The sequence below is a fragment of the Rhinolophus sinicus genome, linkage group LG02 (assembly GCF_036562045.2).
Source record: "Rhinolophus sinicus isolate RSC01 linkage group LG02, ASM3656204v1, whole genome shotgun sequence".
NCBI classification, from domain to species: Eukaryota; Metazoa; Chordata; class Mammalia; order Chiroptera; family Rhinolophidae; genus Rhinolophus; species Rhinolophus sinicus.
The window spans coordinates 70,270,373-70,414,551 of NC_133752.1; the positions used below are offsets into that span (position 1 = coordinate 70,270,373).

General features: G+C 40.1%; 1 protein-coding gene and 1 pseudogene across 5 annotated transcripts; one reads left to right on the top strand and one right to left on the bottom strand.

The window, feature by feature from the left end:
* Window positions 1–22,406: 22,406 nt before the first annotated feature.
* Window positions 22,407–100,897, bottom strand: KIT (KIT proto-oncogene, receptor tyrosine kinase). 5 transcript variants are annotated; one of them, XM_019740182.2, is made up of 21 exons: window positions 100,737–100,897; window positions 66,544–66,813; window positions 63,349–63,630; window positions 61,967–62,103; window positions 57,747–57,915; window positions 53,707–53,896; window positions 51,504–51,619; window positions 37,974–38,088; window positions 36,133–36,314; window positions 34,649–34,755; window positions 34,424–34,550; window positions 34,050–34,154; window positions 33,848–33,958; window positions 32,478–32,628; window positions 30,539–30,627; window positions 29,884–30,011; window positions 28,690–28,812; window positions 26,409–26,520; window positions 26,197–26,296; window positions 25,746–25,851; window positions 22,407–24,607 (listed from the first exon to the last, which is right to left on the bottom strand). In XM_019740182.2, the coding sequence occupies exons 1-21, from the start codon at window positions 100,801–100,803 to the stop codon at window positions 24,479–24,481; spliced, it is 2,916 nt and encodes a 971-aa protein (XP_019595741.2). In that variant the 5' UTR covers window positions 100,804–100,897; the 3' UTR covers window positions 22,407–24,478. The 5 variants fall into 5 exon arrangements, with proteins under 5 accessions (XP_019595741.2, XP_019595739.2, XP_019595740.2 ...); XM_019740180.2 differs by having other exon boundaries at window positions 36,121–36,314; XM_019740181.2 differs by having other exon boundaries at window positions 57,747–57,918.
* LOC109451670 (cytochrome c oxidase subunit 6B1) lies at window positions 47,716–48,228 on the top strand (annotated as a pseudogene).
* Window positions 100,898–144,179: the final 43,282 nt, after the last annotated feature.

Sequence of the window (144,179 nt, forward strand, 5' to 3'; positions counted from 1 at the left end):
TTGCGCTCTCGCTCCATGCCAGACACTTTACTAGCTGAGGAGGGTTGGGTTGATAAGATCCCACTCCCATGGAGCTTATATTTGGAAGTTGGCAAGAAATAAGTAAATGGGTAAGGTAATTTCTGAGAATGGTGGTTGCTATTGAGAAACTACAAAGGGGTGATGGAATAGTGACTAACTAGTCAGAGGCTGGAGAGAGATGATTTAGATGGAATAGGAGGCCTCTGTGAAAATGTGATTTTTTAAGCTAAAATCTAATTGATGAGAAGGATCCAGTGACATAAAGATCAGCAGCGAGATTGCCATGCGTGAGAAACAAACAGAAGGTGCCAACGTGGCTGGAGCATAGTCACAAAGCAGTACAAGACAGTATTGTAGAGACAGGCAGGGATGAGCTCATCCGGGGACTTGGCACGGTAAGGGGTTTGTATTTCACTTTAAGTGCAGTGGAAAACTATGGGAGTGAGGATTCAGATAGCAGAATGACATGAAAACATATACATTTAAGTGGATAATGGACTGTAGGAAAGCAAGAGTAGACAGAGAGACAGGAGGCTATTGCAATAATCCAGGTGAGAAAAAAATGTAAGTCAGAATACAGTGATAATAGTGGCGGTGGTGAGAAGTGGCTGGATTTGGAATTTATTTTGGCATCATAGCCAGTATGACTTATTTCTTATTAAAAATGAAGGGAAGTGACAAATGGAGGCTAACTCCTGAGATTTTGACCTGAGCAAGTGGGTGGATGAGGGAGATAGTCACTGAACTAGGGGAAGATAGTTGAGGAAGTTTCAGGGGATGAAACTATAGGAATCAGCAGTTCTGTTTTGAAAATGAGTTGCATATTCCTGTTGGATACCTAAACGAATATGCCAAATTGCACTGAATGACTTAGAGCCCAAAGGACAGTTTAGAGTTGGAGCTTTCACATATTGAAAATTACCCACATTCTTTTTTTAAAAAAACTGAGACTTAGGAAGGTTAAAGGATTTACCTAAGGTTATGTAGCTCTTAAATGTAATCTACAAAGGCCCCCAGGATGTGGTGCATTTCTGTCCCATCAGCCACATCCATGACTTCCTTGCCTGTGTTGTCAAACCTACAGCCACACTTACTTTCACTCCATTTCTCAAAGGTGCAGAGCTCTTACCTGCCTCAGGGCCTTATACACAATCTATATTCTGCCCAGATGTTCTCATTTTCCATCTAATTCACATCTAGCACAATGTCACTTCTCAGGAAAGCTGTCTCTGACCTCTTGTAATAGATCATGTGTCCCTGCAATGTGGACTCATGGCTCCTTTTATGGTATATACCATGATAAGATTTGAGTGTGTGAGATTATTTGATGAATTTCTGCTCATCCAGTAGAATATAAGCTTCACGAACAGTCTCTTACTATTGTATACCAGGACACCGGTAATCAGAAAATATACATTGAAATTTGTCATTGATGAATAGTGGTAATCAATAAATATATGTTGAAAGAAGGGACACATTTTTTTAAATTAATTAATAACTGGATAGAGAGGATGGTTTTGTTACCTGGATAACGTTGGGGGCGTTATTTAGCTTTTCTTCTTCTTCTACCAGATGTATACAATTAAAACATCTTGTTTACCTTTGGGGATGTTAAAAGGCTAAGGATAAGGCTCATTTAAAAATAAGACTTATGGGGCTGGCCCGGTGGCTCAGGCGGTTAGAGCTCCGTGCCCCTAACTCTGAAGGCTGCCGGTTCGATTCCCACATGGGCCAGTGGGCTCTCAACCACAAGGTTGCCAGTTCAATTCCTCGACTCCCACAAGGGATGGTGGGCAGCACCCCCTGCAACTAAAAATTGAACATGGCACCTTGAGCTGAGCTGCCGCTGAGCTCCCGGATGGCTCAGTTGGTTGGAGCGTGTCCTCTCAACCACAAGGTTGCCGGTTCGACTCCCGCAAGGGATGGTGGGCTGTGCCCCCTGCAACTAGCAATGGCAACTGGACCTGGAGCTGAGCTGCACCCTCCACAACTAAGACTGAAAGAACAACAACTTGACTTGGAAAGAAAAGGCCTGGAAGTACACACTGTTACCCAATAAAGTCCTGTTCCCCTTCCCCAATAAAATCTTAAAAAAAAAAAAAAAAAGACTTATGTAAAGTACACGGTATTTTTAAATCCAGAAAAAATACCAAAACATTTAGGTAATAGTTAAAAACATCACTCTACTAAACTTTTTCTTAGAGTTGCCAACAAAGTCATTTCAACAAATTCCCACTTCTTTTCCCCTCTCATCCGTTGTTAACTCACTTTTAGGAAGTGAAAATACTTTTAGAAAATGCCCCAAGTGAGACAGGGCAGGAATGTGTCCAGTGATCTTCCAATAACTGCAGAATTAATCTCCAAGCAGAGGTTAGAAAAGCCGACTGCATTTTTCTCTCTTGTTGCCCTTTTCATTGATGGCCAAGAGACCTGGGACCCAATAAAGCCTTCAAAGGGCATCCTCGGGCCATGGGGGATAAAGGGCCATTTGCACAAGCCAGATGCAAGAAGTCCAATCACCCTGATGGAAAGACCATGTGCAAAGGGAGAGATCCTGGGACTAAACTGAGAGTGAGAGAGAAGCCCAGCAATTCCAGCATCTCCGTGGAGCCTACTCTTCCCGCCATCCCCACCAAAGTACCAAAAATGTGAGCAAACCAAATCTAGAGATTTCAGTACATCACCCCCTGCCCCGCGATTATAGGCATAGCTCACACTGTATGTGAAGAAGAAAAACTGCCCAGTCCGCCCACAGAGTCATGAGACACAATAAGTTGTTACTGTTTTAACCCTCTGTAATGATTCGTTAGGGCAGCAAGAGATAACAGAAATAGAAATTGCTGCAGGAAAAGGGATGCTTCCCTAACAACAACCTAATACATGTGACACTGAAACCAAACAAGGCTGAATGGGCACTAAGAACATTTCTATTGTAGCTTGGAGAAAAGGGGATCTGTGTTTTGTTGTTAGGGAAAGTTTGGCAAAATGTTACCTGCTGTCATCGGGAAGACAAAAAGGGTAAATTCATTAGTAGTTGGCTAAGGAAATTTTGAGGCAGAATGTTAAAAGTGTCAACTTGTTTCATCTAGCTGTTTATGATAACATAAGAGCATTTAATTAAAGAAAGAACTGTTCAGTTTTCATGCATAATTTAGAGGAAATATAGAGACCTCAAAACAGTTTTTCCAGCCTGAAAAAGGTTCTGAGAAGTTAAGAAATGTTCTCAAGCAATGAATGATAAAACCCAGGTAATTTCCAGTTTAAAATGGCCTCGGGGTAAATTCAGATCAAGCACGTGGTAAGACTTTTTGCTGAGACTTTGGGGAAGATACAAGGTAGTGCATCATGGAGCCTCCCAGCTAGACAAACAGACTTCTATTCTTCAGGCACTTGGAAACAAAGGTATGTTTCCGAGTATGTCAGTGATAAGAAGAAGGGATGCTTTAGAGAAATTCATCTGGTGGTAGAATGTAGGATGGAAATCCTAAGAAATGAGGAGACCAAATAAGAAATATGTACCTTAGTGCTAGGGGTTCCTTCTCATGGAGAGCTGAATTTCGTTTATAACCCGTGAAAGAACACAGAAGATGCAGCACCTATTATAGTGCCCAGTACCTAGTAGACATGCAAGAAACGTTTGTTAAATGGATTAATGTATGAGCAATTTAAAAATATTTCACAGTATTAACTGTGAAGGATAAATGGAAATCAGCCAGCTCCCATAAAGACTCAGCGTCAAATCAACTCATTGGGTTAAGGTGATACAATCCTATTCTAACTGCCTGCAGAAGCAAAAGCAAATCTCCAACATTTATAAAGCAAAATTGACACATCTAAAAGAGAAAACAGAAAAACCCAGCAATACATTGGGAGATTATAACACATTCCTCTTATTGAAAAAATAAACAAACAAAATTATTAATACAGATATAAAAGATTTGAACAACATTACTAATAAAACTGATCTAATTTATAAACATAGGTATAAATCGTCACGTCCCAATGACGAGAGTTGTGGGGAGCGAGGAGGGCAGCGCAGGATTAAGAAAAGACAATAGTCATGAATAGAGTTGAAGTACTGAGGCCAAGGGACCAGCAGTCTCAAGGTCTGGGCTGTGGCACCTAATCTGGCCTGCGCAATAACTTTTATTAGTTAGGTGGGGAAGCAAAGGACTTAAAGCTTGCGGATCTCAAGATCTGTGAATCCTATACATCATAATAGTAAACAGATTTAAGTCAATCACCCTTGCCTGCAGAGAACTGGACCATAAGTCTCAACTTCCCCAAGGGACAAAACCTATATGCATATGAATAGATGGAGAGCAGCTCATTGAATCACTTCCCTTGCAGGTTTTGGGAAGGAATGCAGCCACAGAGGCTGAGGCTTTCCCTAGCAGGGGGAAGGTGGGGGACTGTGCCCACCTCTGTGAACCCCGTGGATTCTCCTGTTGGTCCCCACGTGACTGCGTCTGGCTTGAGTTGTTCCTTCTGTGAGGAATCTTACTCATCATTGACTGTCCAGTTATCTTTCTGGGACCAAACAGGGAGGCATAAGGTGCAAACACAAAAGTTTAGCAAAGTCCCTGAAAGGATCCATCTTACAGACTCTCCTTTCTTTGGAGGCAGGTAGAAAGGGTTAAGCTCTTGCCTGGCGGGGTTAAGCTGCTGCATGGTGACAATAAATATATAAAAGAATAATGGATATAAATTGGCTTTATATATTTATACATGCACATATATGTACATACATAAATATATGTACACTACACTGAAAAACTGTAGGATACATGTACTTTTCAAATGCATGTGGAATACTTATTTGAAGTGTCCAAATGCTGGACTACAAAGCAAATTTCAAAAATTTCTAAGGATTGAAATCATATAGAGTATATTCTCTGACTACTGTAGAATTAAGCCAGCAATCAATAACAAAAATGTCCCCAAACGTTTGAAAATTAAATAAAGACTTGATTAGAGAAAAGAAGAGCAAATTGAAACTCAAGAAATTAGAAGGAAAGGAATAATAAAGATAAGAGCAAAAACTAATGAAATCATTAAAAGTTGAATCTTTGAAAAGACTAAAAATTTTATAAACATCTTGATTATGAGATCAAGAAAAAATAAGAGTGTTGAAATAACCAATATCAAGAAGGAAAAAAATGACTGTCACTCTATGTCTTACAGACATTGAAAATATAATAAAAGATATTATGATCAATGTTTTGTCACTAAGTTAAAAAAAATTTAGATGAACTAGACAAACAGCTAGAAAAAAAAACCCTATCAAAACTGATTCAGGAGTGAACAGAAAATCTAAACAATCCTACATTTATCTGTTGAAATAATTGAATTCATAGTAAAAACATTCCTGCAAAGAAAACTCAGACCCAGATGGCTTCATCAGTGAATTCTTCCAAATATTTAAGTTATTTAAGGAAGAAACAACATCAATCTTATACAAACTCTTCCTGAGAATAGAAAAAGAGGAAACACTTCCGAACTTGTTTTATCAGACAAATAAAACTTTGATGGCAAATCCTAACAAGCACATTACAATGCAGACTAGCTTGTGTCATAAACATAGGTGCAAAATACCAAGAAGATTATTAGCAAATTGAATATATGACAGAAAATACATCAGGACCAAGCTGTGTTTATGACAAAAAGACAAAGTTGATGTAACATTTGAAAATCAATAGATGAGATTCACCACTTTAATAGAACAAAGGAAGAAATAATATAAATCATCTGAATAGAAACAGAAAAAGCATTTCACAAAATGTAACATCCATGAATAATAGAAACTCTTGCAGACTAGAAATAGAAGTACACTCCCTGAATCTGATGAGCGATATCTACAAAAATCCTGCAGAACCCTGTAGCTTGAGATCAGGAGCCAGATAAGACTGCACCTGTTATTACTTCTAGTCAACAGTATATGGGCGGTCCTGGCCAATATATTGGAATAAGTGCAATAATGTAGTAAAAAGGAATAAAAGATAAAAGGATTGGAAGTCAAGAAACAAAACCAAACCATCAATATTTATAGATGATGTGATTTGTATCGATACTCAAGAAATCCATATATAAATTATTATAAATAAGTGAATTTAGTAAGATTGTTGAATATAAGATCAACATAAAACATTATTTGTACTTTCCCATACCCGCCACAATTAGCAAGTAAAATCTTTTTCAATTGTCATTTACAATAGCATCAAAACAATCAAATACCTGGGACTAAATCTAATCAAAGCTGTTCAAGGTATACATTTTGAAAACTATCAAATGCTACTAAAAAGAAATCATAAATAAATTAAAGGATATGCCGATTTTCATGAACCAAAAGATCAATATTGTAAAGATATCAATCTCTTAAACTGACCTATATTTAATACAATGCCAATCAAAATCCCAGCAGATGATTTTGTTAAAAATTGACAAGGCAATTCTAAATTTTATGTGAAAATACAAAGGGTCAAGAACAGTCTTTCCCTGCAAAATTATGAAGAAGTTAATACTTAGAGAACTTACATTATCAGACATCCAGGTTTATTATAAAGCCCTGGTAAAAAAAAAAAAAAAAGATGGTGTGATGTTAGTACAATGGTACAAAAATAAACCAAATAAACAACTGAGGACACAGAAATAAATCTACACACACGGCTATTTTATTGGCAATAAAAGTGGCAAAGTAGAGCAGTGGGGAAGGCATGCTCTCTTCAATAAATGGAACCATGTCAATTGCATATCCATGTGGAAAAAATGTTACTTGACTCTTACCTCCCATCACATACAAAAATCTGTTTCAGGTGGATTATAGCTTTATGTGAATTGTAAAAGAGTAAAGATTCTAGAAGATAAAATATGAAAATATCTTCATGGTCGTGAAAGAGGAAGCTATCTCTTAAACAGAAAACAAAGAGTAGTAATCATGAAGAAAACAATATATTAGCCTATATTGAAATGTCCATCTAGCAGCCAGGGTAACCTTTTAAAAATATAAATTATATCACATCACTTTCTGTATAAAATCCTCCAATGACTTCGCATTGCAAGACAAACAAATGAGAAACAGAAACTCATAGACACAGACAATGGTTTGGTGGTTGCCAGAGGGTAAGGGGGGTGGGGGGTGGGGGGTGGGAGATGAGGGTAAGGGGGATCGAATATATGGTGATGGAAGGAGAACTGACTCTGGGTGATGAACACACAATGGGATTTATAGATGATGTAATACAGAATTGTACACCTGAAATCTATGTAATTTTACTAACAATTGTCACCTCAATAAATTTAATAAAAAAATAAAATAAAATAAAAAATAAATAAATAAATAAACTAACTCTTGCCATGATAGAGTGGACATCTGTCATTTCTTCGGTTATCCAGAATCCTAACCCACGTTCTGTATTTGGGAAATTCCATGACTTTTGAGTTTTGACGGGTGGTAGACTCTACATTCCACTCAAGAATACATTGAATACTAACTTTCAGGCTTTTTTGTCCCTAAGAATTGGGCAAGTGAACACTTAGCCAATTGGCTGTACATGTCCACTGTGATGGTTCATTTTATGTGTCAACTTGACTGGGTCACAGAGTGCCCAGATATTTGGTTAACCCTTATTCTGGTGTGTCTCTGAGAGTGTTTCTGAATGAGCTTAGCATTTGAATCTGTAGACTGAGTAAAGCTCTATTTGACTGTCTTCGAGCTGAAACCCTGGTCTTCTCCTGACTTCAGACTTGGACTCAGACGGGAACTTACACCTTCGGCTCCTCTGGGTCTCCAGCTTGCCAACTGCAGATCTTGGGACTTCTCAGCCTCCACGATCATGTGAGCCAATTCCTTATAGTAGAATATATATTGTACCTACACACATGCAGACCTCCTACATCACATTGGTTCTGCTTCTCTAGAGAACCCTAATAAACTCATATGCCCACAATTTGAATCAAGCATTGGTGACTACAGGAAGTCCGTCCGGGGCACGGGTCCAAGCAGCATTGGTTGCTATCCAGGGGAAGTGTCCGGTGACCAGTGCCAGCGTGGGTGGTAACACAAGCAGGTCCACCTTCTGCCTCTTGCTCTAGTTGCTTCTCCACATCTGTCCTTGGCACTCCAGAGGGTTGCTTAAATGCCTTCCAATAATTTCTTTTTCTGACGTAATCATCTAGTCAGTCTCTGTGATGTACAAAAGGACTTGTACACGTGGTGTATGGGCCTTGCAAGTGCTGGTCACTGCCTCCACCTCCAGTGTCATCGTATCTCACCCTTCCCACTTGGTCCCTACACTCCACCCCTCAGGGCCTTTTCCTCCGAACTCTTCTGCCTGGGGTCTTTGGCACCTGCCCTTCCCCAGGTCTTTACATGGCCCGTTCCATCTTGTTACTGAAGACTCGGCCCAAAGGGCCCTTCTCAGGGAAAACTTTCCCAGCAGTGTGATGTAAAGCAAACCCTTCCCCACCAAGATACTTTAATGAATTACCCTATTTTCTTTTCTTTATAACACTTATAACTATCTAAAAGTATCTTGCTTGTGTTTTTACTCATTTATGGTCTACCTCTCCCATTAGACGTTATCCCAGGAAAGCAGGGGCTTATTCTGCCTTGTCAATGCTGCAAACCCAGAAGAACCCTGAAGGTGTCAGGCACACGATGATGTGCAGGAATTATTTGCAGAATAAGAAAAATGAGGGAGGTGCCCAAGCCAGACTTCTCCGAGGCCTCTGCCCTGGCTCCACGGCGTTAATCTCTGACTGTAATAAATTCAAGAATTTTCTCTTCCTGAGGATCCAGGCTTTAGGATCCAGGATTCAGGGTTTCAGCAGGGTTGGTTCTGTCCATGTCACTTACTGCCATTTAAACCCTGAAAACTACCAGGGTGTTGGGCAGTGAAAAGTTAGAAGGCCAAAAGCCATGATCACCCCAAGCTATTATAAGTATCATCAAGAGAGCCCTGGCTGTGTTGTCGGCCAACGGGACCCACTGGTGCTTTGCACTGAGAAGGAACAATAACAATAAAAAGATCTATTTCTTCATTCTGGTCTGTTTCTTAATCCTATGAATGCGCTTCTTGCTGCAGGAAGGGGACACAAAGAAGAGGAAGGTCTGGTTTTTCAGGCTTTGGAGAAATATTTATAGGGCCAACTTGGTTGGGGTGAGAAGGGGGAGCAAGGACAGGGACACTGGGAAATAAGGAGGGATGGGAAAGAGCAGACCTCAGAGGGCTGATGAGAGACAGAGGGAAGGAAAGGAGGGGGCAGAGAGGAGGAGAAAGAAGAGGAAAGGGAAAAGAGGGCTGAGGGAGGGAAAGGAGAACAACCAGAGGAGAAGGACAGAAAGGCAAGGAAAGGAAGGATGGAGAAGAGAGTGTGAGACCAAGGAGAGGAAGGCAAGACAAGTGCATGGAACTGTGGCTTATGCACCACCTTTTTTTCTTTTTAAATCCAATAAAAGCAAGTTCCCTCAGTAAGTTACTAAAAGGAACTCCAGTGTTTTTAATCTGGATCCCATGCACTGTCTTTCCCTCTTTTCTCTACCCTGCAAACTCCTGTTCAATACCCAAGCTAATCAGCCAGCCCATCCAGTGCATTTACCACATCCCACAACTGTTTTAAGGACCTTACCTGCATTAATTCTTAATCCTCACAACAACTCTATGACGTGAGGTCAGTACTATGAGCCCCATTCTTCAGATGAGGAAACTGAGACACAGAGAGCTTAAGTGACTTGCCAAAAGTCACACATTTCATAAAGGGATGGAGCTGGGATTCAGTTCCAAGAAGTTAGCTCTACAGTCCATCTTCTCAAATGTGCCCTCATTCGATAAATACTTATTAAGGAGCGACTATATTCCAGGCATCACAAAGTCTCTTCCAACTCCTCAGGCAAAGCTAGTTGTTCCCTCCTCTGTGCTCCCATGGCATTATGTACACTTCTGAGCCCAATGTAATAAATTGTGCAAATATGATCTCCCAGGAGCCCATAACTTCTTGAGAGCACTGTTTATGTCTTATTTGCTACTGTACGTCTCACACTTGCTCCTGTGCCTCCTACAGAGCAGGGTCTCAGAAAATGTTCACTGGATAAAAGGAATTAAATGATTGATTCATTAATTGGTTAATATTATCTGTTGTGACTTTGGAGATAGTACCTCCGATTCTAGAATTGTAGGCTTCACTTGGCTAGTATGGAAAATGCCACAGCAACCGTTTAGGCAGCCAAAAAAGAAAGTGTATGATTGTCTGAGATTGTATGATTGTCTGTTTATGTTTTGATTCATCAAAACAAGTTTGATTCATCAAACTTGTGCAGCCCATGGCAAGATTGGGGGAGGGGAGAGAGCCATCACCAAAGCCAGGGTTGGAGGCACTGTACCAGCTCATATTTCCCAGGATGCTGTGCACATCCCAGAAGGGTTCAGTCCTGATACTGCATCTCTGGGTTCGGAGCCCAGGGCTGGGACTGCAGCTATCCTTTGCTCACATCTAAAAGAGGGCCTAGTTAGGACCACATGCAACAGAAGGGTCATTGCCTTTTCTCAGCAGATTCAGCTGTGTTCACAGAATCATCAACCCTAGAGATCAACCAATCCAGTGGTTTTTAAGACTTTTTTTTTTCTTCCTTTGAGTAGCAGAACTCTTTTCTCTAACAAGATATACAAACCAGATAAATGTCAAGTAGCTCGGGTTAAAGCAAGGGTGAGGACTCAAAGTTCCACCCACTCCCATTCTCATGCTCACTATTTTAAAAGCCACTGATATATCATGACCATCTCATTTCAAAGGTGGTGAACCCAGCCTCACAGAGCTGAAATGACCCTACGAGGTCACCAAGCTGTTGAGCAGCATATAGGTGGGAAGTGACAGATCTGAAGATGTTCCTCCACTATAGCCCTCTGCTTCTTTCTAATAAATACATGTCTACTACAAACAATGAAGAAAATAGTATCTTTTAGTGTGTAGTTTTGGGGGCACTCTCGGAAGCCTACCGCTGAAATGCTGCTGAGTGTGAGGAACAGCCTACAGCCAGATTAGACAAATTGTGAAGCCTTGATTAACATTCTGTGTACTTGGATAACACTTGACAGGTTGAACACTCTTTTTCAGATATGGCAGTATAATCTGTTGAGAGATTAATTCATGTGCCAGGCAAAAGTTGCCAGAAGACAACGTCGCCTACTTTTTGTAGCCTTCATTTTCTAAAGGCCAGGTTCATGGAAAGCATTAGGCTACGTTTTCCCAGAGACAGTGAGGATGCAAGTGGGGACGCATAGGGGAGGCGAGGGGGATATTTGGGGAGGCTCTCTGAGAGAATTATGGGTTTTGCATCTGTCCCTTGAATGATACATAAAGTAACTTAAACCTTCAATATACCAGGGGTGCCAAAAAAATGTATACAAGTGGACACTTTGGTCAACGTTGCTCAAGCAGTAGTTCACCGTAATCAGAAGTGTCTGGACGCTGATGGTAACCACTTTGAGCACCTCTTGTAATTGCAGAAGCCAAACGTTACTTGTATTCATCTTCTGTTACCAGTATAGATTGAGTATTACAATTTTAATACAGTTTTCCTTTCTTAAAATGTGCATCCATTTTTTTTGGCACCCTCTGTCTATAAGGCAAAATAAATAAGGGGGAAACAACAAGGCAGGCATGAGATTAGAACAAAGTATATATCATCAAATTATCTTCATTTGCAAAGGGTAGATAACTAACTTGGTTCTAACCTTTCTAGAAGTGACTGCAAAGAGGAAAAGCAATTATTTGATTCACAAAATCCATTTAACTAAAACATGTCATGCAAAACACCACTCGTTCTGGGATCAGAAAGGGATTTCTCTTATGGGTCTTAAAAATGCTGTTAATGATAATAACACAATAGAAGTGATCTGGGCACAGTAACTCACTGGTTGATTTAAAAACAAAAAACAACCCTGGTTAAAGTGGGGGGAATTATTTACAAAAATATCATGATACAGACATACCTTACACCTTTTATTTAAATTAATCCTATGAATAAACCTTCATTCCTCAATCTTTTAGTGTAGGGCCATGCCCTGTCTTTGATTCCAAGTCCTCTAATCTGAGTAATGGTGCCATCTTTCTTCTATAAATCACATCTGCAATACATCATCTATGATTTGGAGTTAAATTGGAGTGTAAAATGAGATAATTTGTGAAGCATTTTGAGTGTGGACTTCTAGGATTTTTATAGCCATTCCTCCATTTTTTTAAATAGTTGTTATAGTCACATATACTCTGACAGCAATTTTCTTGGCCACTCACTTTTATGAAGTCTTTCCACATATTTCCCTTGATTTTTATTGAAATAATTCCAGCCATACTTTTTGGAATATTTTAATATAAATACCAACATATAAGATTATGATAACAAATTCAAGTGACATAAATATGTTTGGGAACAGTTGACTTTGATAAGCACACAACTTGGCTGGTATGAGCACAAGTGGGTGGGCAAACAAGAGAATAACCTACTGGCCCAGACCATTCAGTGGGTCTGGACATCAGCCTTTATGACTCATAGAGAGCCTAGAGGGCTCAGGTTAAAATAATAGCTGCTCCAGGAAAACCATGAATTGAGTACTGTGTTGCCAGAACTTAACATGGGCTATCTCATTTAATTCTACAAAACAGCCTATGGGCTAGGAGCTATTCTTTTTTCTCTTGGGGATATAGATTAGCTAGAGATAGAGACAGAGATAGAGATAGAGATGTTAGAGATAGAGATATAGAGAGACAGAAATAGAGATAGATAAGGACAATCAAGTTCGTGAACTCATCCTAGAAAAAGTCCTCCCCTTGGGAAGCTTTGCACCAATGCCAGCACCTAGTCCACCCTTCAAAGCAATTTTGGAACTCTTCTTCTGGAATGGCCATCAGAGCTGTCATCATATTACCTTTGATGTCCTGAATGTCATTAAAATGTCTTCCTTTCAATATTTCCTTTATCTTTGGGTAAAAAACAGTCACTGGGGGCCAGGTGAGTAGGGAGGGTGTTCCAATACAGTTATTTGTTTACTGGCTAAAAACTCCCTCACAGACAGTGCCGTGTGAGCTGGTGCATTGTCATGATGCAAGAGCCATGAATTGTTGGTGAAAAGTTCAGGTCGTCTAACTTTTTCACGCAGCTTTTTCAGCACTTCCAAATAGTGAACTTGGTTAACTGTTTGTCCAGTTGGTACAAATTCATAATGAATAATCCCTCTGATATAAAAAGTTAGCAACATCGTTGCAACAAGTTCACAAACTTAATTGTCAGACCTCATAGATATTGATCTATATATGTACATATACACACATACACACATATATGTGTATGTGTAGACATATATTTATGCATAGTTGGTAGATAATATTATATTAGCTCAGAGAGAAATTACATGACTCACCTAAAGCCTTATAGTTAATGACAGCAGGGTTGGAATTAAAACTCAAGTCTTCTCAACTCCAAACACCAAACTTTAACCATAATATATATATATATATATATATATATATATAAATAAATAATCGAAGGTGAAAGCTGATGGAATAGCCCAAAATATAATTCAGCAAAAGCATTTCTGGGGTTATGGTACAATAATATAACCTGGTCTGTTCTGTGTACACAGCCTTCTTATGTTCCTGGATAGAACTTGGATATCAAAGGGAAGAGAAGATGAACTGATTATTCTTTGGACAACTGTCCATACACATTGTTTCCATTAATTAGACTTTTGATGGATTCTGAATGTCTGGGAGTTGGAGGTTATACTGCCTGACAAGCAAACTGAGTGCAGCTATTTTCCTTGTCAGTTAAAAGCAAACTAATGCTTTACTAATCAGCCCAAACACAGGTAAGGATTGACATTCTTAGGGTTAGAGGACTTGTAATTATTGACAGCACTTCAGAAAGAAAGTAATAACCTATTGTTATCTTAACAGTGAATATCTAATGTAACCCTAGTGTAGTTTGGCTTTATTTTAATCATAGGCAACTGAACTGCAGCAATATGTGTGTGATTGGAAAATAACTCCTTTTCTTCCAATTTCCTTTAGACACCTAAGAAAAGCAATGTATTTTTAAAATACATTGAATAAAAATCAATTCCTTCTACTTTTGCAGGCTTATATTTACCAAAGAATATTATACTTTCAGATCTAATTAACCTATAACGAGCACATGTACGTTGCCTGGAACTGCTCTAAACCTTCTTACATGCATCTTTATTTAACAAACTGACCAAAATCTATTATCACATACTTCCCCAACTTAACTTTTAACCCAAAGAAATACGTGCTTGTCATCCTCTATATTTGTTAGAAATGAACTGAAAATATAAGAGCTTAGATTTCCAATAGCCAACGTGACAGTTCTTATCTGAAAACATGAGGCTTTTGATACGTCCATACTATGGGAAATCCTAAGTTTAATTTAGGTGTGGTGATCTAGAGTGATAATGATGATACATTGAAAGTTAAAAATGTAAGTTTCAGAATATATAATGATCTCATTTATTTAACAGGAATATATATATATATATATATACACACACACATACATACCGTGTTACCCCGAATATAAGACTTAACTAGAAAATAAGCCCTAGCATGATTTTTCAGGATGACATCACCTGAACATAAGCCTTAATGCATCTTTTGGAGCAAAAATTAATATAAGACCCAGTCTTGTTTTGGGGAATATACGGTGTATATATATATGGAACCATATCAAAGTCAACTTTGATCTCCTAAGGGGGAGTAACAGTTGAACAAATCTTTCAAAAATAATAGTATCTTACATACAAATTAAAAAGAAATTCGAAAACAAATTGGTGCTGGAGAAGTCTGGAAAACTTGCAGACAAGGAAGATGTACTTCCTTCCATATCATCCTGTTGAGTCAAAATGGGAGTCTGTGTTTCAGTGGCTGGGGAATGCCCCTGACGTGCCCCAGCACAGGAAATCTTCCAGCCTGAGGAGATACCAGCCACAGTCAAATACACCACACCAACACAGGATGGGATTTTAAGCTGCTAAACTGCAGGGCACTTTCAGTCGTTTCCCAAATGTGTTCTGTGAAGGACTAGAGAGTCTGGGGGTAGCTGTGGGAAACAGGGGTAATTGGGATTTCCATTTAACTTGGGATTCAGCATCAACACCACCAAAAAAAGATGAAAATTTCTGATTCCATTCAGAAGGACTTTGGAGTCAAACACAATTTACTTTATCTCCCTGAATCTTAGTTTCCTTATCTGCATAATGCAGATAAAGTCCTACCTCCTAGGGCTGCTGTAAGGATAAGACAAAAGAATGTAGTTAAATGCTTAGCACTTAATAAGTGGTCACTTAAAAGAAAAAAGGGTCACCTAGGTGGTACATAAGTAGAGGCACAGATAGAGCAAGTGATGGGCTTGGCATGCCTTACACTACACTGTATCTTCAACTTTCCCTGTCACCTTCAGACATTATTCAACTCAGACACCTGAGTTGAATTGTCACCCACATATGCTCTGATCACATATTCATCCTTGAAACTTCCTCTTTCTTGGTTTGAAAAAAAAAAGTATCTAATTTTGCAAGGTTAGGAATCTAAATCCTTATCAGTCTGGGAGGAAAGAAGGGAAATAGAGACCCACAAAGCTCAGGTCTAGTAAACATCAGGGTGGAGAAGATCACTTCTTGTTTCCTAGGCCAGGAAAAATGTGAGGTCTTTAGTAAACCAGGCTGACCCAGGTAGTTTATCTTGATCACAACGAGATGACAAATACACAGAGAGACAGTTTGACACAGTGGTTCAGAACACAAACACTGAAGCTAGACTCCCTAGATTTAAATCCTGCCTCAGCCCCTTACCTTGGTCAAGTTACTTGACCTCTCTATGCCTTAAAATTATAACTATTTTTTATTCTTATGCCATAAAATAATAACTACTGCATATGGTTGTTTAGAGGATCAGATTAGTTAATGTATATAAAGCACTTAGAACATAATAAAAGCTACATAAGGTGCTATATGAGTTAGCACATGTGCTGTACTCCCCATTCCCATGGCCAGGCAGACATAACTAATCAATGACGGCATTATTTTTTTGAGATTTCTGTGTCCTTCTCAACAAAGCCATTCCATTAATTGCTTATTGATTAACTCACCAAATGAAAATGATTTTCACACCATATTACTGTACAACGTTAACTGGAATATTTGGACATAAGCAGTAGAGAAAGTCAGTTCACCGAAACCAATTTTCTACACCAAACACTCCATAAGAGTAAAATGTATCCTGAGTAGAAGTAAACGATACCATATAAGGGAGATTTGGCACTCAGGCCAAGAGGCCTATTGTGTGACACAAATGGTTTCACCTGCCCTAGAATGCCTATTCACATCCTGAGATGAGCAGCCATAAAAACGTCCTTCTGCCTGTCCTCATTCTTCATTTGTTATAGAACAAGAGTGGCTGCGAAGCCACAGACCACAAAGAAAAAGGTCAGTCTCATAAAATACATCACGGCCATGCTGCTGTGCTTGAAAAAGCACGCACACTTCAAAGCCAACCATGGACGGAGACACAGAGGTGAACCACTAGAGAACATTAATTTCAACTCGGAGCGTTTACCCCGAGGACCCAGTCCTTGTGAAGTAGAACCCCTCATAGAAAACTCATATCATACAAGCACAAGCTGCATTTAACCAATGAGAGTGGAATCAACAGTGAAGGAGACATATGGTTAACAGCTTGTTAATTTCTAACCAACAATAACAACTGTTGAAGAAAAGGAAAAGTGGTATTTTCACCCACACTCTCACTGATCTGAAATTCTTATTTGCCCCATCCCCCCAATGCTCCTCTCTATACTTCAGACCCCAGCCTCTTCTGCAAACACATTTTGTTTTTCTCATGAGGCTCAAATGAACAAGACTGTTCTTTGAAACATAAAGGGAAACATGTTCTTGGAGGATATGGGGAAGTTCACAGGGTGCATAAGGGAGTGGGCAGATCATGAACCTGTGAAATCAACAGATAATTCTGGAGGAGCCTCACATTAACTTTTCAATCACCACTCTCTCCAACATTTAGAGGAGTTGGTAATGAGCAGCTAAGTGGTTGATTTCTTTACCTTTTCTCGTAGTTTTGAAGGTGAAATAAAATAGTTAAAAGATCATCCAAAGCCCAGAAAAGATAATAAAGGGCTTGCCTATATATTATACCAACTAGATTGGTGATGTTGCTATTTAAAACCCTAGGATTCAGGGGTCCAGCAAACTAGAGTTTGCCTCTCAAGTCCGCTGAACATAGTCATGAGGTTTAGGGCAAGACAGTGGGCCTCTCAAAATCTTTTCACCTTTAAATGGAGATAAATAATACTTACCTCCTAGAGTTATTATGAAGTAAAATAAGGTAATATGTGTAAACCATTCACTATAGATCCAGGTATATAGTAGACATTCAATAAATGGTAGCTATCATTATTGTATCACCATCGTCATCATTATCAATGATAATCATCCAAACAAGGCAACCTATCAATTATCACTGTTATTTATTATACTGGCCCAAAACATTTAGAAAGAACGTAGAGACAATAACTGACTCGAGTGAGTGCATATTATAAGAGAGAATCAAATATGTGGTGTCAACTTACAAGGCAAGAATAAATGGAAATCAATTCATTAATATTTGAATACTAATAACTGTAAACAAGCATGAGAGAAACTTTGGGGAAGATAGCTATGCTCTAAAACTGCATCATGGTTGCCAATTTTACAAATTTAATAAAATCACTGAATTATATATACTTAGAATGAATAGATTTTATGGTATGTTAATTATACCTCAATAAAGGTGCTAAAAATTCTCCATGAACAGGAGCTGAAGGGGGATTCAGATAACAGAAGAATAGCAATTACCTTATACGGTATGCAGCATAGAAAAACAAAAAGAAGGAAAATACGAAAGGTAAATTAAGAGACATGGAGGATAGAGTAAAAGGCTCTAAGATGCATTGAACTGGAATCCCAGAAGAGAAACAGGATGGGCAGAGGCAACTTAAAAAGGGGTGAGAATTCCCCAGTATTGAAGAAAGACCCCCATTCATAGATTCAAGAAGCACGAAGAATCACAAGTACGATAAATAGAAACTCAAGCCTATCATGTCATAGTGAAACTACAAAGACCAAATCAAAAGAGAAAATGTTAGACACAATAAAGAAAATAAAGATACATTAACTGTCTTCAAAAGGATAGACTGGTTCTTTTCCTCAATACCACCAATGAAAAACCAGAAGAGTGGAAATAAATGTGTTAAAAAATATATTGACATCCTTGAGTTCTATATCCTGTGCAAGTATTTTTTCAAGAATGAAGGTAAAATAACAGCAAAAACTAAGATTTGCCACCTACAGACTTTCACTAAAATGAAGTTTCTCCTCCATTTTTTACAATCACTGAAACTGCATTTCTTCCACATGCTAGAGCATGAATAGTCAATGATTAATTAGGAACAGTCCCTAACTTTAAGAGGCCCAAAATCTAGATAAATATTATTACAGGACACCCAGTTAAATTTGAATTTCAGATAAACAATAAATATTTTTAGTATCTGTATATCCCAGATATTGCATGGGACATTTACCTGGGTGTCCTCTATTTTATCTGGCAACCCTAGTCTATATAAGGGAAAAAATGTCAGAAACATAGGGGGAAATTGTCAGTTGGTGCCGTTTCCCCGAAAATAAGACCTAGCCAGACCATCAGCTCTAATGCGTCTTTTGGAGCAAACATTAATATATGACAGGGTCTTATATTATAAGTAGGTGACAGCCACATCCCAGGGATTAGAGGAGATAAACCAGAGCTTGGTGGGAGTATGCTCAGACGAAAATAGATTAAAAAGGGACCCGACTCTGGAATTCTGACCTTTAAAGGGGTAACGGAGGAACACTGAGAGAAGAGTAAGGAGGGCAGGCAAGGAGGGAAGTTGCAAGGAAGAGTGGTCCCGCACTGCATAAACTTTCATTCTTTCAGTAAGTATTGAGTGTCTGCTACAGACCAGGTACTGTTCTAGACAGTTTTAGATAATAGAATAATTGAAGAGTGCTCTAAAATCGGCACTTTGGAATTTTTGTGTTTTTTTGTTTGTCTGTTTGTTTTTTAGTTTTTTGGAGTTTTTAGAAAGCCAATTTCAGTACTCTAGTAAGGACCAGCTCACCTGCTACAATATAGGGTTTTTGAGACCCTTCTATTATAGATTGAGTTGTGTCCCACTAAATTCATCTGTTGAAGTCGTAACTGTAAGCCCCAGGAATGTGAGCTTACTTGGACATAAGGTCATTGCAGATGTAAGATGAGGTCATACTAGAATAGGGTGACCAGAAAACACCAGAGATAATCAGAAAACCACCAGAAGCTAGGAGAGAAGCGAGGAAGATACTGTCACAACCCTTAGAAGAAACCCACCCTGCCAACACCCTGATCTTGGACTTCTAGCTTCCAGAGCTCTGAGACAATAAATCTGCTTTTTAAGCCACTCATTTTGTGTTCCTATGTTATGCCGTAGCACATTTTGCTTTACAAATTCATTCAAAGGCTGCCTTGCTTCCTGAAAGCCCAGCTGGTCTCAAGACCCCTCCTGGGGCAGGGTGGGGGCATTTCTTCATGCAGTCCCTGCCCTCATGACCCTCCCCCAGGGCTAAGCATGGGGTAGGGGAGGTCTCCTCCGTCTTCTGCATCTGTACTTACAGCCTAGCTAGGGTCTTCTTGTAACTTGAGTGCCTCCCCCGCCTTCTGAATAAGGAAAGTAATTTCTGCCACTTTCCCTTCCTCTCCACCCAAGTCCTTTTTCTCGACTTCTCCTTGTTCCCACAAAGCAACTGTGGCAGGCCTCAGTAACCTGCCGAAAGGAAGGTTCCTAGTTCCCCTTTCTTTTCTCCCCAGAGCCTCACCCCTAGTGCGAAATGAAGCTGCCTTCCTATGTCTCATTCTGGGGGGAAAGTGTTTTCTTCTATTTCCTGTCTTTTCTGGACCCATTTCCTCCCAGATGGCTTCCCCTTACTCCATGCTGATGGTATGTTTAACTATTCATTCAAAGGGTATTAATTAACCATTCATGAAGCGCTGTGCTAGCAGCTTCAGGAGATTCTGAGATGGAGAACACCTGGGCCTCAAGAAAATTAAAACTTGGTGGCCATTTAAAGGGGCCAGGTAAGTTTGTGTGTCCTTAGACTAACTCCAGTTGATTTCTCTGGGCTTCCTGCAGGTGTAGTCTTCTAAGTCATCTTGGCTCCATGGGACAGAGCGCTATGAAGTGAGTGATGTCTGCATGGACGTGGAACTGGATATGCCAGCATGGGAAGACCAGCTCTTTGCCATCACTGAGGTACAGAGACTCAGCTCTGGGTTCAGGCTCTGGCTCCAAGTCTTTCTAGGTGAACTTAGGTGAGCCTTAACCTCTTGCAACCTCAGAGTGATTTAACCTCCGAGTGTCTAGATAATTAAATATTTTAACAAGTAAACGATAACTAATGAAACCAATGACCCTAGCACATTGATTTTAAGTCTGGGTATAATTGGGGTGAGGCAGAGATAAGATCAGAACCAAAATAATTACAGTACAAGGCAGACTAGATTGTAAGAGCAATGAGAAGTATGCAGTGTCATGGAAATTCTGAGGCTGCTTCCCACTGAGATTATTTCCCTGGTTTTGAAAGGTGGGAGCTTGTGGGGAGAGAACAGACATCTGAAGTTTGAAGATGGAATCAGAAGAGAGTGGGGCATATTCATGGGCCTGAAAGAGAAGTCCAGAAGGAAAGCTGGACTAAGAAAAGAGAACCCTGAATTCCTAGCTAAAAAGTTGGCATCTTAATAAAATACAAACATCTCAAGTCAAGTTTCACAGCAAACTAGTCCAGTATCATTTGCATGTAAGAGAAAGACAACAACTAGAAGCCAATTTTTGACTGTATAAATTCTATCTGGGGTAATAACTGAGTTATGCTGGTACAGGAACCTCTTTCTTCCTAATAAGACTAATTAGCCTACAAAGTTAGCATTTTTGAGCACCACTGATGTATTATGCATTCTAATACGGTGGTCTTGACAGCTTCATATTAGTGCATCAAACATTGTTACAGGGAACAGATTTCAAAAGCTTATCTGCCCAATGACTAACAGCAGCAAGTGGTAGACTTGCTGGCACCAATCTAGGGCTGGCACCAAGATCTAAACCCAGTTTGAGCCTGGACACCCATCACCCAATACTACACTTCGCTATTAAAAGCTGGGCCAGTGAGGGATATAGCTACCGACTAATAAGTTAGACTGCTTCTAACTTAAGATTTTATACCCATGGAAAAGTCCAAATGACATTGAAAACATTCAGAAAAGACTTTGCCTTGTGGTCAATTAGCATTCACTCCTTCCTGTAATAAACTAATGGAAATGGCCTGACTGATGTGTGGTTCTCTTTTTCGCTGATGATCGACGTGTTCCTGGCCACACAATTCCCTCCGGTTTTTAAAAGGATTCCTCTTCATTACAGGTCACCTTTCACCCTTCCCTCTCCTTTCAGGAGATACTTCTGTAGGTGTAGATGCCAAGTCAATAAAGGAAATCAAGACGGATGGTGTTCTGTGTGCCTGACGTATTCTTAGCAAGATTACGTGGTTCAGAATGGTTCTTTGTTTCAACCAAAAGAACTGTCAGACGCTGTAGATCCTCTGGTCTAGACAGTACCTCCTGGTCACAAAGGATGTTCCCACCATAAGACAGTCCTGAACTAACAGGCACAAGTCTCTTCTCCCCAAGCAAGTGATAGAACCTAACTCTGTTCCAGAAGCAAGTGACTATAAGGATTGACAGGTGGAGCTTGACCATCTCACAATGAAATAACCTCTCTTCAAAATCCAAGCCAACAAGAATACAAACCACTTTCTTGGGACTCCTCATGTCAACCTTGAAAACTACTTTACCGTTTTTGTTCATTTTTAGACAGTCTCTTTAAAGGAGAAAATATGCCAGTTACATTAGATCGAACCACATGAAACTGCTGCTATTGGGCCATTATTGTACCCACAAAAATGGTCATTTTGCACAAGTCAACCAAATAACAATCAAAGCAATATGTAGAATTCTCAAAATGTCTTCTACATTTATTTTTCAATTCAAATGAAGACCTCAAAGTTTAAGAATAAAATAAGAAAATACTGCACATACTAAGTTCTTAATCAATGTCTGTTGAATTTTCAAGCATATAAATCCTAGCAATCTGAGAGTCTTGCATGGGAGTTCTGCATACTAGGTACAAAACTTTCTAACACAAAGGTGGATGCACTTTAACACTTTAGAGTTTAATTTCACTGAAGTTGAAATAAACAAGAAATCCATTAGATTTATATATTTACATTTTTATTAGAATTCTTCAGAACTGTCAACAATTGGACAACATATCAGGAAAAAAAAACACATGGAACACCAACATTCTTTAAACTTGCACCGCTTACATATTTACACATAAAGTTACTGTATATATAAAAAATATTTTCAAGGACTCATGGGCTTGGGGATATTCAAAAGACATTATTGCTACATTTCAATATTTACAAAAAAAGCCAAAAAATAATTTCAAACATTAAGCCACTGCAAAGAAACATCTGATATAAAAAAAAAATTATAAAAATATAAACTTTCAAGAATATCCAAGACGAAACTCTCAGTGAAGTGCCCCCGAAGTACCTAGACACCTACAGTTAACAAGCACTTTCCTCACTATAACCGAAGTCAATGGAAACGCAAAGGAAATTTTCAGACAAAGTATGGCAAACAGCGACAATCTCTTACATTAACAACAAAACCTCAAAACAATTACCTTTGGGAAGGTGCGAGAGCTTAGAACTCCAGTGCAAATGGTTACTTCCAGATAAATGGCCACAGTTTTCTAAATATTGTCTAAGGGACCTAGGAGGGGAAAACCGTGAAGGCAGCAAACCTGAATCTTGCAAGACAACACACAAACCTTGCCATGTACACAGGGACCTCTTATATTAATACTTGGGCAGTGATGGGGGAAAAAAAATAGGTAAACTCTTAAAAATAATATCCAGGCTATAACCTAAAGGGTAAAATTTAAATATGTTTCAGTGGGAGAGTAGCATTAATAAGGTCTAAGGAACAGGTACAGTATGTTGAGTATAAATTAGAGAGTGCCGTAAGTGCTAGTGGATTGCAAATAAACAGATACTTAGGCACTCCGTTTCCTACATGCCTCTGTGTAAGCTTTTGGGAAGCTTCTCAGGACAGCTAGGTGAAGGGACATAGGCGCAATCTGATGATGAAAGCCAAGCTACTTCTTGGGCTCAGGGCAAGAATACCCCCCAAAATATCTGTCTACAAGCATACACACGCGCGTACACATACACACTTCTATAGATACTGGCCCGGCGTCCAGGACATGCCTGCAAAGGAGGCTGAGTCTAAAATTTATTTCCTGCTACAGAAGAATCCAAACTAAGACAGCACTGTTTACTCACTCCTGCCAGAGTCATGCAGTAAATCTTTTTCAAATGGCATCAAATCCATTCAGCACAATGCCATTCTGAAGCTAGGAGGCTTGTTCTAGACAATCTATAGAGCAAGTTCATCGGCTATAAAAGGAGGTTTTGGTTAACTTTGTGCTTCGCAATTATGTTTTCTTTTTTTTTTTAGAAAAAAGAAAAGCACTAACTGTGTCCTTCAAATTTGTCTGGCTCTTCATCTATTCCTACACACAGCAGACACGAGCCAGAGCTGCATCCATAAACGACAGCTCAGATACATGGACATGTACAATTAACAGATGAGTATATACAAATGCTGGCTGGGGAGGCCCTCTCTCAGGTCAGCTCCCTAACAGCAAACGCTGGTTAGAAAGCAGGTCAGTAGCACAAAGGCTCACGCACTGCAGTGGGTCTTCCTTCATGCTCAGAGAGCATTTCTTCATGGCCTACATCTCATTCCCAGCATGAAATACTAGATTTCTTAGGCCCAGATATTCATAGGCTTCTGACCTTTGTCCTAAATAATGTTCTATTTTCCACATCAAGGGCTTAGGTGGCAGCTTCTAATCGTTTTGCACTGTCATATCATTATGGGCGGTTACGAGGGCCAAAGGGGACGACCGCCATTTATTCAAATAAACTATCAACCGTACTTTGCAAACAGAAATTGGAGAAGCCTCAGAAAGAACTCAGGGCGTCTAAGTTCATCCCTTTCTCCAAGTCAGACTTTTTTTTCCCCGTTAATGGGAGCTACTCTGTTATTGGGAATATAGGCAGCTTGAACTCTGGCGAGCGGGTGGGAATACAGACGGAGTTCACTACCTTGGAGTGGGATGCAAGTCAAAACAAACAAAATAACCATAGAAACCGAAAGTATGGGGATCGTTCTGTTGGGGAGACCCCCACCAGACACGCGTTTTGCTTCAGACATCTTCATGTACAAGCAGGGGCTGGGTGGACGAAGCGCTGCTGCCCACGGAATTGATCCGCACCGAATGGTCCACCATGGTGCTGTCCTGGTTGGGGCTCCAGTTTGCTAAATTGGAATAAATCTGAGGGAAACAAGTCCACAGTCAATACACCAGCACCCACAATGAACAAACACAGTGACGAAGGGGCACAGCTGCAGCTTCAGAACCACAAGTCATGTGAGGAAGACTTTTAAAGAGAGAAGTTCTAAAGACCTTGGCAGCCCCAAACCAAATCATTTTGGAAAAAAAAAAAAAATGTGAGTTTTGTTTTACCCCTCATTTTCCCCAAGGTCTGATGATGTAAAAAGTGATGGCAAAAAAAAAAAAAAAAAAAAGTGTTTTTCTGCTGGGATACTTCTAGGAACATTCATTTATCTAATCTATTTAAAAGGGTTACAAATCTCAGTAGCCAACAACAATCCAACAGCCAATGTAATCTGCTGAGACATCGGTGGCCCTTCCACAGCTTTTCCATTGAGAATCGACACTTGGGTGGAAAATGCTGTTTAATTTGAAACACGCTTTGACACCCAGTAGAGCAAGCTTTAACCCAAAAGTATCAGTGGTATACACTTAGGAGAGAGAGCTCCAAGCACACAATCCAGGAAAAAAGCAGCTTAAAAAATCTAAGTCAAAGTAAGGATCACGACCTTCCCTAAAAGCAGAAGAAATAACAGATTCGGGTTTTGAATTCCCCCCTCCCCAAATCACTGGGAGGGCATCTCCCAACTTCAAACGGTTCTTCATTCTCTATGGCTTGTGGGCATGACAGCTATCTGCCATTTTCCGGCTATGCTTGTTTGAGCAGAAGGCTTATTTCACTGTAGTAACAAGCTGTCTTTTCTATGCTTTTATTCTAGTTCACATCATCCCAACCCTCCAAAGGCTGAATGGCCCTGACATGTGAGAGAGCGCCCTGCCGACCCCATGACCAGCATCTGGGGTGGGGGAGGAAACGTGGCGAATCCTTATGGAAACTTCTACGTCCCCACTTCTGAGTGTGAAGTCCTCCGCTCTTTCCCCTTCTCCTCTCACATCCTTCTCTGGCTCAAAACAGGGAGGTTAGACAAAAGGAACTTTCCTTTCCCACCCAAAGCCCAATTTGCAGCCTAAGCCAAGGAGAGAAACGGTGGGGAGGTCAGTCCTCACACCCAGACCTGAGGAGAAGACACACCTGGAATCAAGAGAAGGGACCCTATGCCTGGCAGACTGTACTCACATGGTTGGTGCTGTCTGAAATCTGCTTCTCAATAAGTTGCACGATCTGCTTGAATGTCGGCCTTTTTAGGGGATCAGCATCCCAGCAAGTCATCATTATATCGTACCTGCAAAACAAGGGCCGTGTTCCATTACTCCTCAATGGCCTTCACCTGTCTTCAGAGTGTGCCACACAATAATTTCAAAAATAATTCCAGGGGTGGGCAACTGGACATACTGAATGGCATGTGCATTAAATACTCTGAAATGCTGCTGAAATTAGATGGGTATTTGGTGACAAGCGATTATAAAAATAAACTACCAAAGTGACATTTGACCAGGATGTCCTAAAAAGAAACCAAGTGACATTTCAAATTGTGCTAGTTGAAAACCCTCAACATCTGGGTTTCCGTCTTTTAAAATAAAAATAAAAAGGGAACCATTCTCCGCAGGAAAAATGTCTTAGCCCTTACATGTCAGCAGGTGCGTGCTCAGGGCTCAGCATTCGGAAACCTTCCTTGATCATCTTGTAGAACTTAGAATCGACTGGCATTCCAGGGTAGGGGCTGCTTCCTGAGGCACAAACAGTGTGCAAATCAGTTTTAATCGTAAGCAAGCAGGGCACCTGATAAAACCTTAAGATGCCCTGAGTCTATTCAGGTGTCTTTAGCAAAGGTCATTTTACCTAAAGAGAACAGCTCCCATAGAAAAATCCCATAGGACCAGACATCACTTTCAAATGTGTATACACAGTTGAAAATGCTTTCAGGTGCCATCCACTTCACAGGTAGCCGAGCCTGTAATGGAAGCACAACAGATTCAGTGATGTTAATTAAGAAGATCCACACAACTGAACAGGAAATATTCCTAGAGACCTTACTCCTGCTGAGAGGCGGGGGTGAGGACTTGACTGCCATCTCACAAAGCCTTTTACAGTGGTACCTCGGTTTTTTAACGTAATCCGCTCCAGAAGACGGTCTGAGTTCTGAAATGTTCGAAAACCGAGGCATGGTTTCCCCATAGAAAATAATGCAAAATGGCTTAATCTGTTCCAGACCTTTAAAATCAACCCCTTAAACTGCAAATTTAGCATGAATTTTACTATCGAATGATACCATAGATCCATAAAATTTATGGCGTTCATAAACGTAATGTTTGTCAACGGAGACATTTGAAAGCCGAGGTACCACGGTATGTATTGTGACCTCAGATGACCCCAGCTACCTCTGAAATGGGCGGCTCACAAGTGCACTGTCCCCATTTTCAAGATAACAACATTGGATCAGTACAACATGGTCGTTAAAAGCACAGACGTCAGAGATAGACAGACATGGGTTCTAATCCTGGCTCTACCACTGGCCTTGTTAGTTATACTTGGGTGGAAAATGCTGTTTAATTTGAGTATCTCAAATGACTGTGATGTAAATTTGGGGGTGGTAACATTCTGTGTTCGTTTTCCTTGCTTTTAACTTGTCCCATAAATTCTCCTTACTCAGTAGCCTGGTCAAAATGACATCTGTGATTGGGTAGTTCAACAGACATGAGCTGGAGTTCACAATCTGGAAGCCTGGTGGGAACTGACCCACCCTTGTTATTTCCAACTAAGGTCACTAACCAATAACAAGCTATTAAGGAACTGCAGCATAACCACTGTCATGATTATTTATATTTCAAATAAGACATCTATAAGGAATTGTCAGAATACTAAGTGCCATATAAGTATTAGCCATCATGTGCCTGGCACTGTTCTAAGCATTTTATATAATTGATTTAATCTTCATAATAACTTTGTAAGGCAGCTGACAGTGTTATTCCCAAGAGGAGAAACATCAAGGTTCAGAGGTGTTGGGTAATACTTGCTAAATATTACATAGCCACTAAATGATGGAGCTAGATTTGAACTCGGTGAGACTGGGTCCAGCAGCCACTAGCTTTTTCCTTTTGGCACTATTCAGAGGCATGGATAATAACCTTACATTCTTCCATCCAGTAGTGCACCAGGATGGACAGAATGTGGTTTTATGAATACTCCTAATGATGAAATCTAGCCGCAGAGGAGAGTTATTAGAATCGCATGCTTTCATCAGGAGGTAAACCCTGCAACATTTCTACAAACCCAAGGCAACTACAGCCTAACAAGAGATGCCATAATGATGAAGGAGAAAATGTTACATCACAGGGGACACAGATACCTCCAGGAGTAAATCTGGACTGTAGAAATGCGTCTGGGAGAAATAGATGGAGAAAAATATATATACACAGGACTACATGGCTTCCCATATTAATGAGACACTGCTCTGGAAATCATGGACTCTGGTTTCAGCCTCTACTGACCTATGTCATCTGAGACAAACATCACTGAAATACACTGAGCCTTAGTTTCTCCAACTCTTAAAATGTGAAGACACTGCATTCTAATGTCAAGGGTTTGTTCTGACGACACAGTGAAAATTGGCAATGAAATAAAGCACTTTGAAATAAAATCACAGTTCTGTAAACCAACTATTACTTATGAACCTATTTAATAAGCTCTCTATTGATTATAAGATCCAATGTTCTATATACCTAATTGTGAACACTATCTTAGATTTTAATCTTTTTCACATGGCATATCAATCTCGAAATAAAAGTCTCCTGCTGTGACCTTCAGGTCCACATTTGTTTCACTGGAGCAAAATCGAGTTCATTGCTATTCTCAAGCTATAATGAAAATCAAGGCTATTTCTGTTCCTTTCACATGCCCCGTAATTACACAATTAGAATTAGGAATTCTATTATCGGAATGTTAGTTGTAGTAATGTTCAGCATACCACACAAATTTTGCTGAAGTACACTTAATTTGACTGCTGAAATGCATGATATCTCAAAGGTAGGGTTTGCATTATGAAAATCATTAAAAACAATTCTTATAAAAACTTGAAAATAAAATCCTTCACTGGACCATCAAGTAGAGAGTGCGTACTCACGTTTCCTTTGACCACATAATTAGAATCATTCTTGATGTCTCTGGCTAGACCAAAATCACAAATCTTTGTGATTCGACCATGAGTAAGGAGGATATTTCTGGCTGCCAAGTCTCTGTGAATACACTATTATGAGAGAGGGGGAGAAAATAAGGCCATTTAAATTTATTTTAAACTTTTAAAGGGGGGAAACTATGTTTAATACTAGAGTGCTGCTTATGTTACACAAACCCAATACTTTTGCTTTACATTTAAACTATTCGATGCACCAAAAATAAATATCGAAATTATGCCTTGAATGATGCTCAAAATTTGTGTTTCACATCGTTAGGACCATAATTACTATAATCACTTTCAAAACCAACTCGAATAAACACTTTTTTTTAATTCTTAGGACTGCTTTCATTCATAGGAAAATACATTAAAAATAGTCGTATCGTATTTTTTTTTTACAGCAAAAACTCATTTTGCATGCTTCTCTGTGAATGTCCTTTTATAGAGTTTCTAAAATGTCTTTGCAACTTCAATTTGGCATCTCCAAGAACAAAGGGAAGAGGCCCCTTTATTTCAGCCATTCTGTATCCTCTCTTAGTGTGGTAATTGTTTGGAAATGTCACCAATGACACTTATGGGTTGGATCTGTGACCTTATCCCTATTCTGTTTGTCCCATTTCCCAGGGAATTCCTCTCACTCTTCCCGAGACCATGCTCCTTGTTTTGGCTCCATCATTCTCTTCCCATCCCTACCCTTTTCCCAAATGTTTATTATTCTGTCTGATCCTCTATTCCCCCAACACTTCATAAACCATACATACAATTATTCGTAGTCTAACTTCAATAAAACCCAAATATATGTTTCACCAAGCACTGAAACTATGTGAGCCACCCTCTCCTTTGGCTGATAAATTATCTGTTTTCTAAGAGCAGTTCCTATATATCCTGAAAGCCAAAGGTTTAAATGAATTCATTCCATATAAAAAAATTCATAGAAAAAATTCATAGAGAGACTTGCATTTTAAAGCTTATAAATGAGAATAGAAATTCCAAAGAGACAGCAGTTGGAACATGAAGAAACTATATTTCCTCTGCTTTTGGTTACCACACTTCAAAATGACATTCTGCATTGTATCTATGGTTCTACATTGCTCCATTCAGAAGGGGGAAAAAAAGACTCTTCTGAGACTCACTCCCACTTACATTCTTCGAGGCGAGGAAGGCCATGCCCTTTGCCACCTGGTAAGAAAAGCTCAACAAGTCTTCCAGGTCTAGGGCCAACTCGTCATCTTCCATGATGGCAGGAGTCACATCCCTTTCTATGTATGAGCCTATGAGGAGGAGAAAGATTTTCTTAGCAATTAAACCCTTAAAGTGAGGAAAATAAACGACCGTGACAACAATAACACCAAAGGCTAGTAATGAACTGATGTAAACTTGCAGGCAAAGGACTTCCCCAAATGAACGTTGGCAACAGGCAGGTGTTGAATCACCAAGCTAAGATTCTCAATCCTGGACTAGATTACAAAATCTTTAAGGGAGAATGATGGCGGATTAATACAAAAATCTCCTCTTTTTTGATATGCAAAATATGTAATTGATATAGTTTGACAGGCAAAATACATATTTGATATGCATATGTTTTCATAGATGCAGGAAGAAGCTCAGCAACAATTACACATGCTGTAACCCCAAGTACCCTCTTGCAACTCATAACTGCCATTAACCACTACCGGCATTGCCACTGGACCCTTTTGTAAAGGACAACCCGTCACTACCAGGAATGGTGTCATATTCCATAGTGGTATGAGAAATCCTCTGTAAATAAAGTTGGTTTCATTACTTGAGAGGTACCCACCTATTCTCGCAGATCTCCTTTTGTCTGCCTTAGTTGGTACAACATAAGAAACTCCGGGTTTCATGTCCATGTACTCATTAGTACTGTCACTGTTGGGAGAGAGGAAACATCGATCAAATCACGATTGACTAAAATGGGAATTGGGTGAGTATCCATGGGGTAGACTCTATCTTCCCGTCCCTTTTTTAAATAGGCTGATTTTATTCGAAGAAAGTACTGCCAAGTTTGAATGAAGAAAATCTTATTCAGTAAGAGCTGAGTTTCTAACATTCAATATCAGGGTCCAATCCCTAGGAATTAGATGGCCTTTTTTGTGTTCCCATAGACAGAACTCAGGTTAAAAATTTCCCATTTCTTGACACCAGAAGTACAATGGGAAACAGCCAAAAGGTATTATCCCACACTACTTCAAACTCTCTAAATTATCCCTAAGAGACAAGATGAAAGGGACAAAGAACGAGAGCTTCTAAAATGTGTCAGGGGGGAGAAGACAGAGATCGTTAATATATAGCGACTGATGGAAGAAGGTTTAAAAAAAAAAAAAAAGTTTGGTTCAGATAAACACCAATAATTTGGATGATTTTCTGAACCATCTGGACCTCTTGAATCTGCAACATTTGGCTGGAGAGTCTTCAAGATTTCTAGTACTTCCTGCTTCTGATTAGCATAGAAACACCATGACAACAATCTCCTTCAGAGTGTGCGGATGGTTCCAATCCCATATGGGATCCCAAAGCACAAAGAACACCACACAAGAATGAACAATTTAGACCATTATTTCAGAAAGTTAAAAAATATATGTGGGGCCAAAAGCAAAGTGGCTCATTTATTCATATAAAGAACATACGCTCTGGAGAAACTAACGAACGATGGTTGGTCCTGTGTTTTACCACCGCTTGACACTACTCAAGTTTACAGGATTAAGAAAAATTTTAAAAGCTTCCCCTGGGGATTAAAACTTTAGCCAGAGGTACAGACAAGGGCTTTAAGAGGGAACTGCCCATCAGCAATATTTACTGAGGTTTCCTTGAAGGCCTGGAGTGAAGAGAAGTCTTGCCATCTCAAAATGTAGGGGATGTAGTGAATAAAAAGAAGAGGAAAACCTCACCACACACCTGCAGAAATATCAAGTATAAGGGGCTGGGCATGAGGAACATGATTTCTGTTGGGCTGGGTGAATCTAGGAACTCTTCTTTAGTGGTAGATCTTAACAGCATTTGGAAACAACAAGCAAGGCCATGGCAGAGAAAAATCCTACTCTGGTTGCAAACTATACTAATTCTCCTCAAAGGAACTTGAAACTCTTTACACATCATTTCAATCCTGAATGATACCAACGATGACGGAGAAGAAAATAAGGTGCAGAATTTCCTTAAATGGTGCTGCAGTAATTGTGCCTTTTTATAGCATAATGAGTTTTTTAAAGGGTAAGGTGTATAGAAATAATTCAGAGGTAGATGGTGAGAAACCTACAAGAAGAGTTGTGTTAAGGCTTTCTACCATTCTCTTAAAGGTTTTAAAGGAATTTACTGTGACCACTTGACAGGCTTTTGCATTTTCCCTACAAACAGCGTCTCACTGTAAAGATGCATATAGTACCAAGTTTCACAGTATAAATGGAATGGCACGCAAGAGCAGAACCATGACAACACAGGTATAGAGTTCATTCCGTTGAACAGAACAAAAGCTTAAGGAAAAAAAAAAATCAAAGATGCATTTAAAAATTCAGCCAAAAATCTAAGTTTAACACTACCTGAGTCTTTAAAAATACTGTTTGAACTTTCTAAACTGTTAATCACATTTAAATGATCTAATAATTCTGATTTTGCACCTCAAAATACCTCAGTTCATTTTTTTGAAAGAATCAGCCTTGATTGCAAATCCTTAGGACCCCGGAACTGCCTGTCAACAGCTGACTATTTATGTAAATCAGTCTTACCATGAAGTATCCTTTGAATGAAGAAGGTTCTTATAAAGGGCTGCTTCTGCATGATCTTCCTGCTTTGAGCAAATAAATGAATCACGTTTTCTCCTCAAAAAATTCAAAAGATCGCCATAGCAACAATATTCTGTAATGACCAGGGTGGGCCCTACAAGCATATATGAAAAGGTTAGAAAAAGGTGAGATTTAGAGACAATTCCTGTCTCCCATAAAAATCCCCAAGGGTGATCCCAGCTGTTAACATTCAGTTTCAAAGGATAAGCCTACTGAGTACCAATACAATCCTATCTATTAGCATTGCTTATCAAAAAGCAGCATTACATGGATAAAACTAAATAAGCAAGCCCCTTTTTACCTGAATTTTTGAGTGATTAGGGGCCAGGCGTGACTGCTGGTTACACTATTATCAAACTTCCTACATGAATAATTTGATTTACTTCTGCTTACATACATACCCTCTAGGGAACGTTATTGTGGAAATGATGGCACACCCTACGGTATAATAGGAAAACCAACCACATGGAACCACCAGCTGAGACAAGACTAGAGAGTGAGTGAAAACCCGAAATGATGGAGCATCACCTGTGTTTATGACAAGGTGTCACCTGTGTTCTGAGCATTACTACTCAACAATGGTTGTGGTGTAGATGCCTACAACTGCAGCTCCGAAGCTAACAGGCAACTAATTAACTTGGGCAGAAATTTCTCATGAACAATTCATGATGTGGTGAAGCGACATTTATGGGGACTGTTTTAAGAAATTACATAAAGTTGTCAACTTGACTGTGGAGCTCTCCAGATCTCAAGTTAACAGCTCCTTTCACACAGCTTTGTTCCTTCAGACCAAAATGCTTTGTGGAAACAGCACAGAAATCGTCGATGGGGAGGCTCGACTGCTACTTCAAAATTGGAGATTTATTTTTAACAAACATGAAGTGTTTGCCTCCTTTGGTGTATATTTGAGAGCTGGTGGGCTTAAAGTCCTATTTTGAATGGTGGTATACAAGTGATGATTAACCCTTTAGTGACTAAATATGATCCAGCAAAATATAAAGCTTGCAAGATAAAGTTTTCTAGACGAGATGAGACATTCTCGAGCGATTCCAGAAGTCAATGCTGTTGTTGTGACATATAGGACAATCACCAAGGTATGTCCTAGGCTGTCCCATCCCATGACGATAAAACTAAACTATACACTCATAAGAACAATAGTTTGAGGTGGGGGTCGGGGGGACTCTAGCAAGAGGTAACGATAACCTGGGTAAAAATCTTGCAAGCCGTCTGTAATCGAGCATTGTCAAAATCATATCAAAATCTCCCCTCTTGATAATTTGACATAATAAAAGGCAAGCTGGTCGTGGCATTACCTCCAACGGTGCATGCTCCGAGAAGATTCACAATATTCATATGATTACCAAGGTAACTCAAGACTTTGAGTTCAGACATTAGGGCTTCTCGTTCTGTTAAATGAGCACTTGCTAAAATTAAAAAACATCTTGTTTTAGAAAAAACAAACAAACAAACCCAGCAAACCGATGTTGAATGCATGCAGTAGTTGCAGAAACTTACGTTTGAGCATCTTCACAGCAACAGTCATGGCCGCATCCGACTTAATTAGGCCGTAAGCAGTGGCCTCGACAACTTTCCCGAAGGCGCCAGCACCCAAAGTTTTCCCTTTAGAAAGAAAGACAACAAAGTGATAGTGATGGGACCAAAGGACCATTTGTGTCATTTCAAAATCAACAAAGGAATTAAGGGCAAATCTGTCTAGGTACGTTTCCCTATAATGTGCTTTATGCCGATTCTATCAAAGGGGGTAACACTTCACAGAAAACACTTATTGCTACAGGTGGAATAAAACAAAGGAAGCTATTGGAGTTCTCTAAAATCATTGCTATGTGTACATGAAAAGGTTCTTCGGAAAGCCCCTGTTTCATACTGACCAAAACTCAGCCTGTTTCTGGGAAACTCCCACTTGTGATCATAAGGAAGTTGCGTTGGGTCTATGTAAACATAATTGTTTCCATTTATCTCCTCAACAACCTTCCATTGTACTTCATACATGGGTTTCTGGTGGAGGTAGAAAGGGAAAGATATATCATCTTTTAATGATCAATATTTCAACCATTAGAGCCGGCGCTCAGGGTAGAGAGCAAATAAACGGTTACCTGTAAATATTTGTAAGTGAGAATCATCACGATGATGCACATCATACCAGCTGCAATCACAAAACCAATCAGCAAAGGCGTGAACAGGGTGTGGGCGTGGATTTGTTCTAAAATGAAAGAGGAACGTGGAATCACAACCTGTCAGCAGGGTCAGCGCCTAACCACAATCACCTAACCCCAAACTCGCCCGCCGCCCATCTTACAGCCCACGGCAGGATTCAAAGCCATGTCCATCTCAGCCCCTTGCCTTGGTTATTATCTTACTCGTATTATTCAAAGGAATCTTTTAAAATAACTTTAAACCAGACTCCTATGGGAGAGAAGCTGAGATTTCGATAGCACAAGAATCATTTTATGCTGTTTGTCAATGAAAAGCAACCTCTGAATGAACTTTGTACTTCAACCAAATTCCTGACTTGGACAACTTTAAGAAGTTTCTTTTATGGATGGTTTCTATTTCTGTCTTTATGCTTTCCTGTATTTTCCAAATTTTCTACATTGAGCATGAATTTCTTCCACAACCGAGAAACACATTTTTAAAGTGCTCTTTTTATTGCCCTGTCTGAAAAAAAAAAAAAAAAATCTATGATGAACAATGTAAGAGTCTTCCCCTCATTACTCAAAAACTGAAAATATACCACTTTTTAGCACTCATCTTTGCCAACTCAGGAAAACAAAAACTGAGCCTTAAGAATGTAGGAGCCCAGTTTCTTTGTCTTCTGACTTTATACCAATTCATCAATGTGTCCACAGGATCATTTAACTTAGGAGAACTAGTCACTCATGAATCAAATTTTAAAGATGTTAAAGAAATAGCTCACTAACATGACTTCATAAAAAGCAGTGTTAACTTTCTGATATAACGTCTGGCTGTGTGTTAAAATAACTGATTTTAAATAACTGAAATTTTAAATGCAATTTAAATTTTTAAATTGTCCTAATTCTGTTTGTTTGGATATAAAGTAATATAGTCCCTTCCCGCCCGCGCCCCCCCCCCCCATTTTCCTTCTCTACTTACTCACTGATTTATTTACCTATCTATTTTAAGGAGGGCGCAGCTCACAGTGTCCCACGCAGGGATCGAACCGGCAACCCCAGTGCTACCAGCACCACACTCCAACCAACTGAGCTAACCAGCCACCCCATCTACCCTTTTTTTAATAGAAACAATTGGAAATACACAATTCATTTTATATATAAATACACAGACACACACACACACACACACACACACACATGCACATATACATACATATATGCACATACACATGCAAAATATATAGAGTACACGGTCAAAATTACTGCATACATTTTATTAACAAACTAGTACAGAATGAAACTTAGTGAGTTTGATGACAGTACAGTGCAATTACCAGAAATGATATGGCCAATGATGGAATGGACTTAAAATCATGATTGATATGGTAGCAGAGCCTAAACATCCCCTTAAATTGGATTAAAAAGAAATATACCTTTGCTGTTACCTTTAATTGCAAAGTTAAAAAAGGCAGAACTCTTGCCCACATCATTGTAAGCCCTACACTCAACCGTGCCATTGAACTTGAAAGAACTGTAATCGATGGAACTTTGAACCACTAGTTTTCCAAATGGCGACACAGATGAGTTTTGTATCTGCCTATCCACCGACGCAACAGGAACGGAACATCTAGGGGGAAAAGAACAACAGTCCAGACTTACTCCAGGAAAATTCCTCAAACAACCTGGGTTTAGCAAACTTTTCAAACTAAGTTAGGGGTTCATAATTGGAAATTTCATTTTACAACCAAGAGTGTCTGATGACAAATGAGCACTTCTGTGGCATAGTGAACAGGGAGAGCATTGTGGAAGAGAAGAAAGAGGGAGATGAGGTTTTCGAGTGAGATATGCGTTTGCTCCTGACTCAAACACCTATTCCGTTGACTTGTGACAAGCTACTTAAACTGTCCAAGGCTCAGTTCCTACAGCTGTAAAATTCGGATGGTAATACCCATCTTGGAGAGTTATTTATTACTTAGAAATTACTTAAGTATCCTGGCACACAGTAGACCTGATAAACTAATTGTGAAAGGGTGTCTGAAGGGTTGAAAAGGAAAAGCATGGAAGAGGAAAGCATTAAAGTCTCAACAAAGATGACCACAGGCAACCCCCAAAACCAGAGCAGGGAGGACGCTGTGACTCAGGTTCTATGGAAGGAGGGACAGATTGTCCCACCAGGTTGCACTCCAGGTGGCAAAGACCATGCAGAGCCAGACCCTGATGACCCCATTTTAAATGATCCTTGCCCCCCCCACCCCCACATATGGCTAGCAGTTTTCTATTCCTTATTGCTTTGGTTTCCTCCTTAGCACTCAATACCTGTCTATGCTAGTTGTTTATTTCATCTTTTCTCCATCTCCACCCATTAAAATATAAACTCACAAAGCTGGGACTCAGGTGTGTTCTGTTCACTAGACCAGTGTCTGGCATACAGTTGGCACTCCATAAACATTTGTTAAATGGTTGACTGTAAGTGTCGGAGCTGTTTCCACTGTGGGCATACGTTCCAGGGGTCTCCCTCCCTCCCTACTATTCCCAAAAGAAAACATTCCACTAAAACTCAGCTGAAAACAACCATCCTATGTAATCTCTTCCAACTTGTTGTGATAAAAAGGTCTATTCAATGAAAAATAAAATTTCTACTATTATCTTGACGAGTCCGTTGTGATGTTACACAGGGCTTTTAAAGCTTGAGCACAAAATACCATTTGATGGATAAAAAGAGCAATGTTGACCCCATTTTCATCTTCAGGTAATATAAAAGGACAATTTAAGGCTTAAGTGTGGATTCTGAGGGAGAGGAAGCACAATGCCAGGGGCTGGGCACCTAATCAAAACCATTTTAAAACACGTAGCTTACAGACTCCATATATATGTTGTAACTGCACCATCATTACTTTTTGGTAACTTGGCAATTAACTCCTGAGGTAATTTTTTTCATGATAACTACAGCCGCGTTTCCTACACACATTGCCTCCTGTGTATAGAATGGAAATCTAATTACTCTGTCCTGGAAAATTGCTTTATCTACCTGCGGGCTAGAAATTGCATGATAAATCCAAAAAGATAACCACCAAAATAGGGAAGTCATTCAGTAATCATTTTTCAGCAAACAAAATTAATGTCTACCAAGAAAAATATAGCAATTATGCCCTCTAAAAAGCCGATTGGCCGGAAAAAAAAAAAATCAAAACAAAGCTTTAAAAAAATCTGAAAACATATTTGAATTCAACTGAGTTGTTTTCCTTCCCTTCTGCATGTTAAGTGGTCCCGAGAATAATCATCTCACCTCTGCTCAATTCCTGGACAAAAATACCAATCTATTGTGGGCTCTGGGAATCCTGCAGCCACACATTGGAGCATGCCATTCATGAGCCTCTCACGAATCAGGATTTCTGGTTTTGCTGCAGGAAAAGAGAAGTGGCCACATGTGAGACTGCTGGAAAACCTCACCAAGATTCACTCGACTCTTTTAGAATCCCTACAAGGGCTGAAGACGACCCTAAGGGAATGTTATTCCTGGGGAGAATGTGAACCAGTGAGTGGGAGGTACAGGGAGGGAAAGTGAGGGTCAGGCCAGGAAAGGCTTTCACAGTCAGAGTTGCCCCACCCTGGTGCAAACGGTCCACCCTGCAAGTGGGGGGGGGGGGGTCTCCTGTTCCAGGGATGGCAGAAGCAGGGGTGCAGGACCACCTGGACAGATTTCTGCTTCCAGTGAGCAGGAATCTGAAAGACCACTTCTAATCAAGACACTAAGATTCCAAACTGTTTTAATGGTGGAAATTCTGTTGAAGGGATTCCTGACATCAGGATCCCAAGTTACTGTAGGGACTGGAATGGATGAAGTTAGGAGTAGTTACAGGAGAGGAGAAGCCCCTCACTGTCAGGAATTCCCTTTTGTTTGGAGCGGGGTGTGAAGGAGTGGTACAAAGAAATAGCTGACCTACTCTATTTACAGAAAAGCCAAAACGTAAGAGTATAATACAACGTGGGGTTTTAACTCCAAATTTTTATTTCAAATGCAAAATACAGAAAGCAAATTCGAAGAGAAAACCAGCCTGAGAGTTTTATTCATACATATATCTAAACCTGAGTATAATCACTGAAAAATCATTATCAGCAGGAATGCTCTAATTTGACATTCCTGTGTAACTACAATAATCAACGGATATTCAATCAAGTACACCCGAAAGCACAGCAAATTCTTGAGATTATCTCTAAAGTGGAAGGAAGATGAACTTATGCTCAGTGGTTCTATTAATAACAGATTTGAAGGGTTTGAACCCTTTGAGAACAAGTAAGCTAAACTAGACATCTGATGGCAAGGACAAGTAATGTCCCCCGGTGTCCTTCCTGTAGCATGGAGTGTCGTGCCTGACTACAGAACTCGGGAAGCCACGTGTGTGCAGACAGACCTGCACACCGGCTCAGACACGCCACAGTTTTCTGCCCTCCATCAAGTTTCCTCATGTAACAGGGAATAACAATAGTACCCATGTCATAGGGATGTTGTGACAATTAAATGAGATGGAGCACAAGACTGAGTCACAGAAATGAATGATACACTAAGAATGATGAACACAAATGAAGCAATGAATGTAATAATTATGGTTAATGATTCAGTTATTCTTTTCTATTCAGAGTACCCACCCTCCTTGGTTAATCAATGTGCTGCCAATTGAGTTTACTGCATTTGCCACTCTAAATATTCTCTTCCATGATCTCAAAATTGCTTCTTTAAGACAGTGTGAAATTGTGTGTTTTAATCTGATACATTGGGAATTTGACATTAATTATGTTGCAACTGATGGGAAAACTATATGGGGTGAGGAGGAAAGACTGACAGATCAAAAGCTTAGGAAGCTTATATCCTCAAAGGAAGGTAAGTAACACTGATCAAAATGACATCTTTGTAGAACAACCTCTCAGCACCTCACCTCCTTGCAGGCAAAATGGCTTGGCAGGGATCAGAGTGCCCACATGCATGGCACACCCACCTGTCACTCAACCTGGCCCTGCTGATGGGCTGGCCATTTGGCTACTACACACAAAGGAGTGACACTCCAAAGCAATCTCAAGGTAGGGGCATCCTTGAGAGTTTGGATCCAATGCCAACTTTCACAAATAGAGCAAGAAAACGAGCCATCATCTTGCGAAAGCATCCATCTGGCAAGTTTCATTTAATTATCATGGGCAACTGTGTGATCGGACTGGAAAGTAGGACATAACACAAAAAAACAGTGGAACTTTGGGAGAGTGCTATTGGCTGGCAACTGCAGGCGCCATACGGCAGGTCTCTTAACTCAATTCAAGGGTCACCTCCTTTTCCAAGCCATCCTCAACTCTCCCAAGCCAAGGTGGTTGACCTCTCCTCCCTATTTCCGAAGCGCTCACACAAAGACCTGGTCCGCCTCCTCCATCTGACTGTATTTTCTCAAGGCAGGAACCACACCTCACTGGTTGTACCTCTGACCCCTAACAGAACCTGACCTGTGGTGGAAACACAACTGTTGAATGATTAAATCCGCCTCACCCCCCACCCAAGGAACAAGTCCCCCAGATTCCAAAGGAATTTGATGAGAATCACAAGAAGGAAGCTGGAAGAACAGCCCAATGGTGACTTTCCCGTGTTGGGGCACGGTTGGCACTATTTTGCGATAGTGGGCCATAAGATAAGAAACCTACACATAAACCTGGCCGTGAATTTTTTTTTTAAATACTGAGAATAATGGTGATGGGAAGATCTACACATACACAGCAAAGATAACTGCACAGGACTCAAATGAGAATTGAGTTCATGAAACAGATTGCCTCACACCAACATTCCTTTTGTCACTCATTCTTCCTAAAGGCACATAAATTTTAGTGGAATCGACTCTATAGCAAAAACAGGGCTTAAAGGATACCTTCACGTGGTAATGATGGTTCTCTCTGGGTAACAGGGTTATGGACAGTATCTATTTCATTCTCCAAAGAAAGTCAAAACTTTTTTTAAAAAAAATTTTGTTCACGTTGAACATACAGCTAATAATGAACCTATAAAACATTTTTTAATTAAAAAAATTGGAACAGCTCAAAATTACATAATCAGTCACATTTAGCTTTGGTTACAAGTGCTCCATGATCCAAGCCTTCCAGCGTGACACCTGGTAGCGGTTATACAAGGGCCTGGACTGGCAAGGGGTGCGATCTGGCTGGCCTATTTGCTCCCATGTGCTGGTTAATTAGGCAGATTTTTCAGCTACTATCCCAGTCACAACGTGAGGTTAATGGAGCAGTTTTTGTCCTATTGGGCCAACCAAGTTCAGAGAGCCCTCAAACTTGTGTGTATTCGAAGCACTAAGAGGTTAAAATGCAGATTCCTGGGCCCCACCCCCAGAGATGTAGCAAACTGAGGATCTGACCCAGCAAGGCATTTTTTTTTTAAATACCTTCAAGGAATGCTGACCAGGCTGAGACTAGGGTGAGACAAGAAAAGCACTTAGGGTGCAGAATTTAAGAAGGCACTCACCCTCAAGGTCTTGCAAATACAGGGCTGGCACCGTAAGTGAGCACCTCCTTAAATTTTACACCCTGAGCGTCTCTCTTTGCTCACCCTAATCCCAGCCCTGTCCCTCATGTTGGTGATGAGAGATCTCATTCTGAAAAGGCTGTTACATGAGTACAGTTTGGGCTGTATATGGCGAGTTGCACTACAAAAATGTTTAATGCATAAAGAATGAGCTACGTATACATCTGATTCCTAAAAATGAAAATCTGAGCTTCTCTGCATTTTGTTAAGTGCCTCACAGCACTGTGTGAGGCATTAAATCTACATTTTGCTTTTAAAGAGACATAACCCTCCACAATTCTTCAGGTTAAAACTGAGCTATGGTTTCTTAGCTATTCCGCAATCATGAGAATACCAAATGAAACATTCCTTAATTCCTCCCAAGTTGGAGGTTTAGATAAGCCTGAGAGGTGTATAAGTTACATATTTCCTGAGAAGATAAAAATAGTCCCTTTCTCCTTTCAAAGCATTATGGCTCGGAGTCATCCTGGGGTCTCCAACAACACTGATTAGCTTGTAGGCAGATTTCAGAGTGCTTATAATTCTACTGAAAATGTATTGCTCAGGCAATTAAAAGTCCAAACCATTTGCTGATTTACCCCCCAGATATGTGATCTTGAAAAACATTCCTTTTCACCACCATCAGGTCCACACAGAAAGCAAGAACAAAATGAATTTTAAAGAACACAACACAGATAACAAAGAGCTGGGGGGGTAGGGGTGGGGGCAGGACAGTTATACAAGTAACAGGGCAGGGAAGACGCAGTTTTTAGTACAGCTCCTTTCACCCCTAACCACCTCAACCAATTCCTGCTATAAACAAACGCACATTTATAATCAGCTAAGAACAGACTTAAGTCTCCAAATAATAAAAGACTAAACAAAGAGGAATCATAAGGATGAATTTATTTTTTATTGAGGTATAATTGACATATAACATTATACTAGTTTCCGGTGTACAGCATAATGATTCGATATTCGTATATACCGTGAAACGATCACCACAGTAAGTCTAGTGAACATCCATCACCACACAGTTACAAAACTTTTTTCCTGTGATGACAACTTTTAAGATCTACTCTCTTAGCCACTTTCAAATATGCAGTACAGTATTAACTAGAGTCACTATGCTGTACATTGCATCCCTGTGACTTATTTATTTTAGATCTGGAAGTGTATATCTTTTGTCCCCCACTTCATCCATTTGGCCCACCCTTCATCCCCCACCTCTGGCAACCACCAGTCTGTTCTCTGTACCTGTGAGTTCAATTTTCACTTTCAGATTCCATATGTAAGCAAAAGCATATGGTATTTGTCTTTCTCAGTCTGACTTATTTCACTTAGCATAATACCTGCTAGGTCCATCCATGGTGTTGCAAATAGTTAAGATTTTATCCTTTTTTATGGCCGAGTAATATTCCATTGTATACATGGACCACATTTTCTTTATCCATTTATCCATCAATGGACACTTAGGTTGTTTTAGGGATGAATTTGTTTTTCTGATGGTAGGTCTGGGGTTTAATGGCAATACAGCAATGCTTTGTGGCAATTTGTCACTATCCTGGTTTGGGTCTAAGTCAAATGTATATTCCTGCCAAAATACTGTTATAATAAGGGAAGTTAAATCTGTTAAAATAGGAGCATAAAAGAATTCAGATTAATTTTTAGTTACAAAAGACATATACTTTTTAAAAATCCCAAGAATAGATATTTTGAAAATATATTTTATTTTATACATTCTTAAAGGTAGCCAGAAACTGGTATATGGACACTTTAATAGAAGTTTGTTTATCAAGCAAAACAAAACTTCAACTATAGTCTCCTGTATCTAGCTATCATTCACAGAGTGTCTATCATTTAAAAAAAAAAAATCGTTCTCCTAAGGAAATGATGTTCTAAACTAGGGATAAGCAAACTTTTAATATAAAGGGTGAGACAGTAAATATTTTAGACTTTGTAGGCCATTGTACCACAAATGTAGCTACACACATGTGAACACATATGCATGTCTGTGTTCCAATAAGATTTTAATATGGACACTCAAATTTGAATTTTATTTTCATGTCTCACAAAATCTTCTGAGTTTTTTTTTTTTCAACCACTCCCCAAAAAATGATTCTTAGCTTATGGGCCATTCAAAAACAGGCTGCAGGCCGAATCTGACCCAAGGACTATAGTTTGACAACCTCTCTTCTAAACAGCCATCAAAAAGGTCTCCCAATTCCGAGATCAAGTTATAACAAACAAACAAACAAAATGATGAAACTACTTGGAGAGAGCATTCTTCAGCCAGAATCACCATGCTCAATTTGCAGAACCATGGCCGTGTGGCTCAGGCACAGGGAGGCGGGTGTATACACACATCACAGTGCAATCCTGCTGGCTGCCAAGGAGTGCAGGCATGTGATAAAATACTTTCCACTCTGTACAAGTAGTAAATTCATTTTGCCACATAATTCAGAAGTGGAGGAGAAGGGTTACTGACACAGTGTCCATGGAAAAATTATGTATCTATTCTTAGTTTTATTTAAATTTCCACTAAATTATAGGTGACCCTGTATACACGTGTAAGTGAAAGGGCTAGTTTGATGTAAAAACACATGTGGCTCAACTATAAAGACAATTTCCAGAGTACAAGTTCCACTAATGTAAAAGGGACTACTCATGCTGTTTTTAGAAAACTAGGTCCCAAATTCAGTGTCAATTTTAGCAGAAGTTTACATGGTTACATACCTACACCTGTTTCTCCTGTTTTCCACCATAAACATGAAAAAAAAAGGCCAGACCACACCAACAATGGACCTAGTGATCTCGACAAGTTACCTTGTTCTCTGACGGGCAGCATAGAAATAGATCCCCCAAATTAGCAACACACCCCACCAGACAAACTTTCTTATGAGACATGAAGGGAAAACAATACCAACACTTGGGGTGGGGTGGGGGTGCGAGGGAACGCATCTCTTTAGTTCAGTGTCACATTTCCTGAATTTTTCCAGAATAGATGAGAAGCAAATTCTACTCTAAAAATAGGTTGCCATGATATCCCTTTTTCTCCCAATTTAAATGTCTATAGCAATTCTTGCATCCACAGAGGAGGAGAGATATTAAAGTGTCACTTCAAAAACAACACTCATAACTCCCACGCAGTCTAAGAACAAAAACTCATTTCAAGTCAGGAAGAGAAAATAAAAACAGAGTTCAGACACTGTCAGATATTGCAAATGAGCAGGCATTACCTATAAAAACATTAATGTAAAAAGACAGGCAGCTATGTTTACAGAGATTAGGTACCACACTAAAAAGATCTGAAAATTATCCTTAATTTAGAACTGTCCTGAAAATCAGTACAGTGTAGCTTCCATGACACATGTTTAAGACATAGCAGCATGACAGATCTGACAGATGATAACCTTATTGACTTCCAGGCACTTAGATAAGGTCATTCACTTACGATTAAACAAGATAATTATAAACTTTAAATAATTGTCTGATGGATTGCTTTTAAAACAGTCACTTCATTTCAGAGTCCTGCCTCACACTCCACAATGTCTCAAAATTGCATCAGCCATGGGTTAAAGAAATCATGAACTATCCATGCAGTGATAACAAAATGACGTTGCAGAAGAGTATTTTATGACATGGAAAGATGCTCACAATGCATTTGTTGCTCAGCATCAGAACAGAAGGTTATGAAGCAACAGAATCTCATTTTTGTAAAAAAAAAAAAAAACACAAGATTTAAAAAATGGTCTGGAAGAATGTATAGCAAAGGATATATTAGCAATGGCAATCTATAAAATATAAATAAACTTAAAAGGTACCATTAAAATTGGCTTGATTCTTATTTTGCTTATTTATATTTTCTCGTTTTTCTATCCTTAACATAACATTTTTATAACAAGAAAAAATATTTTAATTTAAAAACACAAGTATACAAATGTTTGCACAAACCAATTACATTTCAGTTACTGTGGCGGTCTTACAACAAATTCTCAAAAGCAAGTAAATAAATCAGAAAGGAGTTCTATTTAGCATTAACTTTATTTAATGTTTAAGAATTCCAACAATTTAATACAGGGGTGGGTCTAATAGAATCTACCTAATAGGGGAGAGAAAAAAAAAAAACACACTAAAAAGCAAAGCCCCTCAAGCAAAACTCAATAGATAAGCGTGTTAGCAGTAAGTCTCTAACACAAGTGTGGTTTAGACACCCCAATGTTTGCATCTTTAAAAAATGGAGGTTACAGAAACATTTCCATCTTCCCAAAAGGTGAAGTTCTAGTAACTTTGCTCTCGTTTCATGAAAATCTCGAAAGGCACAGACCTAAGGCCTCAAAACTAAGCAGTCCTTGAAGGCAAGCCCACCATTATTATTTTACCCTGGGAAACGGTCCTGGAGACCTCCAGCCAGGTGGGTGGCCCAGATGGATGGCTGGCAGGCAGTCTGAAGCCATCTATCTACATGGCCAGCTAGAAAGGTCTGCCTTCACCTTTGGCCGATAGACTGGACACGCGCTTCATTTGCAGGGTGTTGCACTTATAGTGGCTTCTCTCTAGAAGAAGGACAGTTTAGCTATCCATAACTGGAAGTAACTATGACCAAAAATATATAAAAGGCAGCCCAGGTTTTGCAAATGCGGTCAAAGGGAAACTTTCTCATCAACAGGCCTCATTCTGGGTGATTTATTACTTGGACTGATTTGGCTATACTGTATGATCTATAAATAATCGCTCATACCAGACAGGATGTTAATTATATAAGGCAGTGATTTAGAAATAATACATTATTTAGCATTTCCTTAAATTGTTTCAACCCCCTGTTAACACTCTGCCATAAACAGGGTGAAACTGGTGACTTTTGAGAGTTCCTTTGGTACAGTGCTGCAGTTATCTGAACATCCAATGTAGCATAACATTACGTGCGTTCCGTGTAAACCCAACAACGAAAGGCGAGCCCTTTAGTTCTCTGTACCTTACCTGTCCTGCCCGCCTTCCTGTTACCACCACCTGAGTACCACAGCACTCTCACTGGACTGGTAGGTTTATCATTAAAGGGCAGATCTTTAAGATTGGCAAGAGACCTATTTCTGGGCCCTAGATATAATTTGCCAACAATTTTAAATTCAGAATACTGATCTGAAAATGCTACCGGATAATGTTTTGAAGTATCATTTTAGGTTACTGGCAAATCAAAACTACAATAAGATACCATCTCATACCTGTCAGAATGTCAATTATAAATCAACTAACAAGTGCTAGAGAGAATGTGGAGAAAAAGGGAGCCCCCGTGCATCGTTGTTGAGAATGTGAACTGGTGCAGCCGCTATAAACCACAGTATGGAGGTTCCTCAAACAAATTAAAAATAGCATTACCATATGACCCACTTCTGGGTATATATCCCAAGGAAACAAAACCATTATCTTGAAGAAGTATCTTCACTACTATGTTCAATGTAGCATTATTCACAGTAGTCAAGGTACGGAAATAACGTAAGTGTCCATCAACGGATAAATGGATCAAGAAAATGTGATGTGTACACAACAGAATATTATTCAGCCTTAAGAGTAGAAACTCCTGTCATTTGTGACAACATGGATGAACCTGGAGGGCATTATGCTAAGTAAAATATGCCAGGCGGAAAAAAAGACACATCACATGTTGTATGGTATCACTTATATGTGTAATCTTAAAAAAAAATAGTTGAACTCATAGACACAGAGTAGAAAAGTGGTTACCGGGGCTGGGGGTGGAAGTGGTGGGTAGGGAGAAGTTGAAAAAGGGGTACAAACTTTCAGTTATAAGATAAGTAAGGTCTGAGGATCTAATGTATAACATAGTACTTATAGTTGATAACACTGTAATATATAATTAAAATTTGCTAAGTGGGTGCATCTTAAATGTTCTCACCAAAAGACAACACAATAAAACAAAACTAAACAAAAATGGGTAAGTATGTGAGGTGATGAATGTGTTAATTAACTCTATGGGGGGAAATCCTTTCACAATGTAGTATATATATCAAATCATCAATCTTACAATTTTGTCAATTATACCTTAAGTAAGCTGAAAAATAGTTACTAGATCTTCTTGAAATTATTCCAGAGGCTTGAAAAACAAATGATTTATTATATCAATCATAATTTCTTACCAAAATTATGTAAATTATTTCAGGATTCACATGGGATATTTTAAATTATAAATAAAATTATAAAATATTTACATTACTAATTTATGTTTAGATTCACTATAAAATCTAAAATTTATTCCAGAAATATTGAGTGGAAAGGAAAAAGAGTCAAGTGGATAAATTAGGGTTAAAACATACATTTGGCCATTTATCTGTACCTGGGTGTGGTAAAAACCTTCTTGTGTGACATTTATTGTAACCAAAGAGACCATAGGTTTCTAAACAAGTATCAGAAGCTACCTATAGAATCTTGGTGATGTCACTTTTCTAACACCTCCAGGAATTTTGGAAACAGTAGTGCCTATTAAGAAAGTAGTTTGACCGTCTTAATTCCGCTTCCGGTCTGACGGAAGCGTCTTTGCTGAGGGTCCCATTGAGCTGGGAGCTGCTTCAGGGGCGTGTTTTAGGAGTCAGCAAATGGCAGAAGACATCAAGACCAAGATCAAGAATTACCAGCCTGCCCCTTTTGACAGTTGCTTTGCCAACCAGAACCAGACCAGGAACTGTTGGCAGAACTACTCGACTTCCACTGCTGTGAAAAGACAATGACTGCTAAAGGGGGTGATGTCTGTGTGTGCAAATGGTACCGGCGTGTGTACAAGTCCCTCTGCCCTGGATGTCAGCCTGGGAGGACCGCCGGGCAGAAGGCATGTTTCCTGGGAAGATCTAAACTGGCTCCACCCCACGTCTCCTCTGTCTTCCATCTTTCTCCCAAGGAGGTGAAGGGGAACCTGGGTACATCCCACACTGGGATCCTGCATTGTAGCTTAACTAACAATGAATACTTGTTGGAAAAGTGTAAAACAAAATAAGTACTTAAGATATAGTTTCTTAAGTTTTTTAGAACTTTATTTCTACCAATTTTGATCTGCAAGGGAAACAAATGGCCATTTTCACCAAAGGGTAGCAAACTTTTTTAGAATTAAGAATATGGTTTCTGTATACATCTTTGATAAGCAATGCAAGAGTAATTACAGTAATGTCAAGTTCAATGCAAAGAATCATTGATTTTTCTTTTTTTAAATAAAAACTCCCATCGGTTTCCACTGGAAGTTTTGCTCAAAAATGGCAAATGTTACAACCTGTGGCCATTGTAAACCACCTTTAATGTCACTGAACCAACTTAACAGACCCCTGTAAATTTTGGCTTGGTTAGAGAGGTTAAAAACAGTATTAAAATATTTTCAAGCTTTACATGTTGCAATTTGTCCTTTCACACAGACAGAACAGTTTTTTAAAAAACCTCCCACATAAGTGATTAAAACTAATTCTCTCTCTCTCAATCTCTCTCTCTTTCTCTCTCTCTCTCTACTCAAATTTACATGTAGAATTTTCAAAACAAATTGATTTTTCAGCCACCAAACATTTAACAATTCAAAAATCAAAGATTTTCATGAGCATTTCTAAAGGTGAATCTATTAAGCAATTATGCGTCAATGTCACTGAGTAAAAGTTGCCTGAATTTCTGCACTAACACTATGCAATTATTCTGATTTTTATTAACTTTAATTTTTGCAGAGTGCAATTTCTTTCATCCTTGGGGCTAAGCTTCTTTACAGAATGAACCACACAGATCTACATAAGTATTTGGCTCAGCTAAAATGTTATGTCAAAATGGACACAACTGCTCCAATTTTAAATTTTAAAACTATTTTTAGCTTCTGATTTTAAGTTTTAACATAAAAAAAATTCTTGCCCCATAATAGTGCTAACTAGAATTCTTTTTCAATTTCCTCCTCCCCCCACCCCGCAAAAAAAAATGAACACAGAAATTAGCTAAGTATGTCTGTGAAGAGCAATTGGGACATAATCCACCAGAGGCAAAAATGTTTTAAGTGTCACATAAAAATGCTACCTCTATCAAAGCATTTGGAGATCAAGAAATCCCATGTGTTAGGTGAGTGAAATAAATACCTTTAGTCAGTTTAGTGTTTGTAACAAATTGACATCAATAAAAAGACTTCCTGAAGAGCTTAACCTAAAAGGGCAGAGACTACACTACCCTCATCTGTTCGCCCAGTGGCATCTATTAGGAGCTCAGTAAATGCTGGGTGCAAGTCTGCAACCCAAGCTCCAGAATACAGATAAGGCTCCTGGATTAACACAAAATCTAGAAAGGATCATTTGGGAAAGTTAATGCTATTTCCTACCTAGTTTCAAACAGGCCTGAGTTCACCAGCGGAGGTACTTAATACTGATCCTGTCAGATTGGCAAATTGACCTTGCAAGTAAAATGGTAGCAATTTTGTCACCCAGATAAAAGTAAGGGTGACTTCAGAGACGTTTTTCTAAGGTCAGTGACTCATCACCAACTAGCACACCACATATTAGCAAATGGAAGCATGAAAAACGGAAAAAGAGGCAAATCTTAATGCCTATTTGGCCTTGAAGCCAAGGAAAGATATACAAAAGGTGCTAATTTTATAAAATTCCTGACTACTGAGCTTCTCAAAGTTAGGTCTGTGGAGTAGGTCACTTCCGTGATCTGCTGTCACTAGTCCACAGGAGGTTAAGTCCAGAAACTGGGAATAAGCATTTAGATGGAACAATTTGTTAGTAACTTTATATCTGCTGAGTCTTAAAAAAAATACCATCTTATAGTTTGTGTATCTCCGTTCTTTTTTACTTCACTTTCTAGTAACTGGTTGTTACTGTATTTTATAAGAAATATTGGTCCAGAATAAATTGCAAATTTCAAAAAAAACAAAAGGTCTTTTAGCATAGATAGTTTGAGAAACACCACACCAGAACACCCAAAATAAAGCTTTATGTGGACAGAGTATGTATAATATGGTTGCAAGGATGTTGATTTACCTGCAACTGTCTCTTAAGTTACTTGAGTATTAAAATTTTTCAGAAGCAGGTAATTGTGCCCATGTGCAATACACTAAGCTCCTCTGATTAACACCTGAATTAATCTAGAGATACCTGAAATGCAGGCTAATGAAATACCGTATAATCAAAACTGTCTCAAGGAACTGAGATATTAATTAATGTGATTCCCTTGGAAAAAGAAGAGTTTTGTGGTCAAACAAGTTTGGGATACACCCTCCATCCCACAGCCCCCTCCTGGGAAGGCACAACACACATCCTGAGAAGGCCTGTAGTTAAGGAAAGTGTTTAACTGCACAGACGTGACCCTCTTTTATCTAAATACTTATCTTGTTCAAGAAACTCAATTTTGAAAAAACTGGTATAGTCAAAAGGCTCCAGATCAGCAATCAAAAATATCCCAAGTATCACTTAGTAGCTGGTGATTGTCTTCATTTGTACATGGATCATGCTCCCCATCCCTCGTATCATTGAGCAGCAGCATCAGTGAGATGATAATGCAACATCACTTCATACAGCAAGTTAAGCTCCCTGTGGGCAAGGAATTGGCTCCCATCCTACCACCCGACACACACCCAGTGCTCAGGGGTGTGTTACTAACATAGTTACTAAGTTGTTCTCTAGGGACTATTCCAGGTTGTCTCCTCATCACCCCACAAACCCAGAAAGGCTAATTCCGATGGCCATCCTGTGGGCCACTGCCTTGGAATTCTGTCTTTGGAAGCCTCTCATCCTTGGGTCCTCTGGCTGATGTGGTGTGGCAGGCACCTACCACCCTTCCTTGGAAATGAAGGTAAGCCCCAGAGCAGAGCCAGGAGGAAGCCCTGCACGTGGCAAAATCCCCAGCTGGTAAGCATCATGACAAAAAAATCATGTCAGGGCTTGATGGCATCTCTTTCCCACCTAATACCATAAGCCAGCGCCTCTTCAACCTCTGGGTCCCCATTTTGACAATCAATAATAATGCATTTTCCCTCAAAGAACTATATTATTTTAAACTTCAAAGGCAGCACACAGAATTTGAGGAACATTTACAAGGTCCCGTGGTCAGTGAAATGTAGGACAAGGAATTGGTTTTCGTACACATTGTTCCAACCGCCAAACCACGGGATCTTGTAGGTCAAAATTATCATGAAATATTATTTACATAGTACACAATGAGCTCAGGTCTGCAGCTGTTACAAACATGACCAAAACTTAAAATAATAAAAAAATTAAAAGATAAGGAGTCATTTATTTTACTCACTGTTCACGTAAACATTAAACGTCACGGAAGAATTGACATCAGAATTGGACACTAGAAATGTGTAAACGCCTCCTTCAGTCCCTTTTAATCTGGTTAGATGAAGTTCAGTTACATATCTACAAAGAAATGACAATAAATCAATCACCTGTGGATGGCCTGCCTCAAGCTCATGTCTTTTTCAGTTTCTATCTGGAAATACATGCCTGTTTAGGGAAAACACAGCTCACTTAACTCAGTATGAATAAGCTCCATCTTAACACAAACCTACACATACGTATTTAATTTGGGACATGTGCCTGTCATGTGAGAATACAGAGTGGGAAAAGTCTTTCTTGGTATAAAGGCCACCTCACGGAGACTACAGCCTCTCCCTCCTCTTGTGCTGTCCTCAGAGCCACCTTCTCACCAGTGTCGTGAACGCACCTGCCCTGCTTTGCTTTAACAACACTGGCCTGGAAAAACCCCAGACTGGCAGACTGGCCCCATGCAGACACTGCAGGACTCTCACAGCAAGGTCAATATGGTTTCCCTCACCTTCCTTCTTCTTGCAACACTACAATCTCCTGGTTTTCCTCTTAACCCCTCTACTTCTTGAGTGTCCTTTGCAGTATTTGCTAATCGAGCTTCTGTTTCACTGCAGGACCGCCAGATGTGTCTGTGCAGACTGAGTACATGGGCCGTTGGGGGTGTTACTAACCTGGCCTGCGGTGTGGACAGCGTGCCCTCGACCCACAGGAGGTACACAGCCAACTCGACGTACACAATGGGGTGTTCAGGCCCCTGTCACAGGCTCTGCACAGGCTCTCCACTCTTGCACTGAACTACCTGCTATTTGTTTACACGTTCATGTTTTTACCTCTAGTCCAGACTTCTCTGGCCATGCCTTCTCTTCTGAGCTATTTTCATGCCACCATGCCCGTCAGTGGATGCAGCTAATAATGGCTCCCACCTTGCGCACTTAGACCTACTTGGAAGCTGACTGTCTGCCAGGTTTACAGCAAATGAGTGACTGACCATGGGGAGGGACAAGAGCTCAGCTCCAGAGCACCCTTGGGATCAGACTGTACCTCAGCTTCACCTCACCCACATCCTTTCTTTCCTCATTTCTCCTCCCCACCCTGGTCCTCCTCCACTCCCTGACAGGTCTCTTTCTCCCATAATGAACCCCTTGCCAGAGAACCTCTGCCCCAAGCTCTGCTTCTAGGGAACCTGACCTAGGATACCTCCTACCTGAACGTCTCTCAAGATGCCATGGTCAACCGCAAATTCAACAAACCGCAAATTCAACAAACCCCAAGTCCCACTCCTCTCCTCAAATGGTATCTATCACCTCTCACCTCTCACCGTGACTGACAGATCCAAACTCCTAAAGGGCATCTTCAGCTCTTCCCTCTCTCTCCTACCCCCTTAATCACAAAGTCTTGTTAAGGGGGTAGCCTGGTCACCTCCCAAATCCGTCCTCTTCCCTCCAACCCTTAGACCTTGGCCCAGGACAGCATCGGCTCTTACCCACATTCTCACAATAGCCAACAGCTCCTGGCTGGAAAAATAGAAACTCTATCCAGGCACTTACCTCTTATTGGCCGTTTGATTTGGGTCAAATTATTGAACTCTTCTACAGAAATGAGGGAAATAAGAGTGCCTACTCATAGGGTTTGTGAGGACTAAAATTGAATACACAAAGGGTACTTAGAACAGCACAAGGCAGGAAAAAAGTGCACACAGCTTATACATAGTGTTATTATTGCTACTATTTTTTTTTGTTATCAGTGTTTTGAAGATCAAATGAGAGGTCTAATGTAAAAGAGCTCAGGTTCACTGTCTGGCCCAAAGCTACTTAATGATTCTTAGTTTTCTTACAGTTAAAAAAAAAAAATGACTAAGTACACTAACTTTCCTCTTTCTCTGAAGAGATTTAATGTGTCTCTAGTACATGCCAGTCAGTGCTTTTGAAGCACCCTCAGAACTCTGGAAAGAACTATCTTCCATCTTACAAATGAGAAAACTGAGGCACTGACTTTTTTGGGGTGCCTGAAATACACAGCAAAATGAAATATTGGGAAGAAGACTCAGGAAGCGACCCCAAACTTCCTTCTATGCCAGGTATCCTCTCACACATTTATAGGTCACAGAAATAGGACCTGGAAAGCCAAGTGCAAGACGAGGAAAAGGTGTAATCCTTAGAGCAAGGCTCGTTTCTTACCTGATATTACTTTCATTCTCAGACTTGGGATAATTTTCCCATTTGTCAGTGAAGGTTTTGTTCATATATATCCACTGTTTGTGATCAGGTTTCGGATATGCCTCGTATTCAACGATCAAATCTACATTTTCTCCATCATTTACAAATATTGTAGTATTCGCCATAGGGAAGATATTAATGAATCCTTTATCTAATCACAACAGAATTAAACAGAAAGAAACCATTGTCCACAGCTACCCAGCAAAAAACACAAGTTCATCTTTGAATTACAAAGGTGATTGACTGAATTCAGTATGACTTGGCAATAACAAGAGAATTTAAACTCGCCATTTGACGTTTTATTTTGCTCTTCTAGAATCACTGTCATAATGTGAGAAAGGACACACATGAAATGTTTATTCTCCCATCTCTGTCTCTTAAACAACTCTCTTAAAGATCTATCACCATCTTATAAGTCTTCTATAAGTACTAGTCTTGATGTTTATTAGGTTAAAAACTATTTGGACTAAATAGTTAGCGCATACCCAGACTCAATGTAAGTGTATATGTGATAAGGAGGTGTCATAAATCAAGAAGGGAAAGAGAGCCTTTGATGTTCAATAAAAATGTTGAAAGAATGTTTTTTTAGTATTTTAAGTAAATTTGGGTCTTCTCATATTATATTAATATATCAGAGGTAAATCAAAGACAGTATTTTAACAATCAAACCATATCTTTAACTAAACAAGGAACCAACTCCTATAAAACTTCTATAAAGGGGGCAGATTTTTAGGCTTTTTTAGAAGCAACAGAAGAAAAAAATCATAAAAGACAAATCTGAATACGTAAACATTTTAAAATGACTATATAGTAAAATTAATTAAGGTAACAGGAAAAGAGGACATAAAAATATAGAAGAAAAGTATTGAAACTAGTAATTAAAATAAGGGAACACTTTTCACTAATTAAAAATATCAATACTTCAATAAAGCTGTTTCAAAAATAAAATATACTATCCTTTGGAAAAATAGCAAAACTAATTTGAAATAAACCCAATAATTTTGCAAGTGTAGCAAAGTGTCACACTGAATGACACATTGTAAATTGGCACAACTCTTAGAAAGCATCTAATAATGTAGATTTTTAAAAATTATTCTTCAATTTAAACCCTGTAATTTCCATTTGAGTGAGGTGGATAGCTACATACGAAAGTGCTATTTACACTAGTTATAATAATTTTAAAAGTGAGAAACTGGTTAAATAAAGTAGCCCTTAGAAATGATTATATAATAATAATAATATAAAAATATCTTGAAAAAGAACGTAAGTGCCAATATTATGTTTAGAGCCACCATTTATGGAATACTTACTATGTGGCAAGAAGTGCCCTAAGTACTTCAGCATACATTTTATTTAATAATTACAACAAATATTTAATCTTATAACAATTCTGGAATAGAAAGCTTATAACTCCAAATTTATAAATGAAAAAAAACAAACAAAAGTCCTAGAAAGCCATACACATGGCTACCCAATGGCAGAGCGTAGATTTTAATACAGGTGTATGAGAAGCCAAGGCTGACCTGTTCTTACTACAGCGTCTCTACATACTTTTAGAGAGAGACAGAAAGAGAAGGAAATTGTATATATAATTAAAACCCTGTTGCATTCAAAACTATAAATAATACACCAAATCTTTAAAATGGTTATGTCACGTTGGTGGGATTATGAAAGAGTTTTAATTTTATTTTTCTATTTTTTCAAATTTAAAAAAAAATAATTTTGAAATTTAAAATTATTATTTCTAGTGCTATTTGGTTAAATATATTGAAGTCCCACATGACATTGTCATGATAGTATTTACTGCCCTTTAAGTTTCCCATAGATTCAGAACAAAAAATGGAGTCTAACTCCCTTTGTACCAATTGAAAAAGGATTTTTCAAATGAGACTGGAAAACCATCCAAATGAAAATTGGATATGGACACCACCACCTTATTCTAATACCTGAATCATAAATGATAACCCCTGCCATTCTTTAAACTAATTTAGGTTAATTTTGAGGAAATAAATGTTTCACCTGAATGCTACATTAAATTTTCAGGTTTTCAAGGTTATAAATTCAAACCACACAATTGAAAATATTGCATGGAATTATTTCTCTCACAATCACCACTATTATATAAGATATTTGTCTTAAGTTCCCTCTGAGTTTGCTATAGTCCAGTTTGCTCAATATAGTTTTATGTCCTACAGTGGAATGAAGCTTCAAATTCATGAAGGATAAGAATTACCAGAATCAAAGAACTCCATCTGGGTTGTTATAATATAAAGTATGATTTTTTTCAAGTACTTCTGCATTAAGAAATTGGTTAGGCACTAATATTTAATCAAGTGCAAACACTATGCCAGGCACTTATATAAAATTTACTGCCTTTTCTCCTTCCCACAGTCTTGGGAGTTATAGACTGTGTTTCTCAGAAGAGAAAATGCAGGCAGAGTTAAAGTAGGGTACATTAAAAGCCAGGTGGCAGAGCCCCAGCTCCAAACCAGGTCGGGCCATCCTAAAGCCTTGTTCTCTCTATTACTCCACACTGTATCCAGATCTTACTCCCAGCCCCTAGAGAAATCACCTTTCTCTTGGTCCCTTCCTGTTCTTGTCCCATCACAACACACTCTCAAAACAATCCAAAACCAGATTCAGGTTTCTTGGCCACAACTCTTTCCAGTTATACTGTTATATTCTTGGAAATAGATGAGTGGATTTTTAAAATCTGATTACATATAACAATATGCTCAAAACATCCTTACTAATTGATTTCCGGAGCTGAAGCTGATATATCAACATGCTCCCTAATCAACTTAGCAAATTAGCACTTATGGAGTTTAATATTTTAAAAGCATAGCCATCTATTCAAATTAATAAACGGTTCATCATCACGTTTAGGGACTGAGCTGTACTCTTTCTCTGTGTTGACTCTATAATTGCAAGTAAGGTGTCTTTTTCATGTTCAGTCTGGTGAGATACTTTCCGTTACAACATGGGCCGAAATACCAAAATTATATGAAATTATTGTGGGACAAATCAGACCTCTAACATTGCTACAAAAATTACTGAAGAGATATGGGGGAAAGGAGAGCAATGAAAACAAATATGGCATTTTATTATTGCTCATGATGAAGAATTTCTCCACCCTAGAAGTACTTAATCAAAGTCAAGCATTAAGAATAGGGTTGCATTAAAAAGACAAGAAAACAGATTAAATTCACACAATACTCAAAAGACCAAAAAAATGTATACATGAAGTAATTTAAAATCATTATTTTCTGTAAATCAACAACAGCAGGTACTTCACAACACTCTGTTCTCTTTAAGTAGATGCTTGGAAAATAAATATTTGGGGAAATTTCTACAGTAGGGAAGAAAAGGCTAAACCCATGTGTCGTGTATACTAGATATGATGGGGTTAAGGGCACAAGCTACCATGTTCCAGTTTATGTTCTGTAGAACCAGTGACCCAGTTCCTGTAGACCCCATTCCTGAAGGTTCCTGCTACAGCCTGTAAGGTTGTACGATAAGGTGCAGTGGGGTGGGGAGGAGAAGCCTAATTCATCCCTTCCTGCTACACAGCAAGAACCATGAATGCTAAAACAATAAATCAAAAGGCTGAGGAGCCCCACCAAAAGATTCAGAGAATTACTTTAAGCTCTAAGCATTTGCGCTCCTCATTTTCAAACTCAAGTCACTTAGTAAGAACTAGAATTTTTTTAAAAGCTCGACTTACGTTTTGTTTGGTGGGGAGGGGAGGGTGAGTAGCACAGAAAATGAAAGGTTTGAACAACTTCAATTACAGCTTTCCACTTCCCTCTATTAAATTGGTAGAATTTGCTTTTGTGCTATAACTGGAAAAGGCTACAATGATAATTTTCATTCATTCATTCAGCGATAATAAAAATTTCTAAAATTCTGTTCAACATTCCATTTACATAAAAAGGAAACTATCTAGTAATTTCTTCTTGCACTACTGCCAGTAATTTACACATTCCCATAGAGATATTTACCTACTACTTCCAAGGTTGTTGTGACATTTGCTGATCCAAAAGTATTATTGGCATAACACATGAACACTCCAGAATCATTAACTCTTGCTGAGCTGATAGTCAACCTTTCCTGACGTACAAAACTGAAGTCACCTTGATGCCGGCTATTACTCGTTACCTGTGCTTTAGTCTGCTGGTTTCAGAAGGAGAGAAAAAATACCCAAAGATTACCATAAAATTTATATGCAGGATCTTTCCTGGATAAATTAAAAATAGCAGCAATTAACTTCTCCATATTAGCATTCATTATACACTACTTAAGAATAATAAAGCATCATGACAAGTCTGTCATTGGAACACTTCATAGTATTACAGGATTATATTGAAAGATAGTCATTATTAATGATGAGAAAAAACATGAAAATTCATTTCTTAATAACTATAGCATACATAATTCCAAATTCTCTGCAGTGCTAATATTTTTAAGTACCAAATTTTGAAAGTCACTATGTAAGAAATATTACAGAATACTGATATTTTATAATGAGTCAGCATACTTATGTCATATCTTATTTTGTTATATATTTTTTCTATTCTATATCCCAGTGATTGAAAGAAACACATTGCTAATAATAATGTTCTATATTATTAACATGTATATTATTTTATGAATAAAAAGAGAATCACAAGTTAGTCTAAAACTAACTTGGAAATTCATCCTAAAGTTTTTATCCAGTTTTGGCAACTATTAAAGGGAGTTCCAAGATACATATAAAAACAAGCCCAAATTATTTAAGCAGGAGCTGAAGAGAAAAGATTGTGAATCTACTCTTGTGATATCACCATCTCACTTATTCGTCTGCAGAAAGACATGGAGAAATTTCTTGTATGGAAAATGTCATGGAAAAAAAACCATAATATAAACTATAGCCACTCTCTGAAAAAATTAAAAGGAATAGCATATAGCTTTCTACATCTTCCAAATTTTCTGAAATGTGACACATTCCTATTACAATGAAGAGAAAAGCAACGAAAAAAGGAAAGTAAACAGGATCTAATGTTGACATGGACCAAGATCAAGGTGATTCGTTGGCCAGGCCATGGTGAACTTATTAGCATTAGACCATTCTGACAGTATGGTAACTCACAACAACCCTTCTGGAAAGCAACTTGGCAGTATGTTCATACCCCTGATCAACTCCAGCAAATTTACATCAAGGAAATAACTCAACAAAAAAACAAAAGCTCTAAGATGTTTACAGCAGTGAAAGCTTGGAGATGACCTAAATGTATACCAGGTATCAAAATAACAAATATGTGAAAACAAGAAAATGTTTAAACTATTTAAAAAGGATAAATTGAGTGTAACTTAAAACTGCAGCATGGGGACAGAGAATAAAATATATGACAAAAAAAGGCAACCAATATAGCATTTATAAGGACTAACACACATATGACTACTGAGCACTTGAAATGCAATACTCTGAATTGAATTGTGTCAAAAATATAAAATACGTCCCAAATTTTAAGACTTAATATGAAAAAAATAATGTAAAATGTTCCATTAATAATTTTATGCCAGCTACATGATAAAATAATATTTTTGATATATTGAGTCAAATAAAATATACTATCACAATGAATTTTACTTTTTTTACTCTTTGTCATGTGCCTGTTGGAAAATTTAAAATTACACAAGAGGCTCGTATTTTATTTCCATTGCACAGTACTGTTATATACAATGGTGGGATTATACCTATTTCTCTTTTTTTCTCATGTTGTTATATTTTTGGAAAAATTTTACATTAAAAATAAAGGCTGACTGCCAAAGTTAAATGTTTCAAAATAAAAAGAAGAGAAACCTGCTTTCTGTTAACTGTGAGATCTTGGGCAAGTCAAGGGTACCACTAGTCTTTTGTTTCTAAAAGGCAATGAGAGAACAAAGATCTTCAAAGGCCTCTCCAGTTTGGAGCACTATGTAGATTTAAAGATACCCTTCTAAAAGATTCTTCTAATAATTGATAGACATCTGCCATTTCACTGCCTAAGATCAATTGTTAAGAAAATGCAATAGTGAGGTGAAATGACAGTTTCTATAGCTTTTCCCAGGCCATCATGGCACAGACACTTTTCCTCTGCAAAGGCAGAGCGACAGTGGACAGATAACATACCATATTCTATATTTAAGGTATCTCCCTTCTAGTTCTTGCCCAAGAGTCTACAATAGGGAGCTAAACAGGAACACTGAAATGCCAGTGGAAGGAATAGCTTGGTCATAAATGATGCAATATCAACACCTAAACCCAAAGACAATAATTTAGGATAGTGTCAAAGGTCATAATCAAAAGCAAGTAAAATGTGATGGTTTAAAAGCATTAGAAAAGCTAACCAAGATTCACAAGTATTGAATAAACGCCAAGACTCCCTTATGTTTTAAAACTAGCAATTGCAAAAACTCTAAAACAGTCAATTTATCCTAAATTTCATTGTGAGTTAAACTTATTCTACATGGTCAGAATCAACTATGGATTTTTAAGATAACTTGATAATGCTAACAGTGCTAAGTATTCCAAATTAAGCCAAAGGATAGCAATAAAAGATTCATGGATGAACCTTGGCACAGAGCCATAAGCCCCATCTGGAAGTCACACATTACATACTGTTTGCACGTGATTTGGTTTTCCTTAACCCTTGGAGGTGCACACGGGGATTTCCCCAAAGAGCTCCCCACACTGAAGGCTTATCTACCAGTGCCAGTGGATTAATTGGGAATGGCATGTAGGGCCTCCTGGGGGAAATGGTTCAGAACAAAACTGCCTGGGGCAATTTAATTTCTCATCTCAAAAAGGCTAATTTTCAAGTTATATAGAGGCTCAAGTACACACACTGTCTAAACTGTTCTCTCATCTGAAATTAAGGATTATAGTAAATCAGTTAGTATGGGATTGTGTTGTAAGGTTAGTCAAAAATCCATATATAAGCCTTTGTTTACTATTAAATTATATGATATGGAAACTAAAACTTGTTTCTCTGAGCCATTGGTTTGCAAAAATAAGTCTACAGGACAATCCATTCTCCTAAGCAACGGCAGGCTTCATTTAGCAAGGTATCATCCATCACAGGACTATATGAATACCATCATAATGCTTTGCATTATGCTAATCACCATGGTTACTTGTTTAGCAAAGAATTCTTTAAACAAGCATGAAGTTGCCATTGTTGAATATAGGGCATGAGGAGGAAAAAGAGGAGGAGAGAAAAATATAGCATTTCTTTTTTCCAATGTAATGCACACATGTGTACTGAAGAAAAACCACCATTGATAGCTTATTAACTAGATGGCCTAGATTATTCATACATAAATTATTGAAAATTCAGTCAATGGAAATTTTAAAGCAACATATTAGGGAAATTGGACATTTTAAAGACCTTGGCTATTATTAAGAGTAAAGAGAAAAAAAACCCTTCAACTAAAACTGGCTAAAAAATTATTTTTTTAAGATATGCCTAACATAGTAATCTGACATATAGTAGACATGCAATATGCCTTTGTTAAACGAATGAGAACCTAAACATGTCCAAATGTTTTGGATTAAAGATAACCATTTTATTAACAGCCACTAAAACAAATAGAAAACCATTAGCAATTTGATCGCAGGTAACCAGTCTCCAAGGAGGAAATCAGATCCATACAAAAAGAAACCCCCTTCTCAAATGGAAAGGCCACTTTGTGGGGGAGGGAAGAACTTGCTGGTTAATATCTAAGACCATTTATTCTTTTTAAATATGGAAGGAAAAAATTGGCAACTCTTCCCAATCTTTTAAATAACCTGGCCTGAAGAGTACTGATAATAGCTTTAAAAAAACAAGATATTTGTGAAGTTAACCGTTACTTGTTTTGTTTTGTTTTTAATTTTCCTACTAAAGTCATTCAAAACAAACAGCCTGAAGTGATGACTTGAGCCTGGAGTTCTCTCTTCGATTTTCTCAAAATAAATTTACAAAATGACATTTGCTTGTTACCAATAGTGAGTGTACACGTCTACATATGGTGTTATGAAAGGGGAAAATATGCATCTCGACACACTCCCAGACAGTTCCACCTCAGACAGACACACCAGCTGAGCCATCCCCCCAGGACAATTAATAGACTTAAAAAAAAAAAAAAAAAAAAAACCCTGAAAATCTCCCACATAGAGAGAACAATACATGGAGAAAAATGAAAGAAACAATTCACTTACCTGGCTGTTTTCCTTTATCCACATTGAGTACACGGAACTAGATACATCTTTTATTAAGCATGTCACTGTAAATTCCTCTCCTTCTCTAAGAAGGTAGCTTGCTTTGGACACAGACACAACTGGTACAGCTCTGATGGCTAGAATAAAAAGAAATGTGGCCCTCAAATAATTTGTTCTATTATAGCATGACATTTTAACTTACCATCTTTCCTCAAATGTGCACACAGCTTATTTTGTCATCTTTTAAGTAAAATATAAAGTATGGCACTAACTGATCTGTATTACATATCTGAAGACATCAGCAATTAAACCATGCGTTCTTCAAGTAAATTCATTAATACTGAGTGAAAAAGACAGGAACGTCCTCTTTAGATTACAGAGCTCCTGGACAATGAAGCCCTGGCATACCTAGTGAAGTGGCATTAATCTTTACCTCTCATAACCTTGATCACATTCATGAGGATGTGATCTACAACTAATTATATTCTTTTTACCAAAGTCATCTTGCCCAGGCGCTGTAAAAATAGTATCTTCCTTGTTTCTCAAAATCCCAGGCCTTCAATAATCAAATTTCCCTTAATTCCAATGAGCATACTTTTCAAGAGCCTTAATAAAAGCTCTTCACTAGCTGAATGCCAACTGGGATGGAATGAGATGATCTCTGAGCTACAAAATCTACATATCTTCCTGCTACCAAAATAGAATGCCACAATAACAAGGTCCACAGTCAGTTGGTACTTTCCTCCTCTGATTGTGACTAGTTGGAGAATGTGTTAAAATAGCTTGAGGAGAACGCCGACTCACAGATCAATAGTACATCAAGGAGTGAATAATCTGTATGCTAATCTTTTCAAACAGTGTAACTATAGCTTCTCAACGGGTTTCTCCTGGAAGGAACACTTAGTGCAATTTTTATGAATCTTCGGGGTGTCCTAGAGTCAGTAGGTTGAATCACTGTCCCCAGTCCAGTCTAAATGATAATCTATGGCAGACACACCCAGCTGGAGGTAGTCATGGCTGGTCCCATGGGGTTGAGACTGTAAGTAGGATCAAATATATGGTGATGGAAGAAGAACTGACTCTGGGTGGTGAACACAGAATGGGATTTATAGATGATGTAATACAGAATTGTACACCTGAAATCTATGTAATTTTACTAACAATTGTCACCCCAATAAATCTAAAAAATAAATTAAAAAAAAAAAAAGAATTCACAAGCAACCCACATTGTTTTGAAGCTGGGGGAGGTAGGGGTGTGGGGGGTGTCCTGAGGAGCCAGCTGCCTGATTGACTATCTTAAGGTGGACCAGTGAGAAGACAGAAGTTGTCTTTAGATCAATAGATGCTCCAACTCCCAGAAGAAAGTAAGAAAGGGCCCATACCTGCCCTCACTTTCAGGGTGAATTTCTTCGACAGCACCGACTTGCCCTTCTTGTATGCAGAGCAGTGCAGGCAGAGGCGATGATACTCCCGCTTCACGTTTCTGATCGTGATGCCGGCCTTGGGATCCGCCACAAAGGTCAAATCCTTGGGAAGAGGCTTCCCCTCGCACCCCGTGAGGGAGTAATCAGTCACGTCTGGGTCGGTCAGCGGGCAGCGGACCAGTGCATCGTTGCCTTCTTTCCCATATAGGGGAAGGTCAATGAGAAAAAGCTTTGCAGGATCTAGAGCATATTAAAAATCAGCAGTTAGAATGGCTGGTCACAGGCACTGAAAACAGTTTTAAAAGATCGAAAATGTTACCCTTCATGACAATTCCTTGTGGTTCAGATGGATGTTGACTTTTATTCTTTGCAAGCAAAAGTAGAATTTATGCAAATAATATTTACATGTAAGTTAACATTTATTAAACATTTTCCAGGTGTCAGGCACTCAGCTGGGTTCATTATACCCTTTATTTCATTTGCCCCCTCAAAACACCCCTATGTGATGGCCACTATCATTATCCCCATTTTATAGATGAAGGAACTAAAGTCTCAACAAAGTGACTCTCCTAAAGTGACGTGGCCCAGAAATGGCTGGGCAGAACTCAAACCCTAGTCTGACTGATACCATAATTGAGCTCTTAAAACTGAGAATATTTTGTTACAACCATGACTCATTTTCTGCAACAGGTTAATATTTCAAGGAGCAAGGGACAAGAATAAGCCATCTGATGATATCTATTAGGGTCAGGGGAAGGTGTCCTTCCGCTTACCCCTCTGGGTGGGACCTTTCCAGAGTTCCCAGTCTCCAGGCTCTTTCAGCTTCTGAATTGAATCTAGAAAACTATCAGCTGGGCACTCAGTACAAATAACGTGTGGGCCTCACTCTATTCAAATTCTTTGAAAGTTATATTTAAATATAACTTCTAGAAGTCAAATAATTTCAAATGCACAAGAAGAGCTTATGAGTTTCAGGAATGCTGTGGCAAATACTTTCTCATCTAAACCAGGACCCGTGTGAGTGAAAGGGGGTGTTATTAATAATTATGCCAGGATGCCAGGGGCGTACTGGGAAAGCCTCAGGCAGACTGGGACCCCATAGAAGCAAAGACAAACCTCATTCTGTATACACAATATGCTGCTACCCTCTGCTGTGTAAAGATAATACAGATACATAGTTGGGCCAACAGGTTCCATTTTAAAAAAAAAATTTAATTGTCCTTTCCATCTGGAAATTAGGTGTTCCACAAAAATCAGTTTAATATAATCGACATATACTTCTTACCATTTAGTTTTGACCAATTTTGAAAAACAGTTTTCCAAAATGAATCATGTACCTCCCAGCCTTACATTTATTCTGTGAATAAATTACTTCATGATGGGTGAACTATGGTCCAAGGCCAGAGTTGGTTATTTTTCCATCTACTCTTTCTCAGTTGCTTAAGTCTGTCTCCTACAACAATGTACCAATTTCCTTCATTGCTGTAACATAGATTATGTAAGTATCCACCATCTTAAATCAATAATAATGAAGTATAGTTCTAAGTTACTGAGGATGACTTCCCCATAAAGAAAATGAGTGACCTCTATGAGACTGATTTGACTCATTGACAGTTTCCCTCATTTAATCAGTCTTCTACCCATCCTATCAATAAACCAACTGATACTTATTACCACCTGGAAATTACAGAGTACCTTTGAATGTCAAAGAACCACCCACAGGTTGGTTCAACAATGATGGAACCATGCCCAGAAGCTAAGCTGTGGCCTAGCAATGTTTATCTCTTTCAACGACCACACTAGGAAAGGACTACGGACAAACTAAGGAGAGGCAGAGTCAATTTCATGGCAACCATTATAGAGAACATATGAGTCAACTTTATTAACCCTTACAGTGCTGGGATTTGCACAATTCTGTCTTCCTAATAACAATTACGTAGAGAAGACAAAACAGATGATCTTATCCAAATGTTGCATTGAGGAACCGAGACTCTTGAGGTTGCTCAGATCTACAAGTTGGGATACATTCTTCATTATTCTTCCACAATACCATGGATGAGGCCTCCTAGTCAGGCCTGTTTCAATGATAGCCCCAGTCAAGGTACAAACCCAGGACTAGAACTGGGCCTCTACTTCTCCTACCGTGTTTCTCTGAAAATAAGACCTAGCTGGACCATCAGTTCTAATGCATCTTTTGGAACAAAAATTAATATAAGACCCGGTATGTTATGTTATGTTATGTTATGTTATGTTATGTTATGTTATGTTATGTTATGTTATGTTATGTTATGTTATGTTATGTTATGTTATGTTATGTTATGTTATGTTATATAAGACAGGGTCTTATATTATAGTAAAATAAGACCCGGTCCTATATTCATTTTTGCTCCAAAAGACGCATTAGAGCTGATGGTCCGTCGAGGTCTTATTTCGGGGAAACACGTTATAACCTGCAATGTCTCTCTTAGCTTCAAGTACTTCAGTTCTTACATCAACAAAAAGGTTCTCCTCCCCAACCCCACCCAACCCTGGCCCAGCAAACCTCCTCTTGACAAAGACATTAAAAAAACACACAGATGAATCACTGAATTTATCACAGGAAATGAGGTCTAGAAATACAACTATCATATTTTCCTAAGAGGTCACAATTTTTTTAAATGAACCAACTGACATCTATCAAGAACCTAGGAAGGACACAGGACACTTTGCTGACTGAGTTATTTTTCTGAGTTTACTCCCTAAAAGTGGGTCAATTCTTTTGAAGTGTTGGTCTGTTTGGGTCTTTCGAGACCGTCAGCTCCCTGAAGCATTTTTACTGAGTGGGAGTATCTGAGATCTCAAGGCATTAAAATGCAACCTTCCCGAAGGACCTAATTTATTCTCAGGGTTTACTCAGCACCAGAACAAATGGGGGAACAATATTGTAATCTCATTAGGAACCACATCACAGCCTTGCAGACCTTCAGCTAGAATCATACCCAAAGCCACTATGTATCAAAAGATGGAGAAACTAACAAAGAAAATGTTGCTTTAGGCTTTCTAGACCCAGCCAGTAATATTTTACCTATGGCTTAGTCATCTATACATCACCCATAAATAAGAACACGATATTAAGTTCTCTAACGCACAGCATCAAAGAAAGTGAACATTTACCTCTAACAAACACATAAATGGAACTGCTTAAGCCGCCCTTATTGGTGCACGTGTAATTGCCTGTATTGGTGGCCTCTGCTTTCTCCATGATCCATTCATTGTGCGTTTTCTCACTCAATTGACCCAGGGTCTCAAAAGTCCATTTGACAAATCCTGGATCGGTGCATAACAGCCTAATCTCATCGCCAACACTGACTATTAACTCTGATGTTGCTGGCTCGATGGACGGTGGAGACAGTTCCCCTGGACTCACAGATGGTTGAGAAGAGCCTGCCAAGAAAAATGAGAATCGTGTTGAGTATGATCTTTTTCCTTGGCGAAATAAAGCCTCTATTCCAATATTGATTTCCATCGGCTGTGTACTCTACAATAAAAATAGGACAAAGCCATCTGCTATTTATAGTTAGAAAGAGTTCTGTTTAAAGTTTCTTACGTTCATCTACAAAATTAAGTTATTTTCTGCAACCCTCAATTAATCCTGAGGGTCACACTTGGTGTGCAAGCCAAGACTGCTGGACCCATGGCCTTCTCTGGGTTAAACATACAGCTGGGTCAAGTTTCCTTTCTGAACATGGGACATTGCAACAGTACTTATATGCTGACACCGGGCTTACAAACAACAAAAACAAAATTTTACACCAAAAACAAAAAACAAACAAAACAAAAAACAACTCTTGGCCTGTCACTCTTTTGGCAACATGTACATGACCATGGCATAGCTTGGCTTTTTCTTAAAGCTTTGTGAATTCAGTTATTTCTATGCAGTTCTCTTTATACAGTGATATTCATCAAAAGGAGAAGTATTTATGAGTTTCAAACAATGAGACAGAAAATGAAAATTGCATTTTAAAGATCAGACCACAAGACATTTCATGGCATATGTTGGGTTGCAGCCTGATCAGCGTAATGCCAGACAGGTTTCCTAGGCAGGAAACTAGGTTAAAGATGCAAACTTCAGACTCTGAATATGAAACTTGAACCTCAGAAAATCCACAGCACCCAATTCACTCATTCACTCATGTATCTATTGCATGAATGCAAACATCTGTTCGTTAATTAGGACCTTCCTTATGATATGTAAAAGCATCATTGAAGGTGCTAGGGGAAAGTCCATGTAAGTATGACACACGGTACTCACACATGATCCTTACTCCAGAGCTTCAAAAACACACTGCCGAAGTGTCAGAATCAGTGGACAATAACTACAAGATCTCGATGTAAGCCGAAGAAAAAGTTAGAGATGGGCTGGATCTGGACAATATCAGAAGACGCAGAAGAGAAGACAGAATGAGAACAGAGTTGGTACACAAGGCGTTGAGAGCTTTGCAGAAACCATCCTGGACGGAAATAAGGTTCCCTTGTGGAGACCATGAGAGGTAAGACTAAGGAGGCAAAGCAGGATGAAACCGGATCATCCAGAGCCCTGCACATCTGGTATCATTACACAGAATGTACCACAGAGACCATGTAGAGTCAGTAGGAAAGTGACATGCCACAATGACATACCAATCATCAGCTAGATTCAAGGAGCTCGGTGAAAAGCTTCCGTCCTCAGGGAGGCAAAAGCAATAAGAACTAGTATAAGGATTTGAGACTAAAGAAGATGATGCAACATAATGTCAAAGGAAAAACACATTAATGTGATAGGTTATAGTGCAATCAAAAATATAAAAGGTTGACTCATGAATGATCTAGGTAAAGAACAGAGAAGAAAAGGACCCCGGCTGAGGTGGGCTGGGGCAAGAGGCACATAGAATTCCCTGGGGGACTTTCAATCACTTTTGCAGGTTCCTGGAAGAAATGGCTCATGTGCACAGCATGTGTGCCCCCTCCACACACAAGCAAGGTTGGAGACAAGAACCGACTTGAGCTGAAGGAGGAGTAAAAGCCATCAATCCAGGTGGAGAAAGGGGCTGGTAGGAGGCACAGGCAGTAAGAGGAAGCCTTACCAGGAAACTGTCTGCAAGTTCAGGATGGTTGGGGGCGGGGAGGAACGAACATATGTTCAGAAAAAACCTGGGACAAGAGAGGCAGTAGATGCACTTCTCACTTTGCCACCTGAAATTCAGATGGTGGAGGCAGAGCGATAATGTGTTAAGTTAAAAGACTGGGGTCAGATAATCAAGGGGAAGGGTTTGTGGAAAAAAGAACACACTGACTACCAATCTTGGAGAGCTCGTCAGTTAAGAAGGTGTAGAATAGAGTCAGGAGAGACTTAAAAAAAAAAAAAGGACCACCACCAGAAAGGAAGAGGAGAGGCTAACGATGCAAGGAAGACAACAGATCAGAGGTTTCAAAGAGAAGGTGGTTGGTCCTAGGCAGATGCTGAGTAAGATCCAAGGGAAGGAACAAAAGACCCCAAATTTGGTTACAGAGAGACCACAGGAAATCCAAGAGTGCAATTTCAGTTGAGTGGGAATTTCTGTTTGCTCCAAAGTTAAAGGCTTGCAAGTATAGACCTCTCTCCTTGGAGAGCTATGGCAGGAGAAGGCAGAGAAATAGATCTGTAGTCAAACAAGGTGAGAAGTTAAAGAAACTATGAAACCTCCTGACATTTGATTTAGAGAGTCTGTGGAAACGGACAGACAGATATGCTCTAAAGAAGGGCTGCAATTGTCCCCTGCAGGTGTATATAGATGACCAGTCTCAATTCCAGTTTGTTATCTAGACAAGTATTTATTTCATCTGGACATCTTTCAACCACGGCATCAATTGTCTCTTCATGTCACGCAAAGTAAACCTCAGATCAGAAGATATTCAGCAGCCTTCTTTGATGGAAGATAACAATAAGGTCGATTATAATTAGGAAAAGTTATTAAGCACCAACAACATGAGAAGTGCTATAGACGAGACTATTTGTGCCCAGTAGGCTCAGCATCTACATGCAGCAGCCAGAATATGGAAATTAAATGACTGGGATTATTTTGAAAGGTATACAGAATGTTAACTAATGAAAATGGGCACAGCAATAGATAAGACACTATTATTTCAATTATTTAATCCCCTTGAAAATGGGAGAACTTCCCAGTGAATATGACTGATACTGACAGTAAATTCAATCCAAAAATTCTTAAAGAATTTATACTACAATATTTCAATCAATTCATTTTTCTCAAGAGTGGATCTTAACGCAGCATATAGATATTGCAATCTAGGAGAAGAAATATTGCTGACTTCCAGAGACCTACCATCCCAGTGTAGGCAAGGCCTAGCTGTGTGACTCAAGGGAGGCCACTCAACCTCTCTGTGTCCAAGTTTCCACATCTGGAAAATGATGATAAAAATACGTTCATCTCAAAGGGTTCCTATGGGAATCCACTGCAGCAAATATATGCAAGGAACTTAACACAGAACTGGGCAGTTTGTAGTAAATGCTAGCTATCAGAGAAGCAGTAATGCATCGTAGGTGGGAACTTGGCTCTTGGATTAAGGCTGTCAAGATTTGCATCCTGACTCTGCCACTTAGTATGTGTGTAATCTACAGGCAAGTTACTAGTCAACTCAGCCTCAGTTTCCTCATCTGTAAAACAGGGATGGTTAACATCACCTATTTCAGAAGGTTATGTAAAGCACTCAGAACTGTGGTTGGGCATATAGAAAACACATAATAATTATTAGACACAGTTATTCCACAGCAGAACCTCTTAAAATTTTTTGAAATCATTACCACCAGAAACATTCAGGGTTTTTATTTTATTTATAAATTCAACCCTCAAACTCATACTATAAAGTGAAAATAGAGTTTATATTAGAGAGGAAATGTGTGTATTATTCTCTTTAGTCCAAACTATATTGAATATTGTTATAATGTTCGCACAATAAAAAAAACCTAGAGATTCATGTTAAAAGGTATGTGTACACATATGCATATATTTATTATATTTAAAATTCAATACCAGTAAGGTATTCCAACTGACCTTTGAAACTGCTCTGAAATTACATATTTTCAAATGTGTCTGGTACATAGCAGATTCTCAACAAAGGTTGATTGAATTGGATTTTATTTACATCAGGACTCTTTGCATTAGAAAATGTACTTCCCTAACTATGTTTGGTAAGGCTAATATTAAGACTTGTTTTCTGTTTCCTGAACACGTGTTAATTAATGAGACAAAAAAATAATATATATAATATATACATATATTATATACATATATATACATATATATATATTATATATATGTATATATATGACAAAACCCACCATTTTGGGGACCAAATAGTTTAGTCAATGATGGTTCTTGGCTATGAACTCCAGGAACTATTCAGCAAATACAGGGGGTGCCAAAAAAAAACACATGTATACACATTTTAAGAAAAACAAACTGTATTAAAATTGTAATAATATATACAGATAAGAAAAGATGAATACAAGTCACATTTGACTTCTGCAATTACAAGAGGTGCTCAAAGTGGTTACCATCAGCGTCCAGACACTTCTGATGACAGTGAACTACTGCTTGAGCAAAGTGTCCACCTGTATACATTTTTTTGGTACCCCTGGTATTTATCCCAGGTACCTTGCTAAGTGTTGAACAGAAGACAGTCCTTGCACTCAAAGAGCATAAATAAGGGAAGAAAGGGTCGCTTATGAACCATCAATAATGCAAGACTTTTAACAAGAGTTCAAGATAAATGCCAACATACCCTCCATAACCTCTTTCAGAAGTATAAAATTCCACCTTACCCAAAGAGAATTGAAAGCAGGAACACAAACATGTATTTTGCATACCCATGTTCATATTTATAGCAGCTTTATGCACCAATAGTGGAAACAATAGCCAAAAGGTGGAAACAACTCAAGTGTCCATCGACAGATGAATGGACAAACTATACGGGGTATATACATACACCAGAATATTATTCAGCCATAAAAAGGAATGAAATTCCAACATAAGCTACAACGTGAATGAACTTTGCAAACATTATGCTTAGTGAAATAAACCAGACACAAAAGGATAAATATTGTTTGATTCCACTTATATAAGGTACCTAGTATACATAAATTCATAAAGTAGAAATTACCGAGGGCTAGGGCAAAGAAAAACTAAAGAGTTATTGCTTAATGGGTACAGAGCTTCTGTTTGGGATGACAAAAGAAGTTCTAGAAATGAACTTCTTTTTGATGGTTGCAGAACACTGTGAATGTACTTAATGGCACTGAATAGGACACTTAAAATGGTACTTTTTATATTATGTGTATTTTCTCATAATAAAAAAAAAACCTAAAATTAAAAAAACAAAAAACCAACAATTCTTCAAGGCCAAAGGCTCAAACTTTCTCAGCCAACCTGGCTCTTTCTCACCAGACCACTCTAATTCCCAGTATTAGCTTCTGTGAGCCCCATAACTTTTTTTTTAATCATGTGATTTAAAAAAATTGTCATTTTGACAACACCACACAGTTGTAACTGGAGGCATGCATAGCATCTCCATTCCCATATCTCTAGCACCTTATACAAAGCAGGCATTCCTAGCAGAAGCTTTTTTTTTTAAGGAGAGCACAGCTCACAGTGGCCCATGCGGGGATCGAACCGGCAATCTTGGTATTATTATGTAGCACCATGCTCTAACCAATTGAGCTAACTAGGCAGCCCCACCCACCAGCAGAAGCTCTTTCAACCCTCTAGGATGAATAACCTAGAAGTTTTAAACTGCACTGGCTCCTACAACCCAGGAGACTGAGTGCTCAAGGCTTGTAGGTTCTTCTCTCATAGATCTTTGCTTTTCTACTCACCATCTGAGTCATTATGTTTGATTCTCAAATCGGTTTGCAGAAGCTGGATTTGATACTGTATTATATATAAAGTCCATGTTATGAAAATTGATGAAATATGTGTGTGTGTATTAGGGGAAATCTATTGATTTTCTGATAACTTAGAAATACATGAAAGGGGTGGCTCAACTAAAAAAAAAAAAAAGACTACCGTGAATTAGAGGTTAATAAAACATTACAGGATTGGGGGAGGGCCTCCAGTTCACAAACACCAGGGGAGACTCTGCATTCCCACTGTTTTTCATAAGCACTTCATTTAAGGAACCTGAAATTAGAAATTGCAGACCTTGCATCTGGGGTGTGGTGTAGGGTGAGGTCGGCAGCTCAGAACTCCCCTGAGAACTCCCATCAGTCAAACCAAGCTCAAAGTCAACCAGAACTCAAAGAAAAGGTTTTGATTCTCCATCAAAAAGAATGCAACCGTCCATCTCTCTTTTTCGTAAGCAAAAATATTCGAGGTATCCCCGTGTTTGTTGATCTGTCCATTAAAAGACTAACTGAGAGCCCAGACTGCACTTCTACTGTAGAAGGGTCTCAACGACCTGTGTACCTGGGGAGACCTGCTTGAGCAGGAGATGCTCCCCAATCACCTGCAGTGGGGGGTGGACCACGCCAAGCGTTACTGCAATCTAGAATCTCAACGATCCCACGGTCTTCACGCCCTTCACAAACGTCTACAGAGGCAAAAACTGGATTTACAGCTTAGGTTAAAAGTAAGGAAGTCATTTCAAAACTTTTTCTTCTTTGGAGACAAACATAAGGAACCAGGCAAAATAATGGCGGGGAAGAAAACCCACATAGAAAACCCAGTAGGAAGAAAACTTACTATAGTTATGGGGAAGTAGGGCAAGAAGAACTTTGAGTAAGACAAAGCTGAAAACTCCATTGTAGTTTGAGCACTCTTGGGTTCATATACTGTTTAACCACAATTTGTAATAAAAAAGCTAATGATTTGTATATCCTACTGTTTCTGACATACTTTTATATCCCCATAGGAATAAACTGGATGAAAAGCAAGATGGAAGAATCCTAGTAATTGCCCACAACACCCACGAGGCTTTAAAAGCAAGTAGATGATACTGGAAATAGAATAAAGCTGGGGAGGGGGGGCGGTATATGAGCTCAGTGAAAGCCACTCAAAATGCTCCTGCCCAGTGGCAGGGAGACTGCAAATCTACTCTGGATTACCCACAAAATGAAGTAAGCCATGCAATGGAGGATCCCAGGACGGCTCCTGCCCCCATTCTACTGCAATGAGGCCATGCTACCATAACCATTAAAAAGTCTTCTGTTTCCACAGGCATGTATTGCATCGTTATCACTATGGTAGTGAACTAGGTACTGATGGGGGACTCAGCCTTATATAGGAGACAAATCCAATGCAAATGAAATAAAAATATTGAAAGGTGAAAAATATGTCCCAGGACTCAAAGGAAGTAGCTATTCTGCCTGAAAGGACCATAAAGAGCTCCAGGGGGAGCGGCCGTGAGAGCTGAGCCACAAAGGCTTTGTGTGTTTGCTTGTATTGTGTTCCTATGTGTAATCAAAGAAGGGAGAGGCAAAGGCAAAGTTCTCAGAGTGTGACGGTGTGCGGAGATTCAGGGAAAGCTCATCCTGGGAGGACCACACCCCACCCCAACTCCAAACTGTAAACTCTCTGAATCCAAAGCAAGGTCCGTATCCATCCATCTCGAGCCTCAAAGCCTCACAGCACCCCAGGAATACAGAACATGCTTAATAAGTGTACTGTGGAGGAATGACTACATAGGTGAAATGTGGGATTCAGGAAAGGGGAAGATAATTTGGGACATCGTGCCTCTGTGATCTAGTTAGGTGTTTCCTAACTAGTCTTCTCGCAGGTCAGTTTCACTCAGTGACAAATCATTTGAAATATTCTTTTATGGATTGTAAAATAGAAAGTAAATGCATTTTTCAGGAGGAAAAAAACCATGAGCTTTCAAAGAAATTGAACTACCTGACAACTACGTACCACCCAAATCCCTACTACCTCCAACCTTTAAAAGCACCTCCATGGACAAGTTTCAGAACAGTCTTAAATGGATCACACGAATCTGGATTCATAATTCTGCTATGTCCAGAGGATTCTGAGTAAGAGAGAGTTGAGATCTATCTTTAACCTTGCAATACAAAGATTCAAGTACTTATCTGGGTAGAAATCATTGTTAAAATCTACTCAAATTTAGATATAAGGTAAATAATAAGTAATTGACATGATTTCCTCATTGTCTTTTCATGTTACGTCTTCCACTACAATACTTCTGTGTCTGGGCCTGAAAAAACAATTCCTTGGCACAATGCAAATTTGTATTTAGCGTTTAAAAAGGAAAGACATTTTCTATCTGTATTCCAGGTCTTGGAACTACCTTAGGTACAGGATATTTAGTGATTATACGAAATCTGTTTCAGTATTTGAGGCGGTTCACAGTTTTAAGCAACTGCAATGTACCATAGTAGGATGATCAGCTATTTGAAAGTCGGTTTAAAGACCACAACATAACAAAGACTTCACTGCAGCATAGTTTTTTTTAAAAGCAGCTCCTTAAGCATCTTTCAATGTTGGTCTAAAAATTATGAACTAATTGACAGAAGGGACCCAAAAGACAGAGAAATAAAAGCTGGAATGTTACTCATTAGTGGCAAAGAAATGGCTCAGTAACAAAGCAGGCACTTTTGAAACATGTCTTCATTGATGGAATGGTAACTGAGCTCCTAACTATTTGGCCCGGGTAGAGCTGGAGATCAGGAAAACAGAGCAGGGCCTCCCAGCCCAGTGGGGAAGAAAGTCACACAGATAAATATCACGCAATGAAGCAAGCGTAGGCAAAAAGGGAAACAGACGTGGCGTACAAGAGGGGACAGAAAAGGACCCTTAGAGCTTACATTAAAGAATGTGTGTGACCTGGCGAAGCTGCGGGGTAGAGGGAAAAAGGTCTATTAGATGGGGGACCACAAGAGCAAATATCACAGAACTGGTAAGGTGCGTGTTGAGGAGTCACAATATCATTCAGCATTGCTACAGCATCCAGATGTGATGCCAGAGAGGGACTGAGGACCATCGAAGCACTTCCTCTGCCGTGGTTAAAAGGGTGAGCCTACCCTGATGGGGAGCTATTGATGTGCGTTTTGGGGGACCCCTTTGGGAACAGTGAAGGAGAGTACTGACAAAACAGAACTAGACAAGACACTTGGGACAACTAGATCCAGACAAGAGCTGATGACAGCATAAGCCAGAGGTGGTGAGGACCGAGGGAAGAGATAAATGTTTACTGGGTGAGTAAGGGGCCCCGATAAGCTGGATCTGGACCGTGAAGAAGCAAGAGAAAGGAGAGAAGACATCCCTATTTTGTGATGGGAGGTGGGATGCCAATAGGCTGAAGGAGGAAAAATGAACGTAGAGGCATTTGGACTAATGATAGCAGCTGGAAAGTCCTGAACATTGGGGGAGGGAGGGAGGTGTGTGTGTCGGGGAGGTCAGGGCCACAGGCAGACTCGCCAGCACCCGGGGTGGCTGGAGCCGATGACAAGGGGTGTCCATGAAGGCACCCAGGGAGGGAATAGGGAGTACAAAGAATAAAGGAGCAGAGAAGGAGATGACAAGGCCCAAGGTGGCTGCAGCAGGGTAGAGACGGCAAGGACTTGACTGGTAAAGAAGAACCAGGAAATCCCAGACTAGATGCCAAGGGCCTTCTAGATGGTCAACAGAATCTCTGAAGATGCGGCAGCAGGTAGGGATCCAGAAATGGACAGAGAACCAGCCCCAACATCTTCAGCACATGAGACTGGCCGCTGACAGTAGTGAGGCGGGATTGACTCGTGTACCTGACATGACTCATTTGCAACCCTGGTTGCAAATCACCAACCTCCCAGCCCCACTCCATGCCAAACAGAGCAGGATCTCTGATGGTATTGCGGTCGTGAGATGTGGGAAAAGAGGAGCTTGACTGCATGTGCTCTTGGGGGACAGCAACCTCGGGGCCAGTCAGCGGGAGGAGGAGGCCTCTTGGAGTCAGTGAGCAGGGGAGGCAGTGGCTCGTGGCAGAAGGGAAGACACGGGTGCTCACAGGGGCTCAGATCAAGAGTTGGGCAGAGGCAGGCTGCCTGGGAGAACAATAAGAAAGGAAAGAATGGGAGGCAGGGACAGAGAGAAGTGACTAGCAGACGAGGCTGCTAAGCAGACCTGGCAGAGGCTCCTAGGCTACCGCAGCCTGACTTTGGGGGCTAATGAATGTGGCTCTAAGGTATATGAACCCATTTGGGCTCAAAGGGACCAAAGGCAGGGCAAAAACAGCATTTTTAAGCTCCTCTTTCTTCGGACCTTCTCTTTTCAGGGAGGTACCAGTGGCACAAAAGAGGGGCCCACATTTCCCACGAATATCCAAGGAAGAGTGGGTTCACCAGGTGCGCTGGTGCTAGAAAGGAATGTCTCACCATAAATGGAAGTGCCCTTCTCGGGTGGAGGCAGGGTCAGGCTGTGTCACCCCCACTCCCACCTCCTTGCCCGCTCACCTTTCTGTGGGTTTTCAGCCTGGGTGGATTCACCTGTGGTTTGGGCCCTTCCTGCCTCTGCTACTGAGAGTGGTTTCCTCCTGGGGGCCAACTCAGCCCTTCTCCCTTCTGCTGTAACCACATGGACAAACCCAGTGCTAATAAATCACCTGTGGGGATCATACCTTTCCTGTAACATTTGCATTTTCCACTTTTCTGGCTGTTACTGTGATCCCTGGACAAGTCACACAGCCCTTGTTCCTGCTATAAAGCATTTCCCCACTCAGACCCCTCCACACTGCGCAAACTTGGGAGCTTCACTACAGCTTCTCCCTCCACTCTTCCTCCCACTGGTGCCCGATTCACAAGCATGCCATCTGGTGGCAAGAGAAGACACCCTCGGGAGACTTTGCCTTTTGAAAAGCACACCCAAGATCAAGATGTTAAAAGTTCTAAGGAAACTTACTAAGAGCACTTGGCAAGTTCAAGCTTCCAATAAATGCCTTTTAAAGATATGACATCTGTCAAAGCTTTTCTCAGGGTGGAGGAGATAAACAAAATTAGGGATTGTTTGGTGTCTGCTAAGATATTTAATAGTTGCACGTTTTAGATAAAATGTATTAACTGCATGTTTTTGCTCTTAAGCAGCTAGTGAAGGATGGTGTGGGGGGAAATGTAATGATGGGGACATAGAAAAGTTCTCGATTCTAAATCTTGGGCAAGTCCCTTAGGTCCCTAGGCCTGAGTTTCTTTTTCTATAAAACTAAAGAGCCTATCAAAAGCTATCAAAAGATCTAAGATCCTAGGATCTCTAATCAAATATTTAGGCCACAAAAGGGTCAGGATGAAAAAGGCCCCTTATAGAAATCCAGTGACTGAACATAAGAGGTACTCAGCTATTTATGGCAAGAATGAATAACAGTGATTCTCTTATGAAATAAATATAACTAATCACCTATTTGTTTTTAAACTACCCTTTGAACATAGAATTATAATAGGGCCTAAACAAGGGAATTTGATGCCTGGCTCTTACATCTTAGAAAGTGAACAATAAGCATGGAGATAGATGCATCATTCAACACTGAAAGGAGGACCCTTCTCAGCTTATTATTTTGCAAAATTTCTTCTAGATATGCACATATCACCAGTAGCAAAGGCTTTCATGGGGCTACTTAATATTTTCCTGCTCGTTCATCCTAAAAAGAAATACAACCCAATGTTTGAGGAAGCAGGACTTCCCCTTTTGGTCTCTGCCAAAGATACGTACAAACTGGAAACCTTTCTCCGCCATTATGAAGTCGGTCTTTGGGGAGTCAGATAAGGTCTGGATTTGACAAGCACAATATATCAGGATCCATCCCTGCAGCAGAAAAGAGGAACTTTCTCATTTCCAGTGGGTTTTTCCCAATAACCCAGTACAACTCCTGTAGTAAATATGTAGGTTTCTGTGTTTTGAGTTCTGGAAAGCACTTACTGAAATCTGAACCAGATAAGAAGCACGAAGGATTTGAATTCAAATAAACAATAAACACCAAAGGACCCTCACCATCTGTGAAGTTTGGGGTCGAGGGGGGGAAGCTCTTGACTTCTTTCACATTAATTTCCTTAATGTACAGAAGGACCGAAGAACAAAGTAAAAAGGAATGGGGCAAGAAGAGCACGGTCAAGGTCAGCCACGCTAGTCAAAGGCCAGCTTTACCCTGAGACCCACCTACCTACCAAGCACCGAGGAAGGGCCCTGCATGTGCATGCCTCCCCCCCTCTGCAAGCAGACGCTCCTGGCTGCAGCTCAAAGACAAGAGCTATAGCCAGAAGCTCACATGGCGTTGCAGAAGGACCCATCAGGCATAAACTGGACACTCCAATACTAATCACCCTACCATTTCCTCCTACCAGGATACGGAGAATTCCTCAAAATGCCAATTCCCAGGCTCAGGAGGGGAAATGAGGTTGTACTAGTAGCAAACGAAAACTTTAAGAAGTTAAAACAAGTGACACCATAAGCTCTAGTTCTAATTCTACAGCATCTCATTCTAATGACCTCAAATGAAATACCAATAAAGTTAGGGACTGACTGGTCAACATTTACACACACACACACACACACACACACACGCAAATATATATGCCACTGGGCATTAATTTTTTTCATGCGGTAAAATATACATAACACAAAGTCTGGCATTTTAACCAGTATTCATTGTACAGTTGGGTGGCATTAAGTACATTCATAAATGCTGTGCAACCATCACCACTACCCATTTCCAGAACTTTCTTATTATCCCAACGTGTAACTCTATGCCCATTTAACAATAACTCCCCATTCTATCACCACCGCTGCCACCACCCCAGCCCCTGGCAACCACCATTCTACTTTCTGTCTCTGAATTTGATTACTTTAGATATCTTATATAAGTGGAACCATACAATATTTGTCCTTTTGTGTCTCCCTTAGTTATTTCAGAATATTTCCCAGAATCATCTATGCTGTGGCATGTGTCAGCATTTCCTCTTTAAAGTTGAATAATATTCCATTGTATGTATATATACCACATTTTTGTTTATCCATTCATCCTGACATTTGGGTTGTTTGCCTGAGGCATTTTTTTAAACCCTGTCTTCAAATGTGATCTACACTTCTGAAAGGCCTCTCTGATGTCCTAGCTCTGAAAAATGTTAGGAATTATACATGGCTTAAACAGATAGTTAAGCTAATTCTCACCATAATGGGTAAATCAATACATTTTACTAGAGAATATACTCTAAATCCTGGTTTTAATGGACCTGTCAGATAAGGGAAATTGCACCTTCCCCTCCATTCCATATACAGAGCAGACAGGCCATTTTTTTCCCCTTGTTTCCACTTTCAAAATGTCATTTTATAGCTATAGGGTGGTTTAGACCAAAGGAAGTAAAATCAAAAGTAATAATAATACAAAAAGGGATTTTATCTGAGGCAGTTGCCAGAGAAAATGTTACCAGCATTGACAACTGTCTTGCAGACAGACTTGAATTAGCAGGGACAAAGCAGTGTAACGGCAGCTCTGGATAACAAACTAAGGCAAATCCCCTTTCTCCCCTCTTTTCAGATAGGTAGAAACATACAGAGCTTTTATTTGCCTTTGTGTTTCCTTGGCCCAGAAGAGGTTCCACACAATTTCCAGGAAGGCAATGAATGAGTTTTAGGGTCTGAGTTGAATTTAAAGGTCTGGGCCTAAGATTAAGGAAAAAAGCAAGAAGCTCAGTGTCCCTCCCTGGAGGGAGAGCCCAGCCCTAGAGGAAAGGGGGGACCACCATACTTGGGTAGAGGGCAAAAGAAAGAAATCACTCCAGTTGGCCTCAATGTTCTCTTACAATACAAAGCTGAGTCTCCTTGGAATGGGTCTTCACGGGGGACATGTTAGCAATTTACTTTCAAAATGGCTCAGAAAAAACAATATGTATATACATAGACAAAGTAAATGTGGCAAAATGTTAACAATCGGGGAGTCTAGGTGAAGGGTATCCTGGAGTTCTTTGTGCTAATCTTGCAACTCTAGTAACTTTATTCAACAGTATTTTAAAGTCTAGAAGCAAGTTCAAAGAACTGGTAATGATGGTGCTTCTGAAGCAATAGGAATATAATGAAAATAGGTGTGGCGTTTGGAGCCAGAAAACCATGGATTCCAATCCAAGCTATGTGAGACTTTGGGGAAATTACTTAACCTCTCTAAACCTCAGTTTTGACATCTATAAATTGGGAGTAAAATACTTCAGGATTCTTACACCATCTCTAAATCATTTATGTACCTTCCAGTCAATTAATGGTCCTGTTCCACGACTGCTGTAATTACTATGCTTGTCAGCAATAAGATGAGATACCAGAGTACCAGGAAGATAAGAGAGTACCAGAGAAAAGTATTGGAGCCACTCTGAGAACCAGGAATGGGCAGAAGGCAGGGGGAGGGAAGAGGGGATGTGGAATGAATTGCAGGTATGAAGGAAAATGGTGTCTGATAAAGATAAATAAAATAAAGGACATAAGCACCAAAACACAAAATTATAGCCATTCATACTATCAACACTCCTGGGACAACTCAGCAGATTACAGCTGTTCTGACAATGAGTGAGAAATTGTGTGTATGTCTTTTGTTTCAAAACTCCCTGTGTTTATCACACCTACTTAATCTAACAGGAGTTTACAATAAGTATAAGAGTATGTTGAACCTCAAATATTAAAAAATAGAGAGAAACAATAATCAACTAATTTACAAATTAATCAACAGATTATCAATTCCTCTATTAAAAGCAAGATTCTCATAAATATGTCAGCATCTTTACCCTCTAGGCCTTGAAATCCCTACCTTTAAAAAAGAAATCTGAGCCCTCACTTGCAATATATTATAAATTATACACGTGTGCTATTGGCAATTCTATTAAATACCAGCAAGGTTTACTTACCGTGTTTCCCCGAAAATAAGATATTATATTGTATTATATTATAAAGACTGGGTCTTATATTATAGTAAAATAAGACTGGGTCTTATATTAATTTTTGCTCCAAAAAACGCATTAGAGCTGATTGTCCGGCTAGGTTTTATTCTCGGGGAAACATGGTAGTGTCTTGAGACCCATCCCCCAACCCCCCAACTAGAAGCTATTGCCTCTGGGAGGCTAATTCCATCTAATATAGGAATGAAAAACCCTAGCTTTATCCAGGCCAAGACAAAAGGACTAAAATAAAGCAAAAGAATGCATCTCTGCTCTTCTATTAAATAGATTTGGAAGTGGGTGGGAAGAAATATGGTGCCCCAACATCATCTTTGTGAGCAAAGCAGGCAACTCTTCTTGGGAGCACTGAGGGGGGAGGGGACAACTGCCCAGGTGCCACCTTGACGACTCTGGCTGCTGGCTTTTGGCCCATGTATTATGAACATCTCCAAGATCAGAGGATTTTCCTCCTTTCCCATATCCTTGGCATAGTAATACTCACAAGCTTCTCTTGGTTGTCCCAGAGGCCAGACCCCAAAATAGAGCCAAGTTATGGGGTTCTACTGCCACTGTACAAGGGACTCACCTTCAGAAGTAGTATCATGGTGGTGGCAACTGCTTACGTAAATAAAACTCATCAGGTGACACCTGTATCAAAATTGCATCCATTAACCAGCCCCAAGACTACGGACAAAGATGGAACTCCCCCCCCACCATTCATTCATTCATTCATTCATTCATCTAAAAGTATCTCCTGAATGCTTGCTATGTGCTGGGCCCTTGGGCAGGAGTGAACAAAGCAAGGTCTCTCCCCCACAGGGAATTTATATTTAGCTCCACCATTGAGCAATAAACTCATAATCATACAATTATATAATTACAATGTGATGAGTATAAAGAAGCACACTGTACAACAAGAGCTGACCTGACCTACCCTGGGGGTCAAAAGGGATTGCAAAGGAAACGTGTGAGCTGGGATCAGCAGTGCACCAAGAGACCAGGAGGAAACTGGTGCCCCTGGCACTGCTGGAAGGAGCAGAAACACCTTTAAAGCTAAGAAAGCACTCAGGGCAAAGGCTGAGGCAGCTTCTGTGTGCAAAACAGAGATCAAAAGGAGACGCTGGAGGCCACGAATGCACAAACTTTCAAAGCACTGAAGCCTCTGAAAGGTTTTCATCAGAGAGCGAGGATCATATTTGTCCTGTCCTACCCTTCCCGTCCCCTCTCCCATGCATATGCACGTTTTCTGAAGTCCCCTTGCAGCCACTACTGAAGCACTGTCCCACGGTACTGCAATTGTCTGTTTTCCTGTCTGGACTAACTGAAACTCATATCTATCTTTTTAGTGCAACAGAAGGAGAACTGAAAATTGCACCCTCGTCTGACACTCAAGAGACCACAGGAGCTTTAAGTTTTTAACTATCACAGCCCAATGCTGTGACAAAGCCCTCAACTTTTTACACTCTAGATCAGTGGTTCTCAAACTTTAGCCTGTACCAGGATCACCTGGAGGGCTTGTTAAAATGGATCGCCGGGCCCAGAGTTTCTGATTTCAGTAGGTCTGGGCTGGGGTGGGAGAATGCATTTCTGACAAGTCCCGGGTGGCACTGCTGCTGCTGGTGCAGGCCCCCACTGGCAGAACCAGTTACTGCCCTCTCTCACAAGACAGGCAGCTACCAGAAGAAACCCATGGCATTAGTGCAACAACAACAACAACGACAACAAAATGTTACCAGTATCTGTGTCTTGGAACTCAAAGAAAACCTGCAAAAACAGATTTTCTTGAGTGAGCGAATCTGCCTGGCTTTTACACCTAGAAATCGGCCTCACACTGGGTCCTCCTGACAAGCTTTGGCAGCCACTCGGGCACAGATTTCTCGAATCCCCAAGCTTTAAAAGTGGGAAATGTTGCAGGATTCACCAGTCACAGCGACAGGACTCCAGAATGATGACACTGGGTGGCAAAGACAACTTCTGCAACACACCAGATCTCAATCTGTGCACTACATCTAAGGGCCCAGAGCCCACATCCACAGCCCATGCTAATCCAGTGAGCGGCTCGGAAGGTCCCACTTGCAGTAGGTGAGACACAGAGAAAAAAGCACAGGCAGGCTTCTGCTAGATTGTGTTTGTGCACATAGCCCTATCACACACCAGACATTTCTTAGTGAGTAGTCCGGTACCATTCACCAATTTCCTAAATTGCTAATCAGATCATTGCGGCAACAGTTAATTCTGTAGCCATTCCACATTTGAATAAACAAAATAAAAAATAATTAGACCAAAACAATCACATTGGTCTAAAAGCACACTAATGGACAAAATTAGTTTATTCAAATTTGTTGCAACATTCATCAGAACACTTACTGGTCAATTTGCTTAATGAGTGTTCACTTTTCCTTTAATTTTTCTTGGGCAACATTCACTTAGAAATACATTAAGCCTGCTTCCCCCTTTAGTAAAGAATTCTTAATGACCAGCCCCATGTTTGAAATGATTTCTTCTCAATCTCTTTGTAGAAAACAAGAGGAAATGTCTGAATCGATCTTGCTCTATTTTCCAGAATTAAAAAAGAAAGTTTCCAATATGTACATTGAGAAAGTTTTATGTCTTCCTTACATGGCCTTAGAATAATGGCTATCTCTAAAAGCAGAGGAGAAAGGGGCCAACTTTAAAATTGTAATCTCTTAGTATATTATTTAAATTAATGGCCAATTGGAGGAAACTCAAGTTGAAGGAAGGAAATTTAGTATTTTTGAAAATCTAAATTAATATTATGTCAAGTCCTGGCAGCTTTTTTTCCCCAAATCACTATAATTAGAGATATGCAAATTTTTCACGGGGGGGGGGGAGTTGAAAGAAAAAATGCACTTAATTAAGTAATGATTTTATCTTTATTAGATGGTATTCAAAGTGTTAAGTGAAGTTTAAAGCTTTTACACTACAAAATAGCATTCTATCTTTCGGAACTGAAAGAATATCACACCAAACAATAGCAAACGTCTGCCATGTCACTTTTTATACATTTTCCTAGAAACAATAGTTCAAATATGAACTTCCTGGTGTTCAGATGATTTTAACCATTAAATTTTGTCACAAATAATCAGCTTAAAAAAGCTAATACTAGGTAGGCCATCAGGTGTTCAATTCCAGTTTTCAGATAGTCTGCAACCACTAACTTTTGTCTATACACACATTTTCAGCAACTTATTTTGGCAGAAAAATATTTTTAAAGGTTTAACCAATGATTTAACATTTCAAGATTGCTACGTTGGTCCCCAGAAACTCAAATTTTACGTTAAAAAGTCCATATAGATGCTGGCAAGATAGTGGTAGCTGCGATGGTGACAGAACAATTTTTGTGTCTGCCCAGCCTGCCCCTAGACAAATAGAAGCAGAACCAAAAAGGAGAACGTCTACACCAAAACCAAGTGATAAGGTACCCCCATTAACCCTATATGTGAGGAGATGGGGACAACCTACCACCAGCTTCAAGAACTGCCACTCAGGACTCCCTGGAGCACTCAGAGGGCATTCTGAGGACACCCACAGAAACTGGCAGAGGACTCCAGTTTCACTAGTGAGTGCAGAGGGGATTGTGACCCATGTACGTATAATATGTTGGAATATTCTGGGGTTTGGGAGGTCTGATCCCTATAAACTAACGAACTAGGACAAAACCCCATACTGTGGAGAAACTGCTGGGCATGAATCGAAGATGAGCAAAATAGGGGCAAAGGAAAGGGAAGGCTCGGATGGGTGAAGGGTGGGAATGGAGACCAAAAAAAGTAAGATCTAAGGATACAGAAAAGTAGAGTCCATATTTTTTACCACTTCATGAAAATAATGAGTGGGTACTCTAGTACTGTGAAGCTGGAAACGCTATACCGGCCCTACTGAAAATATAGGAAAACTCACAGTAAGCAACAGAAAAGAGTCACAGTTAAATTCCAAATAGTTATTTAAAGAAAAAGAAAAAAGGAACAGAATGACATCCTGTCATTCCAGAAAGACACAAAACAAATGAAAATTATAACCTAATTATTTTTTAATGAGCTAAAAGACAATAAATAAAAGAAGCTATGTAAGAACAGCATAAATCAGAATTTTAAAAACTCAGAAGCGAGTTGATTGGAGAAAATGAAGATTTGAAAATGGAGGTAAAGAATGAAGAATTAGAAAAAAATCATTTTATAAATGAAGGGTAAATAAAAAGAAAACAAGAGCACATAAAATGAATAGTGTCTTAAAAGAACACAAAGATGGAAAATTTTTTAATTCAAACAAAATATGAAGGCATTAGAAGGATTTGAGAGAAAGTGATCACTATAAAAGATGGCAAAGAAGATCTAATACACACGTAATGGGAGTTCCTAAAGCCAACAAAGAAGAATAGAACAGCAAAAGCTATACTACAAGAAAACTTTACTAGAAAAAAAAAAGAACAATTGAAAACTACATATTAAAGGCAGATCGTGTCCCTAGAAAATTCAACCCAGAGCAGCCAACAGTATAAAACTACTGGACTTCAAAGAATAAAGGTTAAAAAAAAAAAATTCCTTTGGGTATCTGGGTAAATATACCAACTTAAACGTGAGGGAAAATAGATTGTCAGCAAATTTTGACCACACTTTATGGCAAAGACAATACAGTTAAATATTACAGATACTAGAGCAAAGAAAAGATGGGCCAATGATTCACAGATCAGCCAACGTGAGTTCCAACTATAGAGGCTACAGACAAGCTGCTGTGAACATACAATTCAGGAAATGCTTCCCATGAGTGCTTTCTGTGCATCTAGTAGAGGATGAGTTTCAGAAAACCAAAATGTTAGGAAAGACAGGACATAAGGATTAGTGGCAAGCATTAAATATACATGTACTTGTTAGAACTACAGTGCTTCCCCCAAAACAAGACCTAGCTGGACAATCAGCTCTAATGCGTCTTTTGGAACAAAAATTAATATAAGACCTGGTCTTATTTTACTATAATATAAGACCTGGGTCTTATATAAACCCGGCCTTTAATGTAATATAATATGATATGATATGAGATGAGATGATATAATATAATATAAATATAATATAATACCGGGTCTTATATTAATTTTTGCTCCAAAAGGCGCATTAGAGCTGATTGTCTGGCTAGGTCTCATTTTCAGGGAAACAAGGTAAGACTAAATGGTGGCAACAAAGAGATAGTAGAGCATGTGATTGCTACATATTCAGAAAAAATTAGGGGAGCGTGGAGTATGTATCTGGAAAGTAAAATATGCTCTCTGATTGCCTTATAGACTCCAAATCCCAAGCTAGGGGGAGGAAAGGGAGAGGAAAGAACAGGCTACTAGCTAATTTCAATGTTACTCATAGTAGGAAACCAGCAGAAAACAGTCCCCCCAGAAAGAGCAAACCAAGGGTGTTATATAAAGGTGCCGTTATAAAGGCAACCACTAAAACAAAAACTGCAAATCTTTGTAAGTACACAAAGGTATATCAAAAAAGGGGAAAGAAAATGGAACAGAATAACACACCATCTATTAAGCAGTCTTGTTTTAAAAAAAAATCATGTCTGAGGAATCTAAAAACAAAAACAATTGAATAAACAGAAAAAGACCCATAGATATAGAGAACAAGCTGATGGTTGCCAAAGTGGAGGGGGCTGAGAGATGGGTAAATTTTTTTTAAATGTTTAATTGTATGTTATATGAACAAAAAATATTTTTTAATTAAAAACCAAACCTAAATATGATTAAACCTCTAAATCACCAATTTATAGGAAAGACAGAGAACAGAGGAATATAATCAGCAGAATTCAGAGTGCGAAAAATTGCATAGAACAAATATTCAGTTTCTGCAACAAAAATAGGGGAATAGGACCTATAAATAATAAATGACTTAAAGGCCATACAACTAATCGCAATATGTGCATCTTGTTTGGATTTGACCAAATATTTATATATTTGTATATTTATTTTTAATACAGGAAATGTGAATACTGAATCGCCAAAGACATGGTGGAGTTATATTGATTTGGAAGGGTGTAGCACTGGCATTATACTTATTTTAGGGATGGGAGTCTTTGTATTTTACAGCTACATACTGAAAATATTTACAGGCAAAATTTTATGATGCTTGGGATACGCTTCAAAATAATGGGAGGATGAAGTGGACAGAGGTAAAGCAGAAAGACTGGTTGGTGATCCAACTGGTAAAGATGGATAATGGGTATATATGTATAATGGTTCATTATACTATTCTTTCTATGTAAAATGTTCCCATAATAAATATATATACAGAGGGTACCAAAAAAAATGTATACACATTTTAAGAAAGGAAAAAAACTATTAAAATTGTAATAATATATACTGATAACAAAAGATGAATACAAGTCACGTTTGATTTCTGCAATTACAAGAGGTGCTTAAAGTGGTTACCATCAGCGTCCAGACACTTCTGATTACGGCGAACTACTGTTTGAGCAATGCTGACCAACGTCTCTACTTGTATACATTTTTTTGGCACCCCCAGTATATAATTTTTTTGAGTTAACGTGAGGTTCAATTCCTCCATCTTGAAATAAAATGGCTGTGAAAAGGTTTTCATACAACCCAGGGAATAGCCTAGAAGTCATAAGCTCCATACTTTTTTTTACCCTTCCCTAGTCTCAGGATAGCAAACTTAAACAGGGCCTATTTAAATTTAAGCCCTGAAATTCTCACTCAAATCAGTAGGTGCTCACTAATAATGATTACACTAGATAAAAAGAAATCCCTGGCTTAGAAATACTAGTTTTTCCTCAAACCTAGAGCAAGTACTTTAAAGAGACTGATGTCATAATTAGTTAAGTACCCTACTTGTATACCTAAAACTGACAGTTACATCAAAATTATTAACTGACATCCTACCAGGCAGCTGATGAATCCTCCTTAATGCCTTCAACCAAAGCTGTGGTCGATGGAGACACCCTTGCCCACAACTCCAGAGGACACCACTTTCTGTCCCTAGAAGGTCTTTATTTTGGATTCCTTTCCAAGGATCAACACTAACTGTCCCAAAGGTGGCAAGAGTCCTGTTCCATGCCCAAGATTTGACAGAGAAGGAACTTTCCAGTCCTGAGTAATTCAACAGTGTCAATTCTCTCTTGGGGGAGTCAGTCTTTGGTTTGAAACTGAAGAGCTTATCACTTCATGAGCCTCTGAAAAGCCACCCGAAGCTAAAACGCAGGAAGCCAACCTGATGTCACCTCCTCCAGGCTAGCTACAGTGACAGGAGACTTGAAATGCGCGTCCCAACGCAGGATGACTGATGGTGGCTAAATGGCGCTTTGTCAGACACCAAGTGCTACCAATGGAACACAGTAATTATTAAACCCAAAGATAGTCAAGCATTTAACCAGAAAAAAGAAGAAAGAATTTAAAAAGGAGGTACAGAAACTTCAGTCCTTGGAGACACGCTGAAGAGCATTCAGCCTGGACCCCTGATGTGTCTCTCTCAGCTGTGAAAAAGCACTCTGGTACGTTCTGAGAAAAATGATTCCAAACCTAGGGGCGGACAGAGCACTTTGCGCGGACAGAGCACTTTGCCACGTTAAAGGCTCCACAAAGGCCTGACCGTGAAGACACCTGTCTGTATCCCCTGGTACTGTACACACTTATTCCATGCCCTTCAGTAAGTCCGGCATTGGAACACATGCTCAAGAGGCTCACAATGAAGTGACAAACATCAAAAAGCTCCTACTGCGTCCCTGCCCATCTCGCTCACTTCCTGTTCTCCTGGTTTGCCTTCTCAGGCCCCTCCTTCTCCGTCTTGAACCCAGGCCCTCCTGACCCTCTGAGAAACCTTGCCCTTCTCTGCGTCCTTCCTTAATTGGCCATAATACAGAACTGAAATAAATCTAAATTAAGCTGCTTTCTATGAGATCCTAGACTATTTTGTTTCTTTCTTTCTGGGCTCTTTGTGGGCCTGGGCTCATGAGATAAAAAGAATTCACTAGAACATAAGTCCCAAGAGGGCAAGGATTTTTGCCTGGTGGACTCACGGCTATACCCCACACACTTCAATAATTATTTGGGAACCTATGAATTCCTGTTATAGGGTCAGCTTAAAAGATACTAGAAGGTACCAGCAGAATGAGGCTATAAATCTTCAGCACTACAGTTGTACAGCCAGAGCTGCTGCTTCAGCTCCCCCATACAGAGAAAGAAGCGGAGGGTACCTGCCTTAGACTTGCCTCACCTGATGGCAGGCCACAGGTCAGCTTTCCTGGCATCCACTCCCTTGGCCAGCCTCTCCTTAGAAAGCAGTCATTCTGAAACTAAGGTGATGGGTTTAAACAACATCCCTTGAAAAGGCTGGAATGTAAATTAGGCTACACAGTCGTGTCTACTAAAAAAATGCATAAACCCTTCTATATATGCTAGTTTATTTTAAAAAGCAGGAAGGGGGTTTGTTTTTATAAAACTCATGCATTTTAGCTGACCTAAAAACTTGGCTACTATTTCCTGCAGTAAATATACGGACTATACTAAAGTAAGTACAAGAACATTTAAACATCCCAATTAACCATTTTCAAGCGGTATTCTAAAGACATGTTTTGGGTTAAGAATCCTATTTTAATTGCATGACAAAAAGCCTGAAAAGCAGTCCATGTGGTTTTATCAGGCCACATGAAAATGAAAAATCTTCCCAAAGCACCTTCATTCAATGTCAGTCATTAAAAAACACACCTACATTGGGAAAATTAGAATGGAAATGCATTTAAAGCACTTTACAAACTAAAAAGAATCGTTATCACTTTAAAAGTACCCACAGTCTTTCCAAGTAGAATTATCAATTTTTTAAAAACTTTAAGTCTTGTTGTCTTATAAATGTGCACTAGCCAAATAACAGATAAACAAATGCCACCAACCACCTATCACTTTTAAAATCTCCAGTAAATGTGTTTTCCTCAGAAGCCAAATCTACATTAGATCCCTATCTATAAATACTTCTTTCCAATAAAAAAGAGACACCAAATAATTTCCAAACTTCTTTGTGATAACTCCATTGTTCTAACCTGCTAAGCATCCTTGGCTTAAGAGGCTACTTAAGCCATTATATGTAAATTACTGGCAGCCCAGGGTTGTTGTAACACCCTCTAAAATAACCTGAATCACCTGGGGTAAAACCAAATACCACTGGGTGGTTTGCCTCACTAAAAAATATTAAAAGATACAAGAGGGGCCGGCTCGGTGGCTTTGGCGGTTGGAGCTCCATGCTCCTAACTCTGAAGGCTGCCGGTTCGATTCTTACATGGGGCAGTGGGCTCTCAACCACAAGGTTGCCGGTTCAATCTCTTGACTCCCGCAAGAGATGGTGGGCTCCGCCACCTGCAACTAGAAAATGGCAACTGGAGCTGAGCTGCGCCCTCCACACCTAAGACTGAAAGGACAACAACTTGAAGCTGAACGGCACCTTCCACAACTAAGATTGAAAGGACAACAACTTGACTTGGAAAAAAGGCCTGGAAGTACATTTCCCCAATAAAGTCCTGTTCCCCTTCCCCAATAAAATCTTTAAAAAAAAAAAAAAGATACAAGAAAACAAGTAACGGTTTTTCCTCTTCTCACTTTCCTTATTATTTATCACCCCCAACTCAGTCAAGAACAAGGCATTCTTTGGCAAGTGCCATCACTCACACCTTTTCCTCAAATGATAGACTTATGCCTCCCACAAACAGCCATCTTCTCCCCAAAGCAATGAGCAGTCACCAGTGCCCTTAATTACCTTTTAATGCAAGCCGGGGGAACCCAGGGCAGAATCTCCAGATGTCCTAAGCCACATGGGACCCTTATCAAGGCTTGGGGGTTTTGCTTGTTGCTGGTTGGGTTAGGTTGGGTTGTTTGTTTTTCTGTTTGTTTTAATGAGTTAATTTATGCAGTCTGCTAAATACCCGCCTTATCACTTATCACTTTACTAAATATTTAAAATCTGTTAATAAGCAAAGAATCAAAGATCATTTATTGTCACTATCTGATGTTCAGTCTACAAAACCTGTGATCTTGACTGGAGGGAAGGAGGTGGGACTGTAATTAGCCCTAGACTTAAAAGCAACACAAGTACATATTCTGAAACCTACTCTAGATTTACATTGTACATATAACGTTTGTAACACATGAAAAAGTGAGATCTGTACTTTTCCGTTTTCGAAAGTTATTTCTGAGTAAGCAACTAATTGACCAGATTACACTTTCACAAATCTCATCACGCATGACATTGTAGGAAATACTGCAATTACTAAAGAATATAAATGCAAGTACCCTAAAAACTATCCTATCTCATCTTCCACTTGTCTCCACAGAGATTCTTCCTACAGGAGTCTTTTGGCTAATTGTAACCCTTTGCTTTTGCTGTTGACGCCTTGGCAAATTCCTGTCCCACTCTTCAAGACTTAACTCGGGTCCCAGATCTTCCTTTGAATCAGTGATTATACTACAGAAGTGATGCCCATTCCTCCAACCCAATGGTAATGATCCAAGCTCGTATGTATCCAAGCTCCTGGACCAGGATGTTACTTAAATCTTATTACAAATCTTACTATGTTAGCATCTGCCCAGCACGTTTCTTCCCACAGTTCCTAGGCTCCTTAAAGGCAGGGATCACATCTCAGACATCATCATACATTTTGACACGGCAGGTGAAGTGTAAACAACTAGAAGCTGTTGAATTGCCATTTCATTTCTACCACCTTCCCCTACTAGACGGCTAACTCATCTCATATGTGCCAATAAGTCACGACCATGACATGACCAAAGGGAAAGAACAGAAGGGAAGGGAAGTCAGGATGGTGGGTAAGCCACAGAGTGAACAATCCATCCCTGAGTAATCAAGGAAAAAGGACTTCCTCCGTGCTCACAGGTCGTTCGGACTCCACGCAGCATGGCTGGCTCTAACTCAGTGATCAGACAGCTGGGTGATCACAGAGCACAATCATTTTTAGGTTAGGGCTCATTATAATAGGTCTCCAGACCTCAAACTTCCCTTTGTTTTTCTCATTTTGGCACTCAGCTTAAGTGATCACACTGCACAATTCATTCTACACACACACACCCCAATAGATCAATAACCCATTTTTAGGCCGTGGGTTCTTTATTGGCTATTTTCAATATAACCAAAAATTATGAAAAGAGTAGTGAATCATGTTAGCGTCCTCCCAGAATTTATGAGAAACACACTAACCCACAGCCTAAAAAAGGAAGTGAAGAAAAAGAGCTGGTTATTTTATTTAGAAAAGATTTCAGACAGGCCCTTAAGGGGTCATCGAACCAATAGGGGTGGGCAGGACCTAACCATTTCAAAATGACAATTATTTGGCTTTCCTCATACCTGTAGTAAAGACCCTATAACTCGCTCTGGTAATGCAATAAAGTCTTTTCCAACCCTTCAAATCAAAGAATTTTTTTTTTTAAATACAAAACCTCTATTTCCTACTTGGGCAATTTCAACTACTCTCATTTTGTCCCATTCTCCACTCACATACTACAAATATTTGAAGACTGGCATTCACTAAAACTTGCTTCACGGTATCTTCTCCAGGCTTAATAAATCCAATTTCTTTTAGTTGCCTTCAAAGGGCCTACTTCCCAAAGCTTTAATCAACTCTATGTCCTCTTCTAGATCTAAAATGTCCATTTTTGTTCCCTGAGAAAACCAATAGACACACCTTTAAGACAGCCTACTGCAGAGAATAAATGCAGGATTATCTTCCTACTATGTATTTCTTTTCATAAAAATTTACTTTTCATTACATGACTGGTACACAACACACAAGTCTGTATAATCTCCAAATTCTACCAATATTATAGAGCCATGTTCCTTGACTTTTGGGGTTTACTTTTGTTTCTTCCCTGGACCTGACCCTAAGAAGAATTTCTTTTATGTCTACCATCATGTCTGTGAAATTGAATTTCAAGTAAATGTAGCCTGTCAATAATCAATGAACAAGCACAGCAGAGTCCAACATCATACCCCTCCGCCCCCAGACAGGCTGCTGCTCCTTTTGGCTTTATTTCTGTTAATTCCATCATACCCACCAGTTCTCCCAGTTACCCACACCCGCAATTAACTCCTGTTCCCCTTCCCCTAGATCTCATCGGTGCCTTACGCATCCAAAGTAAATCTCCAAGTGAATTAAGTCTGCCACCTTTATCTTCCTCCTGTCTCTCTTCTTTCCAGAGCATGAACCCTAACACCTAGGCCCTCAGCCCTTCATCCAGAGGCCATCTAAAGAGTCTGATCGTCCCTCTGCCTAGCTCCCCATCAACACACAGCTCTTAGCCATGCGATTAACCACCCGAAAAGAGGCCCCTCAGAAATCTCCCTTAGATATTGGTACACCCATATTCATAGCAGCATTATTCATAATAACCAAAAGGGGGAAGCAACCCAAAGTGTTCACTGATGGATAAATGGATAATATGTGATTTCTACGTGTGTGTATTTCCTTAGGAAGGAAATTCTGACTTGTTACTACATGGATGAACCCTGAGGACATGATGCTAATTGAAATAAGCCAGTCACAAAGACAAATGCTGAATGATTCTACTTATATGAGGTGCTTAGAGTAGTCAAATTCATAGAGATAGAAAGTAGAAGATGGCTACCATGGGCTGTGGGGGGGGGGGCGGAATGGAGCGCTTAGTGTTTAATGAGTACAAAGTTTCAGTTTTGCAAGGTGAAGTGTTCTGGAGATGGGCCGCACAACAATGTGAATGCATTTAACACTACTGAACTATATACCTCAAAATGGTTAAGATAGTAAACTTTATGTTATATGTATTTTACTAAAATTTACACACACACCCACCCCTCCCTTAGTCTCTGCTGCCAACATAAAGGGAGTGTCCAAGTTTTCTGACAGGGCTGGCAAGTGGGCTTAACATTGAGGAATGGTGGGGCGAGCAGCCCTGGACCACTAAGCAACACCCAGAGGGCCACTGCTGGGTCGCCTCCAGCTTAGCCTTGACTTCAAAGCTGTTTTCAGAATCTGGACCAAACTCAACAGTCAATATACCCTTTCTCCAACGCTTCTTGAGGCTGGTCACAGAGTCCACCTTTCCAGCCTCTTCCCCTACCACAGCCATCATCCCAACTGAAAAACTGGACAAGCCTCAAATAAGATCTTAATGTTTTGCTCCGTTTCTGTAACTTTTTCCAAGTGGAGCCTCAACGACAGATGCTCTACCTTCTTTTAAGGTCTAGAAATTAATCTCAAATATTATCTCCCACATGGATACTTTTCCTGATTCCTAATCTCTATCACCTGCCCATCAAGACAAAAAAACACCTCTCCTCTGAAATTCTGCCCAAGCACTTTGCTCTTCTTAACGCACCAATTCTACTTTGAATCAGTGGCAATATTCTTACTCCGCCCCGCCCCACCCCTAGCCAGTACCTGGAGTCCCTGGCAAGGATGAAGGCATAGAGACTGACAGATTAACCTTTGTTAAACTAAATCCGAAATGTTTACTGAGCATTTATTGTGTTCAAAGTGCTGTGCAAGTGCTGGAGAAGAGGAGAGATGGTAAACCAATATTTACTGAGCACCATTGAATGTCCAGCCAGGGGCAATAGGACAAGTTCAGCTTGGTCCCTCACTCCTCGTCAAGGCAGTCACGGAGAAGCTCCTGACTCTCAAGGAGCTTTCAATGCCACTTTATAAGGTAATATTGTGTTTCCCTGAAAATAAGACCTAGCCAAACAATCAGCTCTAATGCGTCTTTTGGAGCAAAAATTAATATCTTATCATATCAAATCATATAATACCGGGTCTTATTTTACTATAATATTAAGACCTGGTCTTATATTAATTTTTGCTCTAAAAGATTCATTAGAGCTGATTGTCCGGTTAGGTCTTATTTTCAAGGAAACACAGTAGGGTTCGGAGACCCCATGTAAGCTACACTTCCTTACTCACCTTGAGAAAATGGCCATTTACAGACCCTTGGCCTCCTAAACTCTTATCCAGAAATCTGTATCCTCTTTGGTGGAAAGCAGGCTAAGAATAAGGTTAAATAAAGAGCCAGGGAAGAAAGTATACATTACCACTAACTGTGGGCTTAAAAAAGAAAAGAAAAAAAACTAGACATTAAATGTATACACTTCATCTCAACACCAAAAAATACGTGTATATAATCTGGTTTTAAACCATTTCCAATTTTTTCCCCCTAAGCAACAAAGCCGAAAAAGGGGGGGGAAATAAAAAACAAAAAATCCACCTGATAGCAGAGTGAGTGCTTTCCCTGTGAGGGACACACTGTGCTAGGCATGTGATATGCATAATCTAATTTATTCCTTTCAGTAGCCCTGTGCCATCAGACCATTTTACTGATGAGGAAATAAAGCATAAAAGGTCTTACCCACATCAAATAGCTGGCGAGTGCCCGAAGTGGATAAAAACCCAGTTGTCAATTTCAGAGCCCAAGCTCTTAACTCTGATGCCACCGGTCCTGAATAACAATTTAGCTTAAACTAAAGTTTGCAAAAGTGTTGAAAACCTAGCTGCCAGAAAGGTATGGATTGGAAGAAATCTAACAAAAATGTGTCATAACCAAAATATAAGCATGAAGGCTAAAGCATACGATGAGTGGAAAAGTTAGCAGGTATGAATGTTTTCACTGAAGTCTCCTGGGTTTACACACACACACACACACACACACACCCCTCAGGATCTATTCAATCTCTAAGACTAGTGATTCCCAACTGTTATGTCAAAAGTTATACAAAACTCAAGACAAAAATTTAAGTTTATTTCATTTTAAAACCTGTGAACTTAGTACTTATTGGTACCTGCATGCAAGGGTTATAAGTGAATAGTCAAATTCTATATACTTAAGTGCCTATTCTTAACCCAGACCCTGTGCCAAGCATCTTTATAAGACTCTTTCTAACCTTTAGGGCAATCATATTAGAATAGGCATCATTCCCATTTTTAGGGATAATAATAATTCCTATTTCACAGATAATAATTATGGTTAATATGTATGGAGCTTGTAACTATGAGCTTGCCAGGCAGCACCATTCTAAAAACTTTATATGTAGCAACACATTTCTGGCACAGAAAGGTTAAGTAATTTTCCCAAACTCACACAGCTAAACACTAGGATGAAAAAGTGAAGCTCAGCAAGGTTAAGCAACTCGTTCCAAGGCCACAAGGCTGTCAGCAGACTAATGAGAGGCTGTCTTCACTCCTTAGGCCTGTGCTCCTGCCTCTAGGTACCTGTGTGGTGCCACCTGTGCCTACCAGGGCCCAAGGCTAAACGACTTAATGCCTAAGGGCTGGCAGTAGAAAGAGGTATTGCCCAAAGCAACCGGAAGAGCATAGGTCCTATCTAAAGGGGTAGTTTTCAATTCAAGAGATCTCTTGATATAAATGCTCCCTATTTTTAAATATTCCTTCAATGTTTTCTAAAAAAGCATCACGTGGGCCAAACAAAACATGTCCCTGCGCTATCAGCTTGCAACTTCTCTTTATTTATTAAGAGTCTAAAGTCAAAAGACTGCCTGTCTCCTGTTAGAAATCAGAGCTGTTAGACAAGGCTTACTCACAAGTCCCCTCTACTTTCAACAAAGATTTACCCTGGATTTGGTGTAGATTCAAACTTTTACCTCTTGTAGGCCTTTCCTCACTCTGGATTTGCAGACATGAAAATATGTATTCAAGTTATGAAATTTTGCATATTTAACTTTCTTTCGAATGTCTTTCAACCCCTTTTTGTAAGTTACCACACAGGAATGCGACAAAATAAAGTGCTTCCCACGCCCTAGCCTGTCGACTGTTAAAACTAAATTCATTCTAGACAAAATGCTGCTGCAGCCACTGCCTCTGAGGGGTCCCCACACTGCAATCCAGCTTTAAGAATTCCGCTCAGGACACCACAGCTCATTTCCTGGTGTCCTTCTTTAATCAGCTGGGGGAGACTTGAGGAAATGAGTCAAAATCCTATGGGCAACTTTTAGCAGCTGTCAACAACAGCAGCAAAATCCATCACCACAACAACATCTGTACGTAAATGCACTCCAAAGGAAGCCCACAAAAAACTTGGCATGTTTCTGACAGAGAATTTGTTTTGGGAGAAGAAAGGTTACATGAGTGGCAACCTGCCCTTACATCTATCTCATCGTGCTCTCCCACGGTAAGTGGCCCATGGTATTACCCATTCCTGGGGGTTTTCTCTTTCATAAGTATGCCAGAAGTATATAATGCTAAGACCATTTTTATTTTTTGGAGTGGGGGTGGAAAAATTTTTCAACTAACTTACACCATCATTTTAGAGACAGCTTATCCTCATTTCTGAGGGACTAACTGGAATGGCACAGCCAACACCTAAAAAGCCCTCATACCCAGGGTCAAATGCCTACATTCCCGTGAGGGAAGCTATAACTTAATGACTACCCCCCTCAGTTAATAGTTCCCTACAAATTGAGAACACACTAACTCAGACATCATAAGACAGGCAATTCTAGATCTTTTTCATGAAAATTGGAAAGATAATGACCTTGGCCATCCTGTTTTCCCAGAACCTCCAACAACGCCTGGCATATAATAGGTATTCATTAAACAGTTTCAAATGAATCTCACTTTACAACTGATTCTGGTAAGTCGTGTCAATAGACATACAGTTGGGCACATGGGACCAACCTCAGGTTTCACCGCTGATTATTCTGGGAACTGACTTGTTCTCAGCCAGTTCTTCCAGCTATAAAAACGATAGGGATGGTGACAGTACTGCCTCCGATGCTTGTTGAGAGAACTGGAAATGTCAGGTAATGGTCCCAGCACAGGGCCATGCACACAGTTTCCAATGAAAGAGCAACAACTATGTACAACACACACATAATGTGAAATTTCAGGCACCGAAGAAAAACGTATTGCAAGGGCACAGCATACATGATTTATAAAGTCGTAAGAACAAACGTGTGGATGAGTGAGAAAGGCCAGAATGGGGATAAATGACTTATCTGGGATCCCTTTATTAGACCATCATATTATTTCCAGCAGGATAATAATGCAGAATGTGTCCAGCTGCTGGGAATGACTCTAGCCTCACACCTGCAGGAACAAGGGGAAGGTTATGATTCACTGCTCCCTGCAGGCTCATCCAGCTGAGCACAGGCATTGTAAATACTGGAGGGGGAGTTGCTGCAGAGATGGTACCTCCTAACCCTCAAAGTGTAACTGTAGGTGAGCACACGTGGACTGAGGACAGGGAAGCACAAGCCACACATCCCTGCTTTAGCCAGGGGTAGATCAGTAGGATATGACCAAGTGGCTGGACCCTGTGACTAGAAGAGGCAGAGGAATTTCAAGGAGGTAGAAAGGACTCAGGTAAAGAGTTCAAAAGAAGTGTAGAGCCTACACTCAGAACACTGGAAGAGGAGAATTTTGGACCCAAAGGATCATTCACAATGAAGATGCCTCACTGTCCTCTTGAGGATACTGCCCCCCCCCCCCGAATTTAAGCGACCTGCCCAAGGCCACACAGCCAATAAATCGTTGAGAAAAGAAAAACCAGAGGGCAGCACAGAGGCTTTCTCACTACACCATACTGTGCCTCCCTCCCCCAGAAGCCAGACGGTAAAATTCCCTTTGCCAAAAAATCTATTGGATGGAGCAGGCTAATTATGAGGAAGAAGGAAGCAACTGATTCATTTAATTTTTACAAAGAGAACCATTCTGTGTGGCTTGTCTTTCTAGTGCCCTACTGCGTCCGGTTCACATACCTCAACTGAAATTAAAAATGCCAAAGCACAAAGACATAAGGACCAAACCTATCATTTGAAGCTTAGGCGATCAAATCCATCACGGAATCCACTCACTGGTGATCCTTTCTACCACACAGGGGTCCAGATGCAAGGCCTCTCTTCCCCCACAGGAAAGCCCTCACAATGCCTTACAAGACCTGGAAGACGGAGGCTGCATCTGGAGGCTGCATCTTGAGACTTCATGGAAAAACTGAACGGTAGTCCAGAGTCCCACTAATGTTCACTGCGATGCTGCCTTTGGAGCCCTTGAATTCCAGTTCAAACTCACTTTCTAGCCATCATCAGGGTAGCCTGAAAGGTGTTTTTTTTGTTTTTGTTTTTTTTTTTAGTGACCTGGGAGATAGTATAGGGGTTGGCTGGGCCACCTGCAATGGCTCACGCACCAGCAACACCCAGAAAAAAAGGGAAGAAGGGGCAGGAATCTGACTGTGGGCGTCCAGAAATCCTCCTCCTCAACCTTAACACCTAAGTTCCCGCGCAGATATAACCGGATTTTCACAACAGCTTGAAGATCCAAGTAAGATTTGCAGAAAGTTCCACTCCATCTCCCACCTACCCCATCCCCACCTCCATCTCAGGCGGCCCTTAACTATAGCTATCACTTGGAAGGGGCTGTTGTGAATCTCAAAATTCCCAAAGAAAACAGGGACCTGCGATTACAGGTCGCAGACCCCGATTCGAGGGGCTTGCAGAACCCCGCCAGCCTGGCCGGGCTCTCCGGCTGAGCGCGGCAGAGGGCCGGGGTCAGGGACCTCAGTGTCCCAACGCACCGTCCCTGTCTCTCCCAAGAACAGGCTGCAAACGCAGCCTCGGGAGGAACCGAGGCGCGTGGCAAGAAAGAAACGGCACCGCGGCAGAAAAGGATAAGCGTCCAGCACGAGATTTACAAAAGCAAAAAGTCTGCAACCTAGCGGCTGCTTTCCACACGCCCTGGCGCCCAAGTTACCTCTGCAGCCGCCACACCAGAATCGCACTTCGCGGACTCCCGGTGCAAAAGCATAACCCGTGGGCTAGGGGACGCCGCAGCCTTCGACTTGTGTCCACGGGTGGCGCCATGAGCAGAGGCGGCCGTGGGTCGGTTCCCAGCTCTGGGGCACAAAGAGCGCCCCAGAGGTTGGAAAGCAGCAGCCGCAGAGCAAAGAAAAGGCTCTCCAACTTTGCCCTCGGCGTGACTGAGAACCTGCGGGCCAATCCTCCCATGCGCCGGTCACACAAGCGCAACTTTTAACAAAAGGAAGAAGCGGCCGCTCCACGCACGGCGGAGATAACGCTCGGGGTGCAAACCCAGGACTCGCCCGCCTCTGCCCCTGCGCACCCTTCGCACAAAAGCAACCCCAAACTTGCAAGCAGCCCGCGCCCTCAGCCTGCACCTAGCTCAAGCCTAACCCCACTCGCTGCCCTCTTGCCTGGGAGACCCCAGCTCAGAGCCCCTAGCACCAGCGGCTGGGGGCTCCTCCCTCAGGTGAGCGAGGCTGGGCGCAGGAGAGTCCCCGGGACGCCTCGAATCTGCCAGAAGGCTGAAACGCAGGGGCACTGTGAGCCGGAGGCCACCTCTCCGGACACACCCCAGAGAGCTGGAGCCCTCAGGGGCACAGGCAGCGGCAGGGAGCGCGAACCCGGTGCCCGCCGCTCTCTCCCACCTGTCTGGAGGCCGAGCAGAAGCAGCAGGACGCAGAGAAAATCCCAGGCGCCGCGAGCGCCTCTCATCGCGGTGGCTGCTCTGGGATCGGAGCTCCGTTCCAGGTTCCAGCTCTCGCCCAAGTGCACGGAGCGCCGCAAAGCCGAGCCCCCAGAGCCGCGAGCGCAGAGCAGCAGCCCCTCCTCCCAGCGCCCTCCCTCTGAGCGCCGGCCACGCCCCTTCTCGGCGCCCCTCCTCGCCTTCCTTCCCTCCCGCCTAGGTCTCGCTCCCTCCCTGCGGCGTTTGGCCCTTGCTCTTTCAACCTGGTAATCCCGTGGGGGTTAAGCCCACCGGGAGAAGGAGGGCGTGCCAGCCTTTGCTGCCCGCTTTCAAAACTGGAGCCCCTCTCCACCTCTCGTCCCCTGTGATGCGATCGGGCTACCAGAAGCTGTTCCCGGACGAGGGTGGTGCTGCCCGCGCGCTTTGTGAAGCTGGGCACCACGCACACATTAGGACACGGGCCCGCCACCTGGCAGGTGCTCCCCAGATAATAAAGGTCCGCCGCTCTCTCCTCGAGCACGCCCGCGAGGGAAGAGGCTGGACGCCGCAGGTGGTGGACGTGGTACGGGGACAGGAATTGGGACGCAGTGGAAAAGGGGTTAGGAATTAGACCCCGATATTCTTTTCCATTCCTGTTAGTCGAGGGAGACCAATCGCGGCGCCTGGCACAGCGGTAAAAGGCTGAGCCAGGGCGTAGGTAATTCTTTATGCTGGATTTCTCCACCTGCTCCCTAACCTGTAACAGCACAGTTGGTTTCTATTCGTCGGAGTGGCCTCAGCCCAACAAGCTCCTGCTGAGACTTCTAAAGACTGGGGCTTTGGAGTGGGGAAGGGCGCCTTGCGAAGTTTGCTCCGGGATCCAGTGGTGTTAAACCCTTTGGGCGCCTTTTTTTTTTTTTTTTTTTTTTTTTTTTTCCTTTCCCTGTATGGTTTCTCTGCCTCTCTATCAGACGACAGTTACAGGGGTGGGGATCCGAGAGTTCCTCTTAGCTGCCTTAGGCTGTACCGGGAGCAAAATAATAGTAAAATGAGTCTCTTAAGCCAGGTGCCACTGCCTAGGAAGTGCTTTACCCAAGGTAACAGTACTATCTGTATAGAGTTTTATAGTTCCTTCTTACACTGAATATTATTTCATGCTCACAATAACAGTTTTGTGAGGTAGGTAGAGCAGATACGTTTATTATTTTAGTTCTAAAAGTGGTTCGATCACACAGCTAACAGGGGAGACCCAGTCATTTTAAGAATAATTCGAGGTATGATGAGCTTTCCCTATGCATTCTAATAACACAGTAAAACACCCCTCCAGAGAGCTTAAGGATGGAAACTAAATGGGAAGAGGGGATTGCCCATCAGAAAGTGATGGAATAATTTAGATATACCTAGACTCTTCTCTACAGTAGCATCCAAAATTTGTAACTACCCCCACACGCACACACACTTTATTTAATATTGAAATCTCTCCTGTTTGATGTTATGTAGGACCTAAGCTGGTTTAAGAAAAATGATTTTCAAAGCTAAACAAACAACTTAAAAATTATGACTACTCGATCAATATGTATGATTGTTTGTCTTTAAATTTGTTTATTCATTCAACAAGCATTTAGGTGTCTACTGTGACCAAAGAGGCACTATTGTAATAGACAGATGTGGGCCATACCACAATCTTTACAGTCAAGTGGGAGAACCACACCCCAGTGTCCTAGCAAATGGTTCAAGTTGTACAGCTGTGGGAGAACTGAAATTCAAAGTTCTCTGTTTGTGTTTTGGGCCGTTGGACCGTATCTTTTTCTTAGGATGACAGAGGTAAAAGCTACCACTCAAAGCAATCATGAGTTTCTGGGATCTTGATTTATTTCTAAAATCCATTTTGTAGTGAGAAAAAAATTGTATGGGTTAAAATACCAACAATATGACTTAGAGAAAATTTACAATTTTCTCCTTCAATCAACTGAGATTGGAAAGGATAACGAGTCTTCAGAAGAGTGGGTGAAAAGAGACCATATTGCAATTTAATTCTAAGCAGGAAAATTCTATTAGGAAAAATACCAGAATAGGGAATTTTACAATGCTGGACCGTCATTCATATTCACCATTCAACAAACATCTATTGAGCACCTAGGTATGCACAAGACCTACAAAAAATCAATTAAGACAAAGTCCCCGCCTAGAGGGATTCATAGTCCTGGGGAAAAAAAACATACCCAGATAAGAAACTATAATATCTGCTACCAGGGCTCATGTGCAGCCAGTACACACCAAGTTGGCCATATTGATTGGTAGAATGTTGAAATCCTTCTGCACTCATTGGGGAAAAAAGCCACTCCCCTAAACATCTAAATGCTGTGTCAATCCAACCTCTTTCTTAAGATACCCCAAATCTCATCAGATCCAGCAATTAAAGGTTTAATACTGGGCAGAGCAGAGATCTCCAGTCTCTGTGCCTTTAGGGTTTATACCCCCTGCCAGCTAATGTACTATAAGGAGGCATCTAGAAGAGACAAGGAGTGAACTGCTTTCAGAATGAAATATCTTAGATCATGTCCAACAGAAACACTTACAATGATGGAAATGTTTTGTATCTCAGATAGGATGTATGGGACCAGTTCTGTACTCTATTTCGTGATAGCCCTGGACCCTTTCATGAATTATACTTTATATTTTTTATTGTTTTTATAATTGTATTTTTGACTGCAAGTTGTAGAAACCCAGCTTAAATTGACTTAAGCAAACAAAGAAACCTAAAATGTATTGGCTCTTATAACTGAAAAGTCCAGGGAGGATAATGTTCCAGACTTTCCCAGATCCAAGAACTGAAAGTCATAAGGACTCAAAAGTGGTGGTGATGGTGGTGGTGGTGGTGGTGGTGTGTGTGTGTGTGTGTGTGTGTGTGTGTGTACGTGCATTTTTCTCTATCTCCATCCGTCAGCAGTACTTGCCTGTGTTGCTTCCCTGTGTTTGTGTACACTCAGGCAGCTCTAGGCTTACAGCTCATTGAGCTGTTCTGCCCTCGTGAACATCTATAGAAGTACTCACTTATTTAAGTCACATGACCATCCGGAACGATTTACTGAAGCCAGATGGCATATGAGGATTGGCCTCTTCTGGGTCACATGCCCACCCCTGGAGCCAGGGTTGGGGTCCACTTCACCCACATCATGAGGCCATTCTTAATGAGGAGGGGTGTGTCCTCATCAAAAATTGAGGTACTCTCACTGTAAGAAGGAGGAATGATGCTGAACAAATAGAACAAAAGATATTCACTCTAGTCTCACACAGCCCAAACCTCTAACTTGAAAATTTTTTGTATTTCTGATTATAAAAGTAAAGATGCTTATGGTAAAAACTTTAGAAAATACACAAAATGATAAAGAATGAACCAAAACAAAATCACCCAAGATATATAATTAACTGAAAAGTTCATTTTGGTGTGTTTCTTTCCATTTTTTTCCTACATATTCTAAGGTGTTCTTTTTTTCCTTTATATAATTTCAGATTTTATAATATTTGCTAGTTTTCTATCCAGCTTTTTCATTAATCATAACATACGAGTAAGCAGTCATTAAAAATTTTCTGGAAAAATAACACATAATGGCAGTATAATGTTCCGTTGTATATATGTATCATAATTCTGGCTGTTTAATCATTTCTCTATTTTTTTCAGGTTTTTATCCTACACACATTACTTGGTGATGAATATCTTGGAGAATAAAAATCTCTTGCCTCTGATTATTTACTTAGGATAGATTCCTAGAGGTAAAATTACTACACCAAGGGTATAATCCTTTTCAAGTTTACTACTTAGTTTCTGTTTTTCCAATAACCATTAGAACTAGCTACATGTTGTCACTTGTCCATAAAGTGGGATAAATGAATATATGATCCTTATTGCTAGACTCAATACTAACAATAACCACCTCACAGTTTGTGAGGCTGAAAGAAGATGAAGTATGCTCTTAGTTCAAGCTTTCATTCAGTATTTATTGAGCATTACCTATGTGCCAGAGGTGCTACAATAATTGCTGGCAATGCAAAGTTCTACAAAATACAGATGCTGCACTCATGAGATTTGCAGAGAAAGAAGAGAGACGCATAAGGGGGTCAAAGATTACATTATTGTATGTACTTAAGAGAGCTCTACGCACACAGTGATGTTTAACGACAGAGGAGCACCTAAATCATACTGTGCAGTGATCTCATGAGGCCCGCTCAAAGACGTGACAACTAGACTGGAGGGATCAGGAGGAGAGGAAGGCAAAGCAGGGAGGAGAATGCAAGGGTAGGAAGCACACACGCAAAGGGCGAGAGGCATGCAACAGCACTGAGAATACGAGGAGTATGGCACAGTTAGGGAAGCGGGGCCTGTCGGGGAGGAGGAGAGTGGAGACCCACATAAACAAGGGCCATTCATGCCGAGAATCATGAACTTCACCCTCCGAGCTATGGAGAGTCACTAGAGTTCTTTACACTGAGGCCAGATATGATAAGATTTACATTTTGGAAAGATAGTGGAGAAGCTCCACAGTGAAGGATGAGGTGAGAGGGGCCAAACCTTGAGGCAAAAAGAAACTAGTGAGGAGCCTAATGAGGTGAACCAATGGAGAATGTGCACTGGATGAAGCCCGTGGAGGTGAGATTGGTGAGAGGAGATGAATAAGAGAGAACGAGGCCTTGATCACTAACAGTATTGGGGAAGATGAGTGGGAAGAGGGACTCAAGGATGGTGCCCCGATTTCTGGTATAAGCTACAATGTGCGTGTCTTCAGCAAGACATGGAAGCAGGTTTGTAGTGGAAGGTGATGGAGTTGGAGTTGAGCCTGTTGGGTCTGTGAGGTGCTCATGAACTTCTCCAAAGCGACGAGACGCAGGCCTGGAGCTCAGCAGAGGGCCAGGTGCTAGGGAGGGGGCTGTGTTCAAGGATTTGGATGAGGTCACCCCAGCGAGATTGTAAACACCACGAGGAAAGCAGAGGGCTGATAACACCTAGGAAAACTACTTAAGCGACAAGTATGAAAAAAAAAGATCCCACAAAGGATCCTGATAAAACAAGGTCAGAAAGGTAAAACCCAAGACGTCTGTGGCAAAAGGAGATTTTTCAGGAAAGTACGAGTGTTCCCTTGTGTCCTATCTCTTGGGGGGGGGTCAAACAAGATAAGGACAGAAAGGCACTGATTGGAGTTTGTAATCATAATAAGACCTGACAACACCTAGCAAATTCTAAATTCTTTATATACACTAACTCATTTAATCCTCTCTATAACTCTACCTAGTAGGTATTCTTAGACTCCCAATTTTACAGTTGAGGCAACAGAGGCACAAGGTAGTTAGGTAACTTGTACAAAATTTGCATTAGGATGCAAACACTTGGCAGTCTGGTGTATAGTCCCCGGGCTTAATTACTGTAATAACTCACTGCCCTAATTAACCTAGAGGTCTTTGGTGCCTAAATACATACTTTCACACCCAGACACACACACACACACACACACACACACACACACACACACACCACAGAGTTTGTGGGGCCAGAATTCATGCTGCAGTGGGTTGAGCAATACATTTAAAGTGAAGAAGTGTATCCAAGAATTTCTTGCTTGATAAGTTTTCAAGAAATCTAATGGTATACGAAAGGAGGGGATGGGGCAAGAGATCGAGGGGAGATTGGGGAGCCTTGAGCAGTTTTTGGCTGAGGTCAGTGCCAAAATAGGGAGATCTGGAAGATCCAGTTGGTGGGGGAGGATGATTGGAAAGGGCAGATGGAGGCAGAATCAAAAGCCAAGACGGAGGAATGAAGATTAGAAAACAGAAGGGACAAGTCCAGTGAGAAATGGGGGAAGGGTGTCAATTAAATGGAATGGTGTCAAGGAATGGGGTGAATTATAAAACCTAGAGTAATATATACATATTAATATAACACTAAAAGATTACTTTGTCATAATGAACAACCATTGCTGAGAACGTCCCAGGCCTGGACACTGTACAAAAATAAGTAAATAACATCTTGGTAGAGCCTCTTATCTAAATCCATGCTACTTCCCAGAATTAGAATTTCTAAACTTCAGTGTCACATTCGTGTTCCATAAATCTCCACAGTACAGGGTTTAGACATCTCTTAAGTCATATATCTTTCATTGCTTTATATTAAAATTATTTGTAACCTTGTCATAGCCTCTCCACTAAATAATTCATTCTTTGAAGAAACTGCTGTAATTCAACTGTGAATCTCACTGAAGGGCTTGCCCCAAACAGAGCCATACACACAGTAGGCACTGCATGTTTGCAGAATGGAATTACTGGCCGATTGTGCATCTGAGTGCTTTTTCCTATTATTTTTATTTTATCAGGATTTGTTTTAGCTCCAAGAAATCCAACATCTTTTCTTACAAATTATTATTGTTGTCATAAATTTGTATAATCCAAATCTGTCTTAATCTCATACTGAATGCCATGACCTTTTCATCTTTTTACATTTTCCTTAGATCTGATAAAGAAGTCACAATGTAGGAGTAAGAAAAACTTGCTTTAAGAGTATTAAATGCTGAGTAAATACAAGGAGTAAAAATGTATTTAACATACAAAAAAAGAGAACAAATAAATCAGTCTCCTGATTGGTGGAGGAGGGAAGGAGTGGAATTGTTTAATCTATGCGCTTTTCTTAAAATTTGCAACTAAATGATCTCAGATTAGAGACCTGCCCCTCATGCTTGATTGACAGAAGCTATATCCACAATGGAAAGGATGACAATATGAGCAAGGCCCTTGTTACACCAGAGACATAGCCTTCCCAGCAACAGAAGTAGCTCTGCTCATAGCTTGTCCACAGGCCTCCAACAGTTACAGTGACTGGAGATGAGAGTATGTACAGGGCAGGGCTGGGGTAGGAGGTGGAGTGGGGGGAGTGGGGGAGGCAGGAGATAAATGGAGGAAGGTTGACTCCAAAGCATGTTTTTTAAAACGTGTTTTGAGGTGGGTATAGGTAGGGTGATTATATAATTTATCATCCAAACTGGGACACTTTGGGGAGTGAAAGGGGACAGCAGACATAAACCAAGCAATCCAGGATGAATGGTTATCCTGAGCATGGAGATTATAGCAACCTCTCTGCCGCTACCCCATTTCAATTATGAATCAGATCTCTGTTATACCTTAGGCCCTTTAGGAAAGAAATGCCTTGGAAATGTGGCTGCTGGGATTGAGCCCTTCTGATCTCAGTTTAGAAGAGAGTGTGAACACAGAGAGAGAGACAGAGACAGAGACAGAGAGACAGAGGGAGAGGGACAGAGTATGTCTGCAACAACACTTGTACATTAACTGTAATTGACAAAGTCGATTAATTTTAATTGACTTGCACATTAAAAAATAAATCCTGGCCAAAATCATCATCATCATTGTCATCTATTATTATTATTATTATTATTATTATTATTGGTGTAATAACCAGAACTACCCACCTTTCTACTATTAAGTGCCTTTAAGTCTTATTAATGGGTCATAACCATGTCAAAGTATCATAATAATAGCCAATGTTTATTGAGTAAGTGTGATGTTTCATGTGCTGATCTAAGTGTTTGCCTGTATTATCACATTTCTTGTCCAAGCAACCATTTGAGGTCAGTCTATTATTAGCCCCATCTTTCAGATAAGGAGAGGCAGACACTGAAAGGTCAAATGACTTACTTAAGGTCACCTGGGTAGTTAGTGCTGGACGTGGGCTTAGAACCCAGGCAGCAAACCTCTCCACTGGACGGCTTCCCTCTTCACCATCAGTGCATGTTTGTTCCACTTTACTAGTAGCATTTCAACTTCAGATCTTACTGTTCAGAACCAAAAGGTAGGGGTTGTTTTTTAACCATCCCTGGGTTGTCCACAATGTCTTGCACTTGTTAAAAGTTTAAAACTTGCATGCCCCAGACCAACTGAAAAAAAAAGAAAAGTATATGGTAAATGGGGCAATTTGAATCCTGACAGGCTATTTGATGATATTAAGCAATATTGTTATTTTTAAGGTATGGTAATAGTATTATGCTAATATTAAAAAATAGAATCCTTGTAATTTGGAAATACACACATTGTTTATGATGACATGTGTGATGCCTGAGATTCCCTTTAAAATTATCCAGTGGGCATAGGGAGGCAGGGAGTGGGTGGGAATATAAATGATGCCAACCAGAGTGGCCAAGTGGTTGCTGATTATTGAAACTAGGTAGGGGGACATGGCATTCCATTATACTACTGTAGAAGTTTAACTTTGTCCACCATAAATAGTTTATACAAATTGTTTATGATATTTAACCAAATGGGAAAAAACATGGGAATGCCTAAGGGCAGTGGGTAGCAAAATCTATGCCCCTACACGCTCATCTCATCGGCAAACTTGAACCTTGCCCAAGTCCCTTAAATGCTCTCAGCCCATTGTCTTCCTATCTTGAAAGAAGAGGTTTGCCCTTGACAATCTCTGAGGTTCCATCCAGTTCTAAAAGTTTATGATTTTCTGATTTGGGGACAATAGTCGAAATTAAAAATAACAAAAATCACCAACTCTTTGCCCTGGTGGCCAAGAAGAGATGCTAAAACCATTCATACTTCTTTAAACTTCTCCAAGCACTACACCTCTTGTTTTCATTCCTCTCATTCCCTAACGATGTGACCTTAGGCAAGTTATTTAACTTCTGCACCTCAGTTTCCCCATCTGTAAAATGGGGTGAGAATAGGGTCACAACCACCTCATGGGACTGTGATGACAATTACATGAATTAATATATGTAAAGTGCTAAAAGCAGTGCCTGGTGTATAGTAAGCACCCAATCAATGATGGATATTTTTTACTATCTTACTTTCATAGCTGTTACAACTAATTGTGGTTCAGTGAGGAGAAGTGATTTAGCCAGTCTATCAGTTTTAATAAACAATGTGGCAGACATTTAAAGGCAAGTTTTCTGACCATAAATCCAGTGCCACTTCCACTCAAATTGCCCTCTAAGGGCATTATTATGAAAAATAGCAATTATGAAAAATTATACTAGACAACAATCTAGAAGGATTAGGTACTATCCTAAGACTCTGGCAGTCAGCAGAAACTAAGTTAACATTTGTTGTTAACACAAAAACTTAGTCTGAGTTGCAGACTACGGCCTCTGGGCCTTGGAGCCAGCCAGCGTCTCTCCCAGACAGCCTGGAGCCCAGCACAGTGGAGTCTGAGATCGCTGGGTGGCTGAAAGGTAAATTACAGGAGGCAGCAAGAACCAGCCCCGCACAGTGAAAAGGATGGGGGTGTCCTTTTGTTTGCAAACTGAAAAGCTTCTTAACCATGCACCCTGGGCCTTCTGGCAGGCTGAACTCAGGACAAACTGTTTATTTTTCAAATGGTAACGTGAATAATTTTTCCAGCAGTTCTACCATCATCAGCCTCTCCTCTTCTCTGTAGCATTAATCTATTGTCTCGAGATTACTCTTTAAATAATCCGTTTAGAGATGGTATGTGCCAAAGACATAAAATGGATGTGTTCACAGACTTTAAAGATAAGTTCTTAATGAAAAAGAGGAAGTCACAGAATAACATATGTAAGATAACTCAAACCATGTTAAATAAATAGTAGGTAGAATTATACGGAGGTGCTGAGAATTTGACTATTTTTGACCACCAAAAACAGCAGTTTTACATGGTTCCACCTAATATATAATCTCTGAAAGGATACACGCCCAACTGCTCATCTTAGGCAAGGAGGGTGGGCTTGGGAAAGGGAAGGGTAGGTAGGGGTGTTCACGTCTTCCTCTTTTTCTTTCTGTACTATTTGAACTTTTACTCAAGCATATTCGTGTATTACTTTTATACTTTAAAAAATAAGTGGCTATTTGCCAAGTTTAGCTTCGTCAAATATTTTCTGGAATGCACTTAGAAATTAATAAATATTTATGTCCAATTAAACATTCCTGTCCTCAAGTACTTTTGCCTTTGGTATATGCCAGGGCTACACACTTCCGATGTCACAGACTTCCAGGTCCCCCCTTGACTGAATTTTGTATATTTCTCGTCAATGTGACATTATTTATTTTAGGAAGGGAGGGAGAATAGTGGCGATAATTTTCTTTTTATTTGTTTTTAAGTGGAGGCAACATTGCTAACCCCTGAAGAATGTGGTAGGGACCGTATTGTGTATTTTAATTGGTGTGACTGCTGACACACCTTCTGTGTCTTAGCACTTCTCACTCTGTACACTCATGCCTCCAAAACAACATTTCAGTCAACGACAGACTGCAGATATGGCAGTGGTCCTATAAGATTATAATAGAGCTGAAAAATTCCTCCCACCTAGTGACATCATACTGCAACACAATATCCACGTGTTTGTGGTGATGCTGGTGCAAAGAAACCTACTGCGCTGCCACTTGTGTAAAAGCATAGCACGTACAATTATGTACAGTACATGAGACTTGATAATAATAATAATAAACGACTATGTTACTGGTTATGTATTTACTGTATTATACTTTTTATCATTGTTTAGCGTGTACTCTATTTATAAAAAAAAGTTTCTGTAAAACTGTGTGTAGTGTATATACGCCAGGAGCAGCCTCATACATCTCGTGTCTACCTCGTCTCTTACGTGCATTGTTTTCTACTGTGCTTGATTTAATCTTGTGTTTTGTACAGTAACATGCTGTACAGGCTTGTAGCCTAGGAGCACTATGCTACACTGTCCAGCCTAGGTGTGTAGTGGGCTATGTCATCTAGGTTTGTATAAGGATACTCTTTAATGTTCCCACAATGACAAAGTCACCTAATGACGTATTTCTCAGAATGCATGCCTGTCATTAAGCCGCACATGGCTGTATTGTAGTCACCCATTTACCTGTCTGTGTTTCCCAGAGCACCCCCCCCCCATACCTTCCCCCACCACAAGCAACTAAAAACCAACCACCAGGTCTGCTCTCTGAAGCATCCCTAGCATAGCATGTTCAGCATACTAGGAACTCATCAACATCTGCTAAATAAATGAAAGCTTGCGTGCATCAGGGGGGCAAACTCTTTTCATAAATTGTCCATTTTTATCTTAAAGAAAAGACATGCCACAGTTATAGCAATGGCAGAGAAGAGATTTAAAGAATTACTCATGCAATCGTTCAAGGGCAAAGAGCTAATTTCAAGAATTACTCATGTAATGGTTCAAGGGCATAGAGCTAAAAGCAAGTCAGAAACTTCTTCATGTTTTGTGCAAAGCCCAATAACACTTCAACATGTATTAAATGTTAATAAGCAGCTATCTGGGTCAGTGGGTTAAGTAATAGCGATGGTGGAAGGTGAGAGGTGAGGAAATACATGGAAATTACTTTCGGAGATGGTTTGGCTCACCAGAGCGCAACTTGTGTAATAGCATGCAAGTGATTTAGTCATGTTATCTGTCCCCCTTTTCTCATACAGCAGGCTTAGTGAAGTGACGACATTCTCTTTACTCAGGCATCTACAGAGCCTGGAAAAACCTGGAAAATATCAGGAAGGATCCAAGGGTTGGGTCACCTTCTCCTTAGAGACAGAAAAAAAAAAAAAAAGAAAGAAAATCACTACATTTAACAAAAGTGTCAGGAGCTGATTATATAATTTGTGGCTCACCCATTCCTGCTCCTTGTATTTGACCATTTGTCTGCACATTCTCATAAAGAGTTCTTATCAAGGAAAGAAACAAAGAGGTTTGTTTAAGGGCAATGTTTTGGCTCGTTAATGGCAATTCAAAATAAAAATAATAGCTAATGTATTTTGGGCACTTACTATTTGCAAAATATCTTACTAAGGTCATTGGTTGAGGCTAGGGGAGCAGTTCTGACCACCAGGGAACATTTGACAATTCCTGGAAATATTTTTAATTGTCACCACTTGCAGCGAGGTGAGCACGAAGAAGTGACACTGGCATCAGGTGGATGGAGGCCAGGGACGCTGCTAAACAATCTACAGTGCACAGGACAACCCTCCCATAATAAAGAATTATGCAGCGAAAATGTCAGCAGTGCCAAGGTTGATAAGCGCTGGTTTAGGTGAATTATTTCATTTAACACCGAACACAACCCTAGGAGACTGTCTCCATTTTACAGATGAGGAAACTGAGGCAAGGAACGGTTAGGTAGCTTGCTCCAGCCACACGGCTAGTAAGCAGCAGAGGAGCGGTCCAGCCCCAGCCTGTCTTACTCTGGAAGTCTAAGTCTTGACTATGGTGTTGGTGGGAAAGAAACAGATAACCTTGGACTAGCTGTGGATTTTATGATTACATCACAGAATTGCTGCCACCAGACCCTACTGTCCATCACTGGCACCCTGTAGGAACTTGGAGGCTGGTAACCTCAGCTCCACCTCTTCTCTTTGCTCAAAATGCGAACTCTATGAGTGGACTTACTGCCCTTTGTCATCTTAACTAAAACAGTCTGAGATTGCATTATTTTTAGTAAGATAATATTGAGTTATAATTAGTAAAAACAATATTTATTAACAATATTAATACAGCAGTTTGTGAATAGTTCTCCAAAATAATAGAAGTATTAGCAAAATAATAAAACATTAAATTCAGCCTTTCCTCAGTCCATGGAGTTTTTCTTCAGCCATGTATATCAGGGGGCAGAATATGTCCTGAGTTAAGGGAAATTCATGAAACAGCCTTATATTCCTTATCAGCTGTCATTTTCCATATTTTACAAGAATTGAACATTTAAGTATGTGTCTGTCAATGCAGTGCAATAATACCAGACCCAGCAATAAGGTATTTCACATGGTTGTAATTGTATTTTATACTTCAAGTCTCCCTTTTCCTTTCAAAATCCTCAAAGGCCTGTCATTGGTAGACTCTACTGAAAAGCATCTATTTTTCATGAGGCTGAAACAGGTTCCATATATAATGGGCCAATGGAAAACACACTAGAAATATTAGTGTTACATTTTTTTCCCATCTCAGTGGTTATGCTTCTGTTTCATTCCTACTTCTTGTTATAATCAGATTCCTTGTTTATTGGCTTATTACTACATTTGATTTGATACTTTCCATCCCATACATCTTAAGACACTCCCAGCTATCTAGCAAAAGAGAACAGGGTTATTGACAGTCATTAGACCCCCAAACTGTATCTGAAACATTGGCATCCCAATTTCAATGCCCAGACTTTGTAGCACCCCAAGGCTACTACAAAACTGCTTAGAGTACATACAGTGAAAAAAGAAAAGAGAAGGAAGGGAAAACCACAAAGAGGAGGGGGAAATCCTCAAATAATTGAACTGTGGTTATTTTTTTATTTATACTACTTTTTAATGAAAAATTTTATTACAATAAAATTATATATATATATATATATATATATATATATATATATATATATATATACTTTAACAAAATAATTCAATTTATAAGAAAGGCTGTTGCTCAGATCTAACACTATATTAACATTAGACTACCAATTGAACAAAGAATAAATTAATAGATACTTTATCTTTTAGATTTAAGGCAGGAGGTAATCACAAACCCAAGCTAGAAACCTCAAAATAACTTTGACTCTTCCCCACACCCACCTCTCCAATCCATGCTGCACACCACAGGGAGAGTTATTTTTCTAAAATAAAAATATGAAAATCTCACTCCTATATCCAAAAGCTTCAGTGGCTTTCACCATTACCTAAAAATAAAGTTCCAATGCCTTAGCGTGGCCTTCTCGATTTAGCTGTAATTTAGATTTCTAGCTTCATTTCTTGCCAATTCTCATGGCTTTTTATTTCTCTCATCACTCAAGAAGCTTCAACTCCAGTCAGAGCAGACCACTCCGGGTTCCCCAAACACGTGCTGCTATTGTCAGGCCCTTTGCCTAACAGATGCTCCTTCTCATCTCACCACCCAACTCAAACCAGACTTCTAGGCTCAACCTAAATGACACCCTCTTCCCTTTCTCATAGCACATTGTTCATTTATCACCAATAGAATCCTTTAAAATATCCAACAGGTATTTTTGTCACTTGCATACATTTAACATACGCTAGCTTCTAGGCTCAAATTTTATCCATCTTTGATAATCATGCCCATAATTGGAGACTAAGAAATGTTGGATTTGAATGAAGCGATCACAGGGAGTATGCTTTTGACACTAGTTTGCCTTGGAAAGTTGAGATTAATATCTACACTGGCCACTCTTTACATTTGGTGTATTTTGAAGGAATTTAGGTGGAACTGGTATGAAAAACATATCCTGAATAGGTCAGTCCCTCCAATAACTGTGAGATCTGATTGATTCACAATCAGGTTTATATCAGCTCAATAGCATTTCCCAAACCCCTCAACCCCAACCATCCCACCTTAGGCTGAAGATGCTTCTGAAAAAGCTAAAAGAATTTTTCCCACGTTTGTTTTCCCACTTCCTTTCAGTAATTCCAGTCATACAGTAATTATTATATTGGGACAAGGATTTTGGACTTGGTGGCATGCAATTTTCATTATAATTTTCTAAAACCTAGCAATTTAGCAATGTCTTTACTCTTGTTGGAACTGCACACAATCAGTGTTACAAACATTCAGCCCAAATAAGGCCCACTTGGGTATATTGTACTTAGGGATTCGTAAACATAGAAATTTCTTTGTATTATCTTTGCTGAGGAAGCAGCCACCATATTCCTTCAGGATCCTACTCTCTTGCTTCTTCCTTAAAGACTCCCTAGGCCCTGAAAAAGGGACAGCAGAAATTGCTTTCTTGACTCAAAAATTAAGACGGAATGAGCAGCTGCTGAGGTGCCAGTCACAGGCCTGGTTAAAGGACCAACCCTTAGGACGCAATCTAGAAAATCAAGGGATGATAGGATTGAAAGTGACCTTGGGCAAGAGTTAACAGCTCTACCATCTCCAGGCTGATGGGTGTGAAGCTTGGCTATTGTTGGACGATAAGAGCTCATGCCCTTTTTAAACAAATCTTTATCTACCCAGGCAATAGTTACTGGGTAAGGATGAGGGACCCATTGTTGTCTAGAATTTCCAATTTTCCAAGAGAAGCTGAAAAAAAATCTAGATTTGGGGAGGCAAGTCTCCTTATTGGGAAACTAATTGGAATTCATTTTCAAACATCCTGTAGGTCCAAGTAAAATCAACGTGTAGACTGGAGTTGGCCTGAGGCCACCACTTCACAACCCTCCTCTTAGAAGCCATTTCGCCCACCTCCTTTATTTTACAGATGGTGATGCTGCAGGTGAAATTGATTTCACACAACTAGTTGGAAGCAAGAAGATGACTAGAACTCAGATCCTCTGATTGCCGATTCCCTTATCATCCTCCACCTCAGATTAGGCATTTGAATCCAAGATATGGAAGGTCAGGACCAAATCAGCCTGGAGGGCTCTTATGGTTCAGAATAGGGTTTCCAGGCTTACTTGAGTTTGAAGGACAACAGGATGACTTATCCATTTCAGGTCCCTCATTTCAGGTCTTTTAAATCCCAAGGAGCTTGTACTCTTTATTATTATGGCTGATCATCAGATATACCTGAGGAGACTAACCAACTATGGGTTTCGGCTTTCCAATCTAGAACCAAGCAATCCAAAGCGCCGGGGACATGTATATGTTTAATAAGCCCCATCCATGATTCTCAATGATTCTAAAATTCAGCTTGCTGTAGGCTGCGAGGACAGTGTGGACCAGACCAGGAACTTTAGATTAATCCCATTCCAAGGCGGTGGTCCTCGAACATGGAACAGTGCTTCTCTTCTAGTGCGTGACTACATGTTAATGTTTTTCTGCATTTTAAAAAGTGTTCTTTTCCAATTTCCTAGATTCTTGTTTCCTCACACTTTTAGGGGTAAAAAAGGAAGAAAGAAAAGCTAACCCTGTTGTAGTAAAACTTTTGGTTTTCAATAGTACTGCTGGATGTGAGATATTTTTATTCAGGAATGAACCGCAACAGCTGCCGTGAACTACTTAATTAAATCATGAATGATAAGTTCCTCATAAATTATAGTTAAACATTTTATAATTTTAATAGTTCTTATTTTTTAGCTGTAATCTGTAAACATTTAAGTGGAAGCTATGAATTAGATTTCAAAATAGATGAGTAATTTTAGGCTGTGACATCCATTTTCATAGCATTCCAGTTTATTTTAAGGGACAATTAGCAGGGCTTGCCAAAAATGTATCTAAATGCTAGGCTAAATCAAACTCCGTGGTTCTTGGATGTTTTTACCCTCATCAGGCCTATTTTTTCACAGTGACCAAAACAGTAGGAGAATAGAGGCAAAAAATAAAATTCTAAAAGCAAAATGCTTATAATAAACTTAATTATCATTTTGAAATCAGCCCAGATTTACTTAGGCCAGTAACTCATTTCTAGATCTCATAAATCACTTGTTATTTTGACCCTTATTACGGACACAGCCAAAGTATTTCCTGATCAAATGTAACTTGAACCTTTTTATATCAAGCTCAAATAGTTGCTTACATTGTTTGGGGGCTTACCTTGTTTTCAAATGCCCAGATTAAAACTCAGATTTCATTGGTGGTGATGATGGTCACTCATCATCAATCAATAGAATTAGCACTTGGACTTGTCTTGTACAGGGACGAGTTGTTTGCCAACTTTCAAGGCATATGGCCCCATAACAGATTTAAATAATGTCTCGATTTGTTTCCTCTCTTCTTTAGAAGTTAGGTACACAATGCCCTTGACTAACTTTTATGAGCTTAGTTAGCTTGGTCCTAAGAGGAAGAAATCAGTTTAGCTTCTTACTCTATGCCTAGAATTTAACAACACAGAAAATCTCAAGGGTAAATAATTTTTATTCCAGCCGCTACCTACTGCACCGCTTGCAGAGAGCTTTGAACAAATCTTTGAAGGACTAATCAGGCCTAGCTCCATTTCAGTCTTGCACAAATATTCCCTGAGTTGGTTCTTCATTTCTGATGGGTATTTTTTTTCCATGAAATTCTATATTTATCTAGTTCACTATTATTTCCAGCATGATCATATGGAGAAGGATCCTTGCGTCAACACAGACTGTTAGAAAAAGCAAACAGAAAGGACATGGACCTCCAAAAGGGGCAGCTGCTATGCAGCTTCAGCCTATAGTGTCCTGTGGCAGAGGACCCAGTGTGGCTACATCTTCTGGCTTCGCAGGAAACGTTGGTGTCAGAATTTTTATATGAAATCCCAATTTTTACATATAGGCAACTGATTTAAAACAATTGAAAATATTACCCAGGTCAAACAATACACTTCTGTGAGATACTTGTAACTAATATACTGCCAGTTGACAAAATCTGTATTATAAGAATTGCTCTGTGGATTTCTAGTCTTTAGTGCTAAATCATCATAGAAACTTCGCCTTGGATAGCTTTTGTGTAAGAGCAGTACACATATAATGTGTACTATGTGCCAAGCACTATTACAGATACTGGAGATAAAACAGGGAACAAAACAGACAAAATGATGTTTACATTCAAGCATACATTTATATTCATGGAATTCACAAAGGTTGAGACAAGAAAACATGAGGAATTGGGAGATGGAAACAATCTCAACGAAATTTAGAACTAGACGATTTTAATGGACACTTAAGCACATCATACAGTTTAATAAAGTTTAAACTTTAAAAGCAGACTACTTCATGGTAAATGCAGCCATGTTTAAAACCTCCTATCAGAATAAAGTGTTTCTTCTTAACAGATATTTATTGAGTCCCTATTTTGTTCCAAGTACCTTTCTAGACAGAAAGGATACCATGGTGAGCGAGAAAAACATGATTTTTAGCCCTCTACATTCAAGTGCTGGAAGCAGAAAATAAACCAGAAAAAAAAAACCTAAAATAAAAATAAATAATGACAAATCATGATAAATATTATATAGAGACTGATGACCAGAATGAGAAAACTAATTTAAATAGGATAGTCAGGGAAGTCTGCTTGAGGAAATGACATTTAAGGCGAGGTCTAAAGAATGAGGAGAGAAAATCACTTGAAGAAAAAGGGGATTGGGTGGAGGGAAGATTTCTAAATATAGGAAACAGCATGTGCAAAGGTCCTGAGGCCTGAAAGAGCTTACTTAAAGAATTGAAGTCTAGTGGGGCAAGAAGACAGTGGGTTGAGCCTGGAGGGACAAGCAAGCAAAAACTTTGGGTAGCAAAAACTTCAGGTTTACCCTAGGTGCAAGGGAAGTTTCTAGAGAGTTTTAGTTAGAGCAGTGACACAATGTGATTTACACTTTTGAAAATCACCCTGGCCATCGTATGTGCAGAAAACACACAGGAATCAGGGAAGCATCGACACAGGCTGATCAATTAGAAGGCCATTGTAAGTATTAGACTCAGTTAGGATAGCGGCATTAGAGATGGAAAGAATGACATAGATTTCAGATACATTTTGTCTAGGGGGTTTGCCCTCAAGTCCCAAGCTCTCTCTGTTTGCCTATTCTTCTAATTTTTTTTTTTGAAATAAAAGCACAAGGTTAAAGTGAACTAGGCCTTCTGATATGAAAAGTCAGTGCAGGAAATGCACAGTCCATTCCAGCCTGGTAATAACATCTCTGTGAACTGACTTTCACTGAGTTTAAGTCCACACAGATAAAAAAAAATGAGGGCATGATCCAATCTGCCTAAGTATCTCCCTTACTGCCAAAAACTTGAGTCACTGGAGTTCTTTGGATACAAAAAGATACAAACATCATGATTACCCCTCTTATCAAAATACTTTGCATGTTTGTTTTATTGTTTACTTGCTAAAAAATAAAAAACCTGACACCATCGTTGCAGAAGAAACTTTATGGTGACTCTTAATCAAATAAAATTTATGAGCAGTTAGTCTTGGAGAAAGTTTAAATGAGTCCAACAAACTCGCTTGCTCTGTGACTTGTGGTTTAATTTTTTTACTCTGTGTGGTAGGAACCCAGGGAAGCCAGCCTGGGCCCAGTGGGGCAGTGTCCCCAACAAGCTGGACTTGAAAATTAAGCACATTTGAAAAGAAAAAGCAAAGTACATATCCGATGTTTTTTCAACTTGATACAGAGGGAGAAGCAAGAAGAAGAAAGTAGAGAAGAGGGCAGAAGCTCTCAGCTGGAGCCTGGGCCCTCTGCAAGGAGAATGTTCTCTTAAACCCAAACTGTCTGTCTCTCAATTCAAATGGAGTAATTCCAGCTTTATTATTCATTATTCACATCTTCTGCAACCCTCTCCAGCATGGGTTGGGGCTGGAGAGAAAGAAAATTGGAGAACATCTAATATAAGAGAAGGTAGCAGATTTTTTAGGGTTGGGCTGTTTGATGGTCCTCAAGTTTTAACTTTCCAGGTGAAGAAAGAATTAAGAAAAGGTCATACAGTGCATAAAGAGTCCAATCTGCCTTACCATACCTTATTTTATCTTGAAAGGAGGTCCGGGATTCTCAAAGAACACCAGTTCTCTCAGATAGCTGATGAATGGAGTCATGTTTCCTAAACCTCTTTTCTCCACCTCACACTAAAGAAAATGTCATCCCCTTTGACCACCTTGTTACAGTTGTAAATGATTAAACACTTAATCCAGGGAATCCATGCTAGTGCTAGTGAAGGGTTAACCTCGTAATGGATGAAACAGGGTTCGTAGCCAACTTTAAGATTGCCGTCTGACGTCCCAAGTCTCAAGTGTTTTAAACTTCTTGGAAAACCTGCAAAGTCTGAATCAAGGGCTTCTCCCTCAATGTTGTCTTTGTGGATATGTTGTAGTATCAGAATGTTAATAGCAAACACATAATGGTGCCTACTATGTGTCAGGCCATGTCTTAAGAGCTTTACTTGCATGATCTCATCTGGTTCTCATAATGACCCTGTGAGGTCATCCAGCCAGTGAGTGGCACAGTCTCACGGAAGCAGCCTGCTTCTAGGATTATGCTGTTAATACCCCTCCGCCCACCCCCTAAGCCCCAAACCCTGCCTCCTACTCATGGCTTTACTGATACGTCTTAAGTCATTCTTACTGGATGCTTCCCTCTCCTTTCCAGCTCATACGTTAAACATTTGGGTTTGGGTCAAAAGGGTAAAGTAGGAAAGTATTGTGAGAATAGTATTAAGTACAAAATCCAACATGCATGGGACCCACCAGATATCAGGAACTGTGTTAAGAATTCTACATTGACCATTCATTTAATCCTCACAACAATTCTAAGAGATAAATACTATGACCTCCTAATTTAAAGATGAGAAAGCTGAGACAGAGAGAGAGGGTAAGTGACATCCCTAAACCACACAACAGGAAGAAGTAGAACTGAGATTCGAATCAGGTTTACCGACCTGGGAGTGCAAGCTCCGAGCTTCTGAGCCTGTGAGCTACGACTCTTACCATCTGTTTTCTCTCTAGTCTTCACTCAATAAAACAAGAGAATCAGCTGCTGTGGTGGATGCCAGGATGCTCTCCCCAAATCCCTGCTGCAGGTCGGGGCATGCATTCTCCAGCTGATGGAAGTGTGGGCTAACAAGTGCGCTCCAGGGATACCCTTGGCGGGCCCAATGTCACGCCCCTCCCCAGTGCAACCCACATATAACGACTAGATGCAGAGATAGAAAAGCTCAGCCCCTCACTTGAGTCAAGTCAGAGTTCCCATTGGGTAGGCTGAGGGCTTTTTGCATTTTTATTGCAGCCCACCTTCTCTCTGCCCAATCTTGTTTCCTGCACACATCACAGGTGTTGATCCTAAGACCACTCCACAATTAACTTCCTGCACACGAATCTCAATCTCAAAGTCTGTTTTCTTAAAAATTCAAACTGCAACAGCTGCCAAGCATCCCAGTGCTCTCTCCCAACACTTAGCCCCATAATGCGAATTCATTGGGTGCTAAAGAAGGGGGAGAGGAAGTAACATTTAATGTTCCCTTAGACCAGGGGTGTCCAAACTTTTTTCAACGTTTTTTACCAAGGGCCATATGCGGTAAAATACACAAACAGCCGGGCCACTCACTCGAGGTGAAGTACGTATTGCCTCACCTGGTTTATTTAAGTAAACTAAATATATTTTTGGAATTTGCTGCAGGTCAATTAACAATGGATCATGGGCTGCAGTCGGCCCACAGGCCGCAGTTTGGACACCCTGCCTTAGACCATGCAAAGCCGAGTAGTGCACATTTTATATAGATTATCCCTGTAAACCCTCACAATGTATACAGATTACCGCTCTTGAACCCTAAAGGAATCAAGTAAAATATTGCTACTTCCATTTTATAGGTATAGATGGCAAGAGAGAAGTGAGTTGTTTGAAGTAACTAAGTCAATAAGGAGATAAACCAAATGTCTGGTTACCAAAGCTTAGGTAGTATGGTAGTCTGGATGATGGCCTGCCCTAAAGATGTCTCTGTCCTAATCCCCAGAACTTGTGAATATTTTCCCTCACACGGCAAAGGGGACTTTGCTGATGTGATTGAGTTAAGAATCTTGCCAGAAGAAGATACCCTGAGTTATCGACGTGGGCCCAATGTAATTACAAGAGTCCTTATAAGAGGGCAGAGGTGGGTCAAAATTGGAGAAGGAGCTGTGAGGATAGAAGCAGAGGCAGGAGCAACAGAAACCCAGGAGCCAAACACATGAGTAGCTTGTAGAAGCTGGAAAAGGCAAGGACAGGAGTTCTTCCCTAGAGCCTCCGGAAGGAAAGCTGGCCTCCCGGTCCTTGTTAGATTTCTGAGTTCCAGAACTATAAGATAATAACTTGTGCAGTTTTAAATCATTGTTTGTGGTCATTTGTTATAGCGACAATAGGAACTAAGGAGGCTCTTTGCTCTCTCTCCAACTTGCTCTTTTGTATTTACACGTGTGACACTCCCGCCTTCTCCTTGGAGTCACATGAAGGCTGCAGCATTTCTGCCTGTTGGGGGACCCTGAAAGGTATCATGGAGCCTCCACCTCTGACCAGCCCTCTCTCCACTAAGGTCGTCAGGTGATGGCCAGCATTTGTGTACCAGGCCTTACCCAGGGTGAAGGTGAGTAAGCAGGTCTAAGAGGGGGAAACTTGTATTATGAGTGTTTCAGTGGAACCCTACTGCGTTTATCTTTCAGAGTAAGTGGGTCTCCTGTGCCTTGGGGTTGCTTATAAGGTGCTGCTTATCACTGTGTTCCCATTCCTTTGTGTCTGAGCTCAGGGTCAAGCTCTTTGAGATTTCTAAAGTAACTTGAAAGGAAAATGAGGGGCAGATACGACATCTTCATTCCTCTTTAAGATCAAAGCTTTTCATCACTGCTAAGAATTAATTGGGTATTGACTTTCTTAGGTTGGGGATGGGAAGCGGGGTGGGGGTGGGGGGTGGAAGAGAAGCAATCCTGGCCTGTTGGAATGGAAAGTAGCGTTTATTGAGTCTCTACTCCAGGAGTGTCCAAACTTTTTTCAACGTTTTTTACCAAGGGCCGTATGTGGTAAAATGCACAAGCAGCCGGGCCACTCACTTGAGGTGAAGTAGATATTGCCTCACCTGGTTTATTTAAGTAAACTAAATATATTTTTGGAATTTGCTGTGGGCCAATCAACAATGGATCGCGGGCAGTAGTTGGCCCGCGGGCCGCAGTTTGGACACCCCTGCTCGACTCAGTGTTGGTCTGATCCCTATTTTACCAAGGAGAAAACGCAGGCGCTTACTGAGGATCAGCTAAAAAGTGACAGACGTGGGATGCAAACCCACATCTGTCCCATCCAAAGCTTTTAGGTTCTTTCTTTCTATGCTGCCCTTACTGTGAGGCTTGTATTTTAAGGATGATAAAATTGTGCCTTCTTTTCCTTTCTCAATATCATCTCCAAATTCACAAAACACAAGACCGATTTGTACTTTTGTTTCAGACTGTATTCCTACCTTGTACTCCAGATGAATTCTCCAAAGTCCCTGTGTAGCACATCTCTAGACCCCACACCAGCTCTCACACCACCATTCTCTTGCCAATTGATTTCATCTCCTGAAAGTCTCACTAGCACCTCTGGATTCAAGGGTTCCAGGTCTCCTGAATGAAACTCCAAACCTGTGTAGACTTTCTGTCTCTTTTCAAATTCCTAAAACCTTGATGTTTGCTGCCTACTTGTTCCTGAAGCTGCAGTGATTGTTCTCCAGACTTCTATTATAAATGCAGACATGTGAAAGTACAGAATTGCAGAGCTGGCAGGGTCACTGGAGAACGCCCATTTTGCAGATGAAGAAACTGAGGCCCAAGATCACATACTTAATTTAGTGGCCAAGTCTATTTTGCGTCAATAACAGGATTCTACATACTACTCTATACTTGCAGTCATTAACTAGGCTACTTATTGACAAAGAACACAACTCTGGATCCAGCCTGCCCAGAGTTCATTGCCAGCCTCTGCCACTTGCTAACTGTGTGACCATGGACATGTTTCTTAACATCTCTGTGCTTCACCCATAAACTGGGAATAATATCAGTATCAACTGCATAGGGTTGGTATGAGAATTAAAAGGCTTACTATGTGTAATTGTACAGAGTAATTGTTAACAACTGTTAACTATTCATTATTATGTCATCCAATGGACTGAAGATTTTAATGAAACAGAATTACCAGACTTTTCTATTGGTGTTTGAGAGACTTTCAGACTTGGGTGGGAATTCCAGCAGAGTGGGTAAGGGCACCCATGAAGATGAATTGTCAGAGTCCATGCCCAAGTTCTGGTTCTTTCTTGCTGCAAGACTGGAAATTATTTAACTGTTTGTGCCTCAGTGTCCTCATCTCTAAAATGGGGAAAATGAAAGTATTGACCAGTAACGATTATTGGGAAAATTAAACAAGATAACCTAAGCTCGGTATCTGTACATAAAGGCTTAATATGTGTTAGCTTTTATTATACAATAAAATATTATATTATTACATATATTATATATTATATATATTACTATAGAAATAATGTGGACTTTTCTCTGTTGTTTCTAGTGTAGTTATTTAGTAAGTCATGCAGAAGAATTACTTAGTATATACAAAGCTCTGCATTTACAAATGATTTGTATCACTGCATTACTTAACCAATTAATGTGTATTGCTCAAAACAGCCCTGGGAAGTTATCTGAGGTCCTCTGTATTTATGATAAGGCTTAGAAACTCAAGGTCAGACAAGAAGTTGACGATAGAATTGAGAAAGGAATTTTCAGTCTTCTGTCTGTTACTTAACTCCCTAAAACTGATTATTTTCTGTCTATTCCTGATCATTGATCTCCATCAAAAACAAACGTAGTGTTTGTTTAGCCAGGTATCAATGGGTGACTTGACTACAGGCGTACTTTGAGGGATTCGATCCAAAAGAATCCCAAACCTGCTTACACCTTTGCAAAAGGAAATGAGGCTCCAGTGGGAAGTGAGGGCACCAAATGGGTGGGCTGCACGAATGTCAGGTTTATGGGTAAGGTCTGGGGAACAGAGTAAAAGCCGGCAAGTAAGGCTAATGAACACAAAATTCTGAAAATACTTTAAAGAGAGCAAAAGGAAGTAACTTCTAGGGATGAGGTCAAGAGAAAAAATGATTTTGAAGAAAGGCTATGCCTATCTGGAGAAATGCAGTATCTGTTAAAAATGACAAATTGTGTGTCCTGGGTTGTCCCTGTGTTCACAGCCTGTAGCTTCCCAAGGACAGAATCACCTGGTAGGAGAACCAGCCACAAGCAGGTTCTGGAGGCTTGAGCCAACCTCCCAGAGGAAAACAAAGGAAGCCCCAGTTTACCCCAGGAGCTGTACCAGGGACCAGCCCCACCCCCACCCCACCTGTGTGCAGAGTGACTCCAGGGAGATGGCCCAAGATCTGGCCACAGGCAGTAACTCCACCTCATTACAGCTGAATGGGTCACTTCACAGGCCAATGTACCTGATAGGAATCTGTCACACTCAGTTTTATATCCCGAAGTCCCTGCTCACCTTTCCAGACAGATGAGCCCATTTCCCCTACTAATGTCCCACGTGCAAATGGGTGGCCAGAGCATCCTTTTAACGCGATAGCTCTGAACCAGGCAGAAAAGCACAAAAATAAAAACAAAAAGCTGGTTGTAAATCAAATTGTGTGTGACAGAGTGTGTGCATGCATGCTTGTACGTGCAAACCGAATCGTTTTAAATACAATAGGAGAGCTTGCTGCTTCAAAGACTTCCCGCTTGGTGTAAAAGAAATAGGTTCTGGTTTTTGAGTGTTCTTAAAGAGTGACTTTTTGCCTCTTGCTTGTTGAAGTAAAAACATACCTTTACGCTACAAGTGCTCTACTTTAGGAAATAAAAATGATGCTAACAAAAACAGTGAATAATTGTTGCAAAACAATAAGATTGATTGATAATTGTCCTCCTTTCTTGACCTCTGACCTAAAAGCAAGGCCCTATGGTAAAAGGAACCCACGAGACTTTGTTATGAAACAGGTTTATTTACATAACAAAGCAGAGTTTCAGGAAACTCATTCCAAGGACACGTTTTCATTCCAACTAAAGCAAGGAGTTTGGAAAGATGTACAGCAAGTCCAGTGACTTTGTAGAGAAATTTGAAAGGCCTGACTACAAAAGAGCCACCTGTATGACTCCTGCACTTTGTTTCCAACTTGACCACATCTCTTTCCCCATATTTTTAAAATTGCTCCCTGCCAGCCGAATAGAATTCAACTTCTATACAGAAAATATTACCCCTCTTTTATCACGCTACATTGCTTCCAAGAACGTGGGCTCCTCCTGGTGTGATGACTTGTGAAAATGTGCCCATTGTCTATGAAATCAATCCACCAAACCAAACTCCAGACCCGTAGAAGGATGGCTGGCCCATGCCTGACCCTGAAAGTCAACAACCAGTTCGTTCTCTGAGGCAGAGAGAGGAGGGGCAGGTAAGGAATTCTCTCCCCCTTCTCCACAGCTTCTCTTTTTGTGGTTTCAGTTACCCACAGTCAATAGCCAACAGAAAATAGTAAATGGAAAATTCCAGAAATAAACAATTCACAAGTTTTAAATTGTGCACTGTTCTGAGTAGTGTGTTGGAATCTTGCGCCATCCTACCTCGCCCAGCCCAGGACAGGACTCATCCCTTTGTTCACACTGTACATCCCACTCCTTAGTCATTTAGTAGCTGTTTGGGTTATCAGAACCACTGTTGTGGCATCGCAGTGCTTGTGTGAAAGAAACCGTTAAAAATGGCACCAAAATGCAAGAGTAGTGATGCTGGCAATCAGATATGCCAAAGAGAAGCTATAAAGTTCTTTCTGTAAGTGAAAGAACATAGTATATATAGGGTTCAGTTCTAGCAGCAGTTTCAGGCATCCACTGGGGGTCTTGGAACGTATGCCCTGCAGATAAGTGGAACTACTGTATTCTAAATGTCAAGGCCCTCTATTTGGAATACTCAGTGTCCCCATTTTAAATTTGAGAGGCATCAGCAAAGAGCATCCTGGCATGTCTTAATAGTTGCCAAGGGATGAAGTGTGATTAGACAGATGCTAGTACCCAGCTGTTCCCCAGCTCCACTGAGGTCAGAACAAGAAAGAACATTTTAGATCAGTAAAGGGGTGGGGGTGGGGGGGACGTAGGCAATTTAGATACAAGAATAGAAAATATTTAGGAACTAGAAACTTTCACAGAGAATGTACTCCATACATATCAGATTGGATGCTTAAATGAATAAATGAATGAATGGATGGATGAGGTTGTAGAATCTTCTGTCTTAGGTGTATTGGGTTCACTCCTAAATATATCTGAGGGATGAACAACACACTACCTTGATGAGCAGCCATAACTATTAGTTCTTTAAATCCCTAAGATGTTACAGTCCCACAGACATTTTATTGAGGGTCTCCTCTGTGCCCGACACTGAGAATTCCTCAGAGAAACTTCAGTCTAGAGGAAGAGAATAAGACTGAAACACAGAGTGCCACCAAGTAGGGAGGCATTTATGAGGGGAAGCTACATAGAATTTTTAATGCAGACTATGAAATTCTGTTTACAAATTCAACCTGTAGATACATGCATTTATTCACACTTGGTAATTAATTCATTCAGTCATCAAATATTTACTGAGTGCTTACAGTATTCGAGGCACATTCTAGACACTGGAGATACAGTAGTACCTACAACAGACAATCCCTGTCTTCTATGGGAAGACAACTGATAATAAACAAAAAAATATATAGTGTGTCAGGTGACGATAATGGTGTGAGGAGAAACAAAGCAAGACAAGGGGTACAGAGAGAGTTATAGTGGGGTGTTGATTTACAAGGGCAAATCAGGAACAGCCACGCCAATAAAATGACATCTGAGTAGGTAAGATATCAGAGAAGGGAGCAAGCCATGCCGCTACATGGGAGCAAAGCATTCTGGGTGAGGGAACAGCAAGTGCAAAGGCCCTGCGTTTGGAATTAACTTAGAGGGTTCTACATATGCCAAGAAAGCCGACACTGATGGAACAGAGTAAGTAGGAGGAGAGTGGAAGAAGATGAGATAAAAGACACAGTAGGGCTAGACTTTATAGCACCTTTTATCTGAGTGAGACAGGAAACCACTGGCGAAATTTGAGCAGAGAATTGATGTAATATGACTCATGTTTTAAAAGGACAGTTCTGGCTGCTATGTGGACAATTAACTGTAGGGGGACAAGAATTGTGGTATGGAGAACAATCAGAAGGTTATTGTAATAGTATCGGTGAGAGGTGACGGTGTCCTGGATTTGGGATGATAGGAGTAGAGGTGGTGAGAAGTGGTTGCATTTTGGATATATTTTGATGGTGGAACTCACTGAATTTTCTGTGGATTTGATATAGGATATGAAAGGGAAGGAAAGAGAAACAGGGATAATTCCAAGGTTTGGGGCCTAACCAACCGGAAGAAAGGAAGTGCCATTTCCTGAGATGGGGAAGGTTGTGGTTCTAGAAGAAAGGATGAAGGGTTCTGTTTTGGACCAGTTAAGTATATGGTGCCTGTTAGATGCCACGTGGAAATGTCAAGTGAGCAGTTGGTGACATTAGACTGTAATTCGAGCAAAGACAAGGATGGCAATATGTATTTGGGAGTCCTAAGCATTTGGATAATATTTAAAGCCATGAGGATGGGTAGGGAGTGAGTGTAAATAGAGAAAAGAAGTGGCCAAGGCTTGGGCCTTGTGGCACTCCTGCTTGTGGAGATCAAAAAGAGAGTTGATTCTCCTGGTTCAGAAAAGCAAAAGTGATAATGATGTAATTCTTGCCTCAGCAGTGGACAGTATCGTACATGGTCATAATAATCTAACTGCTACCTATTGATTTAACCGAAAGTTGTCCGTGTAATTATGTTACAAGAAAGAAAGAAGAAAGAATAGGTTTATGTGGAGGTGTCAAAGTGACACAAGATTATCTTCCAAAGTAGGAATATAATAAATATATAAAAATTATAAATAAATAGCAGCATAAGGATGATATATGGAAATAGGGAGGTACGTATCAGGAGAAATAACTAAAAGAGTAGAAAATGGTTTCCCTTGGGGAGTAGGTGGGTGGAGAAGGAAAGAATGCTGCAAGGGATTACTCTACATTTAAACTTTATACATCAATGGATGAATGGATTTTTTAAAATGTGGCAGAGCCATACAATGAAATATTATTCAGCCGTTAAAAAATGAAGTATTAATACCTTCTATAAGAAGAATGAGCCTTGATATATTAATATTGAATAACTATGTTGTATACCTGAAATTCATGTAATATTGTTTGTCAACTAGAACAAATTTTTTTTTAAAGAATGAGCCTTGAAAACATTATGCTAAATGAAAGAAGCCAGTCACAAAGGACCACGTAGTGTATGATTCCATTTATATGAAATACCCAAAATAGGCAAATCCATAAAGACAGGAAACAGATTAGTGGTTTCCAGAGGATTGGAGGAGGAATGACTGCCTATAGGTACAGAGTTTCTTTTTGGGGTGAGGAAAATATTCTGGAATTAGATAGTGGTGATGGTTGCACAACCTTGTGAAGATACTAAAAGCCACTGAATTGTATACTTTGCAAAAGTGAACTTTATGGTATATAAATTATATCTCCATTTTAAAAAGCATACACTATTTGAAATGTTAAATTATACCAAAGTATTAACCTCAATAAAATTAAAATTAATTAAAAATAGTATTAAACTCAAAACCTTGAATTACCTTTGAAATAGGTAAGGAACCCCACCTAATTTGAACCTCACTCTAGGCTTCTTATTATTTTCATCTTGTGATGAAAGTAATGTAAGCCATGAGCCTCAGGCACTGGCAGGTAGGTCAATGAAAGCAGGGTAGATGAAGGAAGACAGCATCCACACCATTTTTGCCTTTCAGATCTTACACAAGGGAACCAAACTGGTGGATAGGGTCTGCTACATAATACGCGGGACCTGGTACAAAATGAGAATGCACGGTCCTTTGTTCAAAAAAAAGGAAAAAAGTGCTGTTAAGGTACTAAAACATAAAGCTTTTTCCCTTTCTTCTGAAGTCTCTCTCTCTCGACTTAATGGTGTTGTTTTTTTTATTATTTGTTCTTTAATGTCTTTCTCAGAAAGGAAAAATTAAAAATTTAAATTATTAGTATGTTTTACCATTTTTTTTTACATTGTGCAATGCCAGTTTCAAATATAAGTATAACCGCATTTAATTTGCATGTAGAAGCACTGAAATCACACAATTTGTATTGCGAAGCTTGTGCATGCATATGTATTTTGTTCTTATCAGAGCAATGGAAACACTGCACACAACTAACTCAGCTGTTTTCATTTCACTTTTTGATATGCACACATCCCACTGAAATTCTGTGCCTTCAGATTTCTGATGAGTAAGGAAGGACAGTAAAGAAAAGGATCTTTGGGTTGCCCTATCTTTCTCTTTCCTTCCACATCTTCATTTTCAGCATAAGTGGTTAGCTAATTACAGGGTAGTGAAATATAGGCAAGTAAGAAAAGATATGATAAGGGTGTGTGGTGTTTCGTGTTTCTTAGAATGCCTTTCCCTTCTTTCAGTGTTTCAAGGAAGTTCTATCTTAAGTGGAACATGTGGGTTCCCAGGGCTGAGAGCAGCCCTGCTTATTTAGTTGTGTAGGTAAGACACTTACTGGGTGCTGCTTTGAGTTTTGTTGAACTGTCATGCACTGTACACGCACAGAATCTGTGCTCACAGGAATGGGGCAGCAAGGAACAGCGAGGACACCCGTATTGTGTGTATCTCCTCTGCCCATACACACGCGCCATCATCCTGTTGGACTTCACTCACAAAACACTAACTCCAAACTAAAATTACTAAGGATGTTAAGACCACTACAGCAGAGCATTAAACCAAATCTGGAGCCCTTCTGAGGGAGGGGCCCTTGGCCACCCACAGGTTGCATGCCCAGAAGCTGGCCCTGCTGGGGGAGCCCAATTACCATCCACAACCCCACCTTCAAGGTGAGAGGAAATGTTGGGGATACGTCCTTTGCTATCTGGCTTCTGCCATGCACAAATACAGAGGGTGCCAAAAAAATGTATATACATTTTAAGAAAGGAAAAAACTGTATTAAAATTGTAATACTCGATATATACCGATAACAAAAGATGAATACACGTCATGTTTGACTTCTGCAATGATAAGAGGTACGCAAAGTGGTTACCATCAGTGTATGCATTTTTTTGGCACCCTCTGTACTTGTATAATAGGAGGCAATGGAAACGGATTCTGAATGTCAAGTGAGTGTCTGCAACAAAACCTCGTCTGCTTTCTCCTTCTAGGTTTCTCTTTCCCCTCTCTTGTCTACTTCTTTCACAAAAGCCATGTTCATTAGTCAAACCAGTTCCCACCGTCTATTAATAGGGTTCGTTTCTGCCTTGTTTTGCTCATAATTTTCTTCTTTGACAAGTGTAACCACTATCACCCTACCCACTTCCACCCCCTGAGTTAAAAAATAAAACCAAAAAAACAAAGGAAAAACACCTGTCTTTGAGATCAAGTTCCACTTTCTTTGCAAAATCTTCTTTGACAGTCCACCTCACACTGAAGTGGATGCCCTCTGAGCTCTTTAAACACTTCTCTAACCAAGATTCCAGGCACTTCATCATTTGGACTCGGTTTTGTTGCGTTTTGCTTTTGCTGTATTGGTTTTGTCTCTTTAGCTAGATTATGACCTTTGATTTTGAGAATTGTCTTCCATTTCTTGGTGTCCTTCACAGCCCATATTACTGCTGTGTCCACAGTGTTCTCTGACTGGATGAAACAGTGAGTAAATGAATAAGTATGTGAATGAGTAAATGAAACTACAGGATGGAAGTCAGAAAATCTGAGCCTACATTATGGCTTTTCTGTAAAGAATATTTGACAAGCCATGAATGTACCTCTTCTGGCCTCAGTTTTTCCATTTATTAAATTGAGACATTTTGGGAATCACCTCACTTTGTCCGGGACAAACTGCATTATTAGCACAATTGTTAGAATCTCTTGGGAGAAAAGAAATATGGTAGTTTAACAACTTTACCACACCCTTTGCTCTCAGTCACCACTAGGATGGTTGAGGACATGGAAAGCATATTTAACATTTTTATTTGTATTCTTATTAAATCAGTGCTATAGCCTTAATGCAAAACAAAAAACAAACAAACAAACAAAAAAAACAATCACTGATACTACAAGTGCAAAAAAAATTTATCCTGAACTTGGTATGTCTCGGAAAATAAAAATATACCCCGAGTGCATGATATTTCACCAGTTCCACTGATTTTTCTGTGCATAATCCTGTTTTCTAAGTCTACGACCTGCATTGTACCTTAATTTAAGAACTGACTCAAACACAAAACGAGTACAAATTTAGACAGACTACCAGTGGCTTAGAAATGGCAAAAAAAAAATACTAAGTTTATAGAAAAATTGGTCTTTTTATTAACTTTCAAGGAGAGACAGATGGCTCACTGAAATGGCCCTGTTCAAGTGTGACACTTTGATGGCATGTTTGAGATAGCCTTCCTTCCTCTTCACCCCCAGCCCCCAAACAGAGCGCTGCTCAATCTACGTGAACAATGCCAATTCATCCCTGAAATGAATCCTCTGAGAAGGGTCCTAATATGAATGTGTGTGGGAAATGATGAGGAGACACACTTTCTGGGGTCAGATGTCCCAGTGGAGTTGAAATGTACATTTTTAATTTATAATTAAGGGATACTGGGGTTCAAAAAGGTTAATTTACTTGCCTTAGGTCATGCAGCTAGGAAGTAGAAGAGTCTAAACCAAAATTTTCTGTCTGTTACATCAACAGGCTTCCCAGTATCCTGCACTTAACCTTTCATTCACAAAATGGAAAGGAAGGAGAGGGGTCTGTTAGAACCTATAAGGATTTGGAGATGAACTCTAAATTTACTATCAGTATTTATCAGTTTTGATCCTAAATACAAACCAGGATACAAATGTTGGGGGTATGTCCTTTGCTCTCTGAAATAGTAGGAAATGAGAAAAACACCAATGAATTCAATTCTCATTTCTTTCTATTTTATTCACAGTTACAGATGGGGAGGTTAATATCTTAAATCCCCATGCTTCCTAAGTTCATGAGAGGATGAGAGTCAAAGGATCAGGTCACCAAAATGTCTTTCTTTTCTTTCCTTGTTTCACAGCTGACCCTCATTTCTCATCCTTTCTTGTGGCCATGTAACTGAGTTCTAGCCAATGGGAATGGAGCAGAAGTGATGTGTGATACTTTCAGTCTAGTTCATAAGCTTCCACGTGTCCTCCTTCATCCTACTAACTGAGATGGAGATCCCCTGGGCAGCACTAGAAACTCTATGTTGAAGGTGGCAGAACCACCATTAGCCTAGGCTCCTGAATAACTGAAGAGTCCCCTATACCCCCTATCCCCAGAACTGGAACCACTCTAGACTATCATGTGAGTCAGACATAAGCTTGTGTCGTATTAAGCCATAACCTGTTTGGGTCTATTTATTACTGCAGCCTATCCTATCTGAACTAATACAGGTTGAAAGAGTTCCTTCTTCCATACCCAGGCAATGCCCAAATGCTATGGTGTTGCTCCTAAGTGCAGTGTTTATGTACAACTGTAGACCCAAAAAAAATGGTAGGTGGGGAAGGAGGTGAGGAGTAAGAGGGCAGCATTTGATGATTTTTGGTTCGGGATCTCTAGCAGTTATTTATTCACCACATTTCACAGAGTAACTGCTGACGTTCCTCACCATTAATGGATTGGGGTTTCAGCCCAACTGTGTCACCAACCAGCCATTAATTTCCTCTACTGTTCAAGGAGGGAGTTGAAGTATAAGATGCCCATGGCCCCTTCCTATTCTATTAAGAATTGGGTCTAAATTCCAGTGTCAGAATTAATTTAGCCTGAGAAAAGAGCGGGATTTCATAGGACTCATATTGACCTTGAATGCCTTGAGTTGACAGTTATCCACTCTCAGTTATTAGAACTCACGTCAGACTTGTTAGGTATTTTGAATGTCACCCTTGTTTGTTTGTTTGTCAGAAGTCAAATTTAGAACTTTCTCAAGCACCCTACTTTAGTCAGATTATGTGAAAGAAGAAAGAGTAAAACCAGGGTGCTCCCAAATTTGAATCTGAGGAAAACAGAACTAGCTGAGGAAAACAGCTAGTTCTGAGCTGTTAACAGGAATTATAAGAAAAGAAAATGGGTACTTGGACAAATAAGTTTAGGAAATACTGGGATGAACAGACATAGCCCAGTTGGACAGACATTCCACCTCCCCACACATACACAATGCCGTCTTCATAGGCTGGTATTTCCTCAACTCCATGCCTAGTGGCATTCCACCCTTTCACCGTTTTCTGCAAGAAATTTCAATCACATACAGCCATTTTGTGATTTAATTGTTTTTCAATTATTGCTGAAATTTTTCAGGGAAAAATGAAGGAGAAGATTTAGCCCCCATCCCCATAGAAAGCTTCTTAAATATTCTCATTATATATACCTCTTTTCCAAGATCTCCTATTCCTGGCACACATGGAAGTTCACTTCCCTGTCCTATCCTCATTCATATCTAGATTTTTGTTCATTGTCCAGAAAATTTTCATGTTGGCCCCAAATGTTAGCATATTACATTCAGTAAAACAAGAGTCCTGTAGTTAACTAACCCCACTCTCCATAGAGGGCATTTAGGGACCACCTGCCAATTCTTAAGCAGACCCCTCACAGACTCAACACCACCAATCCTTAGTAGATTAGTAAAGTAGTTCTTCCAACTACCTGTGTTGTTCAAGTGTTTTCCAAGAGAGCAGTTATATTAAAATGCATTTTTCATTATTTAACACAAAGTTTCTTTACTGCAGGACTTCTCAGAGCCTTTAATATGCTGATTTGTAATATAAATCCTCGGTGGATATATAATATGTAGTGCTTCCTAAGTTTATTTGACCACAGGGAATACCTTTGGAAAAATCTTGGACATAAGTTAAGGATTCTTTGCTTTGAATCCAGACAAGAAAAGAGGTGGCCCCATCCCTAAAACTGCTTTCCCATCTTTTCTATAAAATCCTACAATCTTTTGGCTTTTCACCATGGCCTCCTTGCCAAACATTTCGTGGTTCTGGTTCTCTGGACTATTCTGTGGAGCTAGAATCAGCCAGTACTGATAGAATTCAGTGCACATTCACTCAGTGTAATCTCAGCTCTGCTTTAGGCTGCTCATAATTACTTTTATTCAGCCCCGGGTGGCAAAACTTTAAAAAAATTTTTTTTGAATTCCAAATTGGGCATAAGGTCTGGCAAGTATCCATGTCCCTAAGAATGTGCTTATGGAAGGTAACGGGAGAGGATACTAAAATACGGCTGTGCCAGAAAAGCTGGGGTGTGTGGTTGTCATGGTTATAGATCCCCACAGAAGCCATGCCCCACCTTTTCCAATCTTCTCCACCCCCAGCACCTTTCCTTTTCTTCTCCACCAATGGAAACCAAGGCTTGGAGGGCTCTGGAAGGAAAGCCAGTGCCCCGTCAAGGCCCAGGAAGGCCCTTACATAATAAATGCTACACCTACTCTTTGCTAAACTGTATATCATGTTGTGAGGAAGTGTAGAGGGAAGGGATAGAAGGAGATGGAAAATTCTACAATGTTAGAAGGGACTTCAAATTTCATCGAATTCAACTCCCTGAATCTACTTACGAGAAAGTTCACTTGACCTTGTGAACTGCAGAGTTGTACCCCTGTGAGCTTAAGGATCAGCCAGGGGCCTGAGTGCATTAGAACATTTGCAGCACCCTAGCTGGCTCTGCAGATGTGCATGTCCTCTGGCTGTACTGGGCACATAAGTGTGTGTGCGATGTTTTGTGCCTGTGTGGGTGGTGCATATGAAGGTGGGGTATGAAGGGTGTGTCAGTGGGTGTGCAGGAATTTAAGGTTGGTAAACCAGTTCAAGTGGAAAGGCTTTATTGCCTATGTAAAGGCTTTATATCCTATTTATAAGAGCAATAAAGGAAACGTCTAAATGAATGCATTCATATATTTAGGAATCCATTATAAGTGTCCCTCTTTGGCTTGAAAGAAATCTCTCACCATGAAGGCTCATTCACCTGATGCCACCAGCCAGAGAAAACAAAAACTAGGAGAGTCCTTTTTGGTTTTTACTGCATAGGGAGTGTGTGCTTTCGGGTTCATAGTTTTATGCAAATAAGATTCATGAGGCTGCCATAAATGATATTTTTCCTGTTGTGTTACATATTGGCAGTCTTGGAGTCTTGATCTCATTACACTGTGGATACTGGAAACCATCTATTTGAAAATTTCTATTGTGTGGTCTCAGAAATTGCTGGCAGGCAAAACTGCCACTGGAATAGCAATTTGCATTGTTCTTGTTCCACCCTCCTGATCCAGGCTTTGAAGAGGGCCTGCTGGCGGCTGTTGGCTCCAGGTGGAGAACACGGAGGGCTCCTTAGGCTGTCCTATCACCTTCTAATCCCCCTATTTTTGGACTCAGATTAGCCAGCCCAATAGGCAGTAGTTGCACTTTTCTCAAAACTCTGGAGTAGGCCTTAGAATGTCTTTATCTTTCTTGGAATGTCCTTATCTTTCTTGGAATGTCCTTCTGTCCCTCTTAAAGAACTACCTCCGATCTCTCTTCTAAGTACGTGTTTCCCTGAAAATAAGACCGGGTCTTATATTAATTTTTGCTCCAAAAGACGCATTAGGGCTTATGTTCAGGGGATGTCATCTTGAAAAATCATGCTAAGGCTTATTTTCCGGAAACACAGTACTAACCTTTCCTCTCCTGGCAATCCTTCTCTGACCCCACCTCCCCACGCCCTCCAGGCAAAGCTGGGTGCTTTCCTTTCTGTTTTCCCAGACATTCACTAGGAATGGTGCTCAATGGCTGTCCCTGTACTAGGAACTGGGCCCTCAGTCAGCAGGACTTGGACCCTGCTTTCTGGGATGTACAGTTTCCTAGAGCAGATGAACTTGCAAAGACATCATTATATATGGCAGGATAAGTGCGATCCTGGAGAAACACTGACAAAACCTAGCGTATCCACAAGAGGGAGGGAGTTAGGAGAGATGGGGTGAGGCAGGACCAGGGAAATTTGTCAGAGGCAATATAGAAGCTGAGTCTTGAAGAACAGATCGGAGTTCCCTAGACAGAGAAGGGGGAACTGTATTCCAAACCTAAGAAAGGGCATCATTCTTTCAGTGCATAATTACTGAGCACCTACTAGGCACCAAGCACTTATCTAGACCTGCTTTCATTGGCGCTTACATTCTAATGGAGAAAGACAATCACAATTAAAATATATATATATGGAATTGCACATGCAAACGCCCTGAGGCATAACACACTGTGATGTGTTTGGAAAACTGCAAGAATTATGGTTGAAGTATTCTACTCAGCGAAGATGGGAAAATGGCAGGAAAGAATTTTCTTACTTCTCACTGCATGTACAGCTGTTGTAGCTGACAACTCATAAATGCCTGTCCTACTGAAACCTAAGGCTTCAGAAAATCAGGAAGATCACAGCAGCCTTCTAACTTTAGAAAAGTCCCCAGCTCATTTTACTTGAACCTGATCGTGTGGTTCTCAGTGTCAGATTCAGAGAGAAGAGGATAATCTTGCTTAAACTCTCAGAGAGCTCCATTCTTTACAGTTAATTCAAGACTCGGCCCCACGGGCAGAAGACAAGTGTGACAGGGAATCTGTCTGAGTCTGGCTGTCCCGTTTTACCTTCTGTCCCTTACTTCCTGTCTCATCGGGCATGTGAGGGTCTGGGATTTAGCACGTCAGCTTTTAAGACTCCCAGGTTTCCTGGGTTCTTAGAGAGCATGCTGGTCCTAACCTCTACTCCCTTTAGGTTATCAGGAACAATTGGAAGTTTTAAAACAGCAGACTAACAGGTCCGGTTTGAAGACTCTATACAGTTTCTGTGGTAAAGCAGAGGAACAATTAGGAGCTGGGGACCGTGGGCCGTGGCATAGTTGTTAGGCTCGAGCAGGTAGATCCTACTCGATCAATCTTCCAATTGTTCCTGATAACCTAAATGGAGCAGAGGTTAGGACCAGCATTGAAGGACATTGAGAAATGACACCTGCCCAAATGAAGGCAGCTGCTGCAGAGCTGGCAAGAGCGTGATAGATTTGAGCGTCTTGGAAGACCAAATCAGCAGGATCTGTATTTGATGCAGGACTAAGAAAAGGGAAGCATCGGAGATTAATTCTAGGTTTGGACTTGGGAGACTAAGTAGGGTGGTAACACCACTAATTGGATCAAGAAATTAGGGGGAAGTGCAGGATTTGAAGGGAGAAGGGCTTAAACAAGGTCCCTTTGGGACATATTAAGTTCGACGCTCCTTTTGGGTATCCCATAAGAATTTGCACATGGGGAGTCAAAGGAACTCATGTTCCTGAACACGTCCACGTGTCAAGCATGAGGCTGGGTGCCTGAAATATGTGTTCTCATTTAAAAACCTGAGAAGCAAATATTCCTGAGCTTATTTTACATATTAAAAAAACAGGGGTTCATAGATTTGAGTGATTTACCCAAGTTCACCAGCTAGAAAGGGGAGGATGAGGAACTCCAACCCAGCTTCATGTGATTCCATAATTCTAGAGCTACCGTGTTGGGGGGACAGAGCCAGGAGCGCAGTTTCCAGGCTCTTGGCCTCACGTGCAAAGGTGCTGGCTCAGGTAGTAAGTAAATGGCCATCAACTGTGATTGGATGGCCATCAGCTGTGGCTAGTTGGCCGTCAGTTGTAACCAGTGAGCCATTGGCCACTAATATAACTGCCGTGGCTACACTAGCAGAAAAATGGGGGCTAGCAAGAAGATGGTGGCTGAGCTGGCAAGCGCGGATTGCAGTTAGCACGTGTGGTTGGTTGGTTGGCAGAAAAGCAGACAGCAGGTCGCACGTCGTGTGAACCCAGCCTCCAGTGAGACTATAGTGGTATGACTCCCCTACCTATGGCTCTGTGGGTGTTCCTTTTTGGCCTCACCATGTCCTGTGTTCTTGTGTGGTGAGCGGGAGCTGAAACCCCGCAGGCCGCCCTGCGTGACACATGGCGCAGCGAGCAGGGTCTCCCACACGACACATGTTTTCCTGAAAATAAGACCTAGCTGGACAATAAGCTCTAATACATCTTTTGGAGCAAAAATTAATATATGACCTGGTATAATATAATATAATATAGTATAATATAATATAACACAATTTATATTATATCATAATTTATATTATATTATATTATTTTATATAACTTATATAATTTATAATTTATATAATTTATAATATAAATTATGTCATATTATATTATATTATACCTGGTATTATATTATATTGTATTAGACTCGGTTTTATATTATAGTAAACTAAGACCAGGTCTTATATTAATTTTTGCTCCAAAAAACGCATTAGAGCTGATGGTCTGGCTCGGTTTTATTTCCGGGGAACACGGTACACCCTCTTTTCTGCCTGTCTCTCTTGTTCTAAGTGTCAGTTTTTGTTGAGCTCCTATTCTGTGCACTGTTAACAGGCTTTGTTGCTCTTAAGGTTCTGTGTTAGTTTCCTAGTGCTGCTGTAAGTATTTACCATCAACTTGGCTTAAAACAACAAAAATGTATTTTGTCACTGTGCCGGGGGCCAGCAATCCAAAATCGAGTCATCCATTCCATATGGTTTTAGCTTCTGGTCGTTGCTGACAATCCTCGGTGTTCCTTAGCTTGTAGATGCATCACGCCAATCTCTAACTCTGTCTTCACATGGCTTTTCCTTTGTGTTTCTGTGTCTCATATCTCCCTCTCTTCCTCTTATAAGGACAGTGGTCACTGTATTTAAGGCTCAGCCTAAATCCAGGATGACCTCATCTCTACATCCTTAATTATATCTGCAAAGACCCTTATTCCAAATAAGGTCACATTCTAATACAGATACTCAAAGATATGGGTGGCCATATCTTCAGGGGGCCACTTTTCAACCCACTATATGTGTATAAGAACTTTATGAGTTAGGAAGGGCCCTTAGTTTTTTCTATTTTGTAGGTAAGAAACTGAGGCACAGAAAGGTTGAGTAAGCTGCCCATGGTTCCTATAGAGGATAGCAGAGCCAAGATGTAAACCCATGTGTTCGGTCTCCTGGGGCTTTGCTCTAACCACTTTGCTCTTCTACCTTCACCTACAAATCTGAATTTTCTACTGTATTTGGCTAGAGCTTTCATGCCTCCTTCTCCTTACTGGCAAAGGTGCATTTAAAGGGTGGCCTTCAAGAGATGATATCTTCTTTCCGTTGTCAAAGAAAGCCCAGGAGACTGTGTCCTCCCCAAACAGAAGGAGAGAAGAGGGTAGCCAGTCTTGATAGGAAGGATGTGTGAGAAAGCAGGGGAGCTTGTGGTGCTCCTTAAATGACACCAGGTCATTAGTGTGGGCTCACAAATCATTAGTGTGGGCTCACAAATCATGGCAGCCCCGCCTAGAACACTCTGGCAGCCACAGATGGCCTGGGCTTAGTCTGCAGGCTGCAGGGTCTAAATTGCCGTGAGGTGAGCTTGGTTCCTCACAAATAGAAGTTGGGAGCCTGTTCCGCTCTTATACTCAAGGAAATCACTGGATCCCATAAATAACTCATCTTCCAGTCCCTAAACTCTTTTTCCTGTGATGCTACTGAGCACATACTGTATGAAGAGCTCCTGTGTAGAATGTCACACAGAGAAGCAAGCAGCTCACACATGCTCCTGACTCCTTTCATGTGTCCCTTGCCACCAGAAGGCTGAGCAGCCTACGTGCATTTTCACTTTGTGCATGGGTACTGCGACACAGAACCAAAGGGCAGGGCAGCTGCAAACTGAAAGCAATTTCTCTCACCATCTGAGACTCATCATTTTATTAAATCTCTACATGCCCTGGGTCTGAGCTCAGCAAGAATTTTTAAAAGCAATTTGGGGTTGAGTAGGTAATGCTAGAGGCATGGTGTGCAGAGAAAATGTGGGATTTTCTTCCCAGTTAACCTGGCTTTTTCATGTCATTCTGTCCATGCTTGTTGGATATTTTTTTCCCTCCAATTTTGGAATTTTAGGTTTAGGCCATTCTGAGAATGGCAAGTGTGATTATTTAGGCAAAAGGGAAACCTTTAAAATAAAACAGTGTATGAAAATAGTGTTTATAAAATGTTATTTTCTGTGTAAGGCAGGGAGATATCACTACATGCACTTGCTTATATTTTCAAAAAAATGGTGAACCAAACAAACAAACAAGTGAAAATCGGATGAAAATGGTATCTCTCAGGGGAGAGAAGGAATAAAATGGAGACCGAAATGAAAACTAGACTTCTCTGAATGAGCCTCATCACATGGTTTTGGCTTTCGAACAATGTAAATGTTTTACATAAGAAAATAGTTTAAAAAGGAATTCCTCAAAAATTAAAAGCAATCTGACACAAATGAATTTAACTGTATGTCAAACTGGGGACTAACCAGAGAATGATTTCAAATAGGGTGACCCCACCCTCCTAGTGTGACCAGGACTGTCCAGGTTTTAACACAGATCAGGAAAAACCCTCCGTCTGGGGCAAACCAAGGCAGCGGGCCGCCGTAATGAGTGATTATAAAATCCACTCTTCCAACTGTACATCCTTAGTGAGATCTACCCTAAGGACAAATAAGAACCACAAAGATATGTTTAACTGCATTCATAAACTTAGTGTTACTAATGTTCAGTGTTTTCTTGGAATATTGTTATTCTGAAACCATTATAATCTACATATAGTATATTATAAATACAGTGTAGTATATGATAAATAAATAATTGTGTTAACATTGTTAGGAACCACGATTTTCAGTATATGGGAAGAATGATGAAATCAAGGAAGTTATGCAAACCTCCTAAATACCAGCATGAACTCATGATTTAATGCATATGTCCCAGCTCTGTCCACTGAAAAGGCTGGAATTAATGACAGCCCAGTAGCAACAAACACCTCTAGCTCTTAGATTGCAGCCTTTTAATACCAGTGCTCTACTAAAGGGCATCAAAACCCCTTAGAGAAATGGCTGATTTCAGATCTGGGCAAGAAATGTCCAATGTGAACCTGTAATATCTTATGCCCAAAGCGAGGAAGCAATAAAAACAACAACAACAAAATCATGTCAAAAAGGCACTTGATTAATCTTGAAGGGGCTTACACTGGTCTCAGATAGGTAATTTGAGCATCAAAAGGAATAATGATTGCAATGGACTGCAAACACTAAATGCATAAAAATTATTAGCTCAACTGAAGCAAGCAAACTATCAAAACAAATTTCTTCCCTAGGGCCACAAATCAGTACTTTGAAAATAAAGGAGACAGATCAAGCACTTTTTCTTCCTTTTCCTACATAAACTTCATTTCAGGGCAACCAAATAGTTGTAGGGGAAAAGCTCTTCTTTACAGAAGAATTACAGCTAATAAACTCAAAAGGAATAATTGAATTATAAAATTATCATTTTTGGAATCACTAATGAAATAATGGATCTAGACGATACTCATCAATGGATGTCAAAGCCATTAAGTAAGAAGTTAATGGTCAAAAGAATAAGACAAACAACAGACTGGGAGAAAGTATTTGCAGGAGACATATTTGATAAATGACTGTTACCCAAAATATACAAAGAACCCTTAAAATGCAACAATAAGAACACAAACGATCTGATTTAAAAATGGCAATAGACCGGAACAAACACCTCACCAAAAAAGATATACAGATGGCAAATAAGCATATGAGGAGATGCTCAAAATCATTTGTCATTAAGGAATTGCAAATTAAACCAACAAGATACTACTACACAGCTATTAGAATGGCCAAAACCCAAACACCGACAGCCTCAGTTGCTGGAGAAGATGTGGAGAAGTAGAAACACTCATTCGCTGCTGCTGGGAATGCAAAATGGTAGTCACTTTGGAAGAGAGTTTGGCAGTTTCTTTCAAAATGAACATACTCTTACCATATGACCCAACAATTGTATTCCTTGGTATTTACCCAAAGGCGTTGAAAACTTACATCCACACAAGAACCTGCACAGTGATGTTTACTGCAGTTTTATTCACAATAGCTAAAACTTGGAAGCTACTGAGAGGTCTTTCAATAGGTGAATGGATGAATAAACAGGTATATCCAGACAACAGAGTATTATTCAGTACTAAAAAGAAATGAGCTAGCAAGTCATGCATGTCATGAAAGAAATTTAAATGCATGTTGCTAAGTGAAAGAAGTCAATCTGAAAAGGCTACATACAAGAGTGAGGCATAATGTAAAGTATGGACTTTGGATGATTTTGATGTGCCAAAGTAGGTTCATTGTTTGTAATAAATGTACCATTCTGGTGCAAGATAGTGATACTGGAGGAGACTGTATATGTGGGAGCAGGAGCTCTATGGGAAATCTCTATCTTCTGCTTAATTTTGCTGTGAACCTAAACTGCTCTAAAAAACGAAGTCTTTTTTTTTTAAGTTGATGGGAAACTTTTTATTGGATGGATCAAGTTCCTATTACCTGAACCCACTGCTCAACCTTCAAAAAAACTGAAACAATCTCAAACATACAGAAAAGTTGCAAGTACAGAATAAAACCTTTTTTGTTCCTTAACAGTAATTTGTCCCACCTGATGCCCCATCACCCCTAAACATTTGAATGTGTCTTTTCTACAAACAAGAACATAATCTTATTAAACTACAATAGAATCATCTGAACCAGGAAATGAACACTGATAAACTGAGAAGGGGGGCCGGCCCGGTTGCTCGGGCAGTTAGAGCTCCATGCTCCTAACTCCGAAGGCTGCCGGTTCAATTCCCACATGGGCCAGTGGGCTCTCAACCACAAGGCTGCTGGTTCAACTCCCGCAAGGGATGGTTCTAGTAACTGGACCTGGAGCTGAGCTGCGCCCGACACAACTAAGACTGAAAGGACAACAACTTGACTTGGGAAAAAAAAGGCCTGGAAGTACACACTGTTCCCCAATAAAGTCCTGTTCCCCTTCCCCAATAAAAAAATCTTTAAAAAAAAAAAAAAGAACTGAGAAG

Excerpts from the sequence above, each read along its gene's own strand:
- KIT (XM_019740179.2), bottom strand. The coding sequence starts at position 100,803 with ATGAGAGGCGCTCGCGGCGCCTGGGATTTTCTCTGCGTCCTGCTGCTT. Across the intron at positions 38,089-51,503 it reads GTTTAATGTTTACGTGAACA|CAAAACCAGAAATCCTGATT; the intron begins GTGAGTAAAATA and ends CTTTTCCTGCAG. Across the intron at positions 36,315-37,973 it reads TGTCCAGGAATTGAGCAGAG|ATGTTCCGTTCCTGTTGCGT; the intron begins GTGAGATGATTA and ends TTTTCCCCCTAG.